At 46.0% G+C, this 121896-nt stretch overlaps 1 protein-coding gene across 8 annotated transcripts; it reads left to right on the top strand.

Annotated features, from left to right (window-relative positions):
- Nucleotides 1–491: 491 nt before the first annotated feature.
- Nucleotides 492–117020, top strand: ADGRD1 (adhesion G protein-coupled receptor D1). 8 transcript variants are annotated; one of them, XR_010082673.1, is made up of 28 exons: nt 506–1353; nt 1450–1486; nt 4659–4742; nt 7689–7784; nt 10288–10410; nt 10778–10957; nt 12113–12367; nt 15425–15489; nt 16161–16313; nt 17903–17962; nt 18764–18881; nt 19746–19856; nt 21520–21595; nt 24801–24942; nt 60387–60460; nt 61456–61579; nt 73315–73418; nt 76591–76702; nt 82170–82323; nt 84815–84881; nt 85795–85861; nt 90282–90373; nt 109779–109905; nt 111071–111112; nt 112181–112273; nt 112878–114243; nt 114638–114876; nt 114924–117020. XR_010082673.1 is itself a non-coding variant. In XM_063415596.1 (26 exons), the coding sequence occupies exons 1-26, from the start codon at nt 1285–1287 to the stop codon at nt 112971–112973; spliced, it is 2721 nt and encodes a 906-aa protein (XP_063271666.1). In that variant the 5' UTR covers nt 506–1284; the 3' UTR covers nt 112974–114493. The 8 variants fall into 8 exon arrangements, 6 of the variants coding, with proteins under 6 accessions (XP_063271670.1, XP_063271666.1, XP_063271669.1 ...); XR_010082672.1 differs by having other exon boundaries at nt 114638–117020; XM_063415596.1 differs by lacking the exons at nt 114638–114876; nt 114924–117020 and having other exon boundaries at nt 112878–114493.
- Nucleotides 117021–121896: the final 4876 nt, after the last annotated feature.

The raw sequence follows: 121896 nt of genomic DNA, 5'->3' as shown, positions 1-121896 counted from the left end.
GAAAACAAGATTTTACCACAGAAGAGCAGGTGAAATGAAGAATATCAGCTAGTTCTAGCTGCTATTTTTCTTCTATGCGTAAAATGCTGATTAAAATTTGTGACATAATTTCGAGTGTAATTGGGGAACTCTTATAAAAATGCTTACATGTAATCATTTTTATTAAAATAACTAAAGTAGTAACTGCAGAAGTTTTTTCCTAGATTTGTGCAGCTCTGAGGGAACCAGTGAAACAATAATGCCTCAGTTTCCCCTGCTTGTCACTGATGAAGTAATCCCAATCCCCTGAGAGTGCCAGGTGACTTCAATCAGGGGTTTGATTGAGGCTCTGCGGACAGAAATACAGCCTGAGAGGTGTCAGCTGTGCTTGCAGGGTTTCTCTCGGTTTGGGGAGGTGTTTGAGCTGTGGCAAACACAACCCCCAAACCCCCCCCGGCCTGGCTGGGGTCCCCGGATGGGTCTGGGGTCCCCGGGTGGGTCTGGGGTCCCCGGGTGGGTCTGGGGTCCCGCCGCCCTCCCCGCACCCGGCCCCGCTCCCACCGGGCCCTGCACAGGAGAGGCGGCAGCGGGACAGAGATCGGTATCGATAGATATCAATAGATATCGATGGATATCGATAGACATCGAGAGATGTAAACAGAAATCAGGAGAGTCCAGAGCGGGACAGAGCCGGATCGTGACATCAGCGGCTCCTTCTCCTCCCACGAGGGTCTGGGCTGGGGGTGCGAGCGGGACGGGACGGGACGGGACGGGACGGGACGGGCGGAGTTCGCGGCCCATTTCAGCCCATTTCGGCCCATTTCAGCCCATTTCGGCCCGTTCCGGCCCGTCCCAGCCCGGCCAGGCGCCGTTCCGCCCGTAGGAAGCGCCTTTCCCCGCCAGCGCAGCTCCAGCTGCCTGCAGGCTCTGCCGGGGGAGAGGAGTGCAGGGGAAGGGCAGCCACGGGGGAAAGTTGCGAACCAGAGCTTTTCTTTTCGGCGCACAGCGGAACAGAGGTGTTTGATTTCTTCCCGGGAACAGCACAACTTCGGGGTTTGGCGCACACTGCTGGGAATTCTCCTCCGGTCACGGTACTTTGTTCGGAGTTAAATGAAGATATCGAGGGGTGAAGCGAGAAAACACTACTCGGAGGGTCTGAAGGATCTTTTGCCACCACTGAAGGAATGGACTTTTTGAACCTGCATGGAAAATGTCCTTTTTAATACCAGAAGTCGCAAAGGAAAACTTATGATTGAAATCTTACAGGAATTTGATTTCAGCTGTACTTTTAACCTTAAATAGACCATGGAGAGTTTGTTATCTCTACTCTATTGCCATTATTCTTTGCTGATTTTGTTTCAGCAAAAATATCAGGTAATATTCTGAATGTGGTCAGTGCTGGGATGTGCTTGGATTCCTCTTAGCAAGTTTTGCCTCACCGTGTCTCATTCTGTAATGTTTTATGTGCAGGTATACGGAAACTATTCCCAGCTTCCCAAACACCCAGGTAAGGAACGCTCTATTTACATTTTATGGCAATGTACTTAAATACTTATTTGCTTTTTTGGCAGTTTGCTTTTTTAAAAGAATTTCCTTAGTATCCCCAAAGAAGCTGAGCCCATGTGTGGATGTTAGCTCTGTATTAAAGATGTAATATCCAAATTATCAGACTGCCCCACTCATTGTGAGTTCAGTACCCTACCCGCTGAATATTCTGAATAGGAGCACGTTTGGAGAAAAATGGCTTGTATTGGATGTATGGAAAAGTCCTACATACACTTGTTTGCCAGCACTTTCCTTGAGTGCAAGTTTCTGAATCAAATCTCCACATGGGCTATTTTATTTTTTCCCCTCGATGTTCAGCATTTTCGATTCAATGATCTGCAGTTGGATGTCCCAGCACTTTGCAGTACTCAAGTCCTCTCCCCTCCTCCCAGCCTTCACACCCGGGTTTTAATCAGATACAGAGCAGATTAAAGATTTCTCATCTGTTTCCAATGTAAAAACAACCTCAGAGCTCACAAGGGTTTGTGTGTGTAAGTGCAGAATTCTTCTGTTTATATAAATAGTTTAACCTCAAGCCTCATGGTGGTGTACAAGTACAGTTTTACTGCTTTTCCAGTACATGTATTGCTTTGTGCTTTTCAGTTTTAACCACACGGAATTATTCTGAAGTAAAACACAGCGATGGGGAAAGGCCACGGCTGTTGAAGGAGTAGCTTCAGCCTCATTCATTGCTTTTGCTCCACCTTTGCTCAAAACCAAGAAAAGGAGCCCTATTTCCCAAAATGAGGGTCCCTGGCTGATGGAGCAAAAGAGGAAAGCCCTGGGTGCGTTCCTCAGCCCGGTTTGGGGGTGTGCAGCCCTCCTGCCCCGTTCCCAGCCCGGTTTGGGGGTGTGCAGCCCTCCTGCCCCGTTCCCAGCCCGGTTTGGGGGTGTGCAGCCCTCCTGCCCCGTTCCCAGCCGGGTTTGGGGGTGTGCAGCCCTCCTGCCCCGTTCCCAGCCGGGTTTGGGGGTGTGCAGCCCTCCTGCCCCGTTCCTGCCCCGTTCCCAGCCCGGTTTGGGTGCAGGGTGTGTGCTCTGCTGCCCAGGGTGCTGCCTGCCTTCCAACCAGGCTGCAGCAAACCCTGGCCTCTCTTCTGAACCCTTGGTTCTCTTCTCTTCTTGCCTCTAGAAAGGATTTTGCTTTCAGGGCGACACGGATTTGCTTCCAGAGGCGCTGGCTGAGTTTGGGGTGCCTGGAATGTTCAGCTGAAGTTCTGTGTGTGCCTGCTGAGGGTCCCTGTCCCCGGGGCTGGCAGAGTCCTTGTCCTTGCGTTGGCAGCTGTGCCCGTCTCTGCCTCCCAAGGAGGGGGAGAGTCACAGAACCCCGTCCATTTCCAGGACACATCCCCACCTTGAACAGCCCTGTTTGTGCTCTGTTCCCTCCTGGAGGGAAAACCTCTATGACAACGGCAAACATTTAGTTAGGTGGGCTAAGAATAGATCCTGAATTAATGAATCCAATTATGAATCATTTGTCAGATATCTCTGGTATAGTTGACTTTGGAAGCAAGTCTGAGCAGTTCTTGTATCCTCACAAGGCGCAGAACTTTTAGTTCTGTTTCCTCAGATCTGCAATTGCTTGTTGAGGAGTTTGGCAATTTTATCAACTTTGCATTCAAAATAAAGAAATAAATCTTAGGCTCCCATCTGTGTCACACCTCAAACTGTACCATGAGGATGGAGGTTGTCTCAGTGCTCTCCAGGGTGGGCCTTAGGCACTTGAACAAAGTTTTTGCACCTTCATATCCATGGCACAGAAATCTGGTGTGTGTCCAGGACATGGAAATGCCAAGAAGTGTCAAACAGGCAGACTGGTTTGGTCTCGGAGGTGAGGAGAGGTGTGGGGTGAATGCAGGAGCCAAAGGACCTGCTCCTGACTTGGGTTAATTTGCACATTAGGTGTGGGGAGATTTTGTGGTGTTTGCTGAAGTGGGGTTTAACAAACTTTGTCATCTTCACTCCCCAGTCTCTTGAAAGATTGCTTGGGAATGAAAAATGATTGTGGGGCAGAGAACAAGAGATATGGTGTAAGAGGAATCCTTCTCTCTCTGTCCCTGTTATCCTGTGTGTCGTCCCCACCTCTCCCCCCCAGAGAAAAGCACCTCAGACCAGCAGGATGATGTTCCATGATGGTGCACTCATGGAAAAACTTCCGTGTGTCTGTATCCAGTCATCCAAGCTTTCTTAGCTGTAGGGCACACTAAATTTATTTCATCACATCTGATTAAATTAATTGTTTTGAAAATAAAGGGTTTCTTGCAGCTTGCAAGATAGTAAGAAATTACAATTCATGTTTTCCTACACTATTAATGCTCTACCCTTAAAATAAAATTATCTTAACAGAAAATTTGGTTGTTTTGGCCTGCTTCTGGTTAAGTGACCCAATGTCCCAAAATTTGTTCAAACTTTGGTGAATCACACCCTGCAGACAGAAATGCCAGTGGAAACCTGCAGGTGTTTGCCCTTGTCAGCTTCTCCACCTGCTGCTAAGGAGAACTTAATGATGGCAAACAAAACTTTTCCACAGCCCCCAAGGGCTGTTCTGGGTTTGGGGTGGTGGAGAAGGTCCTGGGGAGAGCTGGTGCCTGATGGGGAGGTGGGAGCTCCTCCATCTGTGGCTCAGTGCTCTGGAAGCTCTTCTCCCAGGAAAATCAAACTCCCTGGATGCCTCCAGTTACCTCTGGAGGAAGCAGGAGCTGTGATATTTGCTGCAGAGGCTGAACATTCCCTCGTGCGTTCCTATCCCGGTGCTTTGGGCTGCCCAGCACGTGCTGGAAATCCAAGCAAAATCTGGAAATCACTCTTGAATGGCTCCTCAGCTGTTACTTCAGTGAGTGCTGCCAGATACACCAGCGGAGATTTAGTCAGAGATTGTTACACATTTTAAGTGCAATTAAAATGGAAATCAGTTGGGATTTAAAAGCAGGTTTTCTGCAGTGGTTAATCAGTGATATGGCTTTAATCTGCTCTGCTGCTTTGATTTATGATCTCGCTTGTGTGCCACGCTTGATTTGCATAAAATATTTTGGTTTACTTAACCTTTTGACCTCTTTTATGGTTGTTTTCTGTGGAGACTTGTTACATACCTTGTTGATCTTTTATTTAACAATCTTTTAACCTGTGTTTCTTGAAAGGGTTCAAAGTCCTGGCATCAGCTTCCCATTACTGGCCATTGGAGGATGTGGATGGAATTCACGAGTTTCGGGATACAAATGGAGGTAGACAGAGCATTCCCTGACAATGGCAATAGCACAGCTACCTGTGCCTGGCTGGGATTAGAAGGGCAGCAGGAGATAAGAAAGGGGTTAACTTTTGAAGCTCAGAGGTTGAGATTTTCTTCCCAGTTAATGTTTCTGCAGGGCTCCGATATCCAAATGATGTTGTATTTGTGAGCTGATTTTTATGGAGCATTCTCCGAGGTTTTATGGGCTGTCTGCGCACTGCTGAGGTTATAAAGAGAAAAGGTTTATGATCCAAAGAGTCATTGAAATCACATTGTTATTAGTTGCTTTGGTACATGCACAGCATGCTCTAGTACACCCGGGGTCTGAGATCTCTGGCTCTGCCGGCAGGGAAGATTTCTCTTTCTGTTTGATTTTGGAAGGAGTTAAATGCCCAAGCTCCTCAAGCACTTTTGAACATTGCATGTAGTGTCTGCAAAAAGCAAAGTGTAAGCTCTCTGCTGGATACCTCTCGCTCATTTTTATCTGCTTTTGGGTATTTCCTTAAGGGCAGTATTGCAGCATGAGTTCATATTAATTCAATTCTCTTTCCAACTGGGAAAATCAGGAGAGATTTGCCGAGGCAAAGCTCTCACTGACTTGCCAGAGTCAGTTGTCAGGACTGTGGGTCCCAGGGGGAATGACCCTGAAGGGCTTTTGGGGGGTGTGGGGTGCAGTGAGGGAGCCCCACCAGCCCCTCTGGCCCCTCACAGTTCAGGCCCTGCAGGGCTGCTCCTCCCAGAGATGTTCAGCTGAGCTCTGCCTCCCTCTGAGGCTCACAGGCCCCTCAGTGATGTCCTCATGAGCTGTTTTTTCTCTGCTGGCACTTGGCAATTCCAGCCTGTGCTGGTGTGCATTCCTCACACAAAGCCCGCTGTGTGTTCCCCAAACCTGTGTGCCAAATATCAATCTCTGCTCCTAAGTGGGGGAAAGATCTATAAATATCTAAATCCATTATTGTAGAGGTGTTATGTATTTTAAGCCTAAACTTTGACCTATCTTTCCACAAAATTTCTGAAAGGAATGAAATTGCCTGACCAGAAATATATCTGGGCAATATTCTGCTTCCATTAGGAGCTGATGGCAGCATTCCTACTGACTTCAATAGAATGATAATTTGGCTTGCAGAAGTTGCCACATAAGTTCTCTCAAAGTGTGTTAAAGTAATTTTCTGACCTGGACTTCATGTGGTCTCAAAAGGAGTCAAGTGCTGCATATCTAGCACTGTTCTGGTAATCACGTTACAGCAAAGTTGTTTTGAAAGTGCTCGGAAATGATATATATAAAATACAGCTCCTGGAAAAGGACAATTGATGTTAGATTGTTTTTCAATTTTTAAAAATTTTATTTCAGCGAAATCCAGAAATATTTGCAGTATCTTGGAAGAGAGGAAGCAGAGCAGATGAGGTTCCTGATCCTGCAGACCTTCACTTGCAGGAAAGGGACTGGCTCACAGGAGCAATCTCTTTTGACTCCTGTTATGACAGGGTGTTAAAGAAATTTATAAATGAGGCAGCTGCAGGACTTTGCTGAAAAATTTGGTGGATTTTGTCTTACAATTACTTGCAGGGGATGCATCAGCAGCCAGAGGTGTTTGTCTCTGCAGTGCAGTTCTGACAGTGCTGAGTTCTCTCTTCAGCGTTGCACTGGATGGCTCAGATCCCTCTCAGTTGCTTATATTGTGCCTTATCAGACACAGATATTATTTCAGCTGCTTCCAGCAGAGGCTTTATGTATCTGATATTTCACTTTGATATACAAGAAAAGCGTTCTTTATTGTTGTAATCTACTCCAGGTGACAATTTGCTTGGTTTTGGTTCCATTCTGATTACACAACTCTTCTGTTTATTGCAGTCTGTCTTGTTTTTCCACTCATCATATCATGCAATTACTTTCATTCCATGTTTCTCCTCTTAAATCCGTGAAGCATCATAATCTGTCTGTCATGTTAATCCATTTTATTTGTTGAAGTCATTGTGTGTGAAGCCAGATTTATATCTCTCAAAGCATCCGTGTGGTGAGAGGGTGTCAGCAAATTCATGTTTTGGAAATCTCAGCACTAGAAGCAATTGAAGGGAAACAATCAGCTCAAAATATAGCAAATAAAAAGAAAGTGGCCATGCTCAGGTTTTTCATCTGACCCCTAGTTTTCCGTGCATTTTTATCTGGAGGTTTTAGTGTGTGTGTTTTTCTTTTCCTAAGAGCATTTGTCTTTTTGTTCTGTGAGCTCAATTGGTCTAAATCCCAAATCAATGTCTCTCCATCTACTTTCATGGGCTTTTCATCAGGCTTTATTTGCCTGCCCAGGGCAAACAATTACAGAGTGCAAGATACTATTAAATTTTCAAAATCGGGAAAAAAATATTAGAGAATAAAACTTTATTGTCAGACATAAAGAAGTTGGAGGTTTTCTTATATTTGGATGGAGTTTGTTGTATTTTGATTTGTGCCCACTGCTCTGATCTGCTCACTGGGTACAAATAAGGAGGGCCTGGCCCATCTTTCCATCTCCAGCTGAGAACTTTCACAAATTGATCAAAGCCCTGGGCCCTCAGCTCCCGTGGCTCTCTCAGCCTCTCCTGGCCCTGCCCAAGGTGTCCACGTCTCCTCCCTGGGGAGCCAAAACTGCACCACTACAATGATTTTTATTACACCTGCAGCAGTCCTTGCCAACAGGAATGTATTTCATAGCCCTTCATCTGCAGCTGGATTTTTTACAGTTTTTTTCTTAGTAACTGAAGAAAACATTCTTTTAAAAGTGGCATGCATTTCCCTGAGCAGGTGAAGCTCCTCAGAAGGGCTTGTGTGATAAATGTAAAGGCCACCCCTCACCAAATCTGTGATTTGTGCTGTGCTGAGAGATATGAACTGGCTGGTTCATTACTGATTGTGTTTATTCATTGTTTTGCTTATTTGCTTATTTTCTTTTGTTGTTCCACCCAGCTCTAAGAACCCACAACTTCACTGTGCTTCCTTCCCATAACTCTACCTTTGTAAATACCAATGACTCTGCCTACTCTAACTTCTCTGCAACTGTAGGTGAGGAATTACTCTTTTTTTTTGTTCTGCATTTGTCAGGCGTGGATGGTTCTTGTAACGTTGGATTCAGAGTTAACTCTGAGTTTTGGTTCAAGTGATCGTGTGGTAAAAGTGTTTAGTATTATTATTATTGTTGTTGTTACACTGTCATACTTCCTTGGAAAAGTGCCCTGCAAGGTTACCTGGATTGCTGCAATTCTGGGAGAGGCATCCCTGTGGGAATCCCATGGGAGGGTGGCCCCCAGGCATCCTCCAAAACCTTAAAAGAAATTCTATTTGGCTTAAAAGAAAGAGATGGCATTTCAGAGGAACATATCAGAATAAACAGGGTAATTTTTTTCTTGTCTTTCAAGGCTAAAATGGAAAAGAAGCCCTCTGTTTTTCACTGTTTTATAATAGTTTTTAGGGGACACATTAAGAAAGACAAATGCAAGCAGACTTGCAAAGCCTGGAAGTGAGATGTTATCAGTCAGGACAACTTTGGTTACCATGATGATTTATTTGGGATTTTTTTCTTATGTTTTTTTTGGTTAGTTTTTTCTTGTTGTGGGGTTTTTTTATTAGTGGTGGTGTTTTTTTGGGGTTTTTTGAGAAACACATCTATCTGTATATGTTATTTTATTTATTTATTTAAACATCCACACAGTAGGAGATCAAAGGAAGAACAGCAAATGACAACTCCCAGGCAGCCTGGAAGCCAGTTACAGCTACAGCAGCTCAAAGCCCCTCAATTTCAGTAATTGCATTTGTGCTGTGTGGGTGCAAGTGAAATACGACCTCGTGCCCACTTTACCTTAGGTATTAACTCACATCAAACTGTCAGAAAACCTGACCTGAGGAGAAGGATGGAAATGGTAAAACTGTCACTTGGGCTGCTCACACAGTAAGAATTTTATATTGGAATACTAAACCCACTATTTTTTTACTCTCTAACAGTAAGAGCATACTGGCAAATGGGAGCTCTATTAATGATGAACTTCAAATGACCCTAATTCCTTTCAGTCCTCTCTTATCTGCTTTATAGACCATTTGCATAGTTCTCACGTAATAAAATATATTCAATAGGAACATTATAGAGAGTGACACCAATGGCCAGGGAAGGGCTATAGGAACAGAAATGCTTTACCTTATGGGAATTTCCCTGGACAGATGAATTCATAATTCATGTGCCTTGAGAAGAACTTAAAAATGCTTGATTTACACCATAATAAACACTCACATTTTGAAAAGGAACTGAATTTTATCTGTCAGTTGGAGGCAGGACTTGGTGGTTCTTCCTCAAAGAGAGGGGAAGATACCTGAGAACTGATATTTAAATAAGGATTTGGGATGAACTAAGAGAACATTGAAACTTGCGTTCACTGCATTCACTCAGAAAAGGAAAATGTCTTCTCATGGCTGGAGCTCCCTCGGAGCAGCTCTTTTCAACATTCTTCCACAAGAAATCATGAAGAAGGCTCCTAACCCCAAGGTTCTGAATCTTCAGAGTCCTTGCAGAAATGCCCCCAAACAATGGTGATAACAGGAAATGCCACGTTCTGTCTGCTCCCAAACAGACAATTCAATAGTCACTGTCCTGTGCAGGCATTTTATCCCAGCAGAGTGCTCTGATGGTGATTTTGATTGTGATTTCCTATTGTTTCTATTTCATTGCTAAAATCAGTCTGGACAAATGAGAACAATTCCCCCTCATCATCTGTCAGCTGCACTCTCAGACCTTAATGAGGTTCCTGTAGTAAACAAATATCAGGTTTTGTTGTGCCAAGGGGATTCACGTGCTTTAGCTGGTAGGAGATGAATCAACAGTGCTTTTCTCTGGGAGGGAACACAGAAAATCACAAGCAAATTAGTCATTATCCACATTAGACAAAGAAATTGCCTTTCCAAGTGCCAAGGACACACAGCAAAGGATGTCTGAAGGAGATTATTTCTGTCTTCTGAGTGTACTTTGTCAAGGAAATTTCTTTGAGTTATTTTTTAGTGAAAAGTGGGGTTTGATCACCAACTTGCCCTTTCAAAAAAATGAAACAAGGAAACACTATTTTGTTACATTTTAATTGGTAAAAGAATTTCTTTACCAGCTCAGCCTAACAGTAAGGCACCTCGAGGAAGTCTCTGGCATTCAAAACTCTGGAAAGCTTAAGGCTTACTCAGATTATTTCAAAATAATCATTTTTGGTCTATAGGTTCTGTCAAACAGTCTTAGTTAACCACAGAGCTGAGTGGACATGAGTGTAATATTTCCAAACCTGAAATAAAAGAGGCATCTGTGTGGTCTTTAGAAAGACAACAAACCACTGACAAATGGAAACTGAAAGAAACTGAGCAAGCCAAAGCTGGCAAACTGAAACAAAGAACACCAAAAAGAAAATCAAACACAAAAAGTCACAAAACCATATAGCTGGAATGAGATAAACATCTGAGCTGTAGGAGTCTGTTAAAATCAATTTCCAGGAAGTTTTCCTTTATGTGAATGTTAAACTGGATTTTGCTTTTGCTTTAGATATTGTAGAAGGGATGGTGAACAAGGGAATTTACGTCACTGAGAAGAAAGGAGTCACCTTCCTCTTCTTTGGAAGCTATCGGAATTCTTGCATTAGTAATCCAGAGGCTTGTGGGCCTGAAGGTGAGAAATTCATTAATTGTGATTGACTTTTCTTTGGCTGCCAAATTATGTTATTCAATAATCATTGTTTCTTTCCTCCCTGGAATGAAATCTAAAAATCAGGCTTGGCATTTTATTGACTTTTAAAACAATTTGATTGCTGAAAATTTAGTCTTTTCTAACTGCAAATGGGATGCAAAATGAAGGGAAGGATTGTTTATTTGGTTCAAACTGCTGGAGCATTGTTGGTTTTAAAAATACTGTCTTGGTTTAAGCCAGCAGATGATCTCTCCTCAAAAGCCTTCCCGCTGTCTGTATTCTCCACATTGGAAATTTTTGATTGCACTCGGTTTTTTCATTTGAGTTTCCTCTCCCTTGCTCTCCTCAGGAGTAACATTTTCCTTTTTCTGGAAGACTCAAGACCAACAGGCCAAGCTTCTCCCTGCCTCTGGTGGAAGAGTAATTTCCAGTGGTTTCAAAATCTGCTCAAACGAAGGTGAAGGCTCTGTGGAGTTTTACACCCGTGGGAATGCAATGATGAAGTGGAAAGCAAGCTTTAGTCCACCAGGTAAAGTTTAAAACAAACCAATTTCTTTGTTATTTTGCTTTATTCTTGCAGCCAGAGGTAGTGAGAAGAGCACAACTTCAGGAAAGAGAAGTGGGTATATAAAAATAGCTACAGACCTCTGTGCTTAAGAATTCCCTTGGTGTGGGGAGGGAGAGATCAAATGCAAACTGAAAAGCAGTGATGTATTATAGAACATTTGCCATTCACTAACAGGCCTTGGATCCAGCTCCCAGTTGTGTCTGGAGTGGAGTCCTTATTGACTTCCATGGGTTCATGCATGTTTGGATGGAAACATGAGCAAAGAATTCAGATTAATCCCTGACATCTCCCAGTATATCCCCAGGCTGGTGAGCTGCTCTCCACTGCCTGCTGAATTCAGGCTTTATTTGGTAACTCTCCAGCTGCTGTTTGGTGCTTCCATGATTCTGCTTTCTGTTGAGTGTCAGGCTTTCTATGCCAAGCCATAGCATTAATAAACATTTTGGTGTATCACATATCTCACTGCTTCTATCTAAACCGTGTATTGCTGGGGAGCAGTAATATCCACTGACTGGAACAAATTCTGGTCTTTTAGTAATGCTAATGGCATTCGATAAATGTTTTCTAGCCCTAATTTGACTACCTATACATTGTTAAAATAGGACTCATGGTAGCAGTTTCCTAAACATTAATGAATAACTTTGGAAATCTTATTTTAAGAGAAAAGCTGCAAATGGCAAGAATAACTCACACATTTCTGGATTATCCAATCCAAGTGAAAATTGATATTGTGTTTTCTGCCTCTCAAGCATAACAAGGAAACTGTGAGACCTTTTGAGTAGTTTATTTGCTTGTTCTCCAGCTCTGTCAGTCTTTGCTGAGCTAAGTTTTGAGGCAGTAGTGAAGAGACCTGGAATCTTGGCCAGTAGCACTCAGCAGGTGGAATTATGGAGCTGCAGGGAGCCCAGGTTCAGACAAAGCTGGCGGGCATCCTGCCAAGGCATGGGCTTCCCCAGAGGGTGAGGATGAACGGGCACAGCGTCAGCATTCCATAATTCCCCTTTAGCCTTCCCGAGGAGCGCCGTGGCAGTGCCCCGAGCCACAGAACCCCGTCCCTCAGGGAAGCTCCGAGCGGTGCGGCCTCCCGGGCCCTGCTGTGACTGCTCCGCCTTGCAGGTCCCCACTGGACTCACGTCCTCTTCACCTGGAAGTGGCGGGAAGGGCTGAAGGTCTACGTGAACGGCACCCTGAGCAGCGCCGACCCCGACGGCAGCGTTTTCTACGACTACGGCGACGGCGGGGCCGGGCTGCTGACGGGGAGCGAGGGCGGCGCTGCCCGGCGCGCCGTCAGCGGGGCCTTCGACGAGTTCGTCATCTGGGAGCGGGCCCTGAGCGCCCACGAGGTGCAGCTCTACTTCAGGGCTGCCATCGGTGAGTGGGGCTGCCTCAGAAACGCTCAGTGTGCAGGATTGGGTTTGTTTGTTGGGTTTGATTTACACACACTGGGACCGGGCCCTGAGTGCCTGTGAGGTGCAGCTGTACTTCAGGGCTGCCATCGGTGAGTGAGGGGCTGCCACAGCATTGGGGGGCTGCCACAGAAACGCTCAGTGTGCAGGGCCTGTGTGTGTTTTACAGAGGTGCAGCTGTACTTCAGGGCTGCCGTCGGTGAGTGAGGGGCTGCCTCAGAAACGCTCAGTATGCAGGGCTTGTGTGTGTTTTACAGAGGTGCAGCTGTACTTCAGGGCTGCCATCGGTGAGTGAGGGGCTGCCTCAGAAATGCACAGTGTGCAGGGCCTGTGTGTGTTTTACACAGAGGTGCAGCTGTACTTCAGGGCTGCCGTCGGTGAGTGTGGGGCTACCACAGTGTTGGGGAGCCCCAGCTGCTGAGGGGCTGCCTCAGAAATGCACAGTGTGCAGGGCCTGTGTGTGTTTTACACAGAGGTGCAGCTGTACTTCAGGGCTGCCATCAGTGAGTGAGGGGCTGCCACAGCATTGGGGGGCTGCCTCAGAAACGCTCAGTGTGAGGGCCTGTGTGTGTTTTACACAGAGGTGCAGCTGTACTTCAGGGCTGCCGTCGGTGAGTGGGGCTGCCTCAGAAACGCTCAGTGTGCAGGGCCTGTGTGTGTTTTACACAGAGGTGCAGTGAGGGGTGAGTGAGGGGCTGTGGAGACACCGGGGGCCCAGCTGCTGAGGGGCTGCCTTACAAACACTCAGTGTGCAACACCCCACGGCTGGCCCAGCCGGGACAGGCAGCAAGGGGCTCCTGTGGGAGTCCCAGCGAGGCTCATTTGGCAGATTCACACTGAAGGTTCCAGGGACAGAAAGATCCAGATCAAAGGAATGTCCAGGGCTAAGTTTGGGGTCAGGAGCCTCTGGTCTGAACACAGGGGCAGCATGAGGGCAGGGCAAAGGGCAGTGAGCCACAGGGGACATGGGGACAGACCATCAGAGATACCACAGCCAGTGGGGAAACAGGGAAAGGAGAAACCTTCTCGAGCTAAGGACATATATGAACAACAGGGCAAGAACCACGGGCAAGAGCAAAACTGAGGTAATGAACACAGGGCTGCAGTCACCCTGGAGGAAGCCTCTCTGCTCACCCTAAGCTGTGAGGCATTCCTGAAGCCAGTGGTAGATTCCCCCAGGGCAAAGCCCTAGAAGTTTCCCTTAGAGGCTCAAGGGCCTGACACCTTGCTGCTGAACATAACCTTTACAGGCAGAAGTCGGGTGAATGTCACTGAAATACTCAGCTGTCCTTGGATGTGCAGTCTTTTTTCCTTACCTGAACTGATAATAACATTGACTCACCTTTGCTTGTGAACCAAAAAGAAATTTTGGCTGAAATGTAATAGAAAATGCAAAGAATCAGGAGTAAAACAAAGAGCCCGGGCCAGCAAACCCTGTCAGTGCCTCGATTGATGTGCAAATAAATTTTTCATTACAAGAAGGATTATTGCTGTTAAGTGTGAGTAGCAATCAGAAAACATCCATCCTGGGAGTGAAGCCATGGGGCACCTAGAACATTCTGCTTCTCTGGGAGTTTTTACTTTCATTTATTTTTACAAGTTTCCCAAGAGCTAAAGCAATTACAGCCATACCTGTGGTGCCTTTGAACCCCTGGGAACCATCTTATCACAGAATTTCTGATGTGTGCCTGGGAATGAGAATGTCTGTGTTTGTGACCCCCCAGGTTTGATTACACCAATCAAGTATGTACAAAATGTATTTTATAAAAAAATGAAAGTGTAAGCTAGTTCATGTAGAATTGGAGTTACTGAAAAAGAAAAACCTCCTCCTGTGGGTATTTAATGAAGTTATCTCTCTGATTTGCCACAAAAAAATGTAGGAATTCCGCTTAAGTTTTTTTCATTTTAAAATATGTTTCCTTTGACAGTTGTCAAAACTTCTGATCGGGAGGAGTATTCATTTGGTAGTCATTTGATACAGGAAATAACTCTAAAATCTTTAAAAAGTTTATAATGCTCTGGTCATGGTGGAAAAAATGCTTTTGTATTTGGCTGTTGCATCTTTGACAACAATCGAGGGTTACTAAAACACTGTCCAGCTCAAAGCTGCCATTAATCACACCCTGATTAATGCAGCTCCAGAAGAATGTTCTGCTGCTAAACCCAAGAGCAGCAGATTTTCAAACTGTCCCAGCTCACCAATATGTGTGTCCTGTTCCACTGCCAGGGAAGTATTAAATAAATACAGAGAGAGCTCTTTCTAGGCCCCTGAGTGCTTGTGAGCCCTCAGCACTGCCCCTCGGACCCCTCCAGGTCCCATCTCCCCATGCCAGACCCTTCCCACTGAACCAGTCCTGTTCAGGGCTCCAGCTCCCCTCCTTCCCTCGGGACTGCGCTTTGGGAAGGTCTCCCTGGGGCTCCAGATCTCTGATTGCTGGACAGAAACGTTTGGAGCTCCCTTCTGAAACCCTGCTGAAAGTGCTGGGCCCTCCAGTTCTGCTGAAGGTCAATTTTTTAGGAGTTGTACAGAATTTTGCCTGCATCCCACCTCTAATCCCTGCTGATTTTTAGGAGGCTGCATAGCAAACTCCTTAATTTATACCTTGAGATGTTCATGCCGTGAGCTTCTGTGAGTTTGCTGCAATTTTCATGGCATTAATTGTTGTGTTGATAGTTTACTTTCCTAAACTCCTAGTTCACAGGTTTTTCAGTGTCATGTAGAACTATCAGAATGCTGTGAAGAATAAATGTATTTTATTTCAATTGAAAGTGGAGCCAGATGTGTGTTTTCTAGGGGCTTAGGAATTCAAATGTAAAGGGATGCCAGGTATATATTTTTTAATCAGTCAGAATAAGGCTGTGTTGCTACAGTATTGCAAATAAATAAAATCCACAGAACAGCAAATCTGTTGCTTTCAGTTAGAACTGATTCAGCCTGAGGTGGGAATATATATAAAATTATGTATCTGATATAAAAAATTTGTATTTGTTAACACTCTCATTTGTGTTTGTATTTCTCCAGGTGTGCAAGTTCTGCTTTCTTCAACACTTCCATGGTCTCTGATGACAACCACTGCAAACCCCGTGGTAGGACAGTGTTCAGAACTCTTTTCCACAATGGCAGAATGTGCATAAATCATGTAGTTACAGACCCTCCTCCCTGCCTAATTTTCTGTAATGGTATTTATTTTCGTACCTCAATTTTAATGCTTTTGGATATGCATAGGCAGAAGTTTCAGCCCCTATGGGAAGATGAGAGCACAAAGAAAATTCATTGTTAAATAAAATAGTTACTATATTTAAAAAGGAAAAAAAAAGTAACAACTTCTGAAGGATTGCTATTAACTTTGAAAATACAGGAGGTTAGAATCTCCTCCCTCTCCTCCCTCTCCTCCCTCTCCTCCCTCTCCTCCCTCTCCTCCCTCTCCTCCCTCTCCTCCCTCTCCTCCCTCTCCTCCCTCTCCTCCCTCTCCTCCCTCTCCTCCCTCTCCTCCCTCTCCTCCCTCTCCTCCCTCTCCTCCCTCTCCTCCCTCTCCTCCCTCTCCTCCCTCTCCTCCCTCTCCTCCCTCTCCTCCCTCTCCTCCCTCTCCTCCCTCTCCTCCCTCTCCTCCCTCTCCTCCCTCTCCTCCCTCTCCTCCCTCTCCTCCCTCTCCTCCCTTCTCCCCACTGGCTGTATGGATAGTTTGGGATCATTTGGGGTAGTTTGGGGTAATTTGGGATAATTTGGACGTTCAGTGCTGGCTGTGTCTCTGCTGCAGCTCCCCAACGCCTACCAGCCCATCATCTCGGCGCTGAGCCAGGACAGGGGCAGCTCCCGGAGCCCGAGCTCGGCGCTGGGGCGCCTGCAGAACGTGTCCTCCAGCCTGCCGCACCAAGCCGTGTCCGAGCACACGGCCCTGAGCCTGGCCCAGGTGAGCGCGGCCTTCCTGCACAGCCTGCAACACCCCGGGCAGCTCTGAGAGCTTTTGCTGTGTCCCGATAACATAAAGTTAGCCTGCTGGAAAGTGCTGGGCATCTAATTCCCTGATTTCAGCGGGCTGCGAAGCCATTATTGCAGTAATCAGCTCTGGCCTCGCTGCTGATTGTTCCCCTAAGCCTGAGGGTAATTCCAGAGTGACAAGGGCGCTTCACTCAGACAAAAAATACAAATAAACCTTCTGAAAACGACAGGAACAGCAATTGAGAGACTGTGTTAAAAGCTTAGTATTTGCAAACTCTAAAGCTTGGATTTCACGGATCACAGTTTAATATGTAGCGAAAGCCCTTCTAAAAAGCTTTAATACGTTGTTTCCTTTGTTTTCCTGAAAAATTTGTGTGGGCTCTACATTGCAAATGGAACAGCATCCTGCCAGACCGTCCCTGCTTCCCACATAATTCCAGCTGCTGTTTGGGGGCTCATTGCTGCTGTCTGCTGCTGCTTTGTGTGCCATGACAGTGATTTGCACACAGAAATGTGGGACATGATTATCTCTAGCAGAGCTATTTTGGGACGTAAATACAAGAGAGTCCTGATCATAGCACCGACTCTGTCATTTGCCTGATTGATGGTGAGGCTTTGTATTGTCTGCAGCTAATTCTCTGACAGACAGGCACTGAGCACGCGTGTGATTTTCTGTAAAGCTATCTCTGCCTGATTGTCATACGCCTCACAGCACAAGGAAATTTGATTTAAGTGATATGCAATAAACTTTCTGATTACTGACCCACGTTTATAATGAATTGCTTCTGACAAATCTGACTTGGTTGTTATGTGGTGTCTTCCACATTTCAAAGTGGAACTTCACTACATTTGTTCTCTGAAGGCTTTTTAACAGATAAGTTTAAGCTGGAAACATAGTTGGTTTTTTTTTTAATTTTCAGTGCAATTTTCTGTGCTCCCCTTTCTCCCTGTGTGTGTGCACATCAGCAGGATTTCTGTGCTCCCCTTTCTCCCTGTGTGTGTGCACATCAGCAGGATTTCTGTGCTCCCCTTTGATTTCCTGTGCTCCCCTTTCTCCCAGCACTTCCGCAGGGCTCCCCAGGGCTGGTGCTGGGTTTTGCTGGGCCCTGGGACGGTGCTGAGCCACCCTGGCAGTGCCCAGGGCCAGGCTGGACAGGACAGCCTGGGACACTGGAAGGTGTCCCTGCCCACAGAAAAGGGGCTGGAACGAGATGGTTTTTAAGGTCCCTTCCCACCCACTCCCCTCGGTGATTCTACAGATGTCAAAGGAGTTTAGATAAAGCAGGAGAATAAGTTCACTTTGGTCTGAGTCCCAGTGTTAGCTCAGCTGTAATGTCTGCACCTTGGGGTGGTGGGGCTTCCAATAAAATAACTTACCCTGAGAAGTCACCACACAGAACGGGGTGAGGGTGCTGGCAGAGAGATGGATCTGTGACTGGAATGGAAATGGGCTTGTCATCTTAACATAAACCTGACAACAATCCCAGCAGGGATCTGCCCTGGATCCTCACCAGGAGGTGTAGGTGATTAATAAATAATCAGGTTTTATTTGTCTTTTAGGCATTTTTAAAAGCTATTGAAGACTTTATGCTACTGTCCAACTGGATTGATGGACCAGAGGTAAGACAAGTGGGCTTAGATTTGTGATTTCCTTCAGTTGCATAAATTTACATGGATGACAACAGCACTGCTTGTCACTATTATTTTGTTTTCTGGGGCTTTTTGGCACTATGACTTATTTCATCATCTGTCATTGATGAAATACCTGCAGAGTGAATCCAGAAATTTCCTGAGTTTTTGCTTGAATCTTAAGAAAGCACAGATTTCAGAAGAGAGAGCTCTTAAACTGAGAGAAGGAGAAGCTAAAGCACAGGGGGGTCTTCATTTTAGGCAATGAAGCCTAGAATGCTCATAAGACAAAAGGATGTCTAATTGATTTAAGTTCTTAGCTTAATCTTAGCAAATCCTTGATCGTGTCTGGTGTAAATGGATTTCAGATAAAATAGATTTCCTTTTCACTGAAACATGCATCAACTCTGAGATTTTATGGATCAAGTTTCAACCTGGAGGGTTAAAGTAGCATTTATACTGAGGAGCATTTGAACAAAGATGACAGAAAGGCCAAGCTGTAGTGTCTCAGCTTGCGTTCCAAGAAAGATCTGGTACCAATCTTTATATATTGTCCAAAAACTCGTGCACAGTTGTTGGCCTCACCCTGCTGACTCCTGCGTGTAACTGGGTACAGGATGCTGCAGTCAGATGCTGATGGGGGCAGCGGTGGTTTGGAGCTGTTGTGTAACACACAGCGTTTGGGGTGGCACCAGCTGCAGAAGGGTTTTATCCCCTGGCCTGGGCAGGGGTTTCGGGGCGGGTGCAGCCCAGCAGAGCCGGTCCCTGCTGACAGCCCTGTGTGTCCCGCAGAGCCCGGCCGTGTTCGGCAGCCTCGTGCTCACCATCGACACCGTCATGGCTCACCTGGCCCTCAACCTGGACGGGGACTCGCCGCCGCTGACCCTCGAGGGCTCCTCGTCCGTGGCAGGTGGGGCTGGGCAGAGCTGCTCCCTGCCAACCCTGCTGGGCCTGCACCTCTCCCCTGCCAGCAGAGGAAAGCAAACCCCGGCCTTTCCCCCTGGGGATGCAACCCCAGTTTTACTTGCAGGAAGATGTCCCTGCAGTCAGGCTGGAGGTGACGGCTCTGGCGGTGCTTGAGCTTCCCTGAGGTTATCTGGGGAGGAATGCAGAATAACTGCTGTGTGTGAAGGATTGAGTAATGCTGTGCTAATAAAGGGCCTACAGCTCATATGCAGCCCGTGGAGGTTTGGGTGCTACAAAATATCTTTACAAGAGTTTTGCAAGAGACTGAAAATAATAGGAATAGTTTTGACCTTTTGGAGAATTTTATTTTACTGCTGGTTAGCATCTTTAGATCAGACCCTGATTTCATCTGCATCTTTGGATGCTACAGGTATCAAAGGTGTTTTATCTGTTCTGGCTGCCTGCTTTGCCTTGCTGAGACCCCTTTGAGGGCTGAATAACCTGAGCAGTCCCCAGAACCATCCATCACTGCCTGGATCTCTTGCACACTGGGATTCTCACGTGCAGGACTGAAATAATGCCTGCAAATGCCAGTGCAAGAGTGCTGCTGAGCTGCTCCTGCCCTGGGAAGCTGTCTCTGGGCCTGGGGAGGTGATCCATGCTGTAATAACTGCACAAACCACCTGCTCTGCCAGAAGGAGTCAGAGCTAAAAGGCAGTTTTGGACGTGGGGGATTTACCATATTGTCTGCAAACATCTGGGCTTTAAATACAAGAGGTGCAATAGCTCTTAGGGAAGTCTGGTTCAACAGCCAGGGAGGTGCAGAGGCTGTTGATTTGCTGATGTTTTTGTTTGGGTTATCACACAGATTACGCTGTGCTCAAAATGCATCCTCAGAGCCTGAACGTGTCCCACTATCGATTTCCATCTCGAGGGCAGAGCTATATTTCCATTCCCAGTGAAGCCTTCCATGGAAAAGGTAAGGAAAAGATTAAGGAGAGAAGTGGACTCGTGTGCACAGGGTATCCAAAAATGATTTTGCTTTAGAACAGGTTTTGGTTCACTTTATTTTTCTGAGTAACTGATTTGATCCCTGTGGTTTGCACTCAGCCTGAGGAAGCAGCAGTAGTCCTGTCATACTAATGAGCAATTAATGTGCTGGAGTTTTCACATTCGTTGAATTAATATTGAATAATAAATCTGAGCAACAGAGACCGAAGCCATTTAATCCTGACGCATTTTTACATCAGAGAAGCCATAACTTTATATATATATATATTTAAATATCTGGTTATCTTTAAGAAAATCTAGGATGTCAGATCAGGTATTATCTATCCCTTCATGCAAAACTGGTCTTTTATATAAAATTAAACTATAAAGTGACAAATTTAAGCAATAGCAGCTACAAGAACAGAATGAACATAGACTACAGTCCTGGCAAAAAGGCAGAACTCAGAAATCCATACCTATGCAAAAATTTAAAAAATCTTGAAAAGAAGCATGGCTAAATTCTGCACCTTTAGTCAAGACTCTAAAATAATGATGTTTGAAGTTAATTATCTATGTTAACTCTGAGACTGAGGGAACCCATTTACAAAAGCATCTACCTCCATCCTCAAATCTCTGAAAATCTGCCTTGTGTGCCCTTGATTCCAACCCACAGAATTTACTCTGCCTTTCTGCAGAGGGATGGTCGGGCCCTCTTTGTGAAGTGCAAAGTTAGCTGAAAATAACCTGCAGTGAGAAATTCTCTGATAATTACTGAACTGTCTGCCTGATTTGTGGTGACAGCTTTGTTTCTTTGCACTGGCAGGAGCTCTGGCTGGAGACTGCAAGTCCTCCCAGGTTTGAATAACTATAATTGCAAACCAACTTGTAATGCCAAAAATAGCATGTGAGAGGAGTTTTTTCCTTTCCCACTTACACAGTTCCTCACTGTGCAGATTTTCTTTGATTTTCCAGAACATTGTCGTGCTTTGTATCCTGAAATGATCCAGGGCATTCAATGTTTTACCCTTTTCCAGCTAAAGCTCATTTCTGAGCAATTTCAGCCTTCAGGCCACACTTCTACACTGTCCAGATGAGCTAACCTAAAAAATCTGTTACTTCACCTTAAACAGCTGACACTACAAATACTTGGAACCCAACAAAAGGGATAGTAAAAGACATCTTTGTGGCTCACTCTGAGAAAAAACACATCTGTCTCTTCACTCAGATGCTGGAGAGCCCAAAATTCCCTGGAATGTGGGCAGCAAACAGAACATTGGGACTGAGTGCCTGGCTGGAGTTTCATCAGCTGCCAGTCGGTGGAGGTGGTGGCCTGGAGACCCTGGTGGCTCCCAGGGGGGCATTGCAGTGTCCTGCCACCCCTTCTGCTGCTGGGGGGGTGTGTTATAATGGACAATTGATGGCTTTAACAGCTCATTTTGGGGGTGCAGTGTGCAGTGCAGGCATCCTCCTACTGTACTTTTGGTGTCTGTGCTGTACAATACGTTCACACCTTTTCACTTAACAATCAGAACTCTGCCAAAGCAAAGATGTGGAGGTCTGTGAAGTCAGGGCTCCCAATGACCACAGAGCTCCAGCCCTGGCAGAGTTCTGTGCTTGGGACTCTGAGGAGTAACCCCTGTTCCTCTCCACAGCCTGGATCACCATCGTGGGCCTGCTGTACCACAACATGCATTATTTCTTCCATAACATCAACCCCATGGACACCAAGTAAGTACCTGAGCCTGTTTATGGCCGTGCTGATACACCTTTACACAGCCATGTCTTTATCAGCTGTAAACAAATTATAACCCTGCTTCTGCAGTGCTGAGGGCGTGTGGTCAGTAACTAGAGAGAGATTAAAGTTTACATTACGTGTTTTATTTTAGGTTGCAATAACATAGATTCCCATAGCGACATGTTTGTCTTTCTTTGTCTTCTCCTTCCATTTATCAGATCTGGTACTAGAATTTCATAATTTAATCTGTCTCATAAAAGGGAATTGCATTTTTTCTCCTAGCACATATGAAGATAAAGCTTGCACTTAAATAAAACAAGTAAGAAAACATAACATCCCTCTTTAGACAAAATCTGAATCTTAATCCTAGAAACCCATAAGGTAATTTTATAACAGGAGACCAGGCAATTCTTTAAAGACCTTTTGCTTTATGTACTACATCAGTGGAATCATTAGCAGATCAGTAAATGCAGAGCTGTATAACCCTCTGCAGTTCATCTCCCCGGGGATTTCTGCAAGGCCGCTCATGCAAACCACGGCCCGGTCCTTGTGAGCAAGTGCAGGGCCGTGTTTCCCTTTGATTTTCTCTGGGGTGTGTGGATCAGTTTGTGCTGCCAGACCTTTGGCTGGGTTGCTGCTGGCAGCAGGAGAGGAGCTCAGCTCAGCCAGGGGTGGCCTCCCTGGGCACTCCTCAGGGCCAGGAGCCCCTGCTTGGCTGATCCAGATTGATCACACCACAGTCACACAGTGAATGGTAAATGGCATTTCTGAATCAATACCAAGCTGTGCTCTTGTTTGCCCTGCTCCCTCAAGAAATGGATGCTCAGCAGGGGCTGTGAGGGAGCTGTGCCATCACTGTGCAGTATTTTGTACTTACGGGAAGAAACCGAGGCAGTAACTAATGGGAGCCTATGTTTTTCAAAGAGGAGGTTGAATGCAATTCATTAAGGTAATAAGATGTAATCTCAATTTTTCAAAGGGAGAAAGAGAATTAAAATGACCCTGACTTGGGTCAAAGTTCAGCAAACACAACCAGATTAAAGATGCTGCATATCAAAGCTCTGTATTCTAATGCACTGTCACAGATCCTGGGGCTCTGGGACAGCAGATGAAACAGAGATGCAGTCTTTGAGTGCATCCCCTGAAATCTGTGGGGCAGGACAACCTGCAGATCCATTCCAGTTCCCCTGAGCTGTGTTTTGTCTTCAGCACTCATTTTGAGAATGAAGGGTCTGCCCTGTCACAGTGTTAACGAGGAACACAAAGACGCGGGAGAGGAAATGTTTCCTGGATTTTTGTAATTAATTCAAGCTGCTTGAAATGTCTGCAGTGTGTGATGCACTACACGATCGTGTCTATAAATCTGTAGATGCAGGTCTGCCCAAACCAGCATCCAGAAAGGTAATAATTCAGGGAATGCTGCCTTAGCAATTTTTCCTCTGTGGAACCAAACCCCAGGTACTCAAAGATGTTTTAAAAATAAGTATGCACTTCTCTTCTGCTTGCTTTTCTTTTTTTGTGCTCTATTATTATAACTTTTTTGCTTACTTTTCAGTAGAATAATTTTTTTTCTCAGAGTAGTTTCTTTTAAAGGATTTCTTTTGTGTTCCTTCTACAAACACCTGTAATTTGAAACCTGACCTTGTTCTTTTTTTTTTTGTGGTGGAAAGCCAAAACCAAAACTCTTGGAGCTTTTTGCTGTACAGACAGATTTTCTATTTTCAGGCTACATAAATATAAGTTTCTAAGGGGAGCAACTTCTGATTTTTTATCCAAAGAGAATGAACACAGCAATGTTTTGAGCCCATTCTGCTCCTGTTCACACACAGTTTGTGTACATGTGGACCTGACACCCAGGGCCAAGGTGAAGAAAGGCTTGTGCAGGCGCAGAAACACCATTCCCTGCTTCTGATGGGGATTTGTCACACTTCAAAATTCACCAAGGTCTCTAAAGTTAAAACAAGCAGATAAAGGGTGTGGAAAAAGCATCCATGCTCTTAATCTGTGTGGGAGAAACCTCAAACTGTTGGATAATGAGTTTAACTTCAGGAGTCCTTATCTGAACTTAAATTTGTCGTATCAGAGTAGCAAATTCTGCCTTCAGGTGAACAAGTTCCATTCCCAGCCAGGTTACTGGGAGCAGAAGTAATCTCTGGTACTGATGGGGTTTTTGAGGTCAGAACTACGGGGTTGTGCTAAATGGGTTCTGTTCTGTGACCCTGCCAAGGAGCAGAGTACAGTTATTTGAATGTCTGATATGAGTTGGGTTTTTACTTTTTTCTGAATTAAAAATAAGAAACCGCTGCAGACAGGTGGTGGGTGTCACCAAGGTGGTTTTTCATTTACTTTCAAACTGGCCCTTTTCCAGTGGTGGGCTATGTTTGGAAACCCAGGCTGGTGGTTAATTCACCAGGGCTCCAATTTCTCATGGTAAAACCCATCCATCCATCCACCTGCTCAAGATACAGATGACAGCAGTCATTTAATCCTGCACAGTTTGTGACTGAGAGTAAAAAATTCTGCCCTGAAACCAAATGGATCTCAGTTACTCCTAAATGTGTGAAAATGCCAAACTTATAAGTTTTACCTTAAAATAAGATTTCTTATGTACTGCAAAATAACTTCCCACTAGAATAAACGCATTTCCAGGACTAATCAGCTGTTTAGTCAAGTCCAGCTCTTTGTATTGTGACCTTTCTTTCCCTCTAACAAATCTAACTGGCCATCATTTATTTTTCAAGGTAAAGCTATAAATCACTTCTGGATGCATTCCTATGCTTATGTGCATTTTGTCTGTGTGTCTCACACACCGATTTATCTGTTTGATCAGCCTGCCTGAAACCCCCTGCAAGTTTGCTCCTCACTTTGCTCAGGGTATTGTTTAGATCCCTTCAGAGGATTCTCTCTGATTTCCTCAAACGCTTTCAGTAAGGCTTGTAAACCTTTGCAAAGAGGAGCAGAGTGGAGGAGGGCCTTTGCCCGCAGTCTCCAGGGGTCCAGAGCTGCTCCCTGTGCTCTGTGGGGATGCTCCCAGTCCTGCAGGACCCTTTGGGGCCAGACCTTGCTGCCCTACAGGAATTCACTGGCTTGAATGGAAACAGGAGGTCCTGTGCTCCTTTGTTGTTATGTGTGAACTAAAAAACGGTTGTTTCTCTTCTTTCTTAATATATTTTATATTAATTAATTAATCTTTCCAAGGATTGCTGAAGCTGCTGCCTACAAAGGTTACCTGATCTCAGCCAGCAGTGCTCTCATCTCTCTCAAAGTGGAGCCCGTGCCCCAGCTGTCCTCCAACCTGTCAGGATCTCCTCTCGTCACCATCCAGCTCGCCCACAGGCTGGTAAGTGAGCTGGGACTGCTGCTTTGGGCCTTTCTTTGCATTTCTCTCATGATTTTTGTGGCATTTTTAGCAGCATTTCTGTTGCCATTTGTGGCTACACCATTATGTATTTCCCAGGCTTCTTTCTCATCACTGCAAAAGGCTGATCAGTGCTGGTGCTGGAGGAGAAGGTGCAGTGACCAGGGCAGCTCGAGGCCTTTGTTTGAGTGCTCTGGGTGTGTTTGTGCAGTGTGCAGCAGACTGGGGTGAAGTGCTGCTTTCTCACTGGAGTGCTCAGTAACAAGAATTCCCTTGTGGTTTTTGCTTTTTGATCTCAGTCCACACTGAGATAACTGCAGGGTTTTGATGGTTTGATGTCAGTGGAATGGAGAAGAGTTCGGGCTCCAAGGTGCTGAGAGGAGGCATTGCAGCATCTCTGACCCACTTACAGCCTTGAATGGCAACGGCAAGGAAAGATTTAAATTCTTAAACATTTCCTGGAATACATCTCTTAGATGTTCTTCTGAATATTTTATCATATTTTTCTTTTAAAGCTGTTTTCAAGCCAGCTTTTCTTCTTTCTGTTGGGCTTTTGATAAAGCTGGAGTAAGCTACAGCAAGCAGGAAGAATTCCTGAGGCCCAGGAGTGAGGAGTGCTGTTTTGCTGACAGTTTTTCACACTGAGGACTCCTAAATGTCCCGAGAGGCCTCTTAGAGGTGGGCGCTTGTGAAGAGTGAATTTTGCATAGATCATTTACAAAATGCACTTTGCTCTATTTACCCAGGTCCCTGTCATGCTGTAGTTCTGATGATTTACTAGGAGGCTCTTAGACAAACCTGTGTTTTTTTCCCTTTTCTGGGATACAGATAGAAATATTACACTTATCAGGCATCTTTCCTGAGTGTGGTGTGCCATGGCTGGTGGTGCCCTCTGGAGCAGATCCACCCAGACCAGCCTGTGCTTTCCTTTGTGTTAGAACAGAGCTGGCTGCTCTCCCAGAGCCCTGCTGATCAGCAGTGCAATCACAGTGTACGTGGAGTTTGACAGGAGGACTGCTTGCCTCTGACACCTCCAGCTTTCAGAATGTAATTGCTCGTTTGGCTTTTAATTCATGGTGAATTTAACACTAGGGAATGGGTGAATAGATGATTCCAGCTGTGCCTGAGTGTGCCCACACGGGGCCAAACCTGTTCTCTTGTGCACTGCTGTGCCTCCAGTGAATTCCATGGAATCATTTGGAACAATATACGTTTAGACAACTGTAAATTTACTTAAGGAAATGATTTCAGCAAGTTTACAGAAGTAAATACCAGTGAATTTACTTCAGCAGGTTGGGAAATGGCTCCTCATCCCTGGAAGCTTTCAGCTGACAGCAGCACAGGTCCTTTCTTACTTCAGATATTCAGATACTTCAGATATTACTTCATTCTAAAGTGGTTTCCTTTGCTTGAGTAGGGCTCCTCATGGAATAAAAGTAGAATTTAAAATGTAAAAGAAATTCTGGCAAGATCATGGTGTTAAAGTAGGTGCTTTAAAGAGTAACAGTCAAGCTATTTATCTAAGTTTGTGATTGAATAATATGTTTAAACTAAGAGCATAAAGACTGGCTCAGAAACCTATTTTATCCCTTAAAGTACTGCAGTAGTGTGAGAAACATTTGAAGTGGATACCATTTCATTCTTATAGCTGTTTGTTTGTTCCATATAATGTTCTCAGTTTAGCAGAGGAAAGTATAATAAGAAATGTAAAAAATACCAAGTCCAAACAAATAGTTTTTCTTTATGGAAGTTTGAGCCTGACTTCTTAATTCCTCTTCTTCTAATGTGTGTAGGAAAAATGCCAATCACTGAGCAACAGAAACCCAAAGAAAGTTGGAATAAACCAAGTCTATTTTAGGAAATAGTTACAAAGACAGTGCCTGTGAACTGAATATCACCTCTTGAAACAAAACCTCACAGAGCATTTATCATTCCACGGCTTAACTCCGGGTGAGTTAAACCTCCCCTTAGGCAGGGGTTTCTCTGAAACTCTGCATTTCTCCCATAGCTCTGAGGAGCTGGCCAGGTCAGCGATTTCTGGTTTTGAACCACGAGGTGTTCCGAACCAGGACTAATGTCCAATCCCCCAGGGGAGGATACAGGGAATATCTGTAAAGGATGTGTCAGCGCTTCCTCGTGTGGAGAGCCCCGGGGCAGAGGCGTGCCCAGCCCGGGCAGGGGCGGCAGAATGGGAAGGGGAGCTCAGAGTTACTGGAACCCTGTTAATTCAGGGTACCTGGGCCAGGGAGAGCAGACTGGGCTGTGCCAGGAGGTGTTGGCTGCAATTGCAGCACAGTCTCTGTGACCAATGAATATATTTAATTTCCCTTTCTCATCAGCAAAATTTTGCCTGAATTAAGTCCTTTAAGAGACAAAATTTAATAAATTAAATTGCAATAATCAGTTGTTATTCAGGAACACACAGACAATTTTTGACAGGTTTAAAAAGTGGTGATGCTCTGCTCTTCACCAACTCGGATGAACCACTGTGTTCAGCAAAACAGATCGCAGAAATTCACAGAAATCCACCAACACCTCCAGGGCCTGGGGGAGGATGTGAAGGCTGATGGTGGTTGGAGGCTGCAGGCAGCTTAGTCTTGACCTGTCCAGATGTTTTGTAGTGAGGCAACAGTACATTTTGTAAAATGATTATCTGAAAAAAAAATCAGTTTCTAGCAAGATGTTTTTCATAGCAGGAGCAACTAGAGAAGAACTAACATTTCACTTCTGTGATCCAAGAAATTACAGCACAGGGTAGAAATTTAGAAGAGATGAATGTCAAGGCTGAAATGCAACACAATGTGCTCTGGAAAAAGTCAGAAGAGGCAACAGAGGAAGAAATTGTGTCAAACGGCACCAGTATTTTGTAAAAGCCATGAATACATAGCACAGACTGTGTAGCATCAACCTTGATTTCTGCCCATGCTGAAGTTACATTTTGATGCTCTTGGGGACAGAGTAGCTGTAAATTCTCGTCTTTGAGCTGGTAGGAACAGCAGCAGGGTGTAAATGCAGGCGCATTCGGTACAAAGAGGGCACAGAGGTGTCAGGGAGAAGAAGGTGATGGGACAAGAGGGCAGCAGGCACAGCCTGGGTGCTGCCACAGCTCTGTGGGTCCCTCACTCCTGACTGGCACTCCAGAGAAAATTGCCTCACATCTGGAAGAAAGCTTGTTGTACACCAGTTTCAACCACTTCGAGTTTTCTCCAGGGCTTTATTTTCTCGTTCCTATTTGCAGAAAGGGAACATGTGCAGCTGCAGTTTTGGAGAGTTACGAGCTCCTGGCTGCTGCACCCTCTGTGAGAGTCCTCACATGAAGATTAGATGCAAATTGGGAATTCTTAATGCAGCTGCTTTTCCCTCAAACATAGTTTGGGGCAGTGCCACTTTAGAGAATTGTTTGATTCTGGGAAAAAAGGCATGTTTTGCTAAGATGCTACAAGTCGGGACTAATTTAGCTTTGTTTCATCTCAGTCCTTGGTCCATTTTAACAAACACAGTGCCAGGGGATTTGTGAGGTGTTAATTGTTCCTACCACACTCTTGCCCTGGATGGTTGAACAGCTGCTTCTGCCCTGGTTTCTGAGGGGCTGCCTCTGCTCCTGCCCTTTGTGCAGTTCCATCAGAGCCTGCTGTGACCCTCCCCTCGTCCCTGAGCCTCTGGCAGCTTCTCCCCTCCACCATCCTCCTCCCTGGGCAGCTTCTGCTCCGTCCCCTCTGCTGCAGTGTTGTTTGCCCAGCCTGCAGAGGCAGGGCTGTGCGGGAGCAGAAGCAGCACAGGAATTCAGGAATTTGGGAATTCGGGAATTCAGGAATTTGGGAATTCGGGAATTCAGGAGTTCAGGAACTCATCCTGGTGCTGGGTGCAGGCTCACACAGAGCTCCACAGACCCTGCCTCGCCCAGAGCCAAGCGCTCCTCATTTGTCTCCTTCTCACCGAGCTTTTAATGGGGCACTGGGACTGCTGCCTTCCAAACACACCCAGACCTCATTCTTTCTCTCTCTTTTTCCTGGGCATGCAATACCCCGAGGTTTGTTTAACATCATTACTGATAAGAAAATAAAATAAGGGAAGAACCAATTCCCGTTTGTACGCAAATATTAGTGCTACCATGAGAGAGACTAATCAGTGTGGAGCCAATTAATTTTTATGGCAAGTTAAGTGTTGGCTAATTTATATATTGATTGAGGGAAAACAATGAATCTTGCCCACATCTGGAGAGCATAGGTAGAATTTTTCACTGGCTGGACTTTGACAGAGAGGACTTGACAAAAATGCAATTAAAACTGTGACTCTTGCAGAATGTACCACAATTAAGCAAAAAGAAAAATAATAATAAAGCTCATGATTTTAAAATCAATGCAAAGTTTGGCACGTTTTTACACAAGTTAACTCCTTGCTGTAAAGAGTGCAGGAACTCCGTTGAGCTCACATGAGAAAGGAACACAGCTGCAGTTGTGTGTGAAGCACAAACCTGTCCCTGCACTGGAGGGTGCCCTGAGGGCAGCTGGGCTGGCACAAACTGCTCCAGGCTCTCACAGGGCACCCACACGCTGCAGCCACTCTTCCCTTCCCCAGCCTGGCTCTCAGGTACAGAATGCATGAGCTGATTGCTCAAGGAGAGATCTAATTAATAAAGCTGCAAGGAAAAAATATCCTGTGGCACTTTAGATGGGCTCACATTAAACTGTGTGTGAGTTATGCTGCTCTTTGTCAGCATTTTTTACAGTAGACTTTTTATTTGCCTGAGGACGTTTTAAATAATTTCAATAGCAAGGACTCCAGGAGCCAGTGCTGTCTGTATTCTTCATTCCTTGTTCCTGTCTGCTATAATAATTGATATCAAATACAGCTTGAGCAGCCAGCAGAAGAATAAGTTTGGAGAAAGCACCAGACACACCAGGGAATTTAGTTTTCCTGAGTGATTTTGTAATTATTCAGCTACACTGATGAAATCTTACTGATTCTCATTTGTTATTAGGGATGGCAATTCTACCCTCAAAAAGTTTTGGAATTTCAGATTTGGGAGAAATCTTTTTTGTTTGTTTCTTTGTGTTTTTTCCAGGTTGACCTAAAAATAAGTTTCCTTAATTTTTGCATATGGCAGACATATGGTAATTTTCTATGAGTATTACTTAAAGACCCTGAGAAGTGGATTTTTTTTCTTTATCAAGAAAGTCAGCTTTGTGATGTAATGCTATTAATTTGCACTCCAACTAATTAAAAAGCTAGAACAGTGTTGAAATTTTTCTTCTAACCTCTGATTTCTCAGTTTCACCTATGTAATGAGTTTGTGATTCATACAGAAATTTTCCCCTAGATTTATTCAGTGTTAAGGTCCTGATTTCTGTTGATTTTGATACATGAAACTCTTTGTATTGACATGATCTATTTTCTGGTCAAACACTTTTGTTTGTTCTTGCCCAAACTAGGGAGAAAACGTCACCATAGTAATGGGCTGAGGCTTTAGAGGGACCAGGTTCTCACGTGGAGTCAGGCAGCAGAGCTCACAGGGGGAATAAAATGGTGCCAGTTTGGACTAACAGGACATTCCCAGGTTCCTGAGCAGCCACGGCACTTCCAGAATGGCCAAAACCTTCCCAAGGTGGCTGCTGCACAGCTGGGGAGCCCTGCAGTGAAAATGCACCAGAGCAGGGCTGTTATTGCAGGCACATGGAAGCTTTGAAGCTTTAACGGGTGCAGTGCAGTTGTTTGATGAATGGTAGAGCACACTTCGGGGACGAGGTTGAAATGTTCCCTTTCTTGGTCCTGCCTGCAGGGTTGAGTCCTCCTGAGCTGTCACCAAGGAGCTGTGACAGCTCCAGTGTTTCTCCTTGGCAGAGCGCTCGGGCTTTATGTAAATTCCTTGGAGGAGCAGAAACATTTACATTGAAAATCCGCCAAGAGTTAGACAAAGTGTGAGTGGGGGCCAAGGAAGGAAACCATCCAGGGAACAATGTGGTGTAGCACAAGGAAATCCAGCACAAGCCCTGCTGGTGCTTCAGAGGAGCAGTGTTTGCTCCGGGAGCAGCTGCCAGTGAAGATCAGTGTGCAGCGTCCTCTGGGGACACAGCTCTGCAGGGTGACCCAGGCTGGCAGCTCTGTCCCCTCAGAGCCTGGCACGGGCAGCCCGGGGACACCTCCTGGGCAGGGCTGTGCTGAGAGAGGGCCAGGCGGGGCTGGGGCTGCACCCGGGCAGGTGAGGCTGCACCCGGGCAGGTGAGGCTGTACCCGGGCAGGTGAGGCTGTACCCAGGCCAGGTGGAGGGAGGGCTGCACCTGTGCAGGTGAGGCTGTACCCAGGCCAGGTGAGGCTGTACCCAGGCAGGTGAGGCTGTACCTGTGCAGGTGGAGGCTCCTGGAGCCGTGGGGCAGGAGCAGGGCTCTGCTGAGCAGCCAGGACAGGGCCAGTCCTGCCCTTCCACCCTGCTGGGCATTTCCCACCAACGTGATCTGCTGCCTTATTTTCTTTTGTACAGTTCTCTTTGGGGCTAAAATGCACAGGAATGCAAAAGCAGCCTGGGAGTGGCCGGCTGGGGGTGAAATTGGGATGTGGTGTGCAGATAGTTCACTATTTAAGTCCCACAAAATCCTCTGAAGGCAGCGTGGAGGGAACAAGCTCCTTCAAAATGTGTTGTTAAAACTGATCACTTATTTTAAGAAACACCACCCTGAAGTACGTGATGTCACTTTAAATAATGTATTTCACAGTGAACCACACAAACATCAGACCCAAATATATCCTGTGAACATAAAACCTGAGGAATGATAGAAGTATTTCCCATAAAAAATTTATAAAGAATTTGCAGAGACTTGGTGCTTTATTGTGGTAAATTCTGTACCCAAGGGAACAAAAGCATAACTTCAGTATGTAGAATATTTCTCTATTGTGTATTTTGATTCTTCATAGTCTGCAGGCTGTTGATTAGCTTCTTACTTCCCTCGATTTGAGTATTTTGTATATCCCAGAACTAGATTTACATATTTAAGCTCCTTTTCTGGCTTTCTCTTGAGGAAAGTTAGAACTCAGTAAATATTGTCTAAAAAAAACAACCATAAATATTCTTCCACTTCAGAAAAAAAAAAGATTTTGAGTTTGCTTCCTGCAACAATCAACTAGCCAGCAGAAAACAAATGTACTGGCAAGAATATTTAGCAGAGCAGCAAATTTTAAGTAGTTACAGAAGACTGTTCCTGGAAGGCAGACTCCAAAAAGGAAGCTGTGACTTTTTTCCTAGGTATCTACTATTTTATTGATGTTTTATACATAATTGCCTGACTGTCTTCACTAAAGATATTCAAACACTCAGAGATTTGCTGGATTACATATAGTGATCAAATGTTTAAAGGCAATTAATCAACAAAAGGACTCTGTTCCAGTGCTTCTTCTCAAAGAGAGGCTTCCCACTTTCCTGCTGCACACATTTTATCCTGATACTTGCTGGTGTGCAAGTCTTGTAGAACATAATCTTATTATGTGATATCTAAGCTTCTGTGTCTTTCTCCTTGTATTTTCATTTGATTCATTGAGGAATTTCACTTTCAGGCCACAGCTTTTGGCTCTGACTTTGCAGTGCATCATTGCTGACAAGGAGCTGGTTGGCCTCTGAGCCTGGGGAATATTCAGCCAAGCTGTTGCAGGTGTATTTGCTGCCCCTCGGTCTCAGTGAAGAGCAGGCAGAATTCTTCCCGGACCTTTGAGGGGTGAGGGGAGAGGAGGAGCAGTCACTCACTGCAGCTCCCGGGGGCTGCAGGGGCAGCTCAGGAGCTGTGCAGGGCCAGGCCTGGGTGTTTGGGTTCCCAGCTACCCTCTCTCTGAACCGAGCTCACCCTGCCTCATTCGAGCTCCTGGGCCAGGCTGTGTTTGAGGGATTTTCTATTTTAGCACCCCTGTGACTCTGTGACTGACCTCTCTGTGTCTGCACAGCAGCCAGGCTACCTGAGCAGCCATGAGGAGACACCACTTCCTCCAGGAGACCCTCCCACACCAAAGTATTGGCAGTTTAGAGGGTTTGGCTGAATTTTTCCTATTTGTCTTGATTGATAAGAGATCCTGCAGCAAGAAAGCTCTGGATTTGCTCAGTTAAGCCCTCCCTGCGTGTCCCCTGGGCTGCAGCTGCAGGGCAGCACTGCAGGGAAGCTCCGTGCTGCGAGCGTTACTGAGGGGGAGCACTTGGGGTAACCAAGGAACCAGAGGTGCTGCTCGTGCCTGGTGCAAAGACTGCACACATGAGAGATGGAGATTTATATTTGTGATGACAGAAGCTTGGATTAGTTGCTGAGGAGAACTTGCCCCAATTTGGATTTTCTGTAGTGTGCAGGTTTTTAAGCCTAAGGAATGCATTTAGAAAGATAGAGAAAAAAAGTTAAAAGGGAATGATACTATAAAAGTCCTTTATTTTTCCCCATATTCCGTCTTGCATGACTGAACTAGATTTTATGTGTTTTGATGATACCACAAATGTGACATTTGAGCCGAGAGCTATGGAGCCTTGAAAATAAAAATGTGTCCTGGAAACACTGATGGATCACTGACAAGGCTGGAGCTTCCAAACTGGTGGGAAATGATGACAAGCCCTGCATACAAAAGGAATGGTTTCAGTCTGAGCTGCAGCCTCTCTCAGTGCCGGACACTGCTGTGTGCAGGACATGGGCTCAGGGCACTGGTTCTGGGCAGGAGACAAAGATGTGTCACCAGCTGCTCTTGGTGCCAGGCTGCCGCCTGCAGAGCTCGGTGTCACTGCAGTCACACAGCTCCCGAGGGGACCAAGCCCTGGCTGCTGCTCTGTCCCCAGGGGACCGGGCCAGGCTGAGCCTGCAGCAGCAGGGACTCCTGCGCTGGCTCTGGGCAGGGCTGGGGCTGCAGGGGCTGTGGGTGGGCTGAACGTGCAGGGCAGGGTCATCCCTGTGCCCGTGCTGCAGGGCTGGGCTGGGCCAGCTGGCCTGCGGGTGGCTCAGCCACGTCCAGCTCAGGAGTCAGAGGGACAGTACAGAGAGCAATATTTCACATTTTCTACACAGTGTCTCCCACGACAGAACGTCTGCTAACTCCAAGAAAACATAAGCTAAAAATAAAGGTAAATTTCAGAGCACTTGGAAAAAATTATGCAGCTTAAACATATGGTCTGATGAAAGTCTAAGTAGCTTATATTTTGAGAACTAAATATAGATAAGTGTATTCTAGTATACTCTACTTAATTTGAGAGTATGGCAAAACTACAGCTCTGTTCTCTATTGATGAAAATTGGTGTTACACTGCAAATCTTATTGGCAGAAGGACAAATGTGATCAAAACCTCATTGCTGCTGTGCTGTGTCAGGGTGTGATGCTGCAGCTTTGTGCTCTGCCCCTTTGGCTTTGAGCCCGGCCCTGCTGAGGAGGACCCCGCTGGGCGAGGCTGAAGGCTGCACAGGGAGCCCACAGAGCTCTGTCAGGGCAGGGAGATGCTGCTGGCTGCTGTCCTGGCTGGCCCCTGGCTGACAGCACATCAGTAATTTATACCACAGTGATGATACGTTGTAGTGCCAGTAACTTTTTATAACACTCATAAAATTCCTTATTCCTGTGGGGAGGCATTCCTGCAGTGCGGGCAGCCAAGTGATCGCTTTCAGATGTCACTGAGGACTGGGACGTTGGTTCCTTGCCAGCTCTGTGTTAGGGTGACCAGATTCTCTAGGCTCCAAGTCAGGGAGGAGTTCTTTGGAGAGCTGGAAGGGGGAGGAATGCAAACCCCACCTGGGATATCTTACAAGGCTTCAGGCAAGCCAGGGATCTCTTTCCCCTTTCTCACATCTGCCTCTTATTCCTCTGCCATACCTTGAAAGTCAGATCCTAAACAACTGCATCAAACAGCCGTCACCACCTGCTGTGTTATTTCATTTAAAGTCACTTGGGTTTATAATTTAATCCTTGCTCTACATTCCTTTGGTATAATATGTGTAAGTATTTTCCAGGGTTCATTCTGTGCTGCTCATGCCAGCTACAGAAACTCTAGACTTCAAGAAAATGTGAGCAATGAGGCAGTGCCTGGTGCTGCCAGGCCAGGCTGAGGCAGGAATGCACTTGGAGAGCACCAGGCCATGGGGATGATTTTTGTTATCATTGGAAATGTGTGCTAAATGAACTAAATACAGCCCAAATCTCTCATCTGCTTAACTGTGCCAGTTCTGGATGGGTCAAGGAGTAAAAATCACCCCCAGGAAAATACATGGGCACAGGTGAGCTTCAGTACCTGGTTTGCTTTCTGTTTGCTTCATGAACAGACAGTTTCTTTTGAAATCCTTTTTGTTTACTGGTATAACAGAATAAAAGATGTTGGGGAAAGCTTCAGGTTTCCTGCAGGAGGGTAACAGAGGTAGAGGAGCCTTGAGGTGCCCCAAGATTCTCCAGTCACTCCTTGTGTTTGCTCTTGTGCTCTCATTTTATGATATTTCTAAGGTATTTGTGAGCTTTCTTTCTAACATTCTGCTAAGTGATTTCCTGTCTAAACAATTGCATTATTACTGCAATAACAGATGTGCTTATTCCTACAATTAAACATTGCAAAGCAAATAGTTCTGAAACACCTACAGATACCTATATTTCATTTTTCCCACCTAATTGGTAGCTTGAGGGTTAATGATCTTGATTCCAAGGTCCAAAACTTCACTTGAGTCTTTCTGTTGTGTTTGATCAAGGGTGGGGTGGGCTGTGATTGACTTCAGAGGATTTGATTTAAGCTATTGTGGATACAGCTTGTGAAACGCATGGGAATAGATCTATAAAAGAGAATGGCTATTTAACTATAAAATACATAAAAGACTGGAGTCAAGAAAGGACTTTTGCAGTGACATCCGAGTACATCAACACTGAAATAATGCAGGTGGAGTTCCTGGATGTGTCAATTCCTCCCAGTTAATGTAATTACAGCTTACACAGGTCCCTTAGGTGCAAGCTGGAGAATTCGGGTCATGTCTCTGCTCCAGGCAAAGTAAAGTTTCTTTTTCCATTCCTTCCTTGGAATAAGTAAGCTGGAGAATATCTGAGAGTGGGGAATGCTGTGGTCCAGGTGAGCAGCTCTGCTGTCTCTGTGTTCTCTCAGCCTCAGGAGTGTTAGCAGAGATTGGGAATGCAGGATTATTCCGGGGACAGATGCATATTCCCTCTGGACTTGTTTGCCTCCCACTCCACAATTCACAGTACAAACGATGTAGCAACTCAGCAAAATTATTGCCACACATTTCATTCACGTGGACTGATGTTTTTCTAAGAAATTGGATTGTGCTTTAATGTTTCCTCAACAATTACCCAAAACTGTTAGTGGTCCTGGCCGCAGTCCAGCTCTGACTAAAGTGTGAATCAGCTGAATCAGACATTTCCAGCACATTCCAGAGCTCGGGAGAAGATGTCCTGGTTCTCAGCAGTGTCCCAGTGCCACCATCACCCCGAAGAGCAGCTCCAGTGCAGCCCAGCCTGTCCTTGGGGCAGGGTTTGCCCCCAGACAGGGATTTCTGCTCCAAACCCACTGCACTGCCTGCCAGGAAACTCTTCTGGTGTGGGAGCCTTGCCAAAGCCTGCTCAGTGTCCGTGAATTGTCACCCAGGCCTGGTGCTCCCTTCACTCCTCTCTGTGCCCTGAAGCAGGGAAGGTGGAGTCCTGCACAAAACAATTGAAGAAATCCCCCAGAATTACATTTCTCTGTTTCTGCTGAGGGTGAACTAAGATCCCTCACTCAGATTGCTCAGCTTAAAAGGATTATACTGAAAGGAACTACCTTTTAGTTTTTAATATATATTTATCTTCTTCTTATATTTTGGAAAAGAGGAGAAGTGACTGTTCAGCTTTTTTACCAGGCTCCAAAGACCTTTGTTAGTGCACCCTCTCTTCAAAAGCAGCACTGGTGTTCACAGGCTGAGAGGAGGATTTTGGAGGCAGACGGGGAAGGATCTGTGCAGAACACGCTCAGGAATATCTTCCTGAACTGCTCTTTTATTCATTCAGATTCAGAACTCTGGATGGGCTGAATTAGGTGTCATTTGTACTGAAAAGATTAAATGGCTCTGGCAAAGTATTTATAAACCTGTGTAGTATTTTAAAAATGGAAGCTTTTTATTTTGGCATTTTAGCATGGAATCTATATTTCTTTTCAGGTGACATACTGAATATGAATGTTTTCAGTGTTGTGTTTCAAAAAATGAAACAAGACTCAGGGTTTTGTTACATACACGTAGTGACATTGTATTGAAGGAGAAAATAGATATTTTGGCAATCTAGAATGTGTTACTACTACAAGTCCCTGCCTTGTTTTGTGTGTTGATCACTATAACCAGAGTCCTCAGCTCCTCGCTTCACTCAGCTCAGTGCCTGAGCCACCTTCTACTGGTCTTCAGGAACTTCTGGTTTTCTGTGTCTTGTTCCATGAGCAGCAACCTGACAGTGCCTGTTGCCTTTGCAGACCAAATGCTGACAAACCTTCCCTAAAGAGTTTTCAAGGTGTGGTTTGCATTGTGATATCCCACTCAACAAGAAAAAATTTAATCAGCATGTTTAAAAATTATTTTTGTGTATTCTTTGTGACATTTTTGGATCTTTTTTTCTTCTGTTTTCTGTGAATTGTGATGGATTTAACAGAAAGCTGTGCTGGAGGAGTTTAGCAAAATGTTTTCATAACATTTTCGTTCACCTGAGACAACATGCCCGTGAAGTTTGATATGTGAGTTTGAAAAGTCCAAAGCAGCTATTTGCATTCTCTTTCTTGCTGCTCTCTCCATGAAATCCGAGTTCCATTTCTGTGCTGCATGCCAGGCTCTGGCCTGGATCAACAATGGCAATTGCATAACACAACCTGATTCTGGAATTGGAAGGCAGAGCACAGAGCAGTGTCTGCATAGGTAAATAGAGAGGAGATGGATACTGCATTCTGCTCATAACTCTGCAGTCTGAGCTGTTTATCTCTGAATGTGTGCTCAGAACAACACCAACAGCCCTGAGACATGCATGTTGGACACCACATTTCATACCACCCAGGAGATTCCACACTGGGAGAGCAAACAAACAAATGAAGTGAGCGTTTGTTGTGGTGCGGTGCTTGGCAGACACAGCAGGAGTCACCAGCAGGGATAAACAGGCAGTTCTGTGTGGGAGAAATCTTGGGCAATAGCTAAGCAAGCAAGATAATTTAGGAGAAATGGGGTATTGTAATCAATCCCTGCTGGTAGGTAAGCACTGCCTTGATAAACTGCAAGATGAATCAACCTATTCAATGCCATCTGTATAAAATTATAAGATGGATAGGACTGAAGGGATAATAGAATGCAAAATAAGACTCAGTAAGGTGCAGCAAATGTACAAGGCCAAAACTCTGTGAGAAGCTACATAATAAAGAGAAATATATGCAGAGGCCAGCAGCTGAATGTATTTGCACTGATCAGGGCCCATATTTCTGTCTGGAGTTTGCAGGTGTCAGCAGCTTTGAATGTATTCACCTTTCTGCAGCCTCTCAGACAGGCTGAATCGTGATTGTTTTCGTTCTTCAGAGGCAAACAGGATATTTAATGTCCTCTCACAACCACCAAGCAGGTCTAAGGTGTTCTAAGGCACCACTGTGAAAGTTTAAAATCTGCTGTTTACCAAATGCATAAAGAAAAGGGTGAAGATGAAGTGGTTATTTGAGGAGTAAAATAATGCAGGACCTTTTGGGAAGAGCTGGAAGATGGGATAAGCCAGGAAAAGATGGGAAAGATGAGACTAAATCAGTCAGTCTGTAAGGCATAGAGAACAGCAGGCTATTGTAGGTGTCCCACCAGATCAGGTAGAGGTGTGTGAGCCTTCCTTCAAGGCTGTTTTAGAAATGAAGCCTTGTGTAAGGGTTATACAGGACCTGTTACTTCCTAGGGATAAATTCAGGTTCTTTTGAAGTATTATCCTAAGGTTGGTTTACTCTGATCCATATTGGAGATGGATTCATAAATTGCTTTGAAACATGTTTTAAAAGAACAAAGTACAGCTACTGAGAACGTGCTGGGGCCCAACAACCTTTTCTGTCTGCCTCAGCTGCCCCTGAGGTGCCCTGCTATTCCTCCAGCAGAACTGCTTTGTGTTTCCTCTTCTGAAAGCCTCAGTCAATAGCCAGCTTTGCCTCAATGGCACAGTGCAGTGTTATTTTAAACCAGCATCTCCCTGTTGTCATCAGTGTTGGCTCCGTCAGAAATTTGTCATGCCAACCGTGATTTTACAGGCCATCATTCAGAGGTTTAGTTCAATCTGAGGAGTTAACTCCTATCTAAGGAGGACTAAGTGTCTGACCTGGGGGTTGTTAGCAGAGCACCAGATGTCACTGCTATCCCCAAACAATCCTGGTTGTTAATAGTTGTTTGTTTAATTGAGGTGATGTTCTCTCTGTCTGGATGATCATCAGCCTTATTTATCCACAAAAAAAAGAGACCTCACCTTTTAAATTATCCTTCATGTCTTTCCTCTTTTCCCAAGGCTTCAGAACCAATCAAGCACTGGCAGTTGTATAAATACAGCTGATGGGGAAAAAGCTGTGCCTGGGGAGGGGTCCTGGGCAGACTCCCAGAGGCTCTTTGGCAGTGGCTGCAGTGTCCACTCACCTGCAGTGTCCACCCACCTGCAGTGTCCACTCACCTGCAGTGTCCACCCACCTGCAGTGTCCACCCACCTGCAGTGTCCATCACCTGCAGTGCCCATTCACCTGCAGTGTCCATCACCTGCAGTGTCCACTCACCTGCAGTGTCCACTCACCTGCAGTGTCCACCCACCTGCAGTGTCCATTCACCTGCAGTGTCCACCCACCTGCAGTGTCCATTCACCTGCAGTGTCCATCACCTGCAGTGTCCAACCACCTGCAGTGTCCACTCACCTGCAGTGTCCACCCACCTGCAGTGTCCATCACCTGCAGTGTCCATCACCTGCAGTGTCCACTCACCTGCAGCAGTGTCCATCACCTGCAGTGTCCATCACCTGCAGTGTCCACTCACCTGCAGTGTCCACTCACCTGCAGTGTCCACCCCACTGCCCCTTCCTGGCCCAGCCTCTGCTTTGTGCCCTCAGAGATCCACCAGGAAGGGGAGGACTTCTGCTGCCAGCACTATCAGAGCAGATAAACAGCACTGTTTTTCCTGAATTATGATACTTTGTGACTTAAAGTTGTTTGATGATCTTGGAGGTCTTGTCAAACCTTAATAATGCTATGATTATCTGATATTGTTACTGTTTTTTTCTCTAAGCCCCTCTCAGCCTTAGCTGGCCCTGTTTTTCCAGTGTTCAGGAACACAACTGACCCATCCCAGGAATCTCACCTCAGGCACAGCTGCTGGTTTAAACTCAGTCCTCCTGCTCCAGCTCCTCAGCCCCCTTGACTGGGTCCTCCCCCAGGTTAGAGGGGTGGTGTGAGGAGCTGAAACCCCAGTTAGCAACACCTGAACATCAGTGTGTTATCAGCTTTATTCTTATCCTAAATCCAAAACACAGCCCTGGACCAGTTACTAGGACAAAAATTAACCCATCCCAGCAAGATCAGGACACTGGGCAAGGACCAGGACACTTGCTGTCATTGATTAGCAACCAAAATGCTGAATTCACATTGCACAATATTAGTAAATAAGGATCATGAGGGACAGTAAATCCCCCACGCCCTGGTCATAATTTATTTTAAACAGCAAAACAAATGAAACCAAATTAAACTCATAAGTCATAGTATGAGTGGCATCCAAAAAAATGTCAGTCCCAATAAAATATGACAAATAAAAGCATTGGCATAAACTCCAAGGATTTATATCACTGGCACCACAATAAGGCTTTCTTTAGTTGATCTTGAGACATGACTCAAAATGTGAAGAATGAGAATATAAATATAAATAAAGAGATTTTTTTTCTAAATGCTGAAAGGGTTATTTTTAACACAGTAAACATTTTCATTTTAAGTTAACACTAATCAGTGCAATTAGAGGATCTTTTCCGTGGGTTTAGCTGAATCAGTTGAAGTATTCAAAATAATCTGTACAGAACTGTCATGCAGCTGGATTAAATAGATTATTATACTAATCAGATTATAATAACCCAGAGCATCATTCACAATCCTTATAATGAGCCCTTGCTAATGAGTTTTGTATTACTTTTCCTTTGATATAACATTTCTAGGAGGAGAGAATTTATTTTTCAAAATATAAACTCTGCACTCATATTTTTTTATTCATGGCAATGAGTTTTTGTTCTGAAGCACCCAAGATATTTTTCATCCTTTAATTAAATAACATCAGTGTTCAAATAACAGACACTGCCTGTCAAAGAATACAGTGCAGTCATTCAAGTGATCACGACCAGAATAATTACCCCACAATCAAGCTGTAATTTGCCTTTTCAAGTAGACTGAATGATCCAGATTGATTGAAAAAAAAGGAGCTGCTTTTTTTGGTAGAAAATAAGAGAGTTCATTTCACATTCTACATTTTTTAAATAATAATTAATCCTGAGATGTCATTTGGCTAATCTGAAAAAGCTTCTGACAAAGCCTCAGGATTTGCCTTTGTAGCTTTAGGCTTGCCCTGGTGGGAGTTGGGACTGGGTGTGTGTAAATTCATCACAGCACCTGTGGCCTTTCCACAGCGAGATTGGTCTTGTCCTCAAACCCTGCGGAGTTATTGCATCCAGAACCCCGACCACGCAAATTGCTGGGTGTCCCCATCAGGCCCCTTCTCCGTTTCCTGGCAGTGACAAATTCCCTTCCCCAATTCTCTGCTCCCATTCTGATGCCAGGTAATTGGCAGAGCCCCAGGGGAATCCTCCAGCTACAAGGGTCTGCAGGATTTTGCAAGGGGAGTTGCCCTGGGGTCAAGCTTCCCAGGGAGTGCAGACTGCTATAAAATATGCTGAATTCAGAAGGGTTTGGCTTTCTTACCCTGAGTTAGAACATGGTGCTGATTTTCTGTTGCCCTGCGCTTTGCAGCTGTGTGAGCAGTGAGCGCTGTGTAGTTCTGCTCCGGCATCTGAGGCCTTGCACACAGGGAAGTGAGCAGACAAGGGTCATGGGTGCCTTTGCAGTAATTGGTTATTTTCAGTCCTGGCAATATGAGGTTTTTCTTTTTTTCTTTCTTTTTTTTTTTTTTTTTTTAAAATCTGGCCTTAAATTTCTGGTTAATCCTGATTTTTATGAAATGTTAATGCTATGCAGGACCTCTCTTCAATAGGTATCTGTATTTAATCTGAGAAAATCATATTGTATTATCAGAGAGCAGAAAAAGCTGACAGACAAATGGCTGTTTTATGGAAAGCTGGGAGAGATACTGAAAAATGTATGTAGAGAAAACTCTAAAGCAAACAAAAGATTTGGCCAGCAAGTTAAATTATAAGGGTAAAGTTTAAAACCATTTCTTCCAGAAACCCCTGAAGGTTTTGTGGAATAAGGTAATTTCTTCAGTTCTGACACTGTAAGAGCATAGGAAATTGGAATTAAATTGTTAAAAATGAGAACTATGTAAACCTTTGCTCAGACTCTGAACCAAACAGTTCCTACATTTTGATGAAATTCAGAAGATGATATTGTCAGCTAACAATGCAGAGCAGGAGTCTGCACTGCTGGCTTTGTGCTTGAACTGGATTTAAAGGCTGTGGAAAGAGCTTTTCATGTGGCGTTTCTGGTTCGTGGCTGCCCAGGCTTTGGGGTGAATCTCATGCAACTGTCACTCCCAGGGGCCTGGAAAAGAGGCAGTGTGTGTGCCAAGTGCCAGAGATGCTCTAAGCAAACCATGCACTTTGGGAGGCGTGTCCCAGTTTTCTGAGCATTCTAAAGCTAAAATAAGAAGAAAGACTGGAAATTATCTGGTTTTGGTAGAGTTCATCTTTCTGCCAGTACACCACTCTTCTTTTTTTTCCGTTTCCTGTGATAGTCCTGCTCCAATTTTAAATAGAACCAAGCTGAGCCATCAGAAAATCTTTGTCCCAAGTAGCTCTCAGGGACCTGCCTGTGACACAAAACCTGGAAGTTCTGCTGCTCTGGAAGCAGTTCAGGTGCTTCATCTCTTTCCAGCTAAGCATGTAACCCCTCACAGGCTCTTTGCTTTTGTTCTAACTCTCTGAAACAAAAGTGTGCATGATCCTGGGCAGTATTCTCTTGTTTTCATTTGTTTGACTGCAGTTTTTTAAAGGTGTTGCTGAATTAAAGTGTAAATTGCTTCCATTTATAATAGCAGTCCTGAATATGTAAATCTGATTTCTGTAAGGGTGAATATTAAGATGAATCTATCTGCATAAGAAGCTTATTTTCATATATTTACCCCATGCTCTTACTGCCTTATGGTCCCTCAATTAGGGCTTTCATGGTTCCCTTGATCATTATGTTTGTGAACTGCAGCTGCATAAAGTGAGTGCTTGTGATCACAAAAGGAAAGTGAAAAGATCATTTTACACTGACCAAGCCTTTGATATCTAAACCCAGTTTCTGGATCTGGCACAATCTACCTCTGTAACTTGGGGCAAACTGTTGAATTGTAGTTGGGTCACTTGGATCACATACAGAGAAGTATGGTGAATTATCTCAAGAAGGGAAATAGAAAATGATAATTCAGAATGATAGTTCATCTGTGTGATGAACAAAGACGACATTTCAGCTTTTTTTTGCTCTTAACTATTCTGTTCTCTTTAGCTGCTTGTCTCCTCAGAGCTGAAAGTGTGTGTGCTCAGTGCTTGGCAGGCTGGCACTGGGCACACAGACTTGGCACAGAGATTTTTGGATATATTGCTGCACTGATGGTTGGAATTAATTGGTAGATAATTTATGATGTTGTTCCTGAGAAGTCTTCCTTTTCCAACACACGTATTTTAAAAAACCCAAACAGCTTCCCACCCCCACCTTCCCAATAAGATCTGAGCAAGCCACTGGCCCCAGTACTGGCCGAGTTCCCCTGACTGCACAAGTGCAGGAGCTGCCTCTTTATGCACTGATGTTATTCTGCAGTAAAAGCAGGTGGAGATAACTGCAAACAACTTGGGCGGCTCACAGAGCTGCTGGTTCCCATATGCCACAAATATTTTACTGTTTGGTCTGTGCCCATTTCTCATCATATTTGGATCAGACATTTATTATTCAGCTTGTTAGTAGGATCTTTGGGGAAGAAACTGTTATGCAAAATAAATCACTAAGTTGTAGCTAAAATTGTTTCCTAATGATTTCACGATTTCAGCTAGAGCTCCTGTACACTGTGTGATGTCAGGGAAATAGCTGCTCAGAGGAGCAGCCTCACCTTTGCTCAGGTGTGTGCTTAGTTTCTGTGATTCATAGAGGATTCACACGTGTTCTACTTTATTATTATTTATTGTAACTTTGGTCTCCTGGAGAAACTTGAGGGGAAAATTTATTCTCTTTTAAAGTCACCATCTTCACAGAAAGAGACTGAAGGTGGAAAAGCCACTGCATTCCTTCCAGTTTCTACTGTAGAAATATGCTCTTCTTTTTCTCTTTCCCTCCATTCCTTACCCAGATAAAGAGCCTAGGGGTTTTTGTAGCAGTGCCTGGTCCCCCTGAGCCCTGGAGGGAATTTCCCCCTCTGGAGCCCTGGGCTGGGCTCTGGAACCCCCTGGGAAATCTCCTCCCTTCACCCTGTGAATCCCTGATCCTGCTCTGAGCCCTCTGTCTCTGCTGACACTCTGGGCAGTGCTCAGGGAAGTAGTGCCCAGGTGAGCAGGATAAAATGGTTTGTTTGCTTTGACTCAATTTCTCTCAAAGTCCCGAGAAACCACTGAACTGGGGTGGAACCTTTCTCCAATCCAGAAGTTCACAACATTTGTTATTTTAGTCCTTTTCACTCGAAGCAGGAGCAGTGCCCAGTTTCTCTGCTGAGTGTGCAATGGCTCAGCTCAGTGCAGATGCTCGAAATGTTCTCCAGCAAACTGCAAATTCCTCCTCACAGAACAGCAGATTGTACTTTTGGGAAAGGGATACAGCTGGAACCCATGGTGGAGATTAAGGAGTGGGAAGGGCCCTTGCATACAGCAACTGCTTTTCTTTTAGCATTCCCTTACACAAGCTGCTCCTTTGAACACAGAAGTTCGCACTTGTGAGCATTAGGGTAATCTGTACCTGAGTCAATCAAAACCAAAATGCTGGAAAATGGCATAACCTGGAAAAAAACCCAGTGTAGTTTTGTAAAGGACCCCACCTTTGTGCTGTAAAGGATTCTGGTGCTGAAAAGCCCTTGAGCTGGCAGCCCCTTCTAGTAAGGAAATCTGGGGGAGTTTGAAGTCTCTGAGGGTGTTAATAAGGAATTTTGCTGGCTCTGTAATTGAGACAATGGTCCAAAACTCCTTTGAATGCAGAGAAAGCCTAGCTGGCTTAAGTGGGTTTGTGATCAGGCCATGAGTTGTGTAATGAGGTTCACAGGCAGGTTCAGCTGACATACAGACACAGGGATTATGTTACAGCTCAGCCTCAGTCCCTGCTGCACCCACCCTGGAGCTCCTTGTGGCTCCAGTGCAACATAAAGAGACTGAAGATTATGGCAGAAGTCATAAAGAGCTGCCTTAGTGAGCCAGCTGTCAATAGCTGCTTTTCTAGGTAAGAGACATTAGAGGTGAGATGTCCCTGGAACGTCCTGACCCACCTGAGACATCGGGTGTGGCCTTGGGATTCTGTTGCTCTTCCTGCTCTGCTGAGGTTGAACATGGAAAGAACTGGGGGATTTTGCCAAGGCAAACCATGGGAAGAGAAGTAGGAGCAAAACTCCAGAAAAAGTTGGGTTGCATCAATATTTTGCTGGCAGGAAATAAGCAGAAATGAAGCATTAGTGTGTAAGAAAGAAATAAGAGACCTGACTGTGCTACTGAAGGGCTGCTGGAAGTGCTCAGAGGATCCCTGAGCTGCTGTTTGCCCTCCACTGTGTGCACTGGGTGCACCTGGCTTAAAATATACCCAATACTACTGGGTAGCACCAGAGGGGAATACAACATGGTCTGAAGAGGCATCGGGGAAATTCTGTGGGTAAATAATGTTTCAGATAGGATTTTGCTACTTTTGAAAGCTTTATTTTCTTCCCTTCCTTGCAATTCTCTCTGTAGTACTGTGAGACAGGAGAGAGCTCCTGGTGTGCACGGCTGAGTCCAAGAGGAAGAAAGGGCTGTGCTTTCTCTTCTCTCCTCCCAGCTCTCTGTCCCCTTCCTCAGGCTCTTCTGCTTTTTGATTCTGTGTAGCGTGAGGAGCCCATAATGAAAGGCTGGCCATAAACCAGAAGATTGCCTTTAAATTATATTTCTTCTCTTTGTGTTGATGCCCAGGGCTGTTCCACTCTAGTGCTTTGAACTTGTGATTTATGAGTGTGCTCAGCCTGGGCTGTCCCCACAGTGATCTGATCCCCACCAGGTGAGCTGCAGGTTTATGGAGTGCTTGTGTGATCCCCCAGAGACAGCAGCAAATCCTTCTGAGTGCAGGGCAGTCCAGGTCCCAGTGATTGCCTCCATGCCCCTGGTAATTTACTGTGCTGCAGAGAATCCTAACACATCTCTGGGCAAGGTTGTTTTGCCCCTTTCTGCAGTTTTAGAAATACTTGATTTTGAATTAGTTACTATGAGAGTTTGTGAAAGAGCCTCTCACCTGTGAGATTTTTTAAATTACCATTTTTTAATGAACCACCTTTTGTGTCGCTCTGAACAAGCAGTGGGTGATAAGGGCAAAGGGCAGATAAGCACAGCATGTGCCATTTTTGGTTATGAGGGCACTAAAAGGGTTCTTAAATTGTAAGTCATCGTTGGAAGGAATCTCTTGACTAATTTGGGTTGTGTATCACTCTGTGATGGGTTTGCTATAATCTCTATTAAAATAATACATTTATTTTCTAGGCTGTCAGCCACTTATTATTTATAAAGAGGTCTTAATTGGAAGTGTTGTCCCATTGGAAATATTCCCATGAACACTCTCAAGAATGTTTCCAAAAATAACATGTTCAGCATAAGAAGGAAATCTTCATACTCCGTAGCATAAAACAGCCTGAACTCCCCACCCTGAATGTTGGGAAACACTGTGTTCCTAAAAATGGACTGTCTTGCTTTTAGTAACTCCCAATCCCAGCAGGAGGATTGTGCCTGGCCCCCTGTGGGGTCACCGGGAGTTTCCCTGTGCGTTCAGCAGGAGCAGCGTGGGTGCCTCAGCCCAGGAGAGCTCCTGGCATGAAGTTTGCTGAAGATTTTGGATTTGGGGTTTGTAACTTTTCTGATGGACTACAGAACTATCCCAGTAAATTAAATTGTGCATATGATTACGGTTTTATTAGATCTAAAAGTAGTTCCACTGCTTGTGTAATGTACTTTTCTTAAAGAGGAAGCAAGACAAGAAAAGACACCAACTGATTTCCGGGGTGGCTGTGTCCCAGGAGCTTTCAGGAATGTCACACTCAGGTCCATGTGCAACCAGTGGCCACTGCATCGTGACAAGATGCTTAAAAGTCCAGGTTGCCATGAAGAGACATTTCCCTGGAGTGCAGGAAAGAGAAAGGAAAGGAGCATAGCAGTGCTGCCATTGAAAGGAGAGAACAATTTCTCATTCTTTGCCCATTTAAAATGGTTGTACTAACTAATAGACAAGTGAGTTTGGAGACTTTGCAAAGCTCTGATGAGCGCAGCTGCATTCCTCAGAACATTAGATCAGTTTCCAGAGGGACCCACCGCTGATCTCAGAAATCTTGGAAAAACTGAGCTGCAGGCCAGCAGGGCTGGGAGCTGAGTAACTGCGGAGGTATTCACGTTTTATAGCAGCAGATGCCTTCCTGTGGCACCTGTGACCTGGCTGGGTGAACCGGCCCACAGCAGCTTCTCTGTCCCCGTGGAGAGGTTTGGGGCTTTGCCCCCATCCCTGCCCTCCCTGCCATCCCTGTGGAGAGGTTTGGGTGTTTGCCCCCATCCCTGCCCTCCCTGCCATCCCTGTGGAGAGGTTTGGGGCTTTGCCCCCGTCCCTGTGGATAGGTTTGGGTGTTTGCCCCCATCCCTGCCCTCCCTGCCATCCCTATGGAGATGTTTGGGGCTTTGCCCTGTCCCTGCCCTCCCTGTGGCACGGTGGGGCTGCTGTGCCCACCTGCACACCTCCTTTAGGGAATGCTCGTACAAACCCTCAGCTGGGGACAACCTGATGCTATTTGCAACCTGACAAAAGACTGAAAGCTTGAACATACTCCCTACTTTAAAACTTACATCCTGGTTATCCCAGGACAAAGCCCCTGTGCTGAAAGGAGCTGCCCTGCTTGTGCTGCTGGAAAGGGGGCCCTGCCACGGCCTTGGTGTGGCTCCTGCCATCCCAGGGGCTCCTGGCAGATGCTCTTGCAGCTCTCCAGTCGCTCGGGGAGGCTCTGGCTCTGTGGGGAGATGGTGCTGAGCCCTGCGGTGGGAGCAGCCCGGCTGTTTTCTGCCACTGCTGTATCAACAAGCACGTCTCTATCTGTGCTCTGGCTGGGGGTGTGCACTGAGCTCACTGACTCCCATTTTCTCATCTGAAAAATCTGCACCGTGGCTTAGTCTCACATTGCTCAGCTTTGTAGCTGGAGTTAACGCACCAGGCTTAATTCCAGACTGGTTCTCATCTCGTTGGATGTGGTTGATGCACACATCAAATCGTTCTGGCACCCTGACGCTTCCTGTGAATGAAAAATGACACGAAATAGTTGTGTGAATTTCATCCCCATTCATGTAACAGACTAAAAGACAATTCATGTTTGGCAAATGCGCAGGGATGGGAGAAAAGATTCAAATCGGAGCAGAAAAAATGTAAATGCTCCCAAGAGAGGGTTTTTTCCCACAACGAAAAGAAAAAGTAAAAAGAAAGCAGTAATGGAAACTCATCAGCTTAATCCTTGAAAGATCTGGTCAGGAGAGTGTAATATCTTAATGAGGTGCTAAGATCTAAGCAATAGCCTTGCAAGAGGGTGTGTTAGGTCTCTTCGCAGCTCATGAGGCATTATAGAAGAGTTTTATCTCCAGATGAGGATTAACTCCAGGCCCAGCTGGGCGCTGTATCTGCACAGATCAGCTCCTTGTCCCCCTTGCCGTGGCTCCTTTGTTTTATTTATTGACTGTACTTGGGATAGCAGCTGCAGCTTATTAACGCGATAGAAAACTTGCGGTTTTGTGGGGGTAATTTTCTGTTTTCGGATCATTTTCACTCTGTGGCTGCCTGTTCGCTAGAACTGGAGCAAGTGAAGCAGTGGGCGTGTGTCTCCACCCAGAGCCTGGGCATGGGCTCAGGGAGAAAAGCCCCTGGTTCTGTGCGCTTCGGGAGGTTCGGCTGGCCCTGGGCCCCGGGAGGTGCCCCAGCCCAGGTGAGCACTGCGGGCCCGGGCTGTCCCGGGCCAGGTGAGCACTGCGGGCCCGGGCTGTCCCGGGCCAGGTGAGCACTGCGGGCCCGGGCTGTCCCGGGCTGTCCCGGGCCAGGTGAGCACTGCGGGCCCGGGCTGTCCCGGGCCAGGTGAGCACGGGCTGTCCCGGGCTGTCCCGGGCCAGGTGAGCACTGCGGGCCCGGGCTGTCCCGGGCCAGGTGAACACGGGCTGTCCCTGGCTGTCCCGGGCCAGGTGAGCACGGGCTGTCCCGGGCTGTCCCGGGCCAGGTGAGCACGGGCTGTCCCTGGCTGTCCCGGGCTGTCCCGGGCTGTCCCGGGCTGTCCCGGTCCTCGCGGTCCCCGCAGCGCTCGGCTGCGCTCCCGCTGAGCCCAGCCGGCCACGGGAGCCGTGCTTCAGTGAGACATCACAGTAAATCCGCGGGGCAATGGATGTGAACTGAAACGGAGAGACGGGAACGAACCCGTGAAAAGCCGCATGGGAAAAGCGAACTGGAGAATAAAACCCAATGTCCTGAATCCAAGTGGCTTTTTGATTACACAAAATAAACATTCCCTTATCTCACCTGGTGAGCCTGAATATCTTGTCCTTAAGCAAGCATAAGTTTTTTGTAATATTTTCCATTCTGGTTACAACAGTCTTATCGCAGAAGGACCGAGCGCTGACTCTTTCTGCCAGCATGGTCGTGAGCTGTGGCATCGCTCTGGAATGTTTCTCGTGCTCTGTCATTATTTATCCTCCATCGCTCCATGGACCGCCTGTCCCACCCGCTCCCGGGAGAGCAGCGGAGTCAGGGCAGGGATAAATGACGATTAGCAGCTAGTCAGGGGATGTAAGGGCTGAAAGGGTCCATACGGAACAAAGGCTGCCACTTATAATTCACAAAGAATGTGAGGCACTGCCCTTCAGAGGCAACATTCGCATAGACAGGGTTTAATGCAAATGGAAAATGCTAACATATAAATCCAGTGCTAAAAAAATATATATTAACAACCAACGTACTGAGTGGTAAATATTTGTGCCATTAAGCCTGGTACTCTGCTTCTGACTTGAGCTATTAAAACTCCTCCTTAAGCTTGCTTTAAATCATGTCTTCAAAACTCCCTTTAAATCATGGTCCTTTGTTTGGAAAGGAATTACTCTGCAGATGGATGAGGACAAACCAACAGAGTATCTTACAAAAGCTTGGGTTTTTCCGAAGCGTAAATACAGAGCTGATCAAACTCTGCCTGAAGCTGGCCAGGAGGGTTCCAGCACCCAGAGGAGCTGGTGTTCTTCAGGAGCCAGCCCAGCTCCTGTCAGTGTGTTCGTGTCACACACCACGGCCCTGCTCCCCTGCTTCCCGTGCACACCCACAGCAAAAGGATTTGGGTGCCTGTGCCTCGGAGTCTTTGTTCCCTGGGTGCTCCCTGGGCCCCTGCTGCTCTGCTGCCACCTCTGCTGCACCCACGGGCAGGTGGCACCCAGGGCTGGAGCCCTGGCAGAGCCCCCCTGCCCGGGCGGGGCTGCAGAGCATCCCTGGAGTATCCCTGGAGCATCCCTGGAGCATCCCCGAAGCATTCCCAGAGCATCCCCAGAGCATCCCTGGAGCATCCCCGGAGCATCCCCGGCCCCTCCTGTGTCGCTGCTCCGCGGTGGCCTCGCTCTTATTCCTGCTCCATGCGGGCTTTTGGCCACATCAGGCACCCCCTGCTCCCAAGGTCACCTGTTCCCAGGAGCAGCTTTGTCCCTGGAGGTGAAGGGCAGGGGATTGCAGCCTATATAAAGAAGATGAAGGCACTATTCCCAAATATTCCGTAAACAGTTCATTATTCCTCTTATTATCATGCAGAGTAAGTGAAATTTTAATGTTTCACTGCTCCAGGCTGTCAAAGCCCTTGTGCTCTTCAAAGAGAAGGGCTGAGATTTTGTTCAATCTTTGTGAAGGAAAATTAGGGCATCTTTGTGCTTTTTAAAAATGTGTTTAGAAAAGGTCATACATACAGTTTCTTCACTTGGAAGTCTACCTTGGGGTAACTACGATGTGCCTGTTGTGTGAAAAATTGCCTAAAAGGTCTCTAAAGCCTTCTGCATAATAAATATGAGTCAATATGGATTGATTCTTCTTCTTATGACTTTCACTCTTGTAGGTAACAGATGTTTGCTAACTCAGATTTCATTTCTGGCTTGGCAAAGAAATGTGTATGACTGAAACCAACAAGGGCCAGTGGGACTCGCCACTGCCGCTGGATTTTGAAGCTTTGTGCTGTTTTTGAATTCAGCACAACTTCTGGCTGTTCTGGTGTTTGTTATTTGCAGGTGCCAGGGCTCTGCTCTGGGTTTCAGTTCCACCTGGGCTCGGTGAAGCCTGGTTACCAAACATGCAGGCAGGGCAGGCTGGGCTCGGGTGCCTGCCCAGCCCCGGGTGCTGTGGCTCGGGGGCAGTGCCAGCTCCACCCCGCTGGGGCTGGGCTGCCCCAGCTCCTCGTTTGTCACTTAAATTCCCTCTGCCTCGGTAACGTCGGGGCTGGGAATCACAACTGCAGCTGAAATGCTGAGTGCCTTGAATGGTTCTTGTCTGATGCAAATGTTTCTCTTCTTAAAAAAATAATAATAAAAAAAAGCCTTCAGAAGGGAAAGTCCAGGCACTGTTTTGGAAACTAGGAATTATGGAAATACTGCCTAATAGGAAAAGTATTTTTTAAACAGATTCTCCTGTGTGCATCCCTTTAAGGGATTCTGGTTTGTGCCTGCCTTCTGGTCCCTGTCACAGCTCCTGTCATTGCCTCCACAACATTTCCTGTGTCAGCTCTCTGCTGGGCCTGCAAGTTGTGTGGCAAAGGGAAACATTTCTATCAAAACCCTGCAGGTGAATGAGGGGGAGAGGAAGATTCATTTCCTTCTTTCATTGTGGTTCTGTTGGATTAGAGAACATGTCCTTTTATAAATAGCTTTTTCTACATCAGTCAGACCAGTTGTTTTCCTTTGGGAATATTTTCACACGAGTTAAGAAGTAACAGAGCAGATTAAGAAAGGGTGCATAGAAGACACATCTGCTTCTTGTTTTAGAAAAGCAACACATTTGTAATATAATAATGCAGAGTAGCAGAAAAAGACACAGAAAAGGAAACAAAAAACCTTAACAAAAGACACCATCTTCTATTTCATTAAGCAGTTTTGCAAAATTATCATAGATTTGTATCAGCCTGACCACAGAATCTATTGCATTATGCTGCTTGTGAGGCAGGTGGGAAAAGCTGAAATGATATTTGCTTCATCTATCCAAAAATTCCTGAGAGCTTCTAGCAGTGCGTGTGAGCAGAATTCTGCAAGGCTGGCGGAGGGGCTGCACAGGCAGCTCTGTAAGTGCTGGGTTTACCTGCACTGAAAACTGTTTCCAGGGAGCCTGGGGGCACAGAGGCAGCACAAAGCAGCCCAGCCCTGAGCAGGGGAGGGAACACCATCACCAGCTGCTTTAGTGGCCAGCCCTGGCAGGAAATACCTCACAAAGTCACCTCCTGGATGAACCAAACTGGGCACTTTGGCATTTCTGGCGTTGCTTCATCCATGCTCCAAGATGACTTTCAGCCTGGCACATTTAACTCAGATGTCCTAAAAGAGGTCAGAGCACAAAAGACAAAAATGAGATCTGAGTTACGGGAGGAGGGCCCATGGGAGTCTGTTTGCAGCCCCTCAGTGACCTCCAGGTGGATCTGCCTTTGAAAAAAAAAAAGAGATTTCCTTTTTTTATTTATTTGCCAGTCTGGAAAACTATTTTTGAGCCCTGACAATCACACTGGATTTCTTCTTCTGTGCAATGAGCTGCTCTGGAGCTCTGAGCTGAGTGGTCACAGGCAAAGGCAGAAGAGCTGCTCTGCAGGGTTGTTCATGACATTAAATCAGAAAAAGGCCTTTCAAGCAAAGAGTAACTGCCTCAGCATGGGCACCTTGGGTGGAATAACTTGCATTTTTAATTACTTGGTTTAAATGAGATCTCTTTGGAGCAGAGCATTCATTAGTTTTGGAGAGGCAGGGTCTGGGTGGAGCTGTGCCCGCTGTGGAGGGTCCCATTCGAAGGGTCTGGCTCTGCATGAACAATTCAGTGAATAACACAGGAAGGAAACTGGTGCTCCCCTGCTCTGCCTTTTGGACTGACTTGCTCAAACTTAGAGGCAATGCTGCATCAGTGTCATTGGCTTTGCCCTCAATCCATCCTTGGATACAGGTTTATTTGGCTCTGTACTTACAATCTTTCTCTTACATATGGATATAACTGTTTAAGTGTAAGGACATATCAAAGCTCTCTAACTGCTATATTGCTAATTACATAAATGAGACTGTTTCTCAAGAGACAATATTTTCACCTCTTCATTCTTTGGAACAGAGCTGTGCTTTAAGGAACATGAAAAATGTTTTCACTTTAGCATGAAGGCAGATTTTCATACAGATCATCAGTTCAGTTCTGTGTCTGCTGGTGCTTACATAAGGAAAGGCTGCCACACGGAGCTCTGCTTCTCACTGACTGGCATTTAAATTTTTAAACATCAAATATTTACTGATGTAACCCGGTTGCTCCCCAAATTGAATTTCAAAGGTCCTTATCCTGCTGTTTCCATTTGCACACATCTTCCATTCAAGGCAGCTCCGGGCATCCCTAATGAAAATGAACCTGCTTCTTTCTGGAGCTATTTTTTAACCTTTCTGTGCTCTCCTTTATTACCATGATTTACAACAATATTGTGAGTGTTACTAATCCAGCCTGCAGTGGGTGCTTGGCATGGGTTTACCCTGCAGTGCTGCATCTTAAGTGGTTCTGGCTCCGAACTGAAAGAGTTTGGGCTTGCAGCTCCTCATCCCTGCCCAGGCCTCACCCACACACACAGACACCCCCGTGCCACCTGCACCAGGCCAAAGGGTGCTTAGAAATGTGAGATCTTTGAACCTGAGCAAGGCGTGAGAGCACAGCCCCAGAGGATGTGGGGAGTGAGGCTGAGCAAGGAGCTCGTGCTCAGGACCCCGTGGGCTCAGGCCTCAGCACTGACCCCACAGCCGTGCCAGGGCCAGAGGGATTCCACGGGTGGAACTTCCCTGCCAGGGTGGGAATTCTGCTGCTGTAAAGTTAAGGAGAAGCAACCTGGAGCTGTGCATGTGTGTTTAGGGACTTTACAATTTTAACTCAGTGTTGCAGTTTCTGTTAACAAAATTCAGCTTTCCTTGAGCAGTTTGGAAAGAATGGACTTCAGTGCTGTTAAGCACCCCAAATCAGAGAGAAGAGCTGTTGCTCTTTAGCAGTGTCATGCCATCGTAGCCAGAGTACATTCAGCAGCCACAGCCTCTCCAGGGGCTGTGGAGCTCTCTGTGCTGTGGGCAGGGGACCTGGAATGGACCAAAGAAAAAGGCTGGGGCAGCACAAGCACCGGGGGACAGTTTCTGTGGGTCACCAGTGAGTGTGAGACAGGCACAGCCCTGACAGCCCTCACTGACACCTGCAAGGGCTCAGCTCTTGGCTTGGCTGCTGCTGCACGAAGCCCCTTTCAGTGCTGTAAAAAAGATGGGATCCTGTCCAGAGAATGGCATTTTTATTCAAATGGATGTGGACTCGCCAGCCGAAAAATAGCAAGATCTTCTGATGCTCTACATATTTGAAAGCAGTAAATTATTTTGCTGTGTGCCATAATTAAAAAAGAAAGCACCAGGACAATTTCCTCATCCATTCCCTCCTCCTTTTTTCTCTCTCTTATAGAAATGATATCTGGTAGAGCAGCCAGAAAAGATATTTTTCAGTCTGTTGCTCCTGGGTCTTTTCATTACTTTTTTGTTCTCACACTGCTTGCCCAATACAGCAGCTGTTAAATAGACAGCTCTGAGAACTGGGGAAGGACATTGGTGTAACATTTGATTAACACTATTTTTGCAGCAAATTGATATGTCAACTATTTTTAGCCTCAGGCAAAGGAATAATCAAACCCAATCCATGTGGCAACCTTCTCTGATTTCAGATGACTTTATAACTTCTGATATTTCACTCATTTTTAACTTTATATTGCTGTCTGCCACAGTTTCCCACCCTTTGTGATTTCATGCAATTTTTTAAACTTGTATGTATTTCCATTAGGAAATACATTCAGCAAACTTTCCTGTTGGCTCTGGGAGCCCACAGTGTCGTGTTCATTGCTTCAGAAAATGTGTGTTGGCACAGCTCTGTTCACAACAATGAAACAACTGAAAGTCTGGCTTTTATCCATAACACACTCCAATTCCCTATTCATAACCTAAATTCCTTTTTGTGCAATTTGCAATTTTTTTTTCATTACATATGCTAGTTACATCTTAGGGTGAATCAGTCAAATGGACTCTAAATTAAAATAGTTGGCTGATCTAAGCCCAAAATTTGTTGCAATGCAGTTTTCTCACAGCTTGGAAGAAAACAGCCAATATAGCCACCATAGAAACGGGTGATTATTCTTTCTGTCTGTCTTTTTCCAGGTAACTGAGTAGATGAATGTACCCTAAAGTTTTAATCTTCTAGGTAATTAGGAGAAATAGATGGAAAGGAAAGTCAATAAACCACGTGTCCCTGAATAGGTCACGCTAACAGTCAGGATCTCACTGTGGGGACAGGAAATCCTTAAATTAGGTGCATCATTTTAGTCTCTAATTTAATCCATAAACCAGAATCAAAATTTGCTTTGGATCATGTGCACATGAGAATATGTAAGTGATTCTGTGAATGGCTCAAAAGACACAACCATGCAGAAAAGAGGCTTGTCTAGTGCCTTCTCTAGACATCTTCAAAATAATCCCCAGTGTCCTTGGAGGCTGAGAAAGCAAGGCTTAAACATGTCTGAATTAGACAAAATTCTGTATTTTGCAGAGACAAGTGGACTGTGACTGAACTCAGTGGGTAAATTGGCAACTGCTTTGGATGAGGGGAGGCCCAGCACTTTGGGCTTGGAGCTGCTGAGTGTAGGTCAGGGACAGACCTGACCCAAAGGCTCATCCTTGTTCACACTGCACAAAGAAGGTGCACACCCTCCACTCCTGGTGGCCACCTCCATGTGGCAAAATACTTGCTTTTTAAATCCAGGGGAGGAGAGGAGACACAAGCTAATCTCATAAGGGTTCACCCCACCCTCTGCTCAGCTTCTCCTCCTTGGCAAGCCCTCCCAGCAGCAGCTGGCTGCCTGTTTTTCTTCTGCAATTGTGTTCATGACATTTCCTGCAGCTAGGCTTTCCTGAAGGTTTCCAGCAGTCCTTGCAGCCCACACCCCCCTTTTCTGGCCTCCTCTTCCACTCAGCATGGCTTGTGCCTGGCTCCCAGCAAGGGCTGTATTCCCATCACACATCCATGCACATCCTTTGTGAAAATCCTCTCAATTTCTGGGGTTTGCTTGTGACTAATTCAGTGGGAGCAAGTGCTCACTGCAAGGGATGCTGGACAGCCCTGATGTAAACACAGACAGTCAGACAAGCACGGAATTATCAAAGCTGGAAAAGACCCTCAAGATGCTGAGCCCAAGCAGTCCCTCCCCAGGGGACAGGCTCCCTCAGACGGGCACTGGCTTTGCCCTGTTTCTGCTTTCCCCCTGCAATGGAATTCTTTCTTGGAGAAGCTGCCTGCAGCCCTCTCCATTAAGAGGGAATGATGTGAAGAATCTGGATTAGGGAGAGCACGAGCACAGATCCTGGATTACCCGGTGTGCTGCTACTTTCCCTCTCCTGAAAGCTTCATAAACTGTCCTTTCACAGGCTTTTAATAAACACTCAAGTGACTTGATCTTTTAGTGTAAAAACCTACTTGTATTTTAAGCTTTCTGTTATCAATGTCATTAAATCAATATCCTCAGTTCTACAGGATCCAAGTCACACATAAGCTGTCACACACAGTTTAACTTAAGAAGTGCAATATTGAGGTACAGTCAGTTCCTTTTTCATAGCTTAGAGAGTTCTTTGAAGTAGAGCTGTTGAAGATCAGAGGGAGTTTATTCCTCTGCAGCTGGTTTCTTATGTGTTGGGGGCTTTTTTTCCTAATGACAGTTCTGCTGCAGAACGTCAGTGAAGCCTCAGAAGATGAGGATTTTGTGCAATTGTCATAAATGGCACTGAAAGCCTTGTGGAGATTATATCATGGATGATAAAACAAGGGACAGAGTCTTTAAGAGAAATAAGAAGGTAAATTAGGATAGACCCTTCTCTTCCATTATTTAATAATTTATCTATTTTTTCATTATTATTATTTACTTATTCTTTCTGCATCTGAGTGCATACGCCATTCTGGACAGGTCAGAGCCTGCATGGCCTCACTTGGTGGTGTTCATTGTCTAATGAGTGACATCTGTGTTTAGAGCTAAGATGGAGAAAAACAACGGTTTGTTCCTTGCCAGAGAAATTTAATTGAGGGTAAAACATCCATCTGGGATTTATTTGTGTACAAGATACACAACTGCAGTACCATGTCTTCTTCCAGCCTGACCCTGAGGTGCCCTTTACATTTGGTGTATTAGAATCCAGATTTATCTAGAGAAACCTTAGAAATCAGAAATGGCAGTTATTGTTCCATCTTTGCTGTCATTACAGCAGATCTTTTTCTCTCTCCTTTTCTATGGTTTTTAGCCACTGTCACAGAAGTGAAATAATTTGTGGTGCAAGCCACCTGCAGTCTCTTTCAATTGCTTCCTTCAGGAAAGCTTTGGAGGTGATGGACGTGCCACCTTGGGGCACGGCTGGCACAGCGTGGTCCGTGCCGTGCTCTGGGGAACAGGAGGGGCTCTGCCAACAGAGCTCCAGACTAAAGAAAGGGCTGAGCACACTGGGGTTGCACCAGTGAGGTGTTCCCTGAGGATGAGGGACGTGACTCTGTCCCGTTGTCCCTTCCCCGTGTGGCACACTGAGGGTGTGAGGTGTCAGTGTGAGCCCCTCACGGGAAAGGGCTCCAGGGTGTCCCCAGAGCCAGAGGGGAAGGGCAGGGACAGTCCCTGCTCTGCACAGAGCACCTCACCTGCAGCATCACCTGGGGAAGGGACAGTCCCTGCTGTGCACAGAGCACCTCACCTGCAGCATCACCTGGGCAAGGGACAGGGACAGTCCCTGCCCTGCACAGAGCACCTCACCTGCAGCATCAGCTGCGGAAGGGACAGGGACAGTCCCTGCTGTGCACAGAGCACCTCACCTGCAGCATCACCTGGGCAAGGGACAGGGACAGTCCCTGCCCTGCACAGAGCACCTCACCTGCAGCATCACCTGGGGAAGGACAGGGACAATCCCTGCCCTGCACAGAGCACCTCACCTGCAGCATCACCTGGGGAAGGGACAGGGACAATCCCTGCTGTGCACAGAGCACCTCACCTGCAGCATCACCTGGGAAAGGGACAGGGACAGTCCCTGCCCTGCACAGAGCACCTCACCTGCAGCATCACCTGGGCAAGGGACAGGGACAGTCCCTGCTGTGCACAGAGCACCTCACCTGCAGCATCACCTGGGCAAGGGACAGGGACAGTCCCTGCCCTGCACAGAGCACCTCACCTGCAGCATCACCTGGGGAAGGGACAGGGACAATCCCTGCTGTGCACAGAGCACCTCACCTGCAGCATCACCTGGGCAAGGGACAGGGACAGTCCCTGCCCTGCACAGAGCACCTCACCTGCAGCATCACCTGGGGAAGGGACAGTCCCTGCCCTGCACAGAGCACCTCACCTGCAGCAGCACCTGGGCAAGGGACAGGGACAGTCCCTGCCCTGCACAGAGCACCTCACCTGCAGCATCACCTGGGGAAGGGACAGGGACAGTCCCTGCCCTGCACAGAGCACCTCACCTGCAGCAGCACCTGGGCAAGGGACAGGGACAGTCCCTGCCCTGCACAGAGCACCTCACCTGCAGCATCAGCTGCTCCTGCGGCAAAGGCTGTGGGAACCAGGGTGAGGCAAGGAGCTGGAACTGTGTGCCAGGGATGTGCTCAGGCAGATAAGAACATTCCATTTCCGCTCTGCAGAGCTGTGGGTGAAGCAGTAAATGTCCTTATCTGCTGCCCGAGGTGTGGCAATCCCGAGGAGCCGTGGCAGCCCCGGCTGGGCAGAGCAGCTGGGTTATCTCAGCCGGGAGGGAACGGTGCTGCCTTGTGCCTGACACTCCCGGGAGACAGAAGGAAAACTGCATCAGGAACTTCTTGTACTTGGTTGAGTTTCAGCAGGATGAGGTGGTGGGGGTTTTTTCTTCATTCTCTGAAACAAGGAAAGCAAATCTTGATTATCTTTCGTCTTGACTGCAGAATCGTGTTGCAATAATCTGAGAGCTCTTAATTCACCAGTGATTCTTTAACGTTTAAGGCTCTTGTAATTAAAAAATTGCCATAAGGCAGGGTCCACATAATGTGGACTTCAGGGATTTATGTATTAGAAAGGGTTGAACAAACACTGAAAATTCTCTAGTTTGCGTATTTTGTCTGTCACCAACTATTACTTCGCTCCAGTATAATTTGAATAATTTTGTCATCAAGCTTGTAAGGGAGTGGGGAACGGGGTCTCAAAGCTTCTTGAATATAGGAGATTGAGTTAGTTGCTAAACTGGTTATGGAAGATAGAAATGATGTCATTATAATGCTGAGGTGTGTTAAAATAAAATCTTGAATTATGGCATTGCTCTTTCAGTTTGAACCTATGTTTTAAAATAATTGCTGTTGTGGAAAGAAAATGTCTGGGAGTTGGTCACCGTAATGCACATTTCAGAGTTATTAATCGTAAAATGTGATTTTTTTATTACTCAGTGAGAACAAACGATGAATAAAATCCAAAGAAGCCAAATATATGCTGAAGAATGATGTCCCAATCCTGCAAAAATTAACACATGTATTTGTGCTTATGCACAATAAAGATCCTGGTTTGCTCTTTGTTTAACGGGACACAGATTCCTGGCTCAGAATGGCACGAGTTTAATCCCAGTGTGTAAAATCAGGACTGAATAGCAGCCTTTGCATGGCTGGAGCTTGGGCTGAAGATACCAGGACTGAACAATTTTGCTGCCAGTTTTGGTGTGTTATTCTGTAAAAAGTCTCTTGAAATTATTGTAGCAATGAGAATGTGAAGTAGCTGAATAGTGGAGTTTAGTCCTTTTAAACAATCCTTCAGGGTTTGTATTTTTTTCTTGCAGACACCCAGACAATACAGCCAAGCACTAAATACAAGTAACAGAGTTCATCTTTACTGTGCATTTCTGGATTATAGGTATGTTGCACAATTCCAAATTCTTTACCTTGATTTTACTGAGTTACACTTACTTTGTGATGCTGTCTATCTATCTCTCTTTCTCTCTAGAGATATATGAATATATATCTATATTCTTCTTGCTTCCTTTCAGTCATGGAAATGGTTACAGAAATGGAACCGCTGGTTTATAAACACGCCGTCTGATTGTCTCTTCTTACCATAAATAGGAGTCTGGTTATTCACAGACCCTGGGTGGGGTGGCTGGCTGGGACTGGAACCATTTTTTAGTCAAAGGTGCAGACTGATGCAAATGGTGCTTATCTGTTTCATGCGTGTGTCCTCTTGGGCAGGTGCTGGGCTGTTTCAGGGTGGCAAAGCTCCAGCACAGCCTCTGTTTTCACTGGGTCTGTGCCTGTGTCACAGCATTGTGTGAGGTCGGTGTTTCAGAGCTGGGAATTTTGGCCAATGCATGGACTGGATAAACATAATGCCCTTGAATGCAAATTAGGCTGCCCTTGGGGTGCAGGGACAGAACTGGCAGGGATGGGCCAGTGCAGTTGTGCTCAGCCAGCCTGAATTCCTTGGACAGGATGAGTGTGACGGTGGAAAGGGTCAGGCAGCACAGAGGACACACTGGTTTGCTGGGCTTTGCGAGATTGTTGACCTGTCTGATACTACAGACTCAGAATACAGACATCTGGGGCTGGGTGACATGCCATAAACGAGATGCAAAACGTAAGGCAATGGTGTGATCATCATTCACTGAGTACAAAACTGGGGAGAAATCTCTAGAGGCATTCCTGGAGGGGTCTGGTCTGTGCCTTGTCCTGGTGAATATTTTCCACAACTATTTCCGTGGTGGAATTGAGATGACATTAGCAGGGTTTGTGGGATCTCCAGCCTGAGATGGCTTCCAGACTGTTTTATCTCCTGCACAGCACAGTGCGTGTCAAATTAACCTACAGCAGATGCACGTTGGCAGAGATCATGCCCTGTTTTTTTGTGCTTTCCAGCAATGGAACTGGTGTTTGGTCCGATGAGGGCTGTGTGCGTGAGAGCGGGGACCTCAACTACTCCGTGTGCCTCTGCAACCACCTCACCAACTTTGCCATCCTGATGCAAGTGGTGCCTCTGAAGGTGAGAGTCAGCACAGCAGTACATCTGTTAAAAATTAACCATAAATACATCAGTTGCATCCTCACATCACGTAAGTGACTGCAACTGGGCTCATTTATACCCATCTTGGATTTATTTCTTGTTTCTGTCGTGTTATCCAGGGAGTTTAATGAATATCCCAGCCCTCTGTGTCAGTCTGACCACATGAAGGTGGGGCTGGCTTCCTCAGGTCATCGGGTTTTTATCTAACCATTATTATCTTTAGTGCTTGTAAAGCACCTAATGACCCCATCTGGTTTCCAAGTACAATTTTTCTAGGAACTCTCCAGGCTGATAATAAAATGTAGGTTTGCCTTAAGACTTCCCATCTTGTCAGACAGAAGTATCTTGGGAGAAATGCGTTATTATTAACCCTGTTTTAAAGAGCAGCATTCAGGGAATTATCCAGGATTAAACAGGACAGCCATTAATTAAATGCCACTGAAAAATTGGTTGATTCTCCAGTGGGGAATAGTTCTGCTGTAGGCCAGCTAGAGGTAAACTCCAAAGGCTGAAATATGCTGAGATGAAAAATCATTTTTATTCTAATGTTCAGAGAAAGAAATTGAAACAGACTAGTTACAAAGAAAAAGATGAAATTCTGGGATATTAACTTAAATGTGACAAAATGAACCTTCACTCTGCTATCTGTGGGCTCTGCACCAGGATGGGAAGAATTCTGAACGTTGTGAATTAGTTAAAACTGAGCTCAGATTACAAATGTAGCACCACTCCAGCTTTTACATTGGTTTCAGCAGGAGCTTTAAGGCACTGGAGTCTGGATGATTGTGAAAGGACACAAACAGTGCTGCTGCTGAGCTCAGTTTAGTGCCTTCAGTGGTGCAGGGGATTAGCAGTTGTAACAAGTTTATCTCAGGAATTAAATACCCATCCTGGAAAACCTTACAGCCATGTGGTGCTCAGATGTCAGCCTGGCACCGACCTGTTACCCTGCTGAGGAACTGGACTTCATGGGATGCTGAAATTATTTATCACTCTGCTCTTATGTCTCTATCACACCTGGCCCAAATTCTTGCCTGCTGAGATTCGTTTATCTTGTTGGTCTTCACTTGAGAATTATAATATTTCTTTTGAATTTTGGAGACTAGTGGTCATCAACCGGTTTAAACAAATAAATAGGTTAATTGAAGGTAAAATGGGGCTGAAGATGAGCAGACTGTTCCTGAAGGAACATGTTCAACCCTCGGTTGCCTTTGAGAAGTGTCATGGATGTGATTAAGGTCAGCAGGCAATCAGAACTTGGAGACTGGTTGGGAACTCCTTGGGCAGCTCTGCCCAAGTCAGTGAGACTGGTCCAGGATGGTTCAGGATGGTTCAGGATGGTCCAGGATGGTCCAGGATGGTCCAGGATGGTTCAGGATGGTCCAGGATGGTTCAGGATGGTTCAGGATGGTCCAGGATGGTCCAGAATGGTTCAGGATGGTTCAGGATGGTCCAGGATGGTTCAGGATGGTCCAGGATGGTTCAGGATGGGTCAGGATGGTTCAGCTGCATCTTCCCAGCAAGAGCTGGCAGGACACTCAGAGTGGTTGTGCAGAGGTGACGGGATTGCTCTGAACAAGCTTCTCCTGATGGGAACCTCAGATAGGTAAAGAGGGCCCTCGTGGCAACTCCCTGCTGAAGCTGCACCCTGGGAATGCCTGTCCTTCCCCCTCCCTGAGCCAAGAGCAGTGTCCAGCTGTCCCTCCACCAGTGCAGCCCCTGGTGCACCCACACAGCTGTGGCAGGAGAAAGAAAGGATCCGTTTATTTGATGTGCTTGTGTTGGTTTCTTCTGGAGAAGGCCCAGGCAGAAGAGACCCAGGGCGAGGTGCTGCCCGTGGGGTTTTCCTGCAGCGCTGTGGCACAGGAGTGTTCTGGAGATGGGAGCAGATGGGAGCTGAGGCATCCCCTGGGGCTGTGGTCTAGGAGGGGGACAGGTGACAGTGGCAGCAGAGCAGCACCCGTGGCACACACGGACAGGGATGCTCCTTCCTGGACAGCAGGAACCCAACCCAGCACCGAGTGAGCTGCAGCTCAGAAGTGCCTCAAAGAAAATTCAGATGCTATCATTTCATTTTGGGCAGCTTTACTCCCCCCCAGCAGTCGTGGGGCCCTCTGCTCCTGCCAAGAAACATGCCAGCCATCTGGCAGATTTTATTTTTATAGTGATCCAACAACTACAAAGCATGCCAGGCTATTTGTACCATCTGCCACGTAAATGTCATTTCAGCAAAAGGATGGTGGACACCTGGGGACACAGGGTTCAAAACTCCTTTGAGAGAGGAATCGTTTTCTCCCACAGGAAAATAGAGCTTGAAGCTTGGGTCCTCCTCCCCCAAGACACCAATGCAGGGCACAACTGAAATATTTATGTCTCCTGGACCATTCTCTTAAATTGTTCTTTTTTCCTGTTTTTCCTCTTGCTGTCTTTTCCAGCTGTGAGAGAATAAAAACGACTCCCATAAAGTTCACATGTGGATGGACATTTCCAGCTAAGCAGTAGTGTTATACAATCTGTGGTAGAAATCATTTGGGGGTTTGAACACATTTTCTGCATTTCTAAAGCTAGAAATTACTTTGTTTTTCTATCCCATTTGTAGCCTGTTCACAGTTCAGAAGAGACCATCAATCGATATAGTTCAAGCAGCTCACCAATGGGCTTGAAAGCAGACAAGTGTTTATACAGGGAAAATATTTTAAATGATCTGATCTTGATGATGGAACTGTAGAACCAACCCACAGCATTTTTAGGGAGCCCAGGATTTTGAAAATATTTGGGCATTTATCTGTGAGCTTCTGTTTACAAAAAGAAAATCATCCCAAATTTCTTTTCTTGAGGCAATATATGTGTTATTTTATTTTATTTTTCATTGCTGTAGATGAGTTTTGATAATGTATGGCTGACTGAGAAAAAGGTGCATCAATGCGTGTTTATAAAGGCTGTTTTGGAAAAGTCCTAGTATTGCAAAATGCTTTAGAAATATGGGGGATAGGTGTGTAATTTATCACTTTGGAGCATTGTTTCCTAAATCTAATATTGCAGTTATTGATCAAACACTGCACTTTGGGTGCAATAAAACAGCAGTCTGAAATCATAAACTTTCTCCTTAAAATTTGCAGCCAACTCCACACTCTAATAGGACAGTGAAATGAAAATAATGTGGCACCCTCCGATTTCTGCTGTTTTGTAATTTTAATATAATTACTTTTCTCAGCATGCTTTTCATTGCTGGGAACATAAAAAGAACAATGCCTTAGTCCAGTAATTTTTCTTTTGCGTTGCATATTTAAAAACTGGATAGGCATTGTGATTTTTTTGGTCCTTGTTTATTACCACTGACAGTTTGTGTAACTGAAAAGATCTCTACAGACAGTTCAGACAGCCCTCAGCCATCAGATGAGCAAAGATAAATCAGCCTGGGTGTTTATCCTAGCGTTGCTTTGTAAACTTCCCTTGCTCTTTCTTGCTCTCTCCACTTCCCCTCCATTTTATTGCAGTGATTATTGTCCCTGTGGAGGAGCACGTCTCCCTGATGTGTTCACAGTGTGATTGTGCATCGTATTTCTTTTGTCCTTACTGTGCCCATGCTCATCTTCCCTGAAAATCAAGCACTACTCTTGATTTTTAACTCAGAGCCACTGTTCTTTCCTTTGCTATTCCACTCCTATGCCAGCACAGCTCTGCTGATTTTGATGGGAGGAAATAGGAGAATTTCTGGTTGTCCCTAATCCCACAGAATTACGCGGAAAAAGTTGGACTAGTGCTGCAGGATACTAAACCCCTCAAATTCCTTGGAGAATTGCTTGGCAGTTACTGAATTTCACTCAGCAGAGCAGAACAAAAAATGACTTTTTATTTTGGAAAAGCACAAACATTTAAGAGTGCTATAATTGTCAGAAGAACTCCTTTGTTTAAGGATGATAGAGTAGTCTATTTTAATCAGAGTGCTCAACAAAAGAACGCAGACTTCCTTTCCACAGTGGAAATAAAGCACTGAACCACTTGGCAGCCAGTTCTTCTTGCTGACTGAAGGATTTCCCCATGCAGTATAAAAATGTTACGAACAGGGCACCTTTATCCATCACTTTTCTCTCTAAATCCAGTCCCTCTGAGTCTGGTCTGTGTCCTGCCGTGGCCTTTCTGTGCTCCTTCTCCCCAGAGCTGGGCCAGGGGAGGCTCAGGGCTACCAGGGCTGTGCACAAGCCTCACTCGGTCCCAGCCTGAATCCAAAAAGGTCTTTTGGAACCAAAGCCCAAGCCTGGAGCTAGACACCCTCATTTTTATTCAGTTTTCCTGGGAGCTGGGTATTTAATTACCCTCAGCTGCCCTGCAGGGTCCCAGACTCAGGGTCTGGCGGGGGAGCTGCGTTTCTGTGTCTGTCAGGGCCTGCTGGGCTCTGAGCCCTCTGTGCCGTGGCTGAGCTGGGACAGGGGAGCTGCTCCTGCAGGAGGTGCAGAGCAGGGACCTGCCCGGGTGTGAGGGCAGCAGCAGCTCCTGCAGCCTCACGGGGATAACCTGCTGTGAATTCAGCATTTCACATTCCCGAGACTGGGACTCCAAAGGAAGGCAGAGAAAACCCCCTGCTCTGTGCTGCACTGACAGAGTCAAGAAGAACGTGAAAATTTCAGCTTTTCTGGTCCCCAGATTTATTGGAATCTGATACCACCTCACAGCTTGAGTCCTTCCTCCCTGCCATGCCTCCTTCAAGCTTCATTTGAACTAAGAACCTGCTGTTTTGAGATTTGTAATGAGCAGGATCCCTACTGATGGATGACACGGTGCCCAGAACTATTTTAAAAAAACCATGTGGGCATTGAAAAATACTAATTAATATCTTGGCAGAGATATTTGGAAAATTCTGTATTTTTCATGTCACAGTGAAAAGTTTTAAATAAGCAACACCAGGCTGGGCTGGCTGGAGGAAAATGTGCATTTAATCCTGAAAAGCTTCCTCTGCAGCACTTTATTGCAGATTGCTAGGAGCTGTGGAATTAATAGAGAAGGGGAATTCAAAAACAATTGTGCTGGAAATGGCTGATAAAGATGATTGCACTGTGAAGCGTGACTCTCAGAGGCCTTTTTTTCCTTAAATTCACAGTATCTGTGGCTTCAGAAAAGAAGTTTTGCATCAAATTAGGCTTTTCTGTGGGCGGTGATTGTACAGTGCCACTAAGCATGGCCCCACCACAATCAGTCCTGGGGTCTCAGGGAGTAGACTGAGCCTCCTGTACTCATCACAGATGTTAATTTTAAAAAATGGAATGTTATGTACCTAACAAAGTGCTTGGCAAGCTGAAGGAAAACAGAGATTTGTACTGTTGTTATTATTATTATTTAATATATAAATAAAGGCCTCTCTGGACTGAAATTGAATTTCAGCAGCCTTTCTGGAGGCAATTAAAACCATTAGCTTCATCAGCCAGGGCCAGCGTTTTAATGTCTCTGAGACACTCAGGCTGCCAAAGTTAATTATTCATCCTTTTCTTAATTGGATTCAGATTACGTTTTAAAGGTACGACTTCAGTAGATTTGGCTGAGCCTTAATTGATCCCCCCTCTCTCCCTGCCCCTCCCTCCCCCAGGAAATGTCTCGTGGGAGGATGTCCAGCTTGGCAGAGGGGTCTGAGGGTGGATCTCAGTGCTGCCATTTCAGCCCTGGCAGATCTGTCAGATCAATAAACGGGAAAAACCACCCCTCACTGCAGGGAACTTCATGGTGGGAACATTCTGTGAGATGGAAACTCAGCAAAAGGGACATGAAACTCTCACTCTTATTTTGGACTGGGGGCAAAATGCAACTGTGTTGGCATTTCCAGTGAACAAATGACGGTGGTTTCATGAAATGTATCCACTCCAGAAGCACAGGCACACATATCCCACTCTAGGCTGTGCCAGTGGGTGAGACTAAAATACAAATCACAGGTATGGAATTGTCCTCAGCTTGCAGGACTCATGTTTTAAGGCTGTAAAACATTTTTGGGTTCAAGAATTTGCCCTTTTCTGGAAGATGAATTGTTTTTTCAGAAAGGAGATTTCAAGTGTAGTTTAGACAGTGAAATTACTGCTTTTGGTGTCTAAATAGTGAAGCTGTAACTTGGTCTGGAGACAAACCCTTTCACAAGCCTTGGGTTAAGTACTTGAGCTCAGCCCTTTGTCTGATGTGTGACCTCTAAAGGCAGAAATAGAGGGACGTTTTGCAGTAAGTGAAGGAGAAAATTTTAGGTTAGAGCTTCCCCAAAAAGCCTCTTCCCTTGGAGAAAGCCGAGAGCACCCTCTTTGCCAAGCAGAGGAGGTGCAGTCGATGGGCTGAGAGGAGAATCACTGGGGAAAGCTGAGCAGAGAGCCCAGGCAGGTGCTCTGAGCTGACCAGGGCCTGCTGTGCTCCTGTGTGGTCACTCATTAACTCCACATAAATAAGGAGGTTTTCTCTTCTAGACACAATTTTTCTTGCAGAGCCTACTGAATAAGTCTTTCAGCCTGAATGACCTTTCCCAGCTACCCCAGAGATGAAAAGTACCATCTCATAATAATAATAATAATAATAATAATAATAATAATAATAATAATAATAATAATAATAATAATAATAATAATAATAATAATTTCATCTTCCATGCAGTTATTTGTAAACACAGGGGTTAGATATCACTCTTTCTTTCTTTTCTTTTTTTTTTTTTTTGCTATGAACAGCATTACAAATGAAAAACACCTACTTGGAGCCTGAACTGGTATCTTTCCAGCATTGTTTCTCAGGCCATCCACTTGCCTGTGAGTTTCCCAAATCCAAGTGTTAGCAGTGTAGTAACCTTTTGTGAGGGAGAGCAGGGCCAGGGCACTGGGCTGCGATGCCCCAGGCTCTGCTGGAACCCCCGTTCTCTGCCCAGGCTTTGGCAGCACTCGAGGTAAGGGGTGTTACAGCTAAGCTAAAAGGGTGGCAGTTTCATATGAGGCAGGAATTTCTGATTTTACCTTGTCAAAGTGGAAAGTAAGAAACATCTGTCTCTTAGTGTCGGTGACTGCTGACACTCACAACTGGATGAGCTCATTTCCTGGCTTTTCAGAGCAAAAGAATGACCATACAAACCCAAGGAAGCAAAATGCTTTAGAAGAAAAGAATAATTTAACGTAGACTGGGACAAGTGTGAGAATCAGGCTTCTGGGACTACTTTACAGATTGCTCAATGTTTTATTTGGTACTTTTTAATGCTGTTTTCTTCAATAATAGCATTACAGCTTGATTAGAGTTTTTGTGCTGACTACAAGAACATCCCAAATTACTGTTTTATATTCCACACCATGCAGGAAGTCTGTAAACTTTCAAAAAGACAAGCTGAGGTAAGGTAAAATCAGCCCTTATCAGAGCACTGGAATTTATTGAAATCCTTTCTTAATTAATGAGGCCCAACGCTTTGACAACCCAGGTACTTCAAACAAATTGCTCCTTGTTATCCCTCAAGATGAGCACACGGCCCATCCAGATGTGCTGTGGCAGCTGGATTGTGGGAGGTGAGAGGAGATCTGATGTCTTTGAATGCAGGTTCCTTTCCCTCCCTCACCACCGCCCTGAAATGGGGCTGCACCCCCTGGAAATCCCTCCAAGCCTTTCTCCTGCTGTGCTCTTTCCCCTGCTCACCTCCTGCTTCCAGCCCCTCCTTTGGAACAGCTCCTGCTGTAGCTGGAAGCTGCTGGGCTTCCCTGGGTGCCTGGAACATTCCAGAATGGTCCACAGCTGCCCACAGCTCTGTCCCTCACTCGGGGCAAGAGGAGAAGGTGAACTGAGTGGTGCTGCTTTTGAAAAACCTGTTAGCACACTGATGTGAGCGCTGATTTAGGAGCATCATTCTTACAGCCTCATCACATTTTGGTTGTGTTCACCAGAGCAAGAGCAATTTCCAGCTCACAGATGCAGGGACCTATGTAGGTTATTTCAGGTTTCAGTGAATCTTCTACATTTTGCTGTAGAAGAGATTTTTTTTCCTGTTTTTATTTCAAAGTAATAGAAGCTCACTTGTGAGAACTTGATTCACATTTTGTCTTGCCCTGCAGGGGTTTCTGGAGAAAGAATGAACTAAAACCCAGAGGGAGACTTTCTTAGAAACATGACATCAAACAAATTAGAGAGAAAAAAATGTCTCTAATGATCATCATCTTCTTTTGAATTACTATGGGAAAACCCCAAACAGTTTGATTTGGGGAGGATGGAACATCTTTCCCACATGGAAAGAATTGGGTTTGTTCAGCCTGGAAAAGAGACTTCAGGCTGACTGTGGCCTTCAGTAGCTGAAGGGAGCCTACAGATGGAGAGGAACTGTTTACAAGGGGCAGGAAAGGGGGAATGGCTTCAAACTGAGGGAGGGAAGGTTTAGAGTAGACACTGGGCAGGAATTGTTCCCTGGCAGGGTGGGCAGGCCCTGGCACAGGGTGCCCAGAGCAGCTGTAGCTGCCCCTGGATCCCTGGCAGTGCCCAAGGCCAGGCTGGAGCAGCCTGGGACAGTGGGAGGTGTCCCTGCCATGGCAGGGGTGGCACTGGGTGGGGTTTAATCCTTCCAACCCGAACCATCCTGGAATTCTGTGATTTTTGCCCATTTCCAGTAAGACACCCCCACCCCTCTGAGATCTCTGCCAATGCAAACACCATGGTACCCCACTGTAAATCTGAATTTTCCCCAAGCAGGGAAACTCCCTAGGGAACATTTTCTGGCTGAAGGACTCTGGGAGTGAAAGGAGTGAAAGAAAGCCTTGAACTGCTGAGAAACTGATTTCAGAGTGACTTTAAATCTGAAAAGCTTCCTTGGCTCCCCTCCTCCTTCTGTAGAATTGGATTGGATTTACTGGAGAAATCAGGAAATAAGGTCCATGCATTTTGGATATGAATAGACCTGATGAGGAAATCACTTCTAAACTGCTCCATTTACCACACAGATTATTCCCATTTCAGGAATATTCTGTGAAGAATGCCTGTGCTGGCTTCTTTGGGGGATGAAGGACAAGAGGATTTCTTTTGTAGGAATTATCTGGAGCTTTTAAGCTGCTCCAGTACACAGAACTCTTTTGTTTCTGTAATTGGTGGTGTCCAGTCAGGGAAAAGAAATGCGTCTTTGGCTGAAAAAGAAAAAATACTCAAGAGCTGCACCATATTTCCTAGGAACAGTAACACCATAGCAACAGTTGTCTTTCAGTGCTGCTGCATCCCTTGATGGCTCTCAGATTGCTGAGCAAGTCACAGGATTTTCTGCTGTAAATCACCACAGAGAGCTGCTCCAGAGAGCTACAATAAAATCTACATACACAACGCATCTTTTTGTCTGCATTTATGTTTTCCCATAACCACATGGCACATTATTTCTCTCCTTTAAAAGGAATTTTAATGGGGAGTTTATTGGTAGAACTGCTTCAGTTTGATAATCTCCAATGAAATACTTTGTTCGGGTGGGAAATTTTATTGTGTGTGTGGAAAACAATAGAAAATCCCAAACATATGTGAAAGGACTAGTTTTTATTAGATAAAGTTGCTGTAAAAAAAGTTTTGGAAAAGATATCATTCCTTTTAGTATTTTTTATAATAAATAAATATTTTGAGCGTGTTTTCACCCTGGAATTTAATTAATAGTGAATCAAGATTGAAATAGAAACACAGTATTTCAAGCATCAAATTTAAAACTTTTTGATTGACTAATTTTTTTTCCTTCAGTTTATGAAAATGTCAAGTCTATCCAAAATCAAGTCATGAAAAATGTTTGAAAATTCTTCTAGGATGAGAAAGCTTTTTCCTGCCTAGCTCTGTTCTACTTATTACATATTAATACTGCCTGGCTCCCTCTGTTGGGTGTGGCTTTTTTTGTCATTCTTTTATGAGAACTTGCATGGAAAATTAAAACACACTCTGATTAATTTGAGTGGCCAAACCACACGGTCCCTGCTGCATTGACTCTGTCCAGGTCTGACACAGATCCTGCTGGAGAGCACCGTGGAGTTACAGTTCAAATGTTCATAAAAATTGAATTACCCCTACAAAAGGTGCCTCTGGATAAAACCAGAGGCTGAGACGAGAGGCTCCTGCTGCTCACGCTGGGCCCTCTCTGGGGTTTTCCATTCTGTGGGTGTCAGCTCCTCTGGGGCGCAGCAAACACCATCCCTTAAACAAAACGAGTGGGCTACAGCTGGCTGTGATGCTGGGCTGTGTGGGTGAGCCAGCTGTCCCTGCTGTGGGGCACGGTGGGGTGTGAGCACAGGGATGTGGGGCACGGTGGGGTGTGTGAACAGGGATGTGGGGCCCTGTGGGGCACGGTGGGGTGTGTGAACAGGGATGTGGGGCACGGTGGGGTGTGTGAACAGGGATGTGGGGCCCTGTGGGGCACTGTGGGGTGTGTGAACAGGGATGTGGGGCCCTGTGGGGCCCTGTGGGGTGAGCACAGGGCTGTTGGTGTGGGGCTGCAGCGCCAGGCAGAGCAGCAGGAGCAGCGGGAGGCCAGCGGCTCTGGGGAGTTCCGGGTTTGGTACAGGAGAGGGGCGAATGCGAGGGCAGGCAGGGACAGAGCTGGGGCCGGCTCCGCATCTCCCTGCCCGGGGGCATCAGCTGGGGGCACACAGAGAGCTTCTGCAGGGTCACTCATGCATTAACTGCAGCGTCACACGTGCATTACCTGCAGTGTCACACACACATTAACTGCAGTGTCACACGCATTAACTGCAGTGTCACACATGCATTGACTGCAGGGTCACTCATGCATTAACTGCAGCGTCACACGTGCATTGACTGCAGTGTCACACACACATTACCTGCAGTGTCACACACGCATTAACTGCAGCGTCACACACACATTAACTGCAGTGTCACACGTGCATTGACTGCAGTGTCACACACACATTAACTGCAGTGTCACACGTGCATTACCTGCAGGGTCATTCATGCATTAACTGCAGCGTCACATGTGCATTACCTGCAGTGTCACACGCATTAACTGCAGTGTCACACACACATTAACTGCAGTGTCACACGTGCATTGACTGCAGTGTCACACACACATTACCTGCAGTGTCACACACGCATTACCTGCAGGGTCACACGTGCATTACCTGCAGGGTCACACGTGCATTGACTGCAGTGTCACACGTGCATTACCTGCAGTGTCACACACACATTAACTGCAGTGTCACACGTGCATTACCTGCAGTGTCACACACGCATTACCTGCAGGGTCACACGTGCATTACCTGCAGGGTCACACGTGCATTACCTGCAGTGTCATACACGCATTACCTGCAGTGTCACACGTGCATTACCTGCAGTGTCACACACACATTAACTGCAGTGTCACACGCATTAACTGCAGCATCACACATGCATTACCTGCAGTGTCACACACACATTAACTGCAGTGTCACACACATTAACTGCAGTGTCACACACGCATTAACTGCAGTGTCACACGTGCATTACCTGCAGTGTCACACGCATTAACTGCAGTGTCACACACACATTACCTGCAGTGTCACACGCATTAACTGCAGTGTCACACATGCATTACCTGCAGTGTCACACGCACATTAACTGCAGTGTCACACGTGCATTAACTGCAGTGTCACACGTGCATTACCTGCAGTGTCACACACACATTAACTGCAGTGTCACACGTGCATTACCTGCAGTGTCACACGTGCATTACCTGCAGTGTCACACGCATTAACTGCGCCCGTTTTCCTCTCTCTGTACAGCTGACGAGGGAACACCAGGTGGCCCTGTCCTCCATCACTTACGTCGGCTGTGCCGTGTCCATCCTCTGCCTGGCCATCACGCTGGTCACATTCGCTGTGCTGTCGTGAGTAATTTGAACTGCACGCCTGCTGAGCAGCTAGCACGCAGAAAGGCAAGGCAGGATCCCTTCAGGCCACTGGGTAGGATCCCTTCAGGTACTCAGGGTAAAACAAAGGCTATTAATTCTACAACCTTCCTTAATTAGATTCTGCACATGTATTTGTAACACTTGGTTGGTTATTTCTAAATTACTTCCATTTCCTGAAATGGGATGGTCTTTATAGATCAAGTTATTTCCATCTCATGAGAGATTTTTAATTTTTTTTAAACTGTCCCTGCTTTGCCATAGTTCAGGAATCTGCATAGTGCAGGGGCTCTTGGTCTGGACTCCAGCACAGCATCAGCAGGGACTGCAGGACCACCCCCCTTCCCCCCTTCCCCCCTTCCCCACACCTTTGGGGTGCTTGGAGTTTACAGCCAGAGTTTTCTGCTGTTCCACTGTCCTGTCTGCGGGGCAGAGAGCGAGAAAGGAATGACCAGCAAGGGAGTCTCAGTCAGCACTGCCTGCCTGACTTCAGTTTCACACAACTTGTATACAGTTACCTCACACGAGCCACGTTTATGTTCAAGTGTCTTGCTGTTCTCCATCAGGCTGGAGCTCTGTGTCCCCTCAGTGCTGAAGGACAGTGTCAGCAGTGAAATCCCCTCCACGGCTCGTGGATCTCCCCTGGATCTCCTGCCCATCGCAGGGCAGCCCTGTGAGGGCTCTCTGTGCTGGGAAGGTTTCTGCCCCAGGGCATTCAGGGCCTTTATTCCTGTTTATGGTCCAGTAGTGACAAAAGAGTTTGAGGCCCAGCTGGGCTTGATACAAACATTTCTGGAAAAAAGCCTTCAAAAAGGTTTGTGTCTCAATAAAAACCAGACAACCTGACCAAGGGTGAAGCAACTGGGTCCAAGGTTGTGCAGCACTGTGGGAGTACAGCAAGGAGTGGGATTCTTGTCTCCTTTCACACACTGAACCATGTTGTTCCCACTTAAGAGTTCAATTTTTGTTTTCTGTGCCTAAGCATGTCTTTTGGACATCCTGTTAAGAGGCCAGTTTCTAGGGAAAAGGACTTGCTGAATCCCAGTAAACTGATTGCAGTGCTTGTTTTTTTCCAGACCCTATATTATTTCCAAGTTTCAAGATCTGCGTTGGTCATACTTGGATTAAGGGCGTAACGTGTGGCAAAACCCACTCTAAATAAGTCCAACCTCTGCCTGTCTGGCACTGTGCTGGTGGCATGTTTAGGCTAAGGGGAATGATCTGCTCCATTTTAGTCTGAGTGCAAAATAGGATGTAGAGTGTTTAGAAAGGGAAAAGGAGCAAAAGGAGGCGGTGTGGCTGCAGCAGGGCTGAAAGCTCCTCAAGGAAATGGAGGCAAACAGAAGACTTGGAAGAGAGCTTGGCCCAGCTGACTGTCACAGGGTGAAGCACCCCACCTACATACAGCGTCCTTCAAACTGCCAATTTAAAATAATTTGATTATCTTTTCACTGGAGAGCAGGGTCTCATTAAGCAGCTGAAGTGAAATTTTGCAATGTGGTGTTAGATGACTGTGACATAAGTGGAGAAGAATCTGGCGAGTTCTTTGCTATTCCATCCCCTTCCCGGGAGAGCAGTGAGCCCTGCTGCCCCCAGGTGACACTGCCCAGTCTGTGGCACATGCAGCTCCTCATTAGAAAGCCATTGGCACCAGGCAGAGCATCCTTTGAGTTACTTTTTGGGATCTTGATGCTCCTTCTCATCTCCTTCTTCATTCCTGTCACATAGAGCAGTGCAGCAGGCAGGCTGCATTGGAATAGGAACCTGTTATCACCAGGACTGTTTGTTTTTAAAGAGAACAGAATTAAAGGCAAGGCCTGGGATGTTCAGATCAGTGTTTTTGTTTTCTGTTTCCTATTTCTGGATGAGAACAGAAACACGAGGTCAGCAGACTTCCAGGAAAGCCTGTTCTTGTCAGATTTCCAGCTGGTTTTTGAAAAGCCAAGAAAGATATGTTCAAATTATGTTGAAACCACAGCCAGGTCTCTGTCAAGATAGGCACTGCCCATCTGTGTATGGAGCTTTCATTCCTGTGCTCAGAAGTGAACCAGAACTGGAACCAGTGTCTTTTCACATTCCCTTATTTCTCATACCGACAAATACCAACAAAACAAACCCAGGACCTCTGGCACAGAGAGGGCTGAGCGGTGCCAGGTGCCATGTGCTGTCTGTGAGGAGCGGGTGTGACCTCCTTGGCATCCCAGCACCCTTCAGGATCAAACCCTGCTGATGTTCTGTCCCTGGTCACCAACGCGCCTGTGCCGGTCAGTCCCCACTGCCGGCAGGGCAGCACCAGGACACCAAAGGAACAGGAACAGTCAGGTCCCACCCCGTGCCGGGGGAGGGAGAGGCCCAGAGACACCGCAGTGACCCCTCCAAAACAAAAAGGCAGTTGAGATGCTTGCTGATAAATCGTGAGTGGAGGTGCCCTGGGAGGCTGCTGCGCTCAGGTGTCTGTGTGTCCTGCAGGTCTGTGCTGAGGTGTCTGTGTGTCCCGCAGGTCTGTGCTGAGGTGTCTGTGTGTCCCGCAGGTCTGTGCTGAGGTGTCTGTGTGTCCCGCAGGTGTGTGCTCAGGTGTCTGTGTGTCCCGCAGGTGTGTGCTCAGGTGTCTGTGTGTCCCGCAGGTGTGTGCTCAGGTGTCTGTGTGTCCCGCAGGTCTGTGCTCAGGTGTCTGTGTGTCCCGCAGGTCTGTGCTGAGGTGTCTGTGTGTCCCGCAGGTGTGTGCTCAGGTGTCTGTGTGTCCCGCAGGTGTGTGCTCAGGTGTCTGTGTGTCCTGCAGGTCTGTGCTGAGGTGTCTGTGTGTCCCGCAGGTGTGTGCTGAGGTGTCTGTGTGTCCTGCAGGTCTGTGCTGAGGTGTCTGTGTGTCCCGCAGGTGTGTGCTCAGGTGTCTGTGTGTCCCGCAGGTCTGTGCTCAGGTGTCTGTGTGTCCCGCAGGTCTGTGCTCAGGTGTCTGTGTGTCCCGCAGGTGTGTGCTCAGGTGTCTGTGTGTCCCGCAGGTGTGTGCTGAGGTGTCTGTGTGTCCCGCAGGTGTGTGCTCAGGTGTCTGTGTGTCCTGCAGGTGTGTGCTCAGGTGTCTGTGTGTCCCGCAGGTCTGTGCTCAGGTGTCTGTGTGTCCTGCAGGTGTGTGCTCAGGTGTCTGTGTGTCCCGCAGGTCTGTCAGCACCATCCGCAACCAGCGCTACCACATCCACGCCAACCTGTCCTGTGCCGTGCTGCTGGCCCAGGTCCTGCTGCTCACCAGCTTCCAGCTCAGCCCCGCCACCGTGAGTGCCACCGGGGGTGCTGCTGGAGGGGGGCTCGTGCCACGGGCAGGAAAGTTCCTCCCACGTGAGGTCTGTTTTTAACATGCCTTCACCAAAAGTGCCATCCTACTACAGGGGGCAATTCCTTAGGCAGAGTACCAGGATCTAAACCATTAAAACTGGCATCTAAAACAGCTGGGTTAGATTAAGGCAAACAGGCCAAGTTAACAGTATCACATACCAGTAAAGCCGATTTCTTTCCACTGTTAATTTTAAAAAATGCAATTTAAAGTAACGTAAGGTCTTTGATGGAAAGTTCCATCTGAAGACCAGAAACAAAACCTGATTTTACAATAAACTTCTAGGGTGCTTTGTGTTTGTGCTGGTAAAAACTTGGCTACTTTTGTGACCGGCTGTTGCTCCACATTATTTTTCAGAAGCAGCCAGTGGTTTCTATTATTTGGGGGGTGGTGGTGATGTTTTTCTTAGTAGAAGTAAATACGAGGTTTGCATGTTGTTCATTTTGCCAATACAACAGCTACCTGAATTTATATTCAGCTCAAATGGGATCCCTTGATTTTTTGTTAAGTTTATAAATAAATGTTATGTCTGGTTTGCACAGGCAGTCATTACCTGAGGATCTAAAAGCACTTTGGAAAACTAAGTTCATATTCTTTTGCTGTTTAACATTCAGGTGGGTCCTGAATGAGTCACGCAATGTGCAAGGGAGAAAATGAGAGGGGATGGTCTAGAAGGAAAAATGAAATGGAGACATTGGAGAGCAGCAAAAGATGAAACTGAAGACAGTAGAAACCAGGCATGAAAATAATCCTCTTTAAGTAGAGAGCTAAAACCCTGTTGAAAGGACATAGGCTTGAGGGCAATAGAAGGTTCACTCAGCGTAACAGCGTGTCATATTCTCACAGGTTTTTCTCTTCCATCCATCCCAAATTTCCAGACAATTCAGCCGAGTCCCCTCAGCGGGTGTGTGAAAGCCTCGTCACGCCCTGCCCGGGCCAGCAGCCCCTCAGCCCGGCAGAGCTGCCGCAGTCCCGGCTGCTCCTGGGGCGGGCTGGCGCTGCAGAGCCCCAGGGACACCCACCCCTGTCTGCGTGCCCCGCTCACACTCGCGGGTCCTGCCTGCTCCCTCAGCCTTGCGGACGCTCAAGCTGCAGCTTAACAGGGGCAGATTTTCTCTTAAACCTCTTCCAAACCTACTGTGGTGAAATGGGTACAGCAGCACAAGAAAGCGAGACCTGTTTCACACCACAGGCTTTGCGGAATGAAACGCTTCACAGGATCCGTGCATTTCTTAGCCCTACCTCCTCTGTAACAGCTGCAATTGTATGGGATAACGCTGTAAAGATCTGAAAGCTGACAAACGTGATGGAAACACTGTCAGCTGGGCTTTCACTTTTATGCCTTGTCCTCCTGGAATCCGGAGGGGTTGTGATTCATCCTTTCCTTGGTCTCCTGTGCTTACCCGCTCCGAGCCCTGTTCTCAGTGGCTTTGACTGCAGCCTAAACACCTTTAATTGCAGCTTTAATTGAACTGCTAAACGGTCGCTTACAAAAGAGGGAGGCAGTATTTACACCGGAGGGTGCCAGTGGGTAATCCCCGCCTCTGCCGGGCTGGGCGTGCCGGTGCTGAGCCGTGGGTGCCCTTGCAGGACCCTCTGTGGTACCCCCTGCCCTCAGTGCCACCGGCTGGGCTGGCACTGCAGGACCCTCTGTGGGTCTGTGAGTGCCTCAATTCACCTGCTCAGGACCCTCTGTGGGTCTGTGAGTGCCTCAATTCACCTGCTCAGGACCCTCTGTGGGTCTGTGAGTGCCTCAATTCACCTGCTCAGGACCCTCTGTGGGTCTGTGAGTGCCTCAATTCACCTGCTCAGGACCCTCTGTGTGCCCAGGCTGAGCTGGCATCTCCTCCTTGCACGGCTGCTCAGAGCCTCCCCGTCCTCGCCCCTCGCTGTCTCTGGGGATGTTTGGGGTTTGGTTACAGACAGGACATGCTGCATTCCCTGCTACTTTCAGATGCATTATTTAATGATTTACAATTCACTCTACAGCAATTTTTCTTTTGTAGAATGACAGTGGGTTTTAACCACAAAGCTCTGTCTTCACAAACAGGATTTAATCCTTCCATCACACACTATTTATTTATTTATTTATTTATAGAAAAGCTGGTCAATGACACCTATCATCAATAGTGCTAAAACAGTAACCTTAATTGATCATGGCATATTCCAGGAAGGCAATTATTCCCAAAACCAGGATGTCTTTCTTCCAGAAAAAGCAAATACCTTTGTACACAGCATCCTTTCCTGTACTGCTCAGTCCCTGAGATACCTGTGCTATCCTCATGGCTTCTGGTGATTTCCCCTTAGACTTTCAGCAATAGATTTGTTTTTTCAGAGAGGTTTGCAGTCTTAGTTACTCACTCTGCTGTAGACTAGAGAGCATCATTTTTAAAACAGATTCCCAAACTGCAGCATGCAATTAAAATAATTAACGGTTCTTTAGGTTACTAAAGCTTTCCAAACACCTGAGTGTGTTTGTGGGGGAAATGGGAATATTATTTAGACACAGGAAAATGTAAATTGAAGTACAAGGTGTTGGCCAGCACTGAGCTTTTTCCAGCACAACCAGAAAATCTAATGTCTCCACTCTCTGCAGTTCTGGTTCAGGGTATTTATCTCTTTCTCACTCAATACTCCTGCCTGGCATTGTTGGAAACTTCCAAATGGAGAGGTGAAACGAGCTGCTTTTGTTTGTGATATATCTATAAAGTTACCTATCTGCTTTAACACTGTTCTCAGTAAAAAAAAGGACAAATATTTTCTGGGAGGCCCTCCTGAAAGCCTGCTTTACTTTCTCTCCAACAATAACAGGACAGACCTGCTGGCTGGGCTGCTTTCTCTATTTTCACAGCCTCTCTAGCTGTCAGCTCTAAGACAGCAGGAACAAGATCAGCCTTTTTACGAGTGCTCTGCTCAAAGTGGGGTGTTCCACATGGTGCAGCGAGAGAGACATGCTTGGGTTTGGTGTGCAAAGGCTCAGCTTCTCAGTGCTTTTAGAGAAGGCAATTTTGCCATATAAGAGTAACTTCTAAGCAATAATTAAGGTTAAAAAAACCCCTCCAAAACCACCATAATGAGCACCAACTTTGCTATGGATTTTATGTACAAGTCTGCAGCTAGGTATTATACAAAATTATATACAGACCAACCTCCTGCTGCTTCACTGTGTTATTTTTCTGCTGTTTGTGATTCATATTGTTTGGATACTCAAAAGTTGGAAATTATCCATTTCACAGAACTAGCCTGTAAGTCAGCTTTATGTTTCATTTATATTTTTGTGGACTAATCTTCTGGTAGAAATCAAAGGGCATTAAAATGGATTTTATAGCCTTATGATAAAATTAACTGGAAAGGCTTTTACAGCTTTTGTCAATAAGCTAATCTGGTTTAATAATATGTCACTGAACTTAGTGAAATACTAAACCACATACAGACCTCACTTACACGAATTAACCCCAAATTTATTGCTTTTGAATACACGCAGTCCCATTGGATTTGCATTAGAATGTCCTTGCGCTAGTCCAAGTGAGTCAGCACAGGAAAGCCTCAATTTTCATTACACTCCCAAGTCCCAACGTTTTAATTTTCATTGGAGTACAAAATCCCAACCAACATAAAGAATTAAAACGCCAGCACAGCACAGCTCAGCTCACACAACAATTGGAATTAAGGACGAACACCTGAGGCAGAGCTGGCTCCTGCCCCAGCACAGCCCCCCCTGCCCGGGTGAGGAAGGCAAAATCCTCCCGGTGCCCCGGGCTGCAGGCAGGCACCCCTCGGGAGCTCTGCGGGGCCACAGAAGGGATGGCACAGCTGCAGGGCACAGTGGCCACCACCAGCAGCCTGCACACGTGAGGGAGACAGGGCTGGGACCGTGCGACAGGAATGGGACTGAGCTGTGGGACAGGGATGGGGCTGTGGGACAGGAATGGGGCTGTGGGACAGGAATGGGGCCGAGCTGTGGGACAGGAATGGGGCCGAGCTGTGGGACAGGGATGGGGCTGTGGGACAGGAATGGGGCTGTGGGACAGGAATGGGACCGAGCTGTGGGACAGGGATGGGGCCGAGCTGTGGGACAGGAATGGGGCTGTGGGACAGGGATGGGGCTGTGGGACAGGAATGGGGCTGTGGGACAGGAATGGGGCTGTGGGACAGGAATGGGACCGAGCTGTGGGACAGGAATGGGACCGAGCTGTGGGACAGGAATGGGGCTGTGGGACAGGGATGGGGCTGTGGGACAGGAATGGGGCTGTGGGACAGGGATGGGACTGTGGGACAGGAATGGGGCTGAGCTGTGGGACAGGAATGGGGCTGTGGGACAGGAATGGGACTGTGGGACAGGAATAGGACTGTGGGACAGGAATGGGACTGTGGGACAGGAATGGGGCCGAGCTGTGGGACAGAGCTGGGGCCGAGCTGTGGGACAGAGCTGGGGCTGAGCTGTGGGACAGAGCTGGGGCCGAGCTGTGGGACAGAGCTGGGGCTGAGCTGTGGGACAGAGCTGGGGCCGAGCTGTGGGACAGAGCTGGGGCTGTTGGAGCTCTGGAAGCAGAGCAAACAAGATTCTCTCAGGGCTGGGGCTGTTTGAGCTGTCTCTGGAAGCAAACGAGGTTCTGTCTGCTCAGGCACTGAGTGATGGGCTGAGACCTCCTCGAAAGCTGTGAGCGAGGAAAGGGAAAAGCAGTGAATGAGGAAAGGGAAAAGCAGTGAGTGAGGAAAGGGAAAAGCAGTGAGCGAGGAAAGGGAAAAGCAGTGAGCGAGGAAAGGGAAAAGCAGTGAGTGAGGAAAGGGAAAAGCAGTGAATGAGGAAAGGGAAAAGCAGTGAGCGAGGAAAGGGAAAAGCAGTGAGCGAGGAAAGGGAAAAGCAGTGAGTGAGGAAAGGGAAAAGCAGTGAGTGAGGAAAGGCCAGTGGAGAGCACCTGAGGTGTGAGCAAGAGGAAAGGCTTTGGTTCTCCAGTTTTGCTAAGCCAGGCTGCTCGGAGGCTTAGAGGAAGATCTAAAGATCGCAGAGAGGAGCAGCTCAAGGAGAAGCAGGCAGCAGGTACAGGCTCAGCAGCCAGATGCAGACTCCCAGTTTTGATTCCCTAAATATTTTGCAGATTTTACTGGTTGTATTGCTCCTACTGTTAAAAATAAATAACACATTTGGATTTCCACATCACATTTGGCAATGTTAGGGTGGTGGTTTTTTTGTGCTTTGTTTGTGTTTTGGTTTGTTTTTTTAAGTGGATTTGTTACTCAAGCTATCTGAAAATGCAGTAGAAAAATGAAATTGTCTATTGCTTTCTTCTTAAGACAGTTTTACTTCAGTGATTTAGCATCTAAATGTCTATAGAAATAAAAAAAAAAGAAACCCAATGTGACTGTATCACAAAGAACTAATGTATTAATTTTTACTTTATATTTAGCTGCCTTGCAAGATACTGGCCATTCTCCTTCATTTTTTCTTCCTGAGTGCGTTTGCATGGATGCTGGTGGAAGGATTTCATCTTTACAGCATGGTGATCAAAGTATTTGGGTCAGAAGAAAGCAAGCACTTATATTATTATGGAATTGGATGGGGTAAGCATTTAGTAGCTGCTTACTTTAAGTCTCCTCACTATAGGACAAGATTATATTCAGAAGCATATTTGAAATTGTCATCTTATGATCAGTTTGCCTTACCGAGAGTAGGTCTGTTGGATGAGAAAATGCTTAATTTCTCTGACTGCAATCAGCCTTCAAAACGTGCAGTCCTTGAGCCCAATTCCACTGCAGGGAATGCCACAACCTCTCCAGGCTGGATCAGCCCCTGAATTACAAATCAATGGCAGGAGGGAGGGAGGGAAGTCTCACCACACTGCTATGTTCTTTTTTTGGTTCTAACTCACACCAGTGGCTTATTCTATCTGTATTCTGCAAAGTCATGCATGAAAAATGGGCACAGCAGCACAGAAATGTCACAAGACTTCATTCGTTGTTTTGTGCCTTGAAATCCTGGCAACCTCCTTTTCCTTATTTTTAGTATGTCCTTTTTATTTTGTGCATTTTCCTCGTTCATTTAAAAATCTTCTTAGCAGTTGTGTCAAAGGCCACAGTCCCCTGTGGACAGGGCCCCCCAGGCTGAGGGACCAGCTGCAGCTGGAAGTTTTCTCCTCTGCCCTCCCTGTGGCAGGCTCAGGAGTATCACACTCGTGGGGCATTTTGTGCAAGGCTTACTGTTGTAAAATGGCAGCGATTCAGAAGACACAAAGACAAACCAGGCATCGACTGATTGGGTAAAAAAATCCCAAAAGTGCTTTTTTGCCTTGGTGATTCAGCATATCAGGCAGAGGTTGTTGTAGCAAAGCTTTTGGCCCCACCATTTGTGGGATGCTGGTGACAGGGCTTGTGGTACTGGATGTTTCCCCATTTCAGGCAGTTTCCTCCCTCTAGAAACTCTCACAGAGTGAAGATGTTGTTCTGAGCTGTCAAAAGACATAAATTCCATTATTTGCTGTTAGTTGATGTAGCCCCAGACTTCTGCCCAGATCTGATGTAACACTGCAGAAAAAAAATCATAGAAAATGAACTTCCTCAATATAAAAGGGAGAAAATACTCTTCCCCATCAAGCAAAGTAGGTCTTTTCATCATTGAGGGAAGTACACTTTCATTTGTGTCTAATGCTTCATCCTTCTCAATAAGTGACATATTTAGCCTTTTAAAATTGATGTCCTAAAATTGCTTTGAATTGTCTGCCACAGAGTTTCTACAGCCTGGAGGTTTTTTTGTTCTTTGGGGTTTTTTCATGTATAGAAGACAAAAAAAAAAAAAAAAAAGCTTCATGTATAGAGGCTTTCAAAATACAATTCTTCCTAACTACTGAGTATATCCCATATTTATGAAAATATATTCATATCAATATATAAATATTTATAAATATGCTTCCAGCTGCAGTTATGAAAGAATGAAAATACTTCTTCCAAAAATGATATTTCTGCCAGTACTGGAAAACTTTACACAGTTTGTGAGGATGATAGTGGTAAAATTAAGCAGAAATTGCCTGTCAGAGAATTTTGTAAAACCCTCAGAAACCTACAGAATTAAAAAGAAAATTGAAACTTTAAGCTATCATGTCCAATACTCTGTCTGGGACCTGTTTATTAAATTCTGTAAGATGATAACAGCTCAGACCTTCACATTTTATTAAATCACACAGGAATTAGCAGGCCATCATTTAATATGTGAAGGGATGGGCTTTACTGCTGGCAATAAACCCCCTGCCTCCTCTGCAGCTCCTGGCCTGGAATGAGCTGGGCCCAGAGCAGCTCCAACACCAGGAGCAGAACTGCCTCTGAGTATTCCTGTAATTCCTGTAATTCCTGTGGCACCAGGAGCAGAACTGCCTCTGAGTATTCCTGTAATTCCTGTAATTCCTGTGGATCAGGAGCAGAACTGCCTCTGAGTATTCGTGTAATTCCTGTAATTCCAGTGGCACCAGGAGCAGAACTGCCTCTGAGTATTCCTGTAATTCCTGTAATTCCTGTGGCACCAGGAGCAGAACTGCCTCTGAGTATTCCTGTAATTCCTGTAATTCCAGTGGCACCAGGAGCAGAACTGCCTCTGTATAATTTGTGTAATTTTGATAACCAAATGTCACCACTCTTGTCCTCTCACCTGCTATTCGTGCACCCCTGTGAGAAACTCTGCTCTCCTGCCTAAGTTGTTCTGAATTCTTGAGCGCTTACTTGGAGGAAAGTGGTTAAAATAAGGCTGATATTGCTTCACATGGTATCACTGCTTGGATAGCAAGAGGCAGAAATTCCATAAACCAAAACCAGACTTAAAGAGCTCTGTGATTCCCAAGGAAATCAGCACTGATTCAGTTTAACAGTTTAACTAGTACTTTATTAAAAAGTAATTTTGTTTTTCTGACATCAGTTGATTAAAACATGTTGGATTAAGCAGGAAGATGTCAAGTTAGACTTAATTTGAAAATGACTCTGAGCTATTCTGTTCATACAAAATTTAGCAGGGCTTACTGGAAGCTGTGCTTTTATTCCTAACATTTCCACTGCATCTGCCTCTCTGCAGGCTGCCCACTGGTGATCTGTGTCATTTCTGCAACGTCGTCCCTGGACAGCTATGGAGAACGTGGCAAGTGAGTATGAAAAACCCTCCCTGCAGGTGCAATAAGGATGAAGATCTGATGTGGAGGAAACTTGTAAATGTGTTAACTGGGCTGTGGTGCTGCAAGATCCTCCTGAGGAGCAGGGGAGAGAGTCTGCAAAGGGATGACTTGTGTAGGCATGTTAAACACAGAAGCCTCAAGTTTTCACAGAGATAATGCACAAAAAGCTCCTGAGATGTTCTTCCTGCTTTCAACTGAAGAGCTCCTCAGTGAGCTCCCTTCTCAGGGGGGAAATTTGCACCAAAGTGAGAGTAATCATTGATTAAAAATGTTCAATCTTCTGAAGAAAACTGCAGTTACAAGCCTGAAATCTCGAATGGATAATGTCCAAAACTTGGAAAATTAACTTCCTTTCTAATCTAGGAAAAGAAGAGCAAATTTATCTGAAAGAACACCATAGGATTTAATCCTAAAATAATTTCACATGTGGCAAGGCTGAGTGTGTTTGCCAGCCCTTCCCCACCAGCCAGCAGGGGCAGGGAGGGCCCCGTTTGTCTCTGGCTGCAAGGAGGCAGATTCACTCCAGGGAGGATTTCCCAGTGCTCCAGCACTGAAACGACTGCCTGTGGCCGAGGACACAGGACAGCAAACTGCAAATAAAACCCTCCCTCCCCTCCCATCCTTGTCCTCCTGTGAAGGTGGGCTGGGCAGAGAGGTGTCCTGACTGTGACAAACCCACATGAGGTCCCACCCTGGATGCCCCGAGCGTGAGGGGAAAAGGAGCTTTTTCCTGATGTGCTATCACATCCCTTGCTTTCAAAATCCATCAGTCTTTTTGCACTGTCTTTTAGTTGTTTTATAAGTTGAATTTTTTTTAATTAATAACATTACTAATTAAATGACTGTGTGTTTCCTCTGAAACAACTCTGATTTTCCCCTGCAGCTGCTGGCTTTCACTGGAGAATGGAGCAGTCTGGGCTTTTGTGGCGCCAGCCATGTTTGTCATCCTGGTAGGTACAACCACAGCTGCTGCTCCTTGTCTGTGCCAGGCCCCAGCAGCCCTGGCTCACGGCCTGGGCTCACCTTGTGCCAGCCCAGTGAAACAGCAGCCCTCAGTTCTCCAGAAGTTCTTGGTTCCTGCTCTGAATTTCTATGTGCATGGGTGTGTATTAGTTTATGCACATTAATTGTCACACTGTTAATTTCATTATTCAAGTCAAAGATAGGACCTAAAATAGTGGGACAGCCCTGCTGGGGTCATTAATAACCAGGTGATACCAAGTGCTTGGGAGTTTCAGCAGTTCTCAGAAAGAGCCCCCAAAAGAACAGGCTCTGAGCTTTGTGTTTCACATCCACCAGGGGAGCTGGAAGCCCTTGTGAGTGTCCCCAGTGGAGATGGTCCCCAGCAGAGCAGAGCCAGCAGCAGGGACAGGCTGGGAGCTGTCAGCCTTCAGGGCCGGGGGGCACCGGGCTGCCCCACACCTGTGTCCCTACGGCGCTCAGGAAGCCCTTCTTGTCCCCTGGGGTTTGGCTTGCTGGCAGGGAGGGCAGGGCTGCTCAGGTGAGTTTGCTGGGTCCAGCTGAGTTTGCTGGGTCCAGGTGAGTTTGCTGGGTCCAGGTGAGTTTTCTGGGTCCAGGTGAGTTTGCTGGGTCCAGGTGAGTTTGCTGGGTCCAGCTGAGTTTGCTGGGTTCAGCTGAGTTTGCTGGGTCCAGGTGAGTTTGCTGGGTCCAGGTGAGTTTGCTGGGTTCAGCTGAGTTTTCTGGGTCCAGGTGAGTTTGCTGGGTCCAGGTGAGTTTGCTGGGTCCAGGTGAGTTTGCTGGGTCCAGGGCTGCCACAGCCCTGTGCCAGCTCCAGCTGCAGTGAGCTCCAGCTCCAGTGAGCTGCAGCTTTCCAGGGCAGGGTGCAGGGTCAGGGCCCCAGCGTTGGCACAGGGACACTCCAGGGCAGTTAATGATGCTCACACACTAAATTGCAGTGAGCTGTATCTGCACTGTGATTACTGAAGGAGTCAGGAGGGTGTGCAGAGAGCTGTGTGAAATCAGCACCTCTTGAGCGCTGTTTCTGATACTGTTACTGACCAGGTTATCTAAATGTTTTCTGCAGGCTCTAATGTCAGACTGAAAGCCTGAAGATGCAATAGACTCACTGATCAGTGAAACCAGGTTAGGCTCAAAGCTTTACACAGATTTTTAGAGGCATGGACATTTAAAAAGAAACACAGAGAAACTTGCCCAGGTTTCATCACACAGAAAACTCCCACAAATCCAGCTCACAAGCCAAAGGAAGGAATATATCCATGTACATATAACTAGTGTTTACCATTGCATACCTCTGTAACTATTTGGCAATCAGAAGGTATACCCTGAACTTCTGTGAGTTTACATTCAAAGGTATTGATGATTGGAGAGCAATTACTCTAATCTAATATTCATATATCCCCTCCTCACGTTAGCACTCCCCTTCTGGCCACTGTTCAGCACCAAAGGAGCAAATGAGATGCAGGCAGTGCCACCAAACCTTCCCAGGCTGCTGTCCAGGGGTGGTGGTAACCAGAACACGCCAGGCATGAAATGCTCACTCACCTGAGCAAGCACAGCCTCCAACAATTTGCATGCACAGCTGCTTGGCAGGGAAAGTGACAGTTTAACTGTCTGGCTCTAACTTATGATATATAACATTTGTGCAGCTCAAATTATGTTCTTGTAGGGATACAAATGCTTTCAGAAAGAGAAAGAGTGAGCTCACAAGGTTGATCCACGTAGAGCAATTTGTTAAATAGTCTAAACCCAGCTCTGCCCAAAATAGCAGCAAGTGAGCTGACAAATTACCTCTCTGGGCATTGGATATTCCAGCTGAAAAATGTGTTAGTGCCTACAGGGAAATAACAGGGCTGAACACTCTCTGGTGTGTGTGCATGTGTGCCTGTGTTCTTTCAATAACAAATTAGCCACCAGTTGCATAAACTAGCATCTAAGTCTGAAAATACTTCTCAAAAAGCAGCTTTTGACTAGTTCAATCCACAGTGTCTCTGCCAAGAAAAGGATTATGCTGTGAAGAAAAGAGGGGGATTGCTCCTTTCAACTCCCACTCCCCAGAGACAAGGCAGACACAGTCCACTTCCATCCTGCCCAGCTCACAGTCCAGACATCATGGAGCCTAAACCAGGGTGATGTGGAGGGAGTGTGACTGGGGAAAAACACTCACATACTCTTCTAGGCAGTAATTCACAGCACCTCCCAGCCCTGTATGGATTCCCATACCAAATATGCCCTTTCCTTGGGGTTTGAGTCAAGGGATGATGAAGGAAATAGTTCCCTCTATATGTAGGTCTTGTGGCTTCTACCTACATCTTAAGGTTTTAAGGTCACTCTCCCCCACACCCCAAACCACAGCACACAAGCCTCTATATCATCCTCTTAAAGCAGCTTCACAAAAAATCCTTGCAATTAATTTGCAATCCAGACTAAGCTCAGCCCAAGCTGCCCTGGGACGTGTCTTCAGTGGGAAAAAACACGACTTGACAAAGCACCTGAAGCTTTGACACAAGACATTAGAACTTCTGGCAGAAGGCTTTGTTTGTTATCTCCCATCTGCTGCCTTGGTGTGTTTCCACAGAAGTGGCAGAATTCAGGGAATTCTGTGGAAAGCATCTGTGTGCACGGAGCAGAGGCTGTGCTGCAGGCAGGGAATGAGCAGCGGATCCTGGGCTGCAGTGGCAGGGCCCCCTGGTGCTTTTACCAGTTGTAAATTGGTATTTTTCCTGGTGGTCCAGTTCGGGGGAGAGTTTGCAAGGCTCCGAGTATAGCACAGAAATGGTTTTCTCAAAAATGCTCATTATCTCCTCAAAGGATTTATAGAAGTTATTTAAAAAGTATGAGTTGGTAGCAATAGGGAAAATGATCCCAAGACCATTGAATTTCACCTCTTATCTCTGTAAAGCTGATGGAACAAGCCCACTTGTTATTGAGGAGCTGGCAGTTCCACTGGATGTCCTTTGGATACACTCAAGAGCCACGGCAAAAATGAACAATTACAGATATGCTCTGATCCTACAGCAGATGATGATCTGCCCTTAGAAACCTAAAATTAAAAAGGGGTCAGAAGATTTGAAAAAACTGAAGGAAATCATTATAATCAAATTTAAACATCTTTAATTCACCCTCTCATCCACAGAATTAGAATATTTATGTCAAAGTAGAGGATGATAATTGAGTTTTAACTGAGGAACAGCAGGTTTTTTGAAGTCTTCTCTTTCTTTTTGTTCTTAGTTCAGGATAGTTTTGTTCTACCCTTGTTCTTGATGCTTTGTAGCTGATGTGCAGCTTTGGTCAGGAAGGGGGAAATATGTCTTTCACCCTCACATTGTCTACCTTTTTTTTTCTTTAAACCCAAAGTCTTTGCACAGCAAGACAGTCTTTGCCACATTTCCTTTAAGTGATGAAGATTTTCTTCTTCCTTCACCTGTGACTCCAGCACAAACTTTCTTTTGTTGAACATTTTCACTGTTAGTCTTTTCAAGATTTCCTACTTTTCTGTTGGGAATTCTTTTCATTTTATTGATGTTTCTGCTGGACCTGACATCAAAAAGAGTGGAGCCCTTGAAGAGCAGGGATCAGATTTAACATATTTTTCTCATTGCTCCTTTAAAATAGTCTTGTGCCTAAATTTTAAGCAGGCTTTGGTAAGAAACAGCCCCTGCACGCCCTGAGGTGTGGCAGGAAAGTGCTCTCTGAAGTCTGTGCACACGGAGCACAAACCCAAAGAGAATGCAGGCGTTACCCGAGGACGTCCCTGCATTCTCTGGTTTGTCGGCTGGCAGGGTATTTATTCACCATCAGGTGTTTGTCTGTGCAGCGGGATCCTGAGCACCCTGGCTGTGAGGCAGGGCACCCTTCCCGGCCTGTCCTGAAGGAAAGAGAAAAGCAAGAGCTTCCCCCTGTGGGGGTGGAAGTCACTGGCACGGGCAAACCCCGCCAGCCCAGCCGTGCAAAGCTGCTTTGCCAAACGAAGCCAACACAAAGCCCCTGCTCCCTGTGTGTCTGTGCAATCCCCCAGGGCAGCTGCGCCTCACACGCAGCCGGGACTCGCTCTGCTCACCGAGCCCTGCTCCTGCTCCTTCTCCTGCTCTCCTCACAGAGCCCTGCTCCTGCTCCTTCTCCTGCTCTCCTCACCGAGCCCTGCTCCTGCTCCTTCTCCTGCTCTCCTCACCGAGCCCTGCTCCTGCTCCTTCTCCTGCTCTCCTCACCGAGCCCTGCTCCTGCTCCTTCTCCTGCTCTCCTCACCGAGCCCTGCTCCTTCTCCTGCTCCTGCTCTCCTCACCGAGCCCTGCTCCTGCTCCTTCTCCTGCTCTCCTCACCGAGCCCTGCTCCTGCTCCTTCTCCTGCTCTCCTCACAGAGCCCTGCTCCTTCTCCTTCTCCTTCTCCTGCAGGTCAATATTGGCATCCTCATCGCTGTCACAAGAGTCATCTCCAGGATCAGTGCAGACAACTACAAGGTCCATGGAGATGCCAACGCCTTCAAGTAAGTTTTTCTCATTGAAGTTATAACAATCTCACACGAGCAATGTTGTACCATGTACTTCTCCCAGAACACCGTCATCATTCCTCTTGTAAAAAGCAACTCCTGGTAGGTGTCCCTCCACAGAATGCAGCCAGTTAACCTATATTTTATTAAAGCTGAATGCTGCACAGGGTGAAACCTGTGGTTCAGCAGGAGCTGAAGTGTTTCCCTGCCTATTGCAGTCTCCAGCATCTGCTGATTCATTATTTTCCCTTTTATTAATGGAGACTTTCCTCTTCCTGCTGTAGTCAAAAGCTGAATTTCACAGAGCTTCATTAATCTGTACTGGGTTATTGCAACTCTCCTGCTCCTTCTGAGGACAGACCTTGTTCCTAGCCCCAGTTCAGTACAATATTTGGCCATACGCTTATCTTTAAGACTCTCTTGACACTGCAAAGCACACAGACTTACACTGGATTTAAATTTGTGCCTGAATTCAAGCAGATCTTTATATCATAGGGCCTGGAGCCTCTTGGGGTGGTGGCCTCTGAAAGTGAATCATCTTTAAAATAGCACCAGCAAGTCCTGAGGGGAAATGTAAGGCAGACACAAAGCTGCCTCTGAATATACAAGGACAAATTCTGATTTCTGAAATATAGAGAGAGATTACATGAGTGTAGCTAAGAAGATAATTTAATATATCAAGGCTAAATTAAGATGTTGAATATTCCATTTTGTATCTCCTAAAGATGCTTTAGTCCAAATAGAGAAATGACACTGTATATAAATAAAAGAATATGGAACTTAGATGAAGAAAAATGTGGTGACAGCTTGTGTTTAATGTTTCTGAGGCACAGGTTATTGTATGATAAGGGTTTGGTGCCACTGTTCTGAAATGGTATTATAAAGAATAATTTTTATGCTTGGATTACTTATGTAATTTTGAAAATGTCATTAAGTTTTAAATATTGGTGACAGTTACCTAATTGAAGTTAGTTTAGTTATTGTACACTTATCCAACAGGAAAAGAAAAACAGTAAATAAGTCTACACAAAAATCCATAAGATAATTACACTGTAGTGAAATGAGAAGCCTGGGAATTAAAATGACTGCTTCAGGTTTGGCTGAGTTCCTGTGACCTTCAGAGACACAAAGGAAATACAGAAACTTAGGAAGCAAATAACTGTATGTTGTCAATGCCAACTGTAATGCACTATTAGAAATATGAAGACAAAGACACAACTCCACGAGCACAAGAGCAGCTACAGAGATTGCTGCATGTCCCTGGACATTTGGCTGCACTGCAGGGAATTGATTCAGCGCACACACGCCCTGCACACTAACGCATATTGGGGTTTTGGAACTCTGTGTGTGCACATAAGTAAATTGATTTATGAATGATTGGTCTAGGAATAAGATGTAATGTCTTTAATGAGGAGTGTATGCTCTTAGCCCAGATATTATCAGCTGTAGATTTGGATGGTGTAACTCTACTGAAAATGACTTCTCCAGGTACCCTGGCTAAGAGATGCTCTTTGTGCCAAGTCACTTTCATGTTACTGTTCCAGGATTTGACCTAACAAAAGTTACAGGAGAAAAGTGGAGAAAAATTATCAGAGGGCTGATATATCTGAAAACTTGCACCATGAAATTATTAAGTGGAAATATGCTCTGATAGAACAGCATTCCTCACAGAACTAAATCAACTCAACAAAATGCAATAGAAGGTAAACAGAATGTAGAGAATTGTTCTGTAGATACCATTACAGAAATGGGTCCTCAAAGGAAGTTTGAAATGAGAAGAGCATAAATACATGTTCAAATCAGATCTTGGGAAGTGTTTATACCCTGATTTATATAGCAGTGAGGCATGATGAATAAGAGTTTTATGTACAGAGGATGTCAGGGAGAAAGTAACTGGTCTGTTGGAAGAAAGATCATTATAAAGGCTTTGTAGCACTGGGCTTTTATGTCTAGTGTGAAATCCTTCTGTGTATTTTCCAAAAAAGAGGAGAACAAGGCAAAGCAGGGCTCTGACCAGACAGGTGCACGGGAAGTGTTTTTCACGGTGTGAATCCCCACGGCTCCAAGCGCTCCTGCAGCTGAGTAAGGGCTGTTTACCCAGGGGGGGAAAGCACTGCAAAACCAATCTGTGACAAACACAGAGAAACCAGAACAGCAGAGAGGCTCCGTGGGTTCTGTGAGGAAGGACTGCAAGGCAGTTTTTGAATCAACAAGTTGAGCTGGCTTAGGGAGGAATCACTGAAGGCTGTGGAATGCTTTGTGTGCCATGGGCCTCAAACGGAGGGGCTGCCAGGCACCCCTGGGTGCTGCACATTGATATGAGCAGTATTGTACTGCTCATTGATATTGGCTGTGGGCAGAGCTGGGCTGTGGCAGGAGGGATTCCTCACAAACCCAAGCTGCTGAGAGTGGCAGGCGTGATCCGGTGAGGCAGGGAAGCTTTGGGACCACAGCTGCAGCAGCAGCCAGGGGGACCTGAGGAGAGGTGGCTCCTTTAGAGCTGTGCTGTGGTTTCAGAAAGCCAGGGCAGAAAACGAGAGCTGCAGGGCAAGGAGCTGTGCAGGGGAACGTGTCAGTGCAATAAACCTGAGGCAGAACAAAAGAGGGAGTGCAGTGCTGTCTTTTCAAGCTGGGATGAAATGTAGTGGACAGCAGGGTGAGACAGAGGTGTTGTCTGCAGCACGTGAGATGGCAGCAGTGAACCAGCAGGGTCAGCCAGCACAGGGATAATGGACTGAGGGCCTGGCAGCAATGGGCAAAGCGGCTGTGGCAGGAGCAGGAGGTGCCAGGGCCACCTCTTTCCTTGGTGGCTCAGGCCAGCACTCACATCAGGCTACAAGCACCTGCTGAGTGGCCTCACACCTGTGGACGTTGCTGAGATCAAACCCAAGCAGCTGCTGTAGACTGAAAATCCCAGGCTGCAGCTTCCACAGAGCAGGCTCCTCCTCAGGCTCACCTCTGGCCAGGCTCTGCTGCCAAAGGAAAAGTTTAATCACACTGACAAGGACTAAATCCCGTGGCTGCTGGCAGCCTGGAGAGGAGAGGACCTGCCCTGGCAGTGTCCCCCTGTCCTCCTGAGCTCCTCCTGAGCTCAGTAAAGCTGACTCCGTGCCCACTGCACTCTGGTCCAGTCAGAAATGGCTCCTGCTGCCGCTGATGTCTGTTAAATGTTCCTCTCACTTGCCCTAAAGGCCCGGATTTCTCCCCGGGGGCGAGGGAAGGCCAGGCCGAGGGGTTGTACTCAGACACTGTTCCTGCACATCTCCAGCCAGGTGTGGTGACTCAGCCCGTAACTGAGCAGAGATCACCTCAGGAAATCCTGAGAGCAAAGATGCATTTTGAGTCATGATGGTATCAGTTAGAAAGGGTGTTTATTGCTAGAGAAGTGCTAGTGCTGGAGCATGTTTAGTTTCTGAAAAATTAAGTTACTTGGCAGTGCAAGCGGATATTACCAACAAGGCTTGTTTCTCTTGGCAACAAACAGCAATAAACTGATGTAATTATTTAGAGTAATTGTTCCTGATTTTCCATATGGCAACAGGTCCTCTCAAATGCTGACTCAAACGTGACTGCAGAATGTGCAGAATGTGAGCCAGTGCTCTGCTCGGAAGGCAGCATCTGACAAACTTCAGCTTTAAAAGCCAAAACAGAAAAGAAAGTTGTGAACAAAATTCCTTTTAGTGTCATAAAATTCATTATTCATCTTCCCCATTCACATTTGCCCCAGAACAAGCCTTGGCTTATCGATCTCTCCAGGTTCAGAGGTTGCTTGTCACAGAGGGGACACCAGAGAACATCCTGCTGAGCATCTTCTTTGCTTTCACTGCCACTGGTGTGCTCATTTGTTTGTTTAAAATAAATAAAAATAGCGCCCCTAAAATGAATTTAAGAAGCAACATAAAAGATTAAGCTTTTATGAATCATAAACTACAAAACACCCAGTAATTTAGGGCAAAATGAATACAATTAAACAGTTTATGATCAGAGACACTAATTAAAGCATACTAGACTCCTGTGACAGTCTAAACAGTAAGTATTTGGTCACTGTAGTAATTTTTTTATGTGTATGAAAATAGCTACTTCGTTTAGTGCCTGAACCTTTAATTCTGCAGGAGCAGTTTACTGGAAAGAGCTGAGCAAAGAATTATTATCATCTCCTATTTATTACTTGAATTTATCTAAGAACATGCATTTTGTATTGTTTTTGGAGCATATTGAACACATGTATAGAATCTGAACTTTTCCTTTAGTTGTGATTGATTATTCCTGAACCTTTTATCAGAGGATTAGCTATTGACTCTCAGCAAAATAATTTTGAGCAATAACTCAGTTGTGGCTTAATGGGAATGTTTGCATCCAGGGAACAGATTTTCTGCCAAAAAACTAATTTAAATGTTTTAGTTTATAGAATGCTGAATCTAGTACCTTGAAACATTTAAATGCATACATAGAGCATTTGTTTGAATTATCCATTCTTTTTTTAGAGACATAACTAATCATATGTTTGAGTTTAGTTTAAGGATATGAGTAGCCTCTCTAAGCTTAATGCAATTAAAGCAGATTAGTTTAATGGAATTGCTCATGTGCTTGAAAAGGCACATGATTACATTTCTGAGTTAGGAACATTTGAACTTTTTCTTACTTATTTCTGCTGCATCTAAAGACTTTACTCAGCATATTCATTGATGCATAAGGGCCTAAATAAGGTGTTTTTTCTCACTGCCCCACCCTTTCAAAGTCTCATTGCTTTTTGCATGGAAAGTGACTTCTCTGTTAGAGTGAGAAAAGATCCCCAGTGTGACAGTGCTGGAAATGTGCACATTTCGTCCCCATGGGGACAACTCTTGCCTGCTGACATTCAGCACAGGTAATAAATAATTTGACTACCCGAGTTCCCTTGAGTAGCAGGGTTAAAGTGTAACACAGAGAATTCTCAAAGTCCTCTTTGGCACTGAGGGGTATTAGTTGCAGCAGAGGAAGGAATGTCTCTGATGCAGGAACGGTGGTTTTAGCTTAGCAGCAGAGACACCACATTTAGCCAACCCCCTGTGATTTTCCAGCCAGTTCACTCCTGCATTCTGTTGTCCAGAAGAGACAGTTTAATTAACTTTTCTTGAATAAACTGCCAAGTCCAACTCTTATTAAATACATTCTCACTGCTTACTCTGAAATGGTCCAATGAGTTGGAAAAATCTGTCTTTTTTATAAACTGTACACTTCAGCACCCAGTGAACCAAAAGTGATAGCTATCATAATCATCCATGGAGAAAGCAATTACAGCAAAATCAGAAATATTTCTTAGCTTTTTACCCTGTTCTTTCTTTCATTTTACTATTTTCTTCATCCCTCATCTCAGGGAAATAGTAAAACAGTTCTCCAATGGAAAAATATGTTTTCTGATTAGTTAAATTAATGACTGAAAATTGGAAAAAATGGCAGTGGCTGTAGTGAATGGGAGCAAAAGAGGGCTGGAGTAACATTGGAGCACAGTGAGTGAGTGATGTCAGCTGCTGTGTTAGTCCCATCTGCATTGTTTAGTACATCACCAGCCCCTGCACATGAAGCTGAAAATGTTTCCTGAGGTTTAATTCAAGCCTCTCCCTTCCTTGGGTTCCGTGAGCAGGCAGAGCCAGCGTTTCCCTCTGGCAGGTGCAATGCAGGAGGGCAGTCCCCAGCAGCTCCTGCCGCAGACATCTGCGGCCTCAGCCAGTAATTGCCCATTCCAAAGCACTTTGCAAAGCCATCCATTACACCCCTGCAGCACCCGGGCTGCTGTGGCAAATTGCTCATGCCTTTAATCACTGATCCGTTCCGTGCCTCGGTATTTCACTTTGTTTATAAACCCTCCGCAGCCCTCCCGCCCAGCCGCGCTCTGCCTGGGACACAGATCTGCGAGTCAGTGCTGATAACCTCGGTGCTTTAACATCGGCTCTTATTCTGTGAGCTCCTCTGTATTTGTTGCATTTTGTTCTTGCGATTCCATTCCTGTTTTGTGTCGTTTGGTGTCCAAAGGCTCCTTGTTCTGAGGATTATTCCCAGCTGTTCATGTCACAGAATGTACTTGTCAATCCCGGCATTGCTTGAAGCTCTCATGAGAGCTCTCCTGCCAAAGCGATGCCATCATCTCCTCCATAGCTAAATTCCACCTCTTTCTGATGCCATTACAGATTTTTTTTTTTTTTTTTAATCTTCCACAAGGGAGGGCAGGAGAAGTTGCAATCTGTAAACTCTTCTGAAAGTCTAGAGGGATTCAAAATCCGTAACACCAGGAAATCTTCTCTGTGCCTTTCTGGGTGGCAGATGTTTGCAGCACCTGTTTCCGTGTGCTCTAATGAAAAAGAAGAGAGCTTTTTCCATTTGCTGAAGGAGAGCCATCCATTAGACAGAGCAGTGTGACAGGCCAAATCTGCCTTCAGCAGTTCCTTTTCTTCACAATTTCTCACTGTGTGTGAGGCATCATGTTCACTGAACATGGCTTCAAACAGCAGGAGTGATGCACCTCCCAGAAACAAACTGCTGGAAGGAGGAGAGCTGACTGGCAACAAAGGAAATAATTAAAATGAAAGTATTAAACAGTGACAGCTAGTGAGCTGAAGTGCTACTGCCAATGATAATGTCTTCAACCTAATTAAATTTTTGGCTCATTGAATATGACAAATACAAATGCAGTTTGGGTGTCTCCTTATTAGACTCAGGGTTTTCGACTAAAAATAACATGGGTTTGAATGTTGCCAATGAGGGCATTAATGAGGAAGTGCTAATCTTTTAGAGGCCATAATGACAGTAATGGGAGTGCTTTCTTTGCTGCAGCTGCTGAGAGTCGCAGCACTGCAGAAAGGCTCCAGGCCACGCTGTGATTGTTCAGGTGCATCCCAGGCACATTTTGGGAGGAGTGTTAAAAGATTAGGAGTATGTAAAGCATAGCTGCAGAGAGAAGGCTACTATGCAAGATGAGAGGAACAGGGACAAACAGTAACAGGCTTAAACTGATGAAAAAAATCAAATATCTTTAAGCTTCCTGTAGTGGGAAGGGAGTTGCAAAGCAGTGGATCCGATTACCGGGAGAGCAGCTGCCTTTGAACAGCTTTCACAAGTGGTTGTACCCCTGCCTGCCAGGGCTAATTCTGCTGCCAGGAGCGACATCCAGCCCTGCTGAGCTGGACCAGATGACACTGTCAGCCCTTCCACAGCCTCTTTTCTTCTTGGTTGTCTCCTTCTGAGCCAAAACTGTCCTTTGTGGGAATAGTTTCGTGTCACTGCTCCTTAAGCAGGATTTGCTGCTCCAGGGCCTGTGGATACTGGCTCCAAAGGAACCAGCAGCTCTGATACTTGTGCCTGTTTCTGTCTGTGCTAGGAAGGGCAGCAAGACAAAGCATATGGGTACAAAATATACAGCGAAAACTTACTCATTAAGAAGGGCTGGTTTTCCTGAGTATAAAGATAAACCAATTTTTATTAGAGAATGTTTAGTCATGTTTATTTTCACATCTGAATGTCAGGATAGGATGAGATTTATTAAAGCCTGGTTATTAAATCGCAGTGATGAAACCTTGCAGTGAACACAGTCAGCGATGGGGGTGAAGGCTGTGAGAGAAGGGGCCATGCCAAGCACCCTCCAGCTGTTTATCCTTGTCTATCTGGGAATGTCTGGAAGCTCGTGCTCTACTTACTGACCTGTGGTTGGATCAATTTCTTGACTCCCACTCCCGCTCCCCGGCAGGTTCCAAGGGCAGTTGCTGCAGGTGAAATCTGTCCTCTGAACCGCCTGGGGGTTCACATGGGGTCTGCCTAAGACAAGCCAGGATTTACAGCATTTACTGAGAACAGACCTCTCTGCTGGCCCCTGCCTGAGGCTGGATCTCTCCTGATGAGCCTGTGTGGCACACAGGGTGCCAGCTGGAGGGGAGTCAGGTCAAGGGTGTTGGTAACGTGGCTTTGAGGGTGCTGTTAACAACACGGCCTTGAGACACTGAGAACAGGGCATGGAGCTGCCACTGCTCTGTCCCCCTCCCTGCTGCCACAGTTCTCCAAAGGACACCTTGTCTCCTTCACGTCTAGAACTACAACTACAGAAAGTTTCAGGTTTTGAAAATCCATAGCTTTGAAGTTCACATTAATTTGTTTTTAAAATGTCCTGGCTGGGTTTAGTTTTCCATCTTTTAATATCAGATTTTAAGCCATGAAAGTGCTGGTGGGAGGACGGGGCTGTGAGTCACAGCTTGGTGCCTGGTTCCAGAGCAACAATTAAAGCTGCTCGTTCATCACAAGATGGGACAATTGTGAACAGCAATAACCTCCCCAGTCTGCCTGAACTGCTTCATTTACACCCTTGGCTCCAGTTTATAATCCTGGAACTCTGTGTCAGCTTTATGCCGAATAATAAGAACAAATATTATAGTTGTGGAAATGCAGAGTATAAATGTTATTTAAGCATGTGCCTTGTGCAGAGCTCTGGGCAACTTGTAAATCACTGCCCAGTCTGACACAGCTCTTAGCTAAGTGTGATTTACATATTTTCCTAATAAAACACTCAGAAAATAAAACTAAATAAATGGAAAATACAGGTAATTACAGTAAGGAAAAGATACGACCTTAGTACAAAAAATACTTTTAAACTTTTTGGTGCTCTCTTCAGATAATAAAATGCCATTAACAATATTTATGTTACATGTGTTCTGGAAATAGAAATTGAACATTATTCCTGATTCTTTTCAATTGAAAAAGATGTGAGGCAGAAACATATTTTAATGAAAGAAACTGACTAAAAAGCGCTTTTCTTTTGGAGCAGTATTAGAAATAATGAAAAAGGCAGTTAAGTCAGAAAGCAACTGAAAACACAAGAACGTGAGGAATAGTGAGGTTTTGAAAGTGAGATTCTGTCGCCACCCCAGGAAGAACCACGTCCTTTACTCTGTTTCTTGTCCCTAATAAGTCTCATATATCTTTTCCGGATGTCATCCTAAGTTAGTTGTCTTATTTTAATAATAATAATAATAATAACAACAACAATAATAATATTGAAAAACTAGAGAATATCTGAATACAGTAGAAGAACAAAGAAGATTTGGGTGTCCTCATATGAGTAAATATAGTAAAGACTCAGATTCCTTGTAAGCAGCATAGGACGGATAGAAATATGTATGATATAAATATGGATGGAGCTGCATAATGAAGTGTTACATGACTTATTGTCTGTGCAGAACAAGAGAATTAGCTAACCCTCACCCCAGAAATTTAAATACATAAATGATGAGCACAGAGTCTGTTTTTCATTTTCACGATGTGTATGGAAACCAACTGTACCCGAGTGCAGCAGCATCTTGCTAAAGGAAAGGGCTTGAGATTGTCCCAAAAAGGCAAAGGAGGCGCCAGCATCGGGAGTGATGCAGCATCAGCCGTGACAGTGACAGGCACTGCACAGCCCCGTGTGCCCGCCTTCCTCAGCGCCTGCTCCACGAGAACCTGAAACCCAGGCTGCAGCACTGCCCCTGTGCAGGGTGCTCCAAACCCCCAGGCTGCAGCACTGCCCCTGTGCAGGGTGCTCCAAACCCCCAGGCTGCAGCACTGCCCCTGTGCAGGGTGCTCCAAACCCCCAGGCTGCAGCACTGCCCCTGTGCAGGGTGCTCCAAACCCCCAGGCTGCAGCACTGCCCCTGTGCAGGGTGCTCCAAAGCAGCCCTCCCCATGCACAGGTGCTGCAGCACTGCCTCCAGCCACCCCTGCAGTTCTGTTTCTCTCGGTGTATGTGTGAGACAGGCGAGCAGGCAGGGATGCAGCTGTGTTGCCACTGCTGCAGGTGAGGCTGCATGAACCATTCCACAGAAAATGACTTCTCCTCCTCACTCTGTGTGCCTGACCTTGATCCGGGTGCTCCTGCCGCCGTTGCCATGGGAACAGGAGGATGCTTGTTCTGTTGCTATTGCTGCATCATTAAGGGTCACTGAGACTGTTTGGGTCAAGAGATCACTTTCAGAATTCAGCTCCTCAGGGGATGAATGTCATTCCACAAAAGTTTTCTTTCATCTCTGACTGCAGCTTTATTAAGTCTTAAAAACAGGTCTATAAACAGTGTTTCTTTGTAGTTATAATTAATTAGAGGAAGCTAGCTCTATGCAATCCTGTGCTTTGGACAAGTATTGAAATTTTTAGGGAAAAAAGGCCCCATCACATTATCCTCCTGGTCTGGCAAGGCACAATAGGTGTGCACTGCCACACCTGTGTTTGCCTTCTTTTGACCCAGAGGTTTTTGAAAGGTCTGCTTCTGGTTTCTCTCTCTTTGAGCGGGTCTGTGTTTTTGATAAGACCATTTCTGAGCAAGCTGTGCCCTTTCACATCAGTATTCCAGTCCTGTAAGTGCTTTCTTCACAGCTCCAGCTGTGGAAGGAAAAGGGAACTCTACGAGGTCGTCTCCATAACTTCTGTAGTTTGACAATCCCTCTTTATTAGCACTGGGTCTGTCATCTCAGTTTACTGCTGGGAAAACAGAGACTTTCACCACATGATGTAATAGCTATTAAAAAGATTGAGATGGCTGTAAATAGCGCAATAGGACTAATTTTCAGAATATTGTTTCAAGATGACTTGCAGAGATTTAGCCAATTAGAAGAGCTGGGCTGATGCAGATTGATGCCTCACACTGACAATTTGCCTCAGGACAGAACGCGGTCATGAGATGGGAGAAGTCCTGCACTGGGAGCTTGGAAAAAGGATGAAACAACGCAGAAGTGGAAGATGTAATCAGGTGCAAATGTTGAACGAAAAAAGTAGATCTCATCTAGCCTGCTCCACCCACAGGAGCATCTGACCCTTTGAGACATTCCCAGTCTTGGCCCTTGAGCAGGCGGGGAGGAGGTTTTGGGAATAAGCTGTCCCAAGCAGCGCCTTCTCCTGGGCACCAGTTCTGTGTCAGGAGAGGAGCCTGAGGGATCAGGCTGATCCCACACATGCAGAGCGCCCAGAGCAGCCTGGGTTGGATTATCCTGTTGCTTCTATAACGACCTCACAGTCATTTTTGTCAATTATTTGATATCTTTACCTAGAGACAGAACTAATACCATAACCTGTTCAACCCAGGGCTTGCTCATGGCAAACTGGATATCAAGGAAACCAAATCTTCCTCCACAGTTTTTGTGGTCTGGTTGTGAGAACAGTGTTGCTCTTTTGTCCTACCTTTGAAGACAAACTGGCCCCTAATAGTAGCATGATATGTTTTAAAGGACCCCAAAACAACAAAAACAACCCTTTACCCATTAGACAATTGCAATTTATTTTCATTTTAAAAACTGAAATGAATCCCTCCAGACTTTCTGGAAATTTGCTTTTGTGAGACTATTAAAGGAAACCTGTAATGGAAATGGGTAATATTTTCTTGTCTCTTTTTTTCCCTCATCTTAGCTCTATAAAGTACTCCAGAATCTTTTAGGGAAGAATCAAACACTGTGGGAAATAGGCAAGTGAACATTTGTGTTAAAGAAAAAAATAAATCTTCACTATTGTAAGGATCAGGGCCAATTCTTTTCCTTTTAAACTGCTTTCATTTTCCACATGATTTTCTAAGGATTTAATTATTTTGGCTTCTGGCCATGGCCATCAACAAGCACTCCCGGGGAATTTGTTCTGGTATCCATTTCTGGAGTCTCATGCATTTTCAGAAGCCACATTTTTTGGATTCCCAAGAAGGCAACCTGTGACTGAAACAAGCCCCTGCCCATTCTGCGCACGTGGCTGTCACAGCAATGCCCCAGTGACTGCGTTTCTCCTGCAGGGCTGTGTGTGTGCCCAGGGCTGGCAGCACACCTGAGGTGTCTGTCTGGCTGGGGATGTTTGTCCTGCACGCTCCTTTAGCAGCTGCCATGGAAAAGGAGAACCCGTTCTGTTCCCCTGGGCTCCTCTGGTGTCCCAGCGATGCTCCAGGAGGAGCAGAGGCACAGAGGGTTCCAGGATGGAAACACGAACGCGCAGCAAGGCCGCAGCAGGAGGGCGATTGATTGATGCAAGGCGATTTCACAGGCAGAGAGGAGCCCGTGGGGAGCCGAGCGGGCTCGGGGCTGTGCGGGGCAGCCCCACACCGACCCTGGCACTGCAGGGAGCTCTCCCTGCCCCGGCAGTCAGCGCTCGCTTCCTTTGATGGATTAACGGCAAAGTGCAGCGGAAAATTACCTCCCACCTTGGGCTTGGGCATCGAGAAGCAGAGAATGCTGCCTCAGCAATGCAAGGACAGAAACAGTACCCAAAAATGTTGGAGAAAGGAACTGTGGAAAAAGAATGGTAAAATCCCACTGCAAGTCTGGTTTTCCTGGGGAAATCACAAACTCCTAAAATTTGGCTTGCAAGGACATAATGTTTTAATTCTTCATATTTGTTTTTAATAACTTGCACTAAAGTCAAGGAGAAGGACACCTTTTGGTTCTGTACCTAATTTTTGGGAAGTATTTTTTTTTTCTCTTGTATTTTTAGAATCGGGAAGAAATGGAGGTGAGAAGGGACTTATCTGTGGAAAGCCTTAGCAAGACAGGGATTCCTAAATCCTTGGTAGGTGCTTAAGTCAGAAGTCAGTGCTGCAGTCCCTGGAATTGCCTTCTCAATATTAAAATTCCTAAGGTAGCTCCATTTCTGGTCATGGCCTTAATTTTGTCTGGCTTGATGAGGATTTGAAGTGAGACTTGAGTTTCAGTCCCTGCTCTACTGAATATTTAATATAAATTCAGAAATATTAATAAAGCAAGGATTAGGTAGGACTCTCCTCTCTCAGGGAGTGCCTTGTGACTAATCTGTGGAGTTCATCTTCTCCCTCGGAGCCAGAGAATATTTAATTATTCAATATGAGTGGGACAGGTTCAACGGGGAAGAATGAACATCAAGCAGGGAGTCAAAATGCTTTTCTGCAAAAATGGAAAGTGTAATCCCTTAGGCAAAAGAGTGACTTGAGCCCAGGCCTCCTGTGCTCTGGGCACATGCAGTGTCTTCCAAAGGCAGTTTGAGATTTTTGGGAAGGGTGTGAGAGGTGGGGCTGCTCTGGCAACATCTGCCCTCTTGTGAGGCTCTGTGGTGAGAGGGCAGACTGTGAAACACCGAGGGTGGCAGAAAAGGAACAATTCCACCTCCTTTCCCACTCACGTGATAAAAATCAATCTGAATTTAGTTGCTGTTGCAGCCTAGGGTTTGTTGGTTTTTTTCTGTAGTTACAATGCTTTCATTTAGCAGCCTCTTCCTGGGTAATAAATGACACCCACAAGAAAGCAATGATCTGAAGTGACTGTAAATGGTTCTTAGTCAGATTCACACCATTATTCTGAAAGTGCAAATAACATTTGGGAAATGGGAAATGGCCTCTGCAGTTATTAGTTTTGTCTTTTTTTTCCTTTAATTTGCAATAGTTCTGCCTAGAAATCACCCAAGATTAGGTAAGCAACTGTGTATGTGCTGATTGAATCCATTCCTTGTGCCATCGGGCTGATGGTCTGTGCAGCCTGGATGAAGAGGAGGAGGAGGAGGAGGAGGTACAGGTGTATTTGCAGGAATTCATCAGCTGCTGCTTGGAGCCAGGAGCAGGAGTAAAATCCTCGTGTGTCCTTTTAGGATGAAAGTCCCACCCATCAGATCAAGATGTCAAGCAGGGTCCAGAGCTTAATTTCATTTAGTAGCACACCCCACACCTGCTCTGATGTCACTTCACTCCGCGTGGGGAGGAGATGGGTTGAAAGTTGGAAGGGGGCCTGAGGGATTTGGCTGAGGCTCAAACACCCCCAGGGCATTTCTCTAACAAAAGAGGATTTTTTTCTTGAGGAGTGCAAGGGAGCTCATTCCTCTGGATCCCCAATGGACTCAGTGGCTCCTCACCAGCCCTGAAGATTGTTCTGTGTTTTTTCTGCCATTTGCTGCCTAGTTCCATGACATATATGGGCTGTCAGGGTTATTCTTCCCTCTGTCCTTCTGATGTTGGTGGCAACGCAGCAGCTGCAGCTCTTGGTGTTGGTTTTGCTCCCTGGAGTAAGGAATGCCGTGGGTGGCAGAGGAGCAGCTCGGAGCTGCTGGTGCCGTGTGAGGCTCAGCAGCGAGCACAGCCCGCTCAGACGCCGGGGCTGGGTTTGGATTTGTGTGAGGAGCTCTTCACCTCAGCCAGAAGTGCTGCACCTGCTCTCCCACCACGTCTCCGGCTTCCAGCTTAGGGGTGAGCACACTTTGCTCGTAACAAACGGGAAGCTGAATTTTTTTTTTTTTTTTTTAAATTTTTTTTTTTTGTCCATGAATCTGAAATGTTAGTCACAGATTTGGGGATTTATTTATTTTTATATAAAACACAAAGGGTACTGCTGGAAGTGACTAGAGAGGAGCTCAGGAAACAAGAGAGAAACTTCAGTTAAAAGACCTATTTGTCAAACTGTCTTGTTCTGTGAATTGTGGTGAAGGAATTTTGCTTTTTTTTAGACAGTATTTCCTCCAATGATTACATAATCTTGGCTTATGGGTCTGAATTTAGTTCTTCCTTCAGCAGGCATCGTGACAGAAAACTGGATGTCAGAAGTCTTAAAAGGATTAGTGCTCCATATAGAACCAATGAAATTGATTTGTGAATTAGGGGGCCCCTTCACAGAAGTAATAAAGTTTTCTTTCTGCAAGCAGTGAATTTCTTTCCTGTGAGGTGTCAGTGTGGTCGTTCTGCATTGGTGTAAATATGGACAGGTCTCAGGGCAGAGATGAGCCAAGGGAAAGGAGCAGTTACAGCTGTTCCACACCAACTGCAAATACAATCAAACCGGGGGCTCAACCGTGCTCCTGGAAAAGTGTCCCTGGTAACTGCAGCGACTGCGCAATGGGTTTAGATGGTGCTGGTGATGAGAATTCCTCTCAGAGGGGCTGAAGCCCGTGCCTCCTGCACACCGGGGCTGCAATACAGCAAGGTATTACCCATCCCTAAAACTTCCTCTCCCCTGCTGACTGATTTCAGCTGGGTTCAAATGCTGCCCACCAGCCTGGCCCCAGCAAGACACGCAGAAGAGATCAAAGTCCTGTCCTGAAGTGAGTGCTGAAACAAAAGCAACCGAAAAAAATCCAGTTGAAGAAATTTGGATGGGCAGAGATCTCTAGTGAGCAGGTTTTACTTGTCAGGAAATAGAATTCAACACTAAGAACAGGAAAAGGGAAGAAAAAAAAATATTTTTTTTCAGCTGGAGATTGAAAGGGTGAGTGGCTGTTAAATGGACAGCTTAGCAATTAATGGAGAAAGTTACTGCTGCTCTTGCCAGAGGCTATCTGCAAAGTTTATTGAGCATTTCCAAAGGAACTCGACTCTGGCTCTCTGCCAGAGGGGTTCAGCCACAGTGCTCAGGTGAGTGTGACAACACGTGAACTGCCAGGACCTGCCAGGACCTGCCAGGACCTGCCAGGTGCGCAGAGCACAGGGGGTGCAGCGCTGATCCCTTGTGCTGGGAGCAGCCCCACACACCTCACCGAGCTCCAGCAGCGCAGCCAAAGGGGCTCGTGGTGCTGGGCAGGGTGAGCAGCCCTGAACCACAGACTGAGCTCCCAGCCAGGCTGAGCACTGCTGGTAACATCCCCGAGGCTTCTCCGTATCCTCCAGATATAAAAATTTAATCAGACTCTAAGTATTCTTGTGTTTTCCAGAAGCTGTCTAAGTAATGACAAGTATATACCTAAAAAAAACCCAACTTGGCAAAATGTAACAATAGAAAGGAGGTTCTGTGCTGGATTTGCTTTGTTCCAAATGAATTAGTTCCAGGACTGATCCTTCAGTGTGTTTAGATGCAGAGAGACAAAATCTCACCAAACCTGGGGCTATTGGACTGCAGAAAAGTGACAGTACTTGAGCTTTGAAAAGGGAAGGTGAGAAACAAGCTGTTAATTGCCAAAGCCAGAGCATGAGAAGGGGCACTCAGAAGAAATTTAGATGGCCTTTTGTTTTCTGACACATTTGGGCACAAGAAAAAAGCTTCTGGTGAGATTCATGAAGTCCTGGTGGGGCTGAACCACAGTATCTGCAATGTAAGCCCTGCCCCTGTCCCGAGTTATTGCTTCATGTCACCGATTTTATGGACAACATAAAGCTCCATTGAAGCTAGTGACTATTTTTTTTTTTAGGTTGCACAGCTTAAGTCATGCATGGGGAAGTATTCCTTCTCCAAAAACAACATCTCTTTGATTGTGCTCTATATTTTAGTGTACTAGAACTAATCTGCTAAAATATTCATGTAGCAAGGAAAAATGGGAATTAAAAAAAAATAAAGTATGTGCAGTGTGTCAGAATTAATGCACCTAGTGGAACATTAACTTTTGTATTTGTAGGATTTTTTTTAACCTTGCTACCTTAATGGCATTCTGAAGCAGCATTTTACAATTTTAAAGTTAGGACTTTTCTTTTTAAAGTTCAAAGATTAAAATAGAATAAGGGCAGGAAAGGGAGGGGTAAGTAGAAGATAAAAGAGCACCAGGAACTGTAGAGCTGGGTCCTCTGACTGGTAGGTAAAGCTCATAAACACCTTGAATTAATCATTTCCTACACAGGATGAAATTCCAAGCATGTAAGTATAGAAAGCTATGCAATAACTAGGTAAAAATTCGGAAGAGTCTTAATGAGATCTAAGAGAATCACAGGCAGAGCTGACCCTAAGATAGTCTTAAATAAATTTCTCCTTCACATGGCTGCTTTTCTAAATGCGTGTACATGAAACATTAATACTTTTGCATGGAAAATACCACGTCTTTGGATTGTATTTTCATTTTAGCTATGGAATTCTGCTGCACATGTGCTGAACTCTCAGCTTAATAAAGAGCCATCTTTATTACAACGTGATTTTTAAAATTATATGAGTAATTTGCAATGTTAAAGGCTTCTGAAAATCCAAACTGTAAGAACAGTTTTGAAAATGTTAAAATTGACTGCCTGACTCTATTCTGCCCTTAACTACAAATCAGAGGAAGCTTTTTGTGCTCTGACTCAAAGGAAAACAATGAAAACATTTTTGGCAACAAAACAATTGGGAAAATTACATTCCAAACTGAAAATTTTATGAAACCAGAGAGTGTGAGAGCAAAGGAGAGAAGGAAACCCGTGGTCTGTGATGGAGGCAGTTTGACAGGGGGAGCTGAGCTGCAATCCCTGCAGGTTCAGCCTGGAGAGGATCCAAACCCTCCGGAACCTGCAGCTGCTGCATCCCAGCTGCTCCCTGGCCTGCACTGCTGCATCTCCTGAGGCTCCCTGCACTGCTGCATCTCCTGAGGCTCCCTGCACTGCTGCACCTCCGGGGCTCCCTGCACTGCTGCATCTCCCGGGCTCCCTGCACTGCTGCATCTCCTGAGGCTCCCTGCACTGCTGTACCTCCCGGGGCTCCCTGCACTGCTGCACCTCCCGGGGCTCCCTGCACTGCTGCATTTCCCGGGGCTCCCTGCACTGCTGCATCTCTGGTGCTCCCTGCACTGCTGCATCTCCTGAGGCTCCCTGCACTGCTGCATCTCCCGGGGCTCCCTGCACTGCTGCACCTCCCGGGGCTCCCTGCACTGCTGCATTTCCCGGGGCTCCCTGCACTGCTGCATCTCTGGTGCTCCCTGCACTGCTGCATCTCCTGAGGCTCCCTGCACTGCTGCATCTCCCGGGGCTCCCTGCACTGCTGCACCTCCGGGGCTCCCTGCACTGCTGCATCTCCCGGGGCTCCCTGCACTGCTGCATCTCCCAGGGCTCCCTGCACTGCTGCACCTCCGGGGCTCCCTGCACTGCTGCACCTCCGGGGCTCCCTGCACTGCTGCATCTCCCAGGGCTCCCTGCACTGCTGCATCTCCCGGGGCTCCCTGCACTGCTGCATCTCCCGGGGCTCCCTGCACTGCTGCATCTCCCAGGGCTCCCTGCACTGCTGCACCTCCGGGGCTCCCTGCACTGCACCGCTCCTCCTGCACAAGGGCCATGGCAAGAGCTGCTCTGCTGCCAGCTCCCAGAGCAGTGCAGGCTGTCTTAGAGTTTGGGGAGGAACTTTAATCCTATCAGAGAAAAAAATACCCCAAAGCACCCTTGACTCACAAAAATAAACTTGTATAAATTGTTTCAAAATTGTATCTTTAAAATGCATTTTAAAATTTAAATAGGACTTCAAGCTTTAAGATATTCCTTCATTTTCTGACTGAAAAAATCCTTGAAGAATTAAATTGAACTGTGCAGAAATATTCATGGCTAAACATACTGAGATATGAATCAATACAGGAAAAAAACAAACCAGAAAAGAAAAAAAAATCCAGATGCTTCCCTGTCCCAGATTTGCCTACAAACCTCAGGACACTTTTATTTGAATATATAATGAAGTGTGTGCTCAGGTCACTGAAATGAACAAGACACCTTGTCTCTAAGTTTAATTAAAAGATTTCTTCATTGGATTGTGTTGTACAGAATTCTCATTTGTTTTGTGTTTGCTGTAATTGCAAGCAGTCTCCTGTCAGGCAGCTCTGTGCATTCCCCTCAATGTGTGCTTTAATCTGTACGAGGGGGCACAAGTAGGACATTAATCTCCCTGAAACAGCCTTTACCCTTGCATAGGCTTCCATCTAAATAGAAATCTGATAATTTCTAAAAAAACCCCATGGCTTTAGCAAGCAGGGCCTGACTTTCAGTTTCTCACTACCCCTGTTTCTTTACTGCCCCTTGGCTTCTCTATCTGTAAGGGTACCAGAGGCTGAATTCACTGATATTTTAAACACTTAATTTGATAAACGTGCATGAATCCCACGGGCTACAGCAGGAGCCCCCCGAGTGTAGTGCTGAGAGCTGGGATTCGATCTGCCTTCTTGGCACACCTTGCACATGGGGACTGCTCCCCTCTTGTGCTGTTTTCTGGAATGTTCTCAGCTGGCCAGGAGGAGGAGTTTGTCCTCGGAGAGCTGCACTGAGAATGTGCCCAGGTGTGCAAGGTCACCTGTTCCTGCGTGGAGGTGAAACTGCTCGGGCTGCAGTCAGCAGTTGTACTGCATCATGGCAGATGTTCTGCCCTGCGGACTGATGAGGTTTGGGTGATTACAGAGTGGGCAGAGCACGAATGCCCAGTGCTGTGAGCTGGATGCACGCTGCCACTGGTTTTTGACTCCTGCACTTGGCTCTCCAAACTTCTCTGGGAACTGAAGATATGACTGCAGTATTTTTATGACCATCTCTCAGATCTCTTTCCCTGCTCCCTCAGTTACTGACTCACCATCTGTATTTATTCTGTGTGATACCAATGTTCTGTTATCCCCACTTCCACAGATGAAAAAATAATTAAAATCTTGCTCATTAAAGAATTTCACAGTAAAGAAGAGTTCAGCCTGCTGCCTTGCTGCCAGAACATAATTGACAAACTCCTTGGTGTGGAGGCTGACATTTCATTAATGGTCTCACCACAATTTCCTATTTTCATTTTCTCTTACAGACTAACAGCTAAAGCAGTGGCTGTTCTCTTACCAATCCTGGGGAGCTCGTGGATCTTTGGCATTTTGGCTGTCAATGCCCACACTTTAGTATTTCAGTATATATTTGCTGGTTTTAATTCACTACAAGTAAGTACCTGGTGGGAAAATTTATGGCTACAGAAATGCTTCTGAGATCAAATTAAATGGATCATTAGTAATGTTTCTACATGTTTATGCTTATTGCATTTTATTCTGTGTTCCTTCCTCTGTCTTTTAAGTCTTGCTAAGAATAGAGTGCTGGCAATTGCTTGTCTTTGTTTGAAGAGAACTTGTATCCCACTCCTTAGTGTTTCCAGTGGCAATAATTAAATAAATGAGACAGCACTGAGCTTCAGAAATGAACTGAAATTCATTCTTCCAGCACTGTGTACCACAGGCAGGATTCTTCAGTAGAGATGCCAGGCCAATTTTTCAGTGCCAATTTGAGGCTTCATTACTGAGACTAAATGAAAACAAACACAAGTTTAAGGGAAGGATCAAAAGTGGAGCTATTCCCTGTGCTGTACACAACTCCTGCATGCAGGAAACTCAACCCTCATCCCCTTGGCACAGCAATCCAGAAAAATAGCTCTGTCCAAGAGGAATGTAAACACCTGCTTAGCTCTCAGCAGACATTTCAGCAGAGCATAACCCTGTAGGTGGGTTACACTTCTTTGCCAAACAGTGCTTACAAAGAGGAAGAAAAAAACAACCTCCTAGAAATCCTTTCTTGTCCCGGGAACAAATAGGACTATGGATACAAAAATAGTGAAACAGGGTGCTGAATACTACAGCCAGGAAAATAAAGTTATTTTGTGAGGGAAAGGAATGTATTGGAGTAAAAGCCCAAAGACAGCAAAATTCTGACATGAAAATTTTCCTTGTGCTAATACCTTGCTTTTTTAATCTGAAAAATCCTGATCTGGTGTCTCCCTAAGAGCATTTCCCTCTCCTTGGTCTTTGCAACCACAAACAGAAAGTTCTCTTGTTGTGATGAAACAAGAACTCGTGCATATTTTCAGCCAGATTTTTCCTTTAGTACAGCAAAGTTTAGGAGGTGTTTGTTTACAGGAATAGTTCCAGACAAGCCCCACAGTAACCTAATGCTGCAGGTTTCTCCAGTTTCACTTGGGACACTCTGGTTTAGTGCACTCAGATATTTACAGGGCTCTGGCTGCCTGATGCCTGTGCTGTACAGTCCTGAAAGAAACATGTTTCTGTATTTGATTTTCCACAGCCAGACCTCACCCTTCTCCCTTCTTTCTGTTTTCAGGGATTTTTCATGTTCCTGTTCCACTGTCTTCTGAACTCAGAGGTACGTCACCAAATGGTGTTAACAAATTTGGTGTTATCAAATTCAAAGGACATCAATGTGAAGCAAGAACAGACTTTCTCCATTATCATTGCCTACTGTGGCACTGATTTCCTTTTGCTTTTAATTAATCCATTACTGTTTTGGCTTTGTGACTTGCAGCATTTTTACCCCTGCCTGACATTTGTTTTAATTAGCATAGGAAAGGTTTGAAACACAGGACAAAGATAAGAGGAGCAGCTCAAGAGTCAGGAGAGAAGCTGCCCTGAGGGAAGGGGGGGCTGAGCTGGGAGAAGATGCCAAAAAAGTGGGAGCAGGACTGGCTCTGGCAGCTCCTCTGGGGGCCTCTGTTACAGCTGCAGTTCCAGGGAGGAAAATAAGTATTATTCTCAGCTAAACATACTTCTGGATGCTGCTCATGCAGTCCTTAATGGGAAACTAAACTGAGAAGGTGTTCCAGGTATTTTTCTTGGCGGGAAGTTCAGTTTTTCATAGGGGACTGAGGCATCTTTTTGCATTAAGGCTGCATTAGAGCAACTGGGACTAAGCCAAGACAAGGCTGGTGTAAATTTGGCTGGCAGCATCCTCTCCTCCCATGGCAGAAAGCAGAAAATGCTCAGCAACAAGTATTCCTGAAAAGAAATGGTTTCCAAAGGACCATTTCAGGCCAGGGGAATGGGCAGGGGAGGCCCTGGGGCTCTGCTCCCCACAGTTCTTTCTCCTGGATGTTAACGAGCACCTCTGCCCCACAGCCTGCTGCTGCTGCCTGTGCAACAGCAGCACCCCGGCTCTTCCACAGAGAAATTAGTATTTATTAGTATTTGCAGCCTGTTCCGTCTCAGAGCATGTGTGAGGAGCCTGCCCCAGTGGGGCACCTCGGGATTTAGCTAGAAAATGTGAAAATGTCCTGGTCAAAAGTCCATAAATACAAAGAAAAGTGTAGGGGTGGACTGTTTGTTGTTTAATGGCACAGTGACATTTGTGTGGAGGAAGGAAAAAGGGAAAATGATTGCAGGCTGCACCTGTGAAAATAAACACATCTTTTCAGTGGTTTCACTGTTTTTTCCAAAGGTTAGGGCTGCCTTTAAGCACAAAACCAAGGTCTGGTCCCTCACCAGTAGTTCAACACGCAACATCAACGTGAAGCCCTTCAATTCAGACATTGTAAGTATTGCTCCTTTTCTTTCCCCTCTTGTATTTGAGTGTTCCACGTTAAATTGTTGGAAAGAACAGAGCAGGCCCATGGGTATTTTTAGTACCAAGGTGCAGACAGGTGGAACCAGCCACGTTCATGAAGCTGCAGCTCTAATATCTGTTTTGAAAGCAAAGGACAAAGCCCTGCTTTCTGGGAAACCATCAAATAAAAGCAAACACAGCTTTATGAACTCTGGATACGGTTCAACAAGGCTATTCCCACCAATTGCAATGGAATTCTGCATTCCAGCAGCATTTTGGCAATGTATTGCACTCCTACTCTTAAGCCAACACGTGAATATCCTTTTCTAGCTCTGTTTAGATTGTTTTGAGACAGAAGACATTTGTTTTTATAAAGAACCAGACACCTGAAGTGATAGGTATTATTAAGTGATCGTTGCCAATCACCTTAGATCCTGGCAATATCTGTTTAAAAATCCTTTATGGCATATGCTCTCAAGACCCTGTGACAACACTGTAATGTAAATAGATGCTTCCAAGCTTTTATTTCATCCAGGCAAGAGTGGCTTGGCAAAATAAACAAATCAATTTTCTATACTATTTTATTTTCCAGATGACTGGGAACAGGCCAGGCACAACTCCCACGAAGCTGAACACCTGGGATAAAAGCACCAATTCAGCGAACCGCATCGATTTATCAGCAGTCTGACAGGAACAGCAGCTCCTCGGAGAAAATCAAGCCATACATTCAGCACCTCTGACACCGTGTCCACCAGATTTTTCTCACTGCTAATAGCAGTAGAAAACTGGAGTTTTAAATCAGTGCCTAATGAATTGGTAATTGCTATATTGTTTTGTCGAGTCAATAGCCCTCGTTGCTTGCCCTCAAACGGTAACACGTTCTAGCCCTTGGCTATTAGCAGTATCTGTAAAGATGACCAGCACAAATATACACTGGATGGTTTTGTCAGCGAAGATGAAAACACTAGGTATGCAAGAAGGGCTTATTGCTCTCTGAATCATTCCAACGCCCAGAACTGAGGGAGAGCACCATACCTCTGAAAAGATGGATTTTTATGCTCTAAAATGAAATGCTTCCCATTGTGATGTTGTAACGAGACTATTCCTGACTTGCTGTGCTCTCTCTGTTTACATTTATTACCTTACAGAATTGTCAAAGTGAAGTTGATTCAAAATACATAGTATGATGTTTAGTCCAAATGCTACAAGGAATTGAGGGAGAGGCAGGTTCCAGCTACTCCCCTCCCAAAGTGGCTGTGGATTAGCAAAGCTAAGAAACACCCAAGCAGCACCTGTAATGTGTAACTCTCCCAGGTGTGGCCTGTTAGTATTTGAGAGCTCCCTGTTGCCATGTTCTCAGCAGAGGCAGAAGTGGCTGTGGTTGTCCTCCCACAGCCCCTCTGTTGCTGCTCTGTGTCTGCTGACACATTGCCATACAAATTATTCCCCTGCCTTGCCTCGGGGTGCAATCCACAACTCTGTGTCGAGTGCATTTTGCAAACTCACTGTGGCTTTTAGAAACCAAGGCCTGGCACTGTGACTTCCCTCTCTCCTGTTGCTGGTCATTTCGAGACACTGAATTCCTGCCGCAAAGGTGTCACACACTGATATACTGTGAACACAGCCAGCCGACAAATAGGTCTGTGTATTGTCTCCTGCAGACAGCTTTTAAACAAGTCTCTGCAGTCTCTTTTGTGGTTTTAAACTCTGCTCAGCATTTAGTAGCTTCTGCTTTAGTACTGCTATGAAGTATCTTTAAAGAGGAAAAAACCGCTGTGATTTTTCTTGTGACCGGTGTTCTGTGGGTTTCAGAGCGGTGCCAGGAGCACGAGGCAGGGCCACTCAGCTGTGCCACACCTGCCCCTTGCCAGCTGCAGGGAGCAGAGTTCCAGAGCCCTCAGGTGCTCCAGCCCCGCTCAGCAGCCGGAGCCCTCCAGGGGATGTCCCCTCCAGGGGAGGTCCCCTCCAGGAGATATCCCCTCCAGGAGATGTCCCCTCCAGGGGATGTCCCCTCCAGGGGAGGTCCCCTCCAGGAGATGTCCCCTCCAGGAGATGTCCCCTCCAGGAGATGTCCCCTCCAGGGGAGGCCCCTCCAGGGGATGTCCCCTCCAGGGGAGGCCCCTCCAGGAGATGTCCCCTCCAGGAGATGTCCCCTCCAGGAGATGTCCCCTCCAGGGGAGGCCCCTCCAGGGGATGTCCCCTCCAGGGGAGGCCCCTCCAGGAGATGTCCCCTCCAGGAGATGTCCCCTCCAGGGGAGGCCCCTCCAGGAGATGTCCCCTCCAGGGGATGTCCCCTCCAGGGGAGGCCCCTCCAGGAGATGTCCCCTCCAGGGGATGTCCCCTCCAGGGGAGGTCCCCTCCAGGGGATGTCCCCTCCAGGGGAGGCCCCTCCAGGAGATGTCCCCTCCAGGGGATGTCCCCTCCAGGAGATGTCCCCTCCAGGGGATGTCCCCTCCAGGGGATGTCCCCTCCAGGAGATGTCCCCTCCAGGAGATGTCCCCTCCAGGAGATGTCCCCTCCAGGGGAGGTCCCCTCCAGGAGATGTCCCCTCCAGGAGATGTCCCCTCCAGGGGAGGTCCCCTCCAGGGGATGTCCCCTCCAGGGGAGGCCCCTCCAGGAGATGTCCCCTCCAGGGGAGGTCCCCTCCAGGAGATGTCCCCTCCAGGGGATGTCCCCTCCAGGAGATGTCCCCTCCAGGGGATGTCCCCTCCAGGGGTGGCTGTGCAGCCGCAGCTCCCGGCCCGGCCGCAGCGCTCCTGCCCTGGCCTGCTCTGCAGGGATCACCGGGGCGATTCTCCCTCCTGCCCGCCGGGCTGTCAAACAGGCAGAGCACAGGACACCCTTCAGCCTCATGTTCCGCTGAGATCTGTCGTGTTGGCTTTTTTAACCTTAGTTAAATGTTTGTGTCTTCAGCAGCTCAGACCATTCCTGGTCCCAGTGAATGTGCTGTTTGCTTCCAAGAGAAAAGGTATTTACACTGCAATATGCACAGTGGAAATTTTCTCTTGGACAGTAATTTATCAAAAGGTAAAATGAAAGTGAATTGATCTTTAGGGAACAGGAATTCCCCATCAATTTTGACTGAATTTAGTGAAGTGTTTAATCCAAAAGACATGGAATTGAAAGTTCAGAAAAACTCAACGCATTTAATTTCCATTTGATCCAAACCAAGTTTTGTCCATGTTTCCTTCTTGCACTAAAAAATAAAAATCTGTTTCAGTTTGGCCCAATCTTTCCTGCCTTTTCCCCTTCCTAGCCAAGACCTCTTGGTGTGAGCCCCAAACTGGAAGCCCAGAGCCCACCCAAGCTTGTTGAGCTTACAGCTTAAAACATTCTACAGAAATTATTTCAGTTGCACCAGATCCATGCTGAATTTCTGCAGCTGGAACAGAGCAGAAGTGCACATCACACATACACAGGCATGGAATCCATAGGCTTTATTCTCATGTTTCCTAATGCTAAATAACTCCAGTCGTTGACAACTAACTCCAAAGAGAGGCTCAGTAAAAGCTAAACATGTAGATGGCTGTGTCTTCATTTGGGCTTTTGTGTATGGTTTTCTCCTAGCCTTTTCTGCACTACTCTGGCTTACAGCTGTGCAAATATATGGGCTTTTCTTGGCCTGGAAATGATTTTTTTCCCTCAAAAGACCCTGTAGACAGAGCTCTTGGAATGTACAGAGGAGATGGAATAGAAGAGTACTGTGATAACAGTGCTCAGAGTTTGTACTGTGTGCAGACAACATATTTAAGCATATTTTTTATACTGGAGCATATGAGTTCTTTTGGTTTTGGTTTGTTTCTTTGGTTTGTTTTTGGGCTTTTTACACTGTGACCACAAACCCTCCTTGATCATTTCTCTGCTAATCATTGTACTATAGTACAAAGTCCTGTGAATGAACCAGACAACATATAAAAGCTTTATTTTTTCTAATCTTCATTTTTAAGAGTATTCCCCTCTGCACAATTTTCATTGCCTGCCTTTCCTCCTGTGCTGTGTTGTTCATTTTGTGACCACTCAAGGTCCACTTCAGAAAAACCTCAAACAAAGACATACCAGTGACAGCACAAAGTGGCAGTGGTACAAAGGGCTAAATCAGTTTTTCACCCAGGTATGGTCTGTTTTAAAATTGCTCAGCAAGAATATGAAAATGAGTTTGGTTTTGTACGTTTGAACGGGACATGAAGTGTTATGTGCTGAGGGAGCACTGATGATCCTGTGAGTCTCTGTGGATGCAGGAACTGCTGGACGGGGCTGGGATGAAGCAGTTTTATCTTGTTCATGGCCCAAGAGGTTTGGAGCACTGAATTTATCACACTGCATTGGGGATGGGGCTGCTTCTGGTTTTGACAAACTGGTGAAAATCCCCTCAAAGTACAAATGTGTTCTGTTGCCATCAATATCCATTCTTTTTGTTTGTTTTTCTTGGTACTGAATGCAGCAAATGTACTGAATAAGAAATGCTCAAATGAATCTTTAAACAATCTCTTCTGTCCTCAGTCTCTTGAAGCTTGAAAATCCTGCAGTTTATTTATGGGCTTGTATATAGCAGCTATTACAATATTTTTTTGGACAGCATCATTTTGTCAACAGTATGAAATCTTAATTGAATGAAATGTGAGTTTTAAAAATAGGTAATGTAACAAGGATTACTTTGCCAGTAAGTAGTAAAATAATTTCATTTTGTTGTTTTTTCCCCCTCAAATAAATAAGAAATCTTAATTTCCTAAAATAACTTTGTATTTGTTGCAATTATTCTTTTGACATGAGTTGTAAACAATAGCATAACAACGAAGGTTCCCTATCCCTATAATTGCTTTGTTGCAATTATACATCAGAGCTTCACTCCTGCTGTCTGTCAGGGTGCTGAGGCAACGTGCAGCAATATTTCTGTGTTAAACTTTATACCCAGAGAAGAACTGTCCTGAGCCTCCCCAGCAGGAGGAGAACCTCTGGCTTCAGCCCGAGCAGTGCAGAGCCGGGGCCAGGCCTTGCCGAGTGCTGTGTCTGAAGTTTTGGCTGCAGGGATGCTTTCAGTCCACAGCAGGTCAGAAGTGAGGGGTTTTTAACTAATACCTTTTGTATGAAAACTTTGCTACTCTTGCACTTTTATCTGAACATGATAATGTAAATCCAGAAACGTCACATCCCAGTCTGCTCGGCTCCCTCACAGGGATGCAGCCCTGCAGCTCTCCTGTCCAAGGTCAGAGCTAGCTCTGGGGTGATTAACAGACTGCCTGCTGCCTCCTCTGTGCTGCAGAGGTGTGTAGATGTGGTGAGCTGTGGTAAAATAACTGGAGCAATTGTATGCTGAAAAATTACAGATTGGGATTTAGATGAGAAAGGTTTTTCATCCTCTTTCAATAAACCTTCCCTTGGTATTCTTTAAAATCCTGTAGCAAGGCGTACATAAAAGAAAGCTTTCTTGCTATTTTGTGAAACACAGAGGTTATTAACATTTATCATTCATGACAGAGTTATAAATTCGATCATTTTGGCACTGGCTTACATCATGTTTGCCTTTAAAAATATTTTCATGATATCTGTGTTATGCTTGGCTGACTCCGCGTAGTGTGTCATGGATAGTTATTGCTGTAATTGCCCTTGTTCACACAATTTTCCTTCTCAATAATCCCATATGTTCTTGGAATTCAGAGGCCATATTTCATCTTATCAAGGATGATTACAACACTAAATGTACCCTGACACCAGCGCCTTCCCCAGGTGCTGGCAGGAGCACCAGGGGACGTGTGAGCCTGTCCAGCACCTTCCCATGGATGCTCCCTTTGCTCAGGGGGCTGCCCTGGACTGCTCCGGGCTCTCATTTACCTCTGCCAAAGGCAACTGAGATGTCCTCTCACCCCAGTTATTGTCTGTTGTTGCTGAATAAAATCAGGCTTGATTGGGCACTGAATGTGTTCCTTTGAGCATTCTCCAAGCTAAGCATTTGCTGGTATCTACTCACAAACAGAGAATAAAGCATAAAACAGTTCAAGACCAGAAAACCCAAACCAAAACACACATACAAAACCACACCAAAACTGCAGCACAATTAGCATCTCTGCCACCACAAAACCCTGGTTTTAGTTCATGCTCATAATATTGTGGAGAAAAATGCAGAACCTATGATGTAGATGGGAAAACAGTGTGAAAGATGCTTTCTGGTTGTCTGAAGGCATTTCTGTCAAATTCAGTTATTGTTTACACTTGCTGAATGGTCTGCCTCAGACACCCAATGCAGGATACATTTGTGCTGCAGAAGAAAGTAACTCCTGCTGTGATGTGCTGTCTTAAGAGCAGAGATTATTTGGATCTGGGGAGCCACTTTGGAGCATTTCAGTGGACAGAAAGGGTAATAGTTGTGCCATAGTTTCAAAAAAGCCACTTCTATGAATAATTTGAATAATTTGAATCCACAGCAGCTCAAACAAAAGAAACTTCTGAAATCTCACTTATTTGCAGTCTATCATCAGCCTGGACCATGAAAGGAGTGGGCCCCACACGCCCCTGAGGAGCCTGAAGCCCAGCAGTGGCTGCAGTCACAGCTTTGGCCTGGGGCTGGCAGAGCTCAGGGATGTCACCAAGGAGCTCAGGGATGTCACCAGGTCCCCACACTGCTGGCACAGCAGCAGAGCCTTGCCCAAGGCAGCTCTGGGAAGCTTGAAGCAAGGACAATGCCTTTGGTCCTGCTTGCAGGACTGAGTGCAGCAGCTTTGCATTCCGGCTGCAGCGAGGTTCCCCACCTGGAGCAGGCTCCTCAGCCGGCATCCATGGGCAGAGCTCACTGCAAACTCCCTGGAACACCTTCCTGTCCTTCCCCTGTCGCCCTCACAGTATCCATAACTCATCATGGCCAACAACTAAACATTCTGCACAGAAATTTTTAATAACATCTCCTCATTAGGAAAATGCTTGGTCCTGTGAACATCTAACTGCAAGAAAAACACAGTCCCTTCTGGCTGTGCATCCGTGCAATAATTTAACAAGGAGAGAGCTGATCCTCTTCCCCCATATCAGAGATTTTCATTTAATAGAGCTATTTTTTTCAGATAACAGCCTCCATAATGACACCACAAGAAGCGCACACAGGGAAGCACAAAACAGCTAGACTCTACTTTCTGTGTACTATAATTTGTGAGACATTGCACCTTCCTAGTGAGAAAGGAAGAACTCTGAGCTGTGGCCCCTTGTTTTCACAGCATAAATAGACAGCATCCTGGTTTTTTGGCAATTTGAGACCTCAATTTCTAACCTGACCCTTAGCTACAAACAATTTTAATACTTTTTTACCATTTTCAGTTTGAATTGTATTTTTAGTTCATGACCTTTAAAAATAAGCACATTTCAGTCTTGTAAATTCCAGTTATCTATTTGGCAATTAACATTCCTAAAGTGCATCACTACCACTAGGTGCCTCCCACAATCCTTTAAGAACAATTTTATTTTTTGTCCCTTGGGTAGTCATTCTCCCAACTTCTCTGTTCCACCTATCTGGCATTATCTATTCAAGTGAAACTAGAACAGATGTCACAAAATACAGACAATTTCCTCCTACATGGTCTAGAGGTACTGCTGCTTTTGCAGGATTCATTTTTGGGACTGGCATAGGGAAGAGGTTATGTTACCTCCACTTCTGCCTTCTGCTTTCTCTCTCTACAGATGGTGGGTTTTATAAAATGAAAGTAATTTCACGTCAAACTGTGTTTGTCTGGGATGTGGAAGGCAGCTGGGCTCCGTTCCTGGCAATCAAATATGTTCACAGGTCTTGCTCCCCTCTTCATTCTGTTAAGCTGATTCCTTCCCTTCCCATAAATACTTCCTCAGTTCATTTAACTCTCAGGCATTTCTGACTTGGTCTTGCCAGAACTTACATCAGATACTGTAAATGCAATCTGCATTCTGCAATCTGCATTTTCTTTTTCTCCTTTAGCACGGGCTGGGGACACTGCTCTGCCTGGCTGGGGGCCTGAAGTTCTGTGAAAAACAGGAATTTGTGGCTGTCTATAAAGCCTGGGGGTAAGCAGCTTATTTGTCAACACTCACATACAGAAATCTTCGTCGGCCAAGAGTTTTTGTGAAAACATCCTCTCCAGACACCCTGTGAAGGAGATCCTGGAGTGCTGTGAATTAGCATCAATTAAATTTCGGGGCTGGGGCCACCTGAGGGCTGTCTCTGGCTGACTTCTGCAGCAGTTAAACCCACCCCAGCCCTCCTGAGGGTCTGATCCAGCCCCTACCTGCCCTCTCCTTTGTGGCTCATGTTCCCAGAGCCTCCTGCTTCCTTCTGGGCTGGCCTGGTGCTTGGAATGGCAGCTGCTGCCTGAGCGCCTCCTCCTCCTGCCTTCGCTCCTTTTATGCTCTGAACCTGGCCTGTGAGGGATTTGGGGGCTCTAAAGGTGCCAGTTTCCTCAGAAGGTATTTCTCCCACATGGACAGAACAAGGGCACAAACAAGTGGCTGCTTTGAACTTCTAACAATAAGTAATAATTATTATTATTTGCCCCTCGAGCAAGCCCAGCTCTCTGCTCCCAGCACCATGCAAGGGCACAGGCAAGGGAAGGTGAAGGGATTCCCCTCAGGAAGGTTGGTGAGGTTATTTCACCCTTCAGCACTCTGAGCCAGCAGAGCACCGTGGCAGCGAGCGTGGCCTGGCCCTGCTCCCCACCCTTGACCTGAGGCAGGCTTGGCTGGAATGCTTCTTCCACTGCTCTCCAAATTAGTGTCTCTGCTATCTCATAACCTGCAAGGGGGCTGCAAACCAAGGATTTACCTGAAGAGGGACACAACTGATCCTGAAATCCATCACATCTGGATAAACCCTGCCTCAGATCTGCACAGCAGTAATTTGCTGTATTTCCATCAGTCACAGCCCATTCCCAGACAGGGGTTGCTTCCCAAGCCTGCCTTGCTCCCACAGAAGGTCAGCAGTCTCCATGGAAACCCAAACTGGAAGCAGCACTTAAAACAGATTTTCTTATGAATAATTTCATTGGCATTCTAGAGAAATGAAGAGGCCCTTGCAGGGGTGTGTCAGGGCTCTCAGAGCTGCTGTTAAGTGCCCATTTGCCCAGGCCAGCACCTCCCACCCCTGCCTGGACCCTGCTGATGTCCTGGTGTCCTGCTGGCTCTCTGTGTCCCCAGCCAAGGAGGAATTCAGTGCCAGGGCTGCAGGAGCCAGCACCACAGCAACAGACAGGACAGGAGTGAATGATGGATCCACGGGATGACAAATGCAGTAAACCTGATGCATCTCTGTCAAAAATTCATTCACTTCTCTTTAGCAATTGCTAAAGACATCAGGAGGTTTAAAGACAGAACAGTAAACTGTGCCCTAATCTGTGGAAAGTATTCTCTTGAGCAGTTTTGTGTGCAGTATTTACAGTGTTTACACACTATTTATTATTATTATAGATACAGATAACACTCTTGATGACAGCAAAAGTTTTGGTACTAACAGCAGTAAACTTTGGGTCAGACCTTGACCCACACCAGTATTGCCAGAAAAAGCCAATTTTCAATAAAGAAGGGAAAAACAACACTTTAAAACAAGTGGACATAGCAGCCAGAAATGAGGAAGATAAAGGGCTTTTGTTTCTGTCTTTTCTATAGAT

This window comes from Prinia subflava, chromosome 19, assembly GCF_021018805.1.
Source record: "Prinia subflava isolate CZ2003 ecotype Zambia chromosome 19, Cam_Psub_1.2, whole genome shotgun sequence".
Classification (NCBI taxonomy): Eukaryota; Metazoa; Chordata; class Aves; order Passeriformes; family Cisticolidae; genus Prinia; species Prinia subflava.
This window is presented reverse-complemented; position numbering and strand designations above follow the sequence as displayed.

What these genes read in the sequence shown, in the direction of transcription:
- ADGRD1 (XM_063415596.1), top strand. Translation starts at nt 1,285, where the DNA reads ATGGAGAGTTTGTTATCTCTACTCTATTGCCATTATTCTTTGCTGATT. An exon ending in AGCAAGCTTTAGTCCACCAG is followed by an intron (nt 10,958 to 12,112) that starts GTAAAGTTTAAA and finishes TCCGCCTTGCAG; the next exon opens with GTCCCCACTGGACTCACGTC. An exon ending in AGCTATGGAGAACGTGGCAA is followed by an intron (nt 84,882 to 85,794) that starts GTGAGTATGAAA and finishes TTTCCCCTGCAG; the next exon opens with CTGCTGGCTTTCACTGGAGA.